Source organism: Adelges cooleyi, unplaced genomic scaffold (genome assembly GCF_023614345.1).
Source record: "Adelges cooleyi isolate 19-005CV unplaced genomic scaffold, UGA_ACOO_1.1 ACOO_flye_CR_arks_rails_tigmint_CR_PRNA_21, whole genome shotgun sequence".
Lineage (NCBI taxonomy): Eukaryota > Metazoa > Arthropoda > Insecta > Hemiptera > Adelgidae > Adelges > Adelges cooleyi.
In genome coordinates this window covers 1,211,190-1,332,719 of record NW_026095871.1, presented here as the reverse complement: position 1 = coordinate 1,332,719, position 121,530 = coordinate 1,211,190, and the positions used below count along the sequence as shown (strand labels likewise).

General features: G+C 35.9%; 3 protein-coding genes and 1 long non-coding RNA gene across 7 annotated transcripts; all 4 read right to left on the bottom strand.

Annotated features, from left to right (window-relative positions):
* Positions 1 to 3,538: 3,538 nt before the first annotated feature.
* LOC126834845 (uncharacterized) lies at positions 3,539 to 4,219 on the bottom strand. The gene is made up of 3 exons (XR_007685111.1): positions 4,151 to 4,219; positions 3,860 to 3,907; positions 3,539 to 3,709 (listed from the first exon to the last, which is right to left on the bottom strand). It is a non-coding gene; the product is annotated as an uncharacterized LOC126834845 (long non-coding RNA).
* Positions 4,220 to 9,632: 5,413 nt separating this feature from the next.
* Positions 9,633 to 20,267, bottom strand: LOC126834160 (fatty acid synthase-like). The gene is made up of 29 exons (XM_050565897.1): positions 20,145 to 20,267; positions 19,844 to 20,055; positions 18,545 to 18,697; positions 18,289 to 18,462; positions 18,000 to 18,200; positions 17,680 to 17,918; positions 17,095 to 17,517; positions 16,876 to 17,001; positions 16,295 to 16,525; positions 16,026 to 16,215; positions 15,716 to 15,945; positions 15,501 to 15,638; positions 14,983 to 15,408; positions 14,769 to 14,877; positions 14,441 to 14,683; positions 14,181 to 14,345; positions 13,946 to 14,100; positions 13,672 to 13,818; positions 13,300 to 13,590; positions 13,024 to 13,214; positions 12,725 to 12,961; positions 12,537 to 12,660; positions 12,289 to 12,465; positions 12,037 to 12,216; positions 11,448 to 11,973; positions 11,102 to 11,349; positions 10,760 to 11,005; positions 10,140 to 10,353; positions 9,633 to 10,053 (listed from the first exon to the last, which is right to left on the bottom strand). The coding sequence occupies exons 2-29, from the start codon at positions 20,019 to 20,021 to the stop codon at positions 9,869 to 9,871; spliced, it is 6,147 nt and encodes a 2,048-aa protein (XP_050421854.1). The 5' UTR covers positions 20,022 to 20,055; positions 20,145 to 20,267; the 3' UTR covers positions 9,633 to 9,868.
* A 4,091-nt stretch (positions 20,268 to 24,358) lies between these two features.
* On the bottom strand, positions 24,359 to 49,533 carry LOC126834929 (fatty acid synthase-like). 3 transcript variants are annotated; one of them, XM_050567158.1, is made up of 30 exons: positions 49,195 to 49,533; positions 34,557 to 34,760; positions 34,335 to 34,487; positions 33,496 to 33,870; positions 32,756 to 33,417; positions 32,571 to 32,693; positions 32,262 to 32,492; positions 31,974 to 32,163; positions 31,670 to 31,899; positions 31,446 to 31,583; positions 31,173 to 31,345; positions 30,955 to 31,099; positions 30,764 to 30,877; positions 30,581 to 30,689; positions 30,234 to 30,485; positions 29,984 to 30,160; positions 29,760 to 29,914; positions 29,501 to 29,674; positions 29,083 to 29,388; positions 28,522 to 28,976; positions 28,321 to 28,444; positions 28,071 to 28,247; positions 27,831 to 28,010; positions 26,972 to 27,751; positions 26,612 to 26,857; positions 26,042 to 26,515; positions 25,731 to 25,949; positions 25,385 to 25,639; positions 25,070 to 25,303; positions 24,359 to 24,971 (listed from the first exon to the last, which is right to left on the bottom strand). In XM_050567158.1, the coding sequence occupies exons 2-30, from the start codon at positions 34,744 to 34,746 to the stop codon at positions 24,861 to 24,863; spliced, it is 7,152 nt and encodes a 2,383-aa protein (XP_050423115.1). In that variant the 5' UTR covers positions 34,747 to 34,760; positions 49,195 to 49,533; the 3' UTR covers positions 24,359 to 24,860. The 3 variants fall into 3 exon arrangements, with proteins under 3 accessions (XP_050423115.1, XP_050423114.1, XP_050423113.1); XM_050567157.1 differs by lacking the exon at positions 49,195 to 49,533 and adding an exon at positions 43,052 to 43,310; XM_050567156.1 differs by lacking the exon at positions 49,195 to 49,533 and adding an exon at positions 38,059 to 38,432.
* An 8,891-nt stretch (positions 49,534 to 58,424) lies between these two features.
* On the bottom strand, positions 58,425 to 114,352 carry LOC126834170 (unconventional myosin-IXAa). 2 transcript variants are annotated; one of them, XM_050565913.1, is made up of 19 exons: positions 114,132 to 114,352; positions 109,380 to 109,659; positions 69,092 to 69,394; positions 66,581 to 66,900; positions 63,621 to 63,792; positions 63,375 to 63,547; positions 63,138 to 63,297; positions 62,946 to 63,062; positions 62,615 to 62,862; positions 62,234 to 62,533; positions 61,895 to 62,068; positions 61,588 to 61,777; positions 61,109 to 61,280; positions 60,057 to 60,268; positions 59,765 to 59,963; positions 59,522 to 59,682; positions 59,226 to 59,443; positions 59,001 to 59,100; positions 58,425 to 58,914 (listed from the first exon to the last, which is right to left on the bottom strand). In XM_050565913.1, the coding sequence occupies exons 2-19, from the start codon at positions 109,657 to 109,659 to the stop codon at positions 58,757 to 58,759; spliced, it is 3,657 nt and encodes a 1,218-aa protein (XP_050421870.1). In that variant the 5' UTR covers positions 114,132 to 114,352; the 3' UTR covers positions 58,425 to 58,756. The 2 variants fall into 2 exon arrangements, with proteins under 2 accessions (XP_050421870.1, XP_050421871.1); XM_050565914.1 differs by lacking the exons at positions 109,380 to 109,659; positions 114,132 to 114,352 and adding an exon at positions 78,664 to 79,028.
* Positions 114,353 to 121,530: the final 7,178 nt, after the last annotated feature.

The following is a 121,530-nucleotide window of genomic DNA, read 5'->3' as shown; positions in this document are numbered from 1 at the left end:
GCTGTAACGAATGATCAGCTACACAAGATGCAAATATTATTTATTAAGTGATATATTTTTTTAAACATTTAACCGATGTTAAATGTTTTTTCATTTTATATTAAATAATACAAAACGACCACTAAATTTTACCGGTTATTTATAAACATCACTTTTTCCATAATGTTATTGATCAAGTTTGGGGGGAAATTGTTATAAGTGTATCGTATTGATTTTCGGTTTTGAAAATAAATCATTTATAATTTATTTAGTTCACAATAATCGTTAAATATTATTGAACCAATTATATTTGATTGCTAATTGATTTCCTGTCGAATTATGATGCCTATGTAGACACATAATAAATCAACTGTTATAGGATATAATACTTATTATCAATGAAGTATTCATAATAGGTATATTATTGTTATGTTGGGTAAGAAATATTCCAAGGTCAGTGTGTTATATTTATCTAAAACATAAGGTTCAATAATTCTATTCAGTATTTTGAATAATTTTGAACTTTCAGCTCATTTAAAACTATTCTGTGTATACATATATATATATATATATGTGTGTGTGTGTGTGTGTGTGTGTGTTTGTTCTATTATTATCTGTTTATCTATATTGTATATGTAAAAAAAGTTAATTAATTTGTATTTTTATGTTTCCGATATTCCGACATTCCGAATTTTAATCACTATCATTTTTTTTTTTAATAGCTCGTTTACAAGATTAAAATTGAAATGTACTAAAACGAAACATTGAAACTAAACTATGAAATTGGTATATAAAGTTACAATAATATTAATTTATTATTTTTAAATAAAATAATAATAATTAGTACAATATTTTTTTAAGGATGAAAATATTTTAATTAAACACACACAATGTTTCCTTCCAGTTGTAGAGAAACCATAAAAAACAACAACGACAAAATGTATAATACAAAACGAGATTCAAATGTTCAAAACTATAAAACCTTATTTGTAAAAAAAAGTTTGATTTTTAGCTTATAGTAAAAAAAGTCAAAGTGTATGTGGTTTAAAAACCCAAATTATAAACGAACGTAAATGAAAATTTTGTTTCTTATGTAAAATAATCTCAGTTTTTTGAAAAAAATTATTGATTTACTTTCTTCGAGTAACACAAAGTTATTGAAATCGAGTTTAAAATAAAAATAGGTGCTTTTTTCGCGTTGCTCAAATGTGTGAGAATTTGTCTAATATGGCTAATGACCTAGCTGTCAAAGTCTTACTTTACTATACATAAAAAAAATGATTTGTCTAATTTTTTTCTCAAAAAGCTGAGATGATTTTACATAAAATATGTAAATTTCAAATTTGGTTCTCCATTAAAACACATTGAAAAATTGAAAAACGACCATAGTAATAAAAAAGAAATAATTATGTGGAAAAAAAAAAACAATTTTCTGTTTATTCGACTTTTCTAAAAAATATTTAAAATTTAGGACGGGAGGAAGGGTGAAAAGTAGAGTTGTATTCTTATCTGCACGCTTTTCTCAACCGCTTCCCGGCCAAAATTTTAAACTTAAATAACAAAAATATATATTTAAAACTGGTTATTGACCAGTCAAAATGTTCAGTACCTACTCGTATATTATTATTAAATTAAAAAGCCAATTTAATAAGTACGTCGCCATTTAAGTTGTATGAGTTGACAGAACTCGAGCCAATACTGAAAAAGATACAAATTTGATTATTGTCTAATGTTGTACTACAACTATGTACTATGTTTTTAAGTACAAGAAAATGTATTCTTAAAAATCCGACGAGAGAAACTAGTTAAAGTTGTCCTCTTTTTAACAGTATCATTTTTTTTTCCTATGACCATTTCGCTTTGACCTACACGCTTTTCCATAAAAACGTCTTAACGATTATTTTCAAAGGGCGTATGACGGCCTCTTAATTTCAAATATTCGTTTAATCCCTTTAATTAATAATTTTAATTTTGCAATAAGGTTAGGTTGGGTTATACCATTAAAAAAAATACTCCTTATTTATTTATAGTTGAATGATTTATTAATTATTTGCATTATTAAATAATGTTTACGGTCTTTTGAACGAGTAAAACCATTTTGTACAAACGATTACTATAATATTTTCATTTATGTAAACAGTGGAAATGGAAACGCGTAGCTATATCGAATCACACAAGCGTTTTTCTCAAGTAAATAAATTGTTTTTTCTACGCCTAGGTAAGAGTTCAATACTAAAAAAAAGTATTTTTTGGAATTTTTGTTTACTTTTACACTAGGTATCGCTTTTGAAACACATGCGCTGATGTGCGAAATAATGCAAAACCCTCACTTTTAACAATTCTCATGGTTTATACGTGTATACATGGTCTTATGATAATAATTTAAACAATTATTATTATTAGAGGAATTTTTAGAGGAGAAGAAGTGGCCGAGTGGTTTAGCGCTCACTGTCGCTGGTTCGACACTCGGATAGCGAATTCGTCAATAAACCATTTAATAATGGCAGCGTTAGGCGTTCATGCCCCGTTAAGCTACATGATAATGAAGTGGAATTATCCAAAACTGGATGTCGACCGGTCATAATGTTCGACAAATTATTCTTTATGAATCGATGGTTGATAAAGCCCTGGAAAACACAAAGAAAGGTAAATATTTAGGAGTTTTATAATTTTGTAAAATAACAAACACAAAAATTGTTTTCAAAAGGAAAAACCTAATTCCTAAGAATGCCTAATTCGCTCTAAATTATTATTAGGTATGCTGTACATGTCGTCCGAGATACAAATCTGAGATCATCTCATGATGTCCAACGTAGACACAATGCCAGAAAACATTAGCCTTCCTTTACTACATTATTCGATTTACATAAAACGGTTCTAAATACCATATATTACCTTAAAATGTCGCTAACGGAAAATTTTAATAATACTAAAACTACAATATAGATTCGATGAGGAATAGACGGTCTTTCTTTCCTAATAGTTCGTCGCTGTTGTTACCAAAAGACAATATTATATTCGTAATAAACAATTATTAAAATATATTTTAGATACCTGTTGCCTGTTTATTTAAACATAACAACCTGAAAATTTAATACTATGTGAGTGTGATTTTTTTCTTTTTTTTGTGGGTTTCCCATAGTAAAAAAAGATTGACTTCAGATTCTAATTTTTTAGATTTGTCTATCTAATTTATGGAAAAAAACAGAAAACCTTAATTTTTAAGTACAAGAAAATGTTTTCTAAAAAACCCGACGAGAAAAACTAGTTAAAGTTGTCCTCTTTTTAACAGTATCATTTTTTTTCTATGACCATTTCGCTTTGACCTACACGCTTTTCCATAAAAACGTCTTTACGGTTATTTTCAAAGGGCGTATGACGGCCTCTTAAGCTCAAATATTCGTTTAATCCTTTTAATTAATAATTTTAATTTTGCAATAAGGTTAGGTTAGGGTATTATGTTATTAAAAAAAACACTCTTGATTTAATTATAGTTGAATGATTTATTAATTATTTGCAGCAAGTTTTTAGTTTTTTTATTATAATAAAAATGTACACATATTGTGATTTTTTTTTTGTACGTGGTGAGAACATTAACAACGTGAAGTGCTATTTTAAAAATAGTTAAGATTATGCTTTATATAATTTTTATTGAATGAATGGATGAACATAGACTAGCCGTTTGGCGATTGAACGGTGTTGCTGGCGCTTATAGGATATGATGACTTTCCTGAAATGTTTAAAAAAAAAAATTATTATTTTATTAAGATTCCTCCTGTTTTACTCACTTATAATTTGTACATAATGTGATAGTGTGCTGTGTACATTTGTAGTAGGTTATTAACCAAATGTAACTCTAAGTTTAATAACATAGTCTAACCTGCCACATGGTTTGGGTGTGGTAGTCCGTATCTTGGGTTCACCGCTGCTGTAATATTTTAAATAAAAAAATATTTATATATTTACGTTCCTTTTATTATACGTACATACATATAGTTTAAACATAATATTATAGTGTACTGTGTACATTTGTAGTATGTTATTAACTCTCGTTTTGTTGGTTATGATAAACTGTATATTTTATATTCAGTAAAAATAACTGAAAGTTAAATAGTGAACCTAATTTAATCAAATATAAAACTTAACTCTAAGTATAATAAAATAGTCTAACCTGCCGCTTATGACGTCTTGGGCGGTGGTGGTAGTGGTAGTTTACTAAATATAGATTTTGGTTTAGGTGCTGTAATATTTAAAATAAATACGTATCAATCTATCTGTATATAAATATATAGGTTCCTTTTATTCGTCTTGAATACATTATTTTATACATAATATTAGAGTGTATTGTGTACATTTGTAGTAAGTTATTAACTCTCGTTTTGTTAAGTAGTAAAGATAATTTAGACAAAAGCTTAATTTAGCTCTAAATTTAATGGAACGCAAAACGATTCAAATGTGTACGTTACCGTCTAAGTTTTAATATTTAACCCCCCCCCCCTTTAATATAACTTTTGGCTAAAAAAAATTATATTAAGTTTTATAAAAAATCAAAACGGCTTTACATAGGCTATTTTTTTTAGTAAGTATTTTAAAAAACCAGGTAGGTCATGAAATTCTGCAGGATGAGGCATATTATAAATGCTATAAACATTTATTTATGTTTAAGAAATGTATGCTTTGAAAAAAATTGTATGCTTTTATTTTTAGTAAAACATTGAAAAAAACTCACTTTGCCCAGCCCAATTGGCCGCTGTAAAAAAATTGGTAGTGGTAAGTATAAAATTATAAATGTTCATATTTCGGTGGTCAATATGTAAGTGGTACAAAACTCTAAAAATGATTTTATTTAAACTCTAATAATTTAATTAGTATCTAATGACTCAAAATTGGTTATTGACCAGTGAAAATTTAACACTAAGTTTAATAACAAAGTCTTACCTGCCACCTGGTACGGGTTTGGCAGATTGTATCTTGGGTTCGACGTTGCTGTAATATTAAAAAAAAAAATATATATATTTATATATATTTACGTTCCTTTTATTATACGTACATGCATATAGTTTAAACATATTATTATAGTGTACTGTGTACATTTGTAGTATGTTATTCACTCTCGTTTTGTTGGTAATGATAAACTGTATATTTTGTATATATTATAATTATATTTAGACTACATATACATATAGCTTATACATAATATGATAGTGTACTGTGTGTAAACTAAATATTTTGTATTCAGTAAAAATAATTGAAAGGCAGTGATGATAATTTCGTCAAAAGTGTAATTTAACACTAAATTTAATATAACACATATACTGAATGATGAGGCATTAATTATGTATATTATAAATGCTATACAAATTTATTTAGTTTTAAAAGATGTGTGACTTGTTGATAGTTCATTTAAAAATAATATTCTTTTGAATTACTCGAGTGTATGCTTTGGAATGATTTGTATGGTTAGATTTTAGTGTTAAACAATGCAAATAACTCACCTAATCTGTCAGCCTCAGCTTTATCTAAAAAACAATAGGATAGTGATAAGTAATAATAAATTGTTATATTTTTGTGGTTAATATTTTTCCAATGGTTATCGTTTGCGAATGAAAGAAACTAAATGGAATACTCCTTAACTTTTTGATAAACTAAGTTGGGAATATGACTCTGACTATTATATATTTGCGTATTAAAAATATTTAAAAACACGATTACATTTCAGTAGGTACCCCTGACATATTCTTTGGACAATTAAAACAAAGTTTTGTTGGTATGAAGCCAATTCTCATCATTTTTAACACCACACAACATATGTTAAATAAAGAAAATGATCATAAAAATTCACCTAAATAAAATCATTATAATAAAAATAACGTTAAAAATAACTCACCATCGTCATCCGGTGAGGGTGCCTCTGAAAAAAAAAATGGTTAGTGGTGAGTAATGAAATTATTAACGTTTTGGTGGTTAATATTTGTACAAAACTTGAAAAATGATTATTATACATAAATACCTGAGTACTTTGTTAACATTGCTAAGAGCAACATTACAACGTATAAAACCCGCATTTTGAATAGTACGAATATATAAACTAGACTGTCGTTTGGGTGTAGAAGAAAGTTGTACACTAGTAGGTATTATTTTTTTCTTCCTGTTTTAACTTGCTTAAATACTAAAAACTACATGTTTTGTTTCCTTAGATCTTATTTGTTTAAAGAAAACGTTTTTTGTTTAACCTACATAGATTTATCGCGGATCGGGTATAGCAAAAACATTGCGGGCAACTTTGTATTGAATTAGGTTAGGTTTGTTTTCCAATGTTTTATTATTTTTCGTTTTATTCATCAACGCAAAACACAAAGCAATATTGTAGCTATCAATGATAAGTATTTGTGTCACAATGTTATTGATGTTTTTGCAATTTTGAACGATTCGCATAATTTTTTGTAAACTTAAGCTCGCAACAAACGAATCCGGCCTTTAGCAGGATAAATATTCGCTATACACTCATAACATGTGACATTTGTGCGCTATGCCGTCGATAAAATATACAGGCATTAGTTTAAATATGTTTTCGTGTTCGATTTTTTGTTTGACTTGATACTGTTTACGATTCATAAAACCATAGCATAGCCTGTAGAATAATATTGAAAATCAACAGCGACCTAAATCCTCATTTTTGTTTAAACATTTATCTTAGAGGCACTACATTTTAGTGGATACGAATACTATAGTTATTTTTGTCAACTAGGTCAGCCTTAGTAAACAAAATTATGGGTGAACTTTTTAATTGTTTTGTCCAGTTAAATATTTTTTAGGTAAAACTTCTTATCAATGGACTTGCTACACGGAGAAATTGGTTTAGCGGCTAAAAAAATATCGTGGGTTTAGAAACCAAAATTTTACCAAAAATACATACTCTCAAACTTTTAGATGAACTAATTTGGAAATATGACTGATTATTACATACATTTTGCGTTTTGAAAATATTTTAAAACACCAATACATTTTCGTTCCCTTGACATAATAATTATCGAACCATTATAGTGTTGATTTATCAATAGATTTTATCCAACAATTAGTGCTGCTATAATATTGTTTTGGCGATAAAAATTACAAAATTCAATTCGGCTTACGACTTAGCAAAATTCATTGTTGTTGACAACTTTTGCTGCTAGCGGCTGAACTTCCTTGTGTGTGTGTACAGCTTGCTTTCTTTTTTCATCAATACTTGCAAATAGGTTACACTGCAAAGCGAAGCTTATCTAGGTCAAAAAAATGAAAATGTTTTCATATTACCGTAAAACGTAAAAAAAAAATTCATTGTTGTTGACAACTTTTTGCTACCGGCTGAATTTCCTTGTATGTGTACAGCTTGCTTTCTTTTTTCGTCAATACCTGCAAATAGGGTACAGTGCAAAGCGAAGCTTATCTAGGTCAAAAAAATGAGAATGTTTTCATATTACCGTATAAGATAAAAAACAAATTCAAAGTATTAGATTTATATTACATTAAATGTAATGACTTTACATATATATTTTTAATTGTTATGCGCTTCGACATTAATCAATATGTTAAACATCCCACTCATAACTGTTATGAGTGGGATGTTTAACTTTCAATCGTATTTTAAGCATCTAACTTATGGTTTTTTCCATTATGTCCACTTACCCCAATTCAATAGGTGTTAATTTTTTTGCTATAGTGGAAAGGGCCCATGAATATTGTATTAAAGTTACGTCAATTATTAGTGCCTGTTATTAGTTGTAACTTTTAAGGTCAAAACAATAAATAAGTCCGGATTGATTATCTTTTTTGCTCTCATATTTTGTCTTTTGTACTTAAACTTTATTTAGTAAAAAAAAAAAAAAAAATAGAGGGTTTCGTGAGCATTATTCAAAAACGGTAGTTTCATAGTACCTACTTACATCCTACACTAACAGTACTGTAAATAGAGATTTATTAACGTTTAATGACTTTTCTGATGATAACCGACAAGTAATTGGTCTAAAACTAAATTCATTGTGTTTAACAACAACATATTGTACGAATATATTCTTGCAAATAAAATATTTTTATCGATTGTACTTATTATTTGGTAGAAAAAATATGAATTCAAAGTACAAAAAAAAAACGTAAAATACTATTTTTCTTGGTTGGAAAAGAAATTTTGTTTGTATCTATTTAGGATTTAGAATATTTTGATTATATAACTTTAACAATAGCTAGTTCTAGTTCTCTACATCTGAAACTGATGTGCTTTTTAAATTTTACTTTAAAATGTATGTGTGTATATAACTCAATGATTATATATACTAAGAAAACGCCATGTTAAATGAATCCAGAATATAGATAGTGTTATACGGTGAATGCACCGTGTACACGTTTTTTTTCGTTATACATTTAACGAGTGCTTGCAATATGTGACAAATTATATCAAAATTATTATTATTTATTTCTAGCTATACATTATACAAACTATTATAAAATGTAAAATTGCAAATGTGCTAATTTTCATCGAATTTAAAAGTCCTGTTCTACGAATGTAAACCTTTAGTAATTAATACATTTTTTATTTAAATTATATTTTAATATAATACATTGTTAATATAATACTATAAAAAAATGTAATAATGAATAATAATATCCGAACTACTGGGATAGCACTTTGTTTCTCCACTGGCGAATGCGCTTGCTCATTATGGAACCAATTAAAACATACTAAACACGTCGATACGGCACTAAATGAAACTTGTAGGTTGATAACTGGATGCCTCGAAGCTATGCCATTAAAATATATCTATTCATTAGCGACGATAGCTCCACCAGCAGTACGGAGATATGTGGCCACGTGCATTGAAAAAACAAAACAAACTATAGACCATTGGCACCCCAAATCCAGGATACCCCTAACCAGCTCCGACTACATAAATGGAGAGAAGAGCTGCAAGCTGAAACACCTGTCAGGCCGAAACCTACCATGGCCCACATGGAAAACGATAAATAGGCTAAAAGCTGCAGTAGCCAAGACAAGAGTTAACACAGTAAAATGGGGATAACAGAAGGACCGGACACAGGTGAATGCGGCGAGTGCCGATCCGATGAACACCTACAGACCTATCATTGCGCTTGACAATGTAACTGCTATAATATCAGCAGCTACCCATTGGCTCGAGCAAAATATTTAAAATTCTTTATTATGTTTTAAACACTGTTTATATTTTACTAATTTTTTTTTAATGTATATTTAATTTATTTTATCTATAATAAATATCAATAAAGTCCAGCACCGGACACGATAAAAGAGAATAATATTATGATGGTTTTGTATGGTTACTTAGACTAAAATTATGTTAATCACGTTAAAATATAAACACTGCGTCATATGAAATCATAGACAATACTTACATCAGTATTAAGTTTGACAAACGTTGTGATCAATATTATAGTAGGTAGTTCAATAGTGTAAAGATAATATTCAGGGCCGGCACGAGGCATAAGCAATATAGGTATATTTTTTTTTTTACAAATTTAACATTTTTATAAATTAATAATTGAAAAGGTGGCTAAATTGAAGTTTTACTAGATTGAAAAATTGCCTAGCGCCGGTCCAGGTAATATTTTATTAGAGACCAAGTAAAAACTTAAATATGATATACATTCTGAACGTGTATACTTTATTTAACAACACTTTACTTCGGAAAATAATCATGACAATTAATTATTTATATACTAAATTTTATTTGCTCCTAACGTCAGAAATATATATAAATATATTATATATATAATACATTTTTAGTTTTAAACAATTTACTTGAATTTCTAAAAACACATGACGGTATTTTATAACATTCGATTAAATAAACTATCGTACTAACACAATATGTATTTTTTAAGCTAGGTAAGCATTAATTTTAGCTCGAAGAACCGGGAATGACAAAAGTCTTAACTCTTCAATGTTGATAAACAAGTTGGTCTGTTGTTGAATTGTTTCTTGAATTCGTGGTCCCAAAAGGGTGTCGAACCCAAGTTGAGCGAGTGTAAATGTTTGCTCTACGTCAGAAACGGCGTTGTATCCTATGAGGAGAAAAAAAATATCACAGGTAATTACTAGTGTTCGGTGTAAAAAAAAATTGAGGACATTTATAGACAAATGAAATTACCGAAAAGCTTAGCGATTGCTAGAAGAACGGGAGATGCGGCGTCTGAAGCTTCGTCGTTTTGGCCGCTGAATTTTGTCGATGACACTACAGAATATTGGCTTTGTCTGGTAACGCTGTCCAGAATGCTGAGCGCTGACGTTACTGGTTGAACGGCGAATGCTGGACTGTTGAAGGATTCGGGGCAGCTATCTACAGCACCGTATTCCACGACAACCTGGCGTTGGATAATAATATAACATGTCATAGGAAATAAAATAGAGATAATAAGAAATGAATACATAGGAGTCTAGGAGCTGCATCAATTGTAGGGAAAATGAGAGAGAACTGGTTGAGACGGTACGGTCATGTTATGACGGGAGATGAGGCAGAGGCAATGAGAGTTGTTATAAAGTTGAATGTAGAGGGAACGAGAGGAAGAGGAAGGCCGAAGAAAAGATGTATAGACGGAGTAGAGAGTCATGTGAGCATAGCTGGGGTGATTAAACGAGATGTAGAAGATTTAGCTCTATGGGGGTGTAGGACTAGAGTGGCTGATCCCATGTAGTTGGGAGCGTAAGGCGAGGGTGAAGAAGAAGAAGAAGATAGGAACTACACGTTTCGAATTATATTATCACACTTACCGCTGGGTATCCGGAAATCTTTCGGATTTCGGCGATTTTGGCGAGGTTCGCATTGGCATAGACGTAATTCGATTTGGAAATAGCTCCTCGAGAAGCAATACTTGGAGCCAAGACGACGAAATACTCCAACTGGGGACATAACTTCCTGCTCAGAGTGTCGAAATTGGCGGTAGCTTCGGTCACGCTGTTGTTGGCCGAAACGAAATCGTTTTCGTTCAGAGATTGTAATAAGCCACTAGTCGGGCCCTGTAATATCAATAATGGTAAAAATAAAAAGCACGGTTAACTTTTGAAAAAAAAAATGTATATTTTAAAATGTTCTACTACTCGGATCACTCTTACATTGCTGATTTGATAAATTCCACCGACCGGCCCTAGTGCTAACGCTTCTCTGAATACATCTTCGGCGCCTTTCACAATCGAAGGGTCTGCTACGGTTGTCGCGACCGTCACGTTCTTGCTCTTCAAACGTCTGAGTACTAAGTTTTTGAAACCGGATGACGATTTGCTTTTGGACACCAAAACGAACTTGCGGGCCCCCCTGGACGCCAAGTATTGAATAAGTTCTAAACTTAGACTGTCGTCGTCGCCTAACACACGTTAAATGTAAATACAGCTAGCATTAGTTTGTTTTCAACATTAAGTATAAAATATGTTTGTTACTATGTGTATTATTTGATCGATTTACCGCTGATAATAAATGATTTTTCTGGCGAAAAGAACGATTTGGGTAACGCCGAGACTAGCTGTTTGGTCGGCACTGTAGTTTTCTTATCTTCTTCGTCCCTGATTTGGACAACGACCCGTCCTAAGTAGCTGCCGCACACAGTGAATTTGAACGCTTCTTCCACGTTGTTCACCGAGAAGACGGTGGTGGACAGAGGCTGTACGTTTTTGTTCTTGATGCCCTGGTCGACCAAACGTTGTATGTACTTGATTTCAGACGGCGAGAAATGGATGGAGCCGAGGGAAATTTTGTTGAACGATATGCTTTTCAAATTGCCGGACACTCCCAGCGAATCGGAAACGGGTACGACCACCTCAAACTCGACTAGCCGGCCGTACTCGGCCAAAGCGTTTACAAACTCTTGACGCTTGTTGATAACCGTGTACGTGTCGAAAATCAGATCCACTCCCCGTCCTTGCGTCTGTTCCAGAAGGTGCTGTTCGAATCCTCCGTTGTCGGCCAAGTTGGCAAAGCTGTCGTCGTTCAACTGCAACGGACACAATTTTTAACGTGTATAAAAATAAAAAGGCAAAAGAGTTTTGATTTTTACTTGGGGGAATCGTGATTTCAGGAATTGTTTCTGTTCCCGGTTAAACACTCCGACGTAAGGGGTGACTCCTAATTCCAGAGCGACGGCTATGGCAGCGGTGCTGATTCCACTGGCTCCTGCGTGCACGTACATTGATTCGCCAGACTGTATATTTCCTCTTACCACTAACGCATAGTAGGCCTGTATCCGACAATAGACATTGCGATAAAAAAAAAACCCGGGAAAACATAAATCAATAACAGCGAAAATTACCAGACTGTAAACTCTCGGCACCGAGGAAGCCTCTTCCAGGGTCCATTCGTCGGGTATTTGCCAAACGAGGTCTTTGTGTACCAACACCGATGTGGCTAAAGCACCACCCGGCACCAAACCAATCACTCTTTTGCCGCTGGCATCGCGTCCAGAAAATTCCATACCGAGATAACTTCCCTAAAATGACATCGGTATAATTGTTAAGAGATTCCATACGGACCATTTTATTACTTATCAAGTCTTGTTACCTGCTGAGCTATATCTCCAGCTAGGCCGTTGTACGGCAAACCTCCGTTGGCGAATTTCACATCCAATCCATTGAGTGGAACATAGTATGGGTAACACAATTTGTAGTCTGGATATTCCTTGGCGCTGTGGAATAAAATTAATTTTCATAAGTTGAATGTACATAACGATGATGGAGAAACTGATGTACTTGAAGTTAGACAGTTTTCCTTCGATATACTGCAAGCTACTGATGTCGCCTACTTTCGACGTATTGATGAATGCATGTTCGACTTGGACTTTGGTTGGTTTAAAGGGAACGAACACTAATGTACCCCACGTTCCGTTTTTGAACACATTAATGGCCAATCCTTTCTTTATTTGTTCTTGATATAATGGAGCCGACAGAGAGAAAGCCGGAGCTTTGTTATCCTTAATCGACACACATCTAACAACAGAAACACCACCGATAGTACCGTTAAACATTTAAGAATAAGCTAACACTCTTACCTGACATATTGACCATTAGGCTCTTGTCTTAAACTCTTTGCCAACTCGATCGCACCAAAGTCCAAATTTTGACTCACTAACAAGACGTCTTTATTGCTGCTGGAGGGGTTTTTCAGATTCAATTTCAAAGATTCTACCCAAGAAAATGAAGATCCAATTGGTAAGACGATCGGGTTTGATGAAGCCGAGTTCTTCATAAAAAAAAAACAAATTAAACATATATTTAAAAATTCTCGAATTCGTTGAATGAGTTATGTTTCAAGAGCTTTTGTTTACCTTTTTCAATAGTACAAACGTGTTGTGACCATCCGAGTATTGGGCCACGACATCTAATCCGATCTGTCTGAATTTTGAATCAAAACCATGTTCGACCGTGAGTAAGAAACCGCCATCCTTAACGCCAGCCAATATGTTGTTAAACGCATTCTGATTGCCAATAGCGCCATAAGCTAGTACAAAGTTTGCAGGCTCATTGACGGCACTGGAAGTGACATCTTTTTCAACGTACGATACTGACTCATTGGGTTTGTAACTGCTGGTGTCCTTGGCGTACACACTGTAGCTGACCTGATATATATATCCATAACACAACATTTAAAAACCCGTTTATTAGAGTAGTAAATGTATAAAAATATAATATAGTCTTACCGGCGCTGAAGATCTAGATCCAATTAAGTTCAAAACTTGCAAGATTAAAAGCTCGTGCTGAACTGTCACTGCTTCGGCGACGGCTAACGGTCCATTGGCATTGTCCAGTACGATTTGTACGATCAAATTAAGTGGTTCACTGATTGCCTAAAGCAAGTAAATAGTGCGACCGTTTAGAATAAGCGCAAATAAGAGGTTTTTATTGTGTAAATACAAGAAAAACATAATATTTTTAAATATACAAATTTAATACCAATACACGCATATAACCTACCTCTTCGGATACAAACGGTACGAATGCATACGATTCTAAATCAAAGTCTTGTTGCAATTCTTTGCGCACTGGCACCAATGTTGATCTGATGTCTCTAATCTCGATTCCTGCAGTTTTTATGATACCGATATTTTGGTAAACGCTGAAAGATGCTCCTGTATAGAAAACCATTGTCAGTTATCACCACATAAAGTGCATATTTTCTCGTATTGGCTGTATTCATAACAATTATTACCTTTAGCCGTTACGGCTTGATATTGTTTTTCCGGGTTGATGGTCAGTTTGTATATGTATTTGATAGCGTAGAAATCTCTCGTGTCGAGATTTAACAGGTGCAACTGGAACAACGATTCTAGGAACGGAGCCCATTTTCCGTCGAAAGCTATACTACCGCTGTTTCCTATAAGAATCATTATACACAGTCGTTAAATTTGTAATGTCCTTTCACAGACAACACAAAAACAACTAAAAATCACAACACAAAATGCTCCATACCGTTGTTGCTAGCTGTGTTTAATCCTTGGAAACTTTTGCCGTACTTGTATCCCTTAAAAGAAAGGTCTTTGTAAATGTCGGCGGACGACAATTGATCTGCATCGTAGGATTTCACTTCGGAGAGTTGAAGCTGTTCGTCGGTCGTCGGTATCTTAACGAAACCGGAAACGACAACTGAATCGGATTGCCGGACTTCGAACTCGCCGGTTCCTTCCAGAATGTTGATTTTGAACGTGAGTTGTCCTGCTCGAAAAATATCAAAATAAGTATACCGATTAGAGGGGTGACTCCGAGGGCTTTTGCAAAATAATAATAAACTCTATCTAACCGTTTGCCGGAATGGGTGTGGCTTTGAAGAATTGAACGTTTTCAAACACCACCGGGAGTTTGTCGATCGAGCTGAGCTGTAACTTGGCTAAAGCGTTCCAAACGAATGTCTGCCGAAAAAAACAAACGGTCATATTGTCGTCGAATTTTAGCTTCGATGCCGAGCAGAGATGCTACTGGTTTTTTTGGTGTGTATTTGTGTTTTTCAAACTCACCAGGTACGATGCGTACGGAAGGACTTGGACGCCATCGATGAACGTTCCTTTCAAGTAACTGTACGAATCTTTTTCCACGTCAATGTCCAGTATGACTTCTCCGGAAGCGGAAGTTTCGGTTTCGATGAAATTGCACACGTGCCAGTCGTTGGAGTGGTCCCATTCGACCAGCGGTTGGAGAGACGGAGTGCCCCTGGACACCGGGTAGTCTATTGCGGGGTAAAGGTTTTCCAATTTCGGTTGTAGTCCGGCGTTGAAGAGTCTGCCTATGCTGGACAACAAGTTCGACACGGACGATTGGTTTCTTCGCACCAAACCCACGTGGGTGCAGTTCGAGCCAACGCTGGGCTTCAAAATAGCCTGGAGAAGTGCGTGCGGTGCGATTTCGATTACAACCGAGTTGTCGGGCACGTGTTTTAACGCGCTCTATAAAAAAACCCCCATCGAATTATAAGAAAAAATCAATACAAAAAAAAAAAAAAAATGCAAATACATTCTGTATTCAGCGCATAACTCACGTTGAACAAAACGGGAGACACCAAGTTGTTGACGTGGTAAGCTACGGATGAAAACTGCGCCAACGGTTCGTTCCACTTGGATTCCGGAATGGACGTACTTATCCATCTGGTAGATCTCGGTTTCGGGTCGGATATGATCTGTAATCGAGATGTTTAAGTTAAAGTTAATTTTTTTTTTGTACAGTTTTCATTTCGATAACAAACGAGACACGTACTCCCGCGACTTTTTCCTTGAACACTGGCCCGGCAGCAGCTATGTACCACGAATGGAAAGCCACCCCGGAGCTGTTCACTTCCCGCGCAAACACTCCTTCGGATTTTAGTTTGGCCACGAATTTAGCTATAGAGTCTGGAGGTCCGGAGATGGTGACACCGTCCTCGCTGTTGTGACAGGCGACTGCGATATCTGCGGGAACCCTGGCGTTCGCTTCTTCCCACGACAAACCTGTGTGTTTCGTTTAACGGGCGGTTTGTGAGTGTTTCGTGTCAGACATTCAAAAATCAACCACCGTCTCGTGTACTTACCGACAGCAGCCATGGCTCCGGGTGGCAAGTTCAAGTCCAGCAAACTGCGTCCTCTCCAGTATGCCACGATTATGGTTTGTTCTGCGGTCAGTGTACCGTCAGCATACGCACAGGCCAATTCACCAACAGAGTGTCCGACGATTCCGTCGGGCGTGATTCCCACTGCACTCAGCACATCCACCAAAGCGATCTACAAGTGATGTGTATTAGCAACGGTAACATAATATATTTTCTTTGGTATAGATTATAATATTGTTTCGCCAACTTACTTGTATGGCGGCGATTCCAACAAACGAGTTCAGTACGTTATCGAAAACGGTTTTGTCGTTTGAGTTGAAAATGGCATACAAATCCAATCCGAGTGATTTCAAGGTGTTTGCGGTATTTTCAATCGACTTTTGGAAAGGAGGTAACGCCAAAAGATCCCGGCCCATACCGGTCCATTGACTTCCCATACCCGAAAATACGTACCATACCTGACGCTTACCCGCTCCGATAACCTGGATACAATTTATATTTTAATTATCAGTAATCTTTGAACCAACACTACGACCCCAAGGATAAGCTTTTTGGCTCAATTTATATTGTACTTGAAATATGTTTTGTAGGCTCTACTACGATTTGTTTTGTTTTATTTAGTTTTTTTGTTTAGTGTAAAAACTGAAACTTCTTTCCCTAAATTTATGACTATTTCTAGATCCATTAAGTGTCTATAATTATAATACATTCAGCCAGTTCTACCTAGTTATTGATACATGTGTTAGGTCCATAGTAATCGGATATTAAATATAATGCTAGATAAAACTGTATGAATGTATGTGTAAAAAAAATAACAAGTCAATTGACTCACGGCGATTTCTCGGTTGTCTTGTTCGCCAAGAATGCTGTATCCTCTGAAATTATGTCCAGGAATATTTTCGCTTTGAACTCCATACAAGAGACCATAGAACTCGGGATCCTTTGGGGCGGATTCAACCTGTAAAATAAAATATAATGCAATGTCTCAATAACGTTTATTTACAACGAGTGCAGTAGGCAAAAACGATATATTATAATCTATTGTACACACTCTGTTCAACATGTAGTTAATCGCACTCTCGGTTCTTGCTGACGCTACTACTACGCGAGGAATAGCATCTTGCGGTAGAGGTTTCTTTTCTTTGCCACTGGATTTTAATAGGGCGTGGGCGTTTACTCCGCCGATTCCCACAGAGTTCACTGCGGCAACACCGCCTTTCCACGGTAGCGATTTGCTGACCACCTGAAGCCTGCCGTCCTTGAGAGCTGGCACTTGGGGATTCGGAGAGCTGTAGTTGAGGGTCGGAGGAATTTCTTGGTACTCCATGGCTAACACGGTTTTCACGACCGAGCAGATTCCGGAAGCCGGTTCGCCATCGCCAATATTGGACTTGACGGAACCGATCAACAGCGGCTTCGAACGGTTCTTACAGTAAACCTCTGTGACTGCGTTGAGTTCCTGAGCGTCGCCAAACTAATGGAATTGAATTTCGATCAATTATTAAATATGTATTTACTCTACTAAACTACTAAGGCTTGTTTCGGGGAGATATGTTTTACTGAACGAGGAATGGCAGTCTGTCAGAATCGAGACATTGACGTCACGGGCTTTTTTTTGATAACTTGAAGCAATTACCTGATCGCCACATGCGCTACTTTCGACGTACACCACGTCGTCTGGGCTGAGTTTGGTGTTGCCCAGCACTTCCTTGAACAATTCGATTTGTTGGACGTTGGATTGGTAGGTAGCACCTTCCAAACGGAAACCCTCCGTGTTGGCGCAGGCATTTAGAGCGGTGGCGTAAACGCGTTTTGCATTTTTCGCTCGTTGCAAGTACACCGTCACAATGGCGTCGGTCCGTGCAAATCCTTGGCCTGAAACATGACAGTGAAAATGTTGTATCCCGTCAGCTGCCAAATGTGTTGGCGTCAACCAATGATTTGGACTGTGCTTACCGCTAGCGTCGAACGGTCTGCTTTTTCCTTCCGGGTCAATGGCGTTGAGCTTTTGCAACATCACCGACAACACGGGGTTCAGCAGCAACGAGCAACCTCCCACCACGACGCCGTCGGCCACGCCGGTCTTGATCATCCTGTAGGCGTGCTCAAAGGCGAGCATGCTGCTGGAAGAGCCGGTGTCGATCGAATAGCTAGGACCTGGGAGAAAATTTGCAGAGAAAAACATTTTAAATCCGACCGACTGCAGTCACGTCCAGCAACATGGGGGCGCTCCTGACACACAAACCTTTCAAGTCGAACGAGTACGAGATCCTGTTGGGAAACATGGTCCTGGTGCAGCCCAAAAATTCGTAACCGTTAACGCGGTCGGGATCGGCGGACCACCAATCGGCCGAATCGTTGTTGGTGGTGGCCACGACCACCGCGGTCTTCGAACCCCTCAGAGACGTGGGGTTCACTCCTGGAACAAACAAATGTCGGGTTGACCAAAAAAAAAAAATCCCTTTTTGTGTGGCGTGCTAAACAAAAAAAAGTATACACACCGGCGTCCACGAAAGCCTCGTAAGTGCTCTCCAACATCACACGGATCTGCGGATCCATTCTGTCGGCCAACTTCGGATGTACACCGAAAAAGGTCGAATCGAATTTCGACAAACCGCTGACGGTTCCGATTTTCGTGACGGCTCCGTGAGTGCCTAAACGGTAAAATGTTGTGATTTAAAAGGAGATAAAAAAAAGTAGGAAAAACTGTACACAAAAAGGTACGAAATGATTGTGTAAAATTAACAAGATCTAGTTAGTATTTTCTTTAAACAAATGTGTTCTGTAAACGTTTGTATACAGACCAAGGACAGTAAATAATACGATTGTGTCCTATTGGTTCTAATAAGACGGCAATCGCAATTCATGGTAAACGGGCAAAACATTTTTAACTTCCCCAAAGAACGCGCAAGTATAAATTAACTGATAAAATAACCATACATTTATTTAGTATCAACACAGCTAGAGCTGTAATTTCTTTTTTGTTTAGGAAAAGGTAAAATTAAAATAATATCACTCGACTTGTAAATGAATGATTAAACCATATCTACTATAACCATAATCAACTAATTAAATCATACACTATTACTTTTGCGAATTATTAATTATTTATTAACCATCAATTAAACGGGTAAAAATACTTGTTTTCTATTTATGTGTACAGTTGCAAATTGCAATTGCATACCAATTATATTACTTCTTTTAAAAAAAAAACATTTTTTACCTCGTGTTCGATTTAAATTATTTTATTAAATTCTATTTTTAACGAATTTCACTAAAAAAATACCCTTAATATAGAAGAATATGTTCAAGAAATATTTATTCGCATGAAATGTAAAATATTTATTAAAAAAAAAAAATTACAAAATAAATGACATTTCAAAGACTAAGAACATTTAATCAATATTCATTATTCGCAGAGTATTAATAATATGATATCAATAAGAATAATGAAGTCTGACCATTGCGTCGAACCAATCGAACAAAATAATAATATACTATTACTAACTATTATAACATTACAGAAGAATGAATAAGTGTATTTTTTTTTTTATTTAGCTTCCAAATGTAGTATATTTTTTTTTTAATACAGCTCGATAATATAAACCCCAAAGTACAGCAATCAGCAAATTGAGCGATTCAAAAATATTTTCAACGAATTTTCACAATGAGCGCAATATTCTTGTCTTCTAGTAATATTGTATCGAGTATAATAAACACCGCTTAGGGTTGATTAATTAATTATTGTGAAAAAACGATTTTGCCCAATAATAGTGCAATAATTAAAACGCGACTGTTACCTTCGGGCCATCGGCTTTGTCCTTCGGCCAGAATGTCGTTGCCGTTGAAAAGTTTCTGTTTGAACTCTTCGAACGTATCACAGTTGGGAAACCGACCGGAAATACCGGAAATGACGACGTCGTCGTCTTCGAAGTACTTCGGTTGACTCCCAACAGTTGGTGCCGCGTTCGGTGCCATTTTTGTTTTGTTTTATAGAGTTTGATAACGAAAACTAAAAAACAACCGGATGCACAAATTTTTTTATTCCGTCGAAAACAAAATGTCTACAACTTTAACAATGTCCAACAACCAGCTACTTACAACAGTAAACTGACTTATAGTAAACAGCTAACTGACCGACACAAATGTGTTAATACTTTACACGCCCAATACGAAATGGCACTACTAAAGTCAACCCGGTAAAGGACAAGCCGTTTAAATACCGTTTCAATCGTGTACCAAATGTCACCACGGTCGTCGGTTATTCAATACAAGCGCACTTTTTTTCTTTTTTTTTCGCTTTGGTTACGTGCGCGTTATTTTTTACCGACCACGCAAAGCGTTACGGGATTCATTTAGATGGTTACATAATTGATATTAGCGAAATTAATTTCACGTCGATAAACTTTCATGACACTCACAGGCACCTCTAACGCGGTGTTAACTGTGTTATCGCACCCGGCAAATGCAGCGACATTGATTTTACTTGTATGATATTTTTTTTTAAATATTTAAAAAAGCCGTACAAAAATTTCGTTTGGAAACAATAATATTTTTATGCACATCAATATTATATAATATATACTCTTTAAATATCTACTAAATATTGTAAATTTAATAATTATATTTTGTTCAAACCATCGAGAGTAAATGTTATACTAATAATTGTAACATTTTCCACCTAAAGCCCAAAAAAAAAAAAACATAATCGAAATCATTAAAAAAACTCTTGTAATAAACGAGACCAACCTAGCCTAACCAGTGCACGTTCCTGAAAAACTGAGTATTTTGTTCCATACATATCATACATATTTCGTTTCAAACTACAATGTGTATTTATGTTTTACACGTTGTTTTTTTTCTACCCGCGATTAGGTTCTTACTGTTTTTTATTATAACTATAAAATAGGTATATCCTAAATGGTTTATACCACTAAAGTATTATCTTCAATAATAAACCTTTAGGTTGTTTTGCCAGAACAACTTGACACACACGTGGAAATAAACAATTGTTTAGAATACACATAATATAAGCACATACGCCAGTCACACGATAATTAAATATTACTTTTGACCATTGTAATAAGTATATAATAAGTTTTGACTAAAAAGAAAGAACGATTAGTTTACACTCGGTTCGTTGTATTGAGTTAAAAAAAAAATTGTTGTTTTTCCTTACGTTTGTTTACATGTCCAATTTTCATCCCTGCCAAACGGGTTTGCGAGGACATTAATGTTTATGCTTTAAATAAACTTCTAAGGGGATTAGTTTTAGATCCGATTTTGCTAATATTATAACTTCTATGGCCGGGGAACGAATAATTATAGTAATATTAGGTTTTCAAAAAATGAAAATGATTTATTTATATGAACCGTTTACAGGTGTGTCAATAATAAGGTGTCTGATCAATTTTGGGATAAACATTTATTCTTAAAGTGGTTAACCTCATAATCTTATATGTTGCCCGTTTCGGTGTCAAATTATTGGACAAGTATTCGCCGTGTTATCATGGTTGCTGCCGTTGGCCGCGTATATGAGTCCGTGGTGGAAGTTGCGAGTCGAGTTGAACTCGTTTTCTAGCCAATAGAGCTTCGTGTAAAGGGCCTTGACGAGCTCTTCGTCGTCTTCGAACCGGCCAACGTAATCGACTTCCCTCGTGGTGTCGGCCACTTGCCGCAAGATGTTGGCGTACCGTCGTTCGACTTCGCGTCGTCTCTCGGCCGGCACTCCGTCCAGGATCAGGCCTTTGATGGCTTTCAGGGTCGCCACACGCATCTTGGACAGCGCCTTTACCGCGTCTTTGCGTCCCTTCGGTATCCAATAATTACTATTATCATTGCCATCGTCGGCCGCCGTCGTGCACGTGCTGCTCTGGTCGTTGCCGACCGACGCCGTTGCCGACCGCCGTTCCCGGTCGCCGCCGTCCACGGACTCCGCAATGTCCACACGACTGCCGGCCACGCCACTTTCCAAGTTTTCACACACTAAATAATCGTCCGACATTGTAGGCTGGGCAAATCGGCACGACCGTTGTACGTTGTTGTTATTATTGTTGTTGTTTAACGAATCTGATAAATAAAAAAACTACACTATGGCGACAAACAATCAATTATTATTTTTTTTATTTTGTTTTTCCATTTTCCAATCGGCCAACTACGACTTAACGGCATTGGTCAAAGTGCTTAAAAATTAATTTGAAAAATACAAACTAAAAAAATGGAAGGTTGGTATCCCCCTCCCAATATGGGCGACTAGGGTTTAAATTCTGGGGGGGGGGGCTACAGCCCTCGCCAAAACTGTCAACTTAAAATAACCCTCGCTCTCCATAGATAAAGGTAATCACAAATTGTTTGACATTAATTACTTACAGGAACTAGAATAATTTTACTATTATTATTTCATTGTCAACATAATATAAAACCAAGTCTAAAGTTCGTGTAATCATCATTTTTTTAATTTTTCCAATGACAGAGTACAATTTAACTGATATTCAAGTCAAAAAGCAATATTTTTTGGGGGGGGGGGGGATTAAATTTTAGTTAATAATAATAATTACACTGAACTCACCATTCTCTATAGTTATTATTTATTATATCGCCATTCAGCCAACAAGGGCGTCCTAAAAAGGGGTAGAAAGCGAAGAGGGAGGGGGGTGCAGTTGCCCCCTTTCCCCCTAAATATTTTACAAATTCTAATTCCGATTCTAAAAGTGAAGGAGCTCGAGTATGCTAAACGTCAATACTCGGTCGGACGATTGTAGAGGTCATTTGCAACGGAAAATGTACTAGTACAGCGTTTTGTCAAATTCAAAAAAATTTCAATTTAACGATATAATTTTTTTTTTTTTTTAAATACCCAACCTTACATTAGATAATAGCTAAACTATTGATAAAATTACAGTTTTCAAAACAAATCATCAATTTTAAAATAAAAAAATGAAGCAACTTTCACTATCAGCTCTAGCTAACGTAGAAACCGTTTGGAATTTTACATTGCGTTTACATTACTACAATCGTTAACCAGTAGACAATGTGGCCAAAATTTCTCGAGAGAACTTTTTACTCTATGTTATTAATAAAAATCACATTTTTTTTTTTTTTTAAATAGGGTGGAATCCCCCTCCCTTCTTTGATGCGAGTCATTGTTGTAAATATGGCATTTCGCTAGGCAAAATTCGCCCCCCCCCCATCGTTTAAGCTTGATCATTTTTTTTTTTTTATTATTTATCACGTATTGTGCGGCAGGTCTAAATTTCTTTAAGTATAACGCGACACTATTGGTTTTGGGTTTAACGTTTAAAAGCCACACTTGTCACAGTGCCTACCAGAAAGCCATTAGTGTTTCGACTACAAAATCGCTATTGTAAAATATGTGTTCTATGGTTTTTTAATTTTTTATTTTTAACCTTGGCTTGTGTTTGTTACATAATATCAGATTACCGATCGGTTCTATAATAATTACCCATAGCTTAACGGGCGATAAGCTTTGTCAATCGCGTTGTAGTATTATGCGTGTTGGCATTACTAACTGATATACATTCGATTTTTTTTTTACACGCTCTCGATGCATTTATTTGGTTTTGTTGCTGATCCGAGAAAGGCATTGGAAACTATGAAAATTGAACTTTTATATTATTTTAGAAACGGTTCGTCTACAGACGTGGACAGTTTTGGTTTTTTACATTTCAGCAGACTGAATGCAATTTGTCCATTGATTCGTCTTCTTAGCCTGTTTCCTTACAAACGGGGCCGGCCGGCTAAATTCGCTGTCGCCATTAATCTTTTATTAGGTACTGTGCTAAGTGTTTGTGTTAAAATAATATATTTAACATTATTGTAGAAGACGTTAATGATTGTGTCCCGGTATTTATTATTGGACAAAATATAATAAGCAACATTCGATAAGGACCTGATAAATGCCAGCGCCTTAGTTGGTGGCAAGTTAGGCAACCAAATCTACATCATATTTTTTCGTTCAACTTTTTGAAAATACTATTTGTTTTATTACGCTATCCATTGACTGTGTTACACAATATCGCCTTAAATATGGTTTAATAATATATATTTTCTAAGTTAAAGAAAATCAATAATTTTCGGATAAAACACTTATTTATGTGCTCGACTACTTTTACGAGTTGAAAACCTATTTTTTGAACAATTTTTGTATTGACCGTAATATTAAATCGTTTTTATAAAAAAAATATTTGTTTAATATTATTATTCGACGTTTTTTGTTTGAAATGTTTTTTTTAATGAGTTTTACTTTAAATAAAAAAATACCCATCACAATAAATCAATAATACAACATCCGAGTATTTCAAACACAATAATAGTTTATTTCACTTATATCATATAATATACGGTTAACTACTTAAGTAATAAACACACTTTTTTGGAATGCGTTGGAACAAATCAACGAAAAAAAAAAATAATAATAATAATATAGTGTCCGAAACGAATATTTTCTTATCGTTAAAATAAGTCCTAAACTCAATGAACAATTTTCACAAGCATAACAAAAGTCGAAAAAACAACAAATTTAAAAAAAAAAAATTTACAACAACATGATATTTATAAATATATATATATATATATGTATATATAATATAATCTACACAGTTTGCTCGACAACGTAACGTAACAAAAAAAAAATAATAATAATAATAATAAATGTTTTGTGCAGTTTAAAAAAAAAAAAAAAAAAACTAATTTCGTTAAACGTACGTATAAAAATAAATTTAAATTACTTCCAAACCAAACATAAGAAATTATTTAACTTAAACACAACGTCTTAAGAGATTTAGTCAGATAACAGAGTTATACAAGAGAGGAAGATATGATCTGGGCAACAGAGTTGGCCGATTCGCCTTTCACTATTTGTCTGTGGTCTCCGGACACGGAATGGATGTTCAGGGCGCCGTTGCAGAGCTGAAAAGATAAAAACGATGGACGTCAATAACCGTGGACTTTGGTCGGGTCGGGTGGGGTGGGGTCGATAAAACAACACCGGCGTAGCGAACACTTACAGATTTCAGACCGTAGTCGGATCCGAGAGATACAAAGTTGTCTTTGGCCGTGACCAACGTGACGTTGCCGCCGAACTTTTCGGGTTTGTAATAGAACGACACGAACAGCTTGCCGTAGAACAGTTTGGCGGCGGCTTTCAGCTGCTGTTTGTCCAACGGCAAGTCCGACAGGATGTTGACCACCTCGTCGAGTTGTTCTTCCTGAGTGGCTTTCGCCGCTATTTGGTCGTACACCTAAACGACAGCAAACAACAAACACAACGACCGTATAGAGATAGACGTTACAGACACGACCACCGCCAAATTCTGACTCACCGTTTGGTATTCCAATTCTTTGAACAGCAAAACAAAGTACGCGTACGCGTCCTTTTCGTCTACTTTGTTGTCGGAGTGTCGATTTTTGAACGCGTTCTGATGGGTCAACACGTAAGCCGGGGAACCGTCCAACAGCACCAGGTTGACTTTGTCGCCGGACGCTTCCAAGTTGACACCGGTTTCGTAGGCGACGGACGCGCCGAACGAGTATCCGACTAGATTGTACGGACCAGACTTTTGCACCTCTTTGATTTTCTAGACGAGATAAAAACAAAAAAAGAGCACTCGTGTTAACACGGTTAGGTCAACGGTGCCGCAGCAAACTACCACCACCACCACCACTTACGGATATGAAGAATTTGGCCAAAGACGTCATCGAGTCCGTGGGAGCGTCTTGGGTGCACTGGAGTCCGTAGACGTTGAACGGCAATTTGGACGCGACGTCTTGTAACGCCGACACGAAGCCTTCGATTGCGCTGAACATGAACAGATTGGGTTTGCCGTTGTCTTCCTTTTTCATGTCGACCACCGTTTCTTGAGGAACTAAATTTTTACTGAATTCCACCTAAAGCAGCGCCGCCAACAACACGTTATACACAATGACCACACACATCGTCCTTACAAAAGAAACGGCAAGTTATTGGTTGTCGTACGAACCTGATCGTTGCCAGCCGTCACTCCGTTGGTGTCGGCCGCCGCAGCCGTCTCTTCAGAGCCGTCGTTCTGTAATTCTTGCAATTTCTTCACCGTCAAAGTCCTGATTTCTCCGACGCTCAACACCAAGTCGTAGTTCCTTTCCAACGTCTGTTTGATTTCGGCGCCCATCAAAGAGTCCATACCCAGATCCGCCAACGTGGCCGACACGTTGATGTTCTTGGTGTCTTTGATTCCCAGTATGTTGGCGACGGCGTCGATCAGGCTCACCTGACTCGAACCGCCAGCTCCGCTCTTCCTCTTCTCGGCCAACACCATCGACGCCAAAACGGGTTGGGGCAGCTGCAAGAACGTGTCGAAAGCGTTCAAACAGGACGCCATACGTTGGGGCAAGGTACCGCCGACCACAGTGTCGTTTCCACCCATTGTCTCCATGATAAGACCCACGTCTCCGATGGCTCCCCACTGGATGGCCAACTGCATACATGCAATGAAAATAAAACCGTTTTTGAGTGACCTGGCATTGAAATTAGACAGCACAGTGGGTTTTTTTTTTTTTTGTCGTCAACTCACCCCAGGAAGTCCAGCTTCTTGTCTAGCCTCGCAAATCCTTTCCATGACGGAATTGGCAAAACCGTAGTTGGTCTGACCGGCATTACCGCGTCCACAAGACACGGACGAGAACACAATGAAATGATCCAAGTCCGGGCAAGATTTCCTCGTGACGGCGTCCAAATTTTTAGTACCGATCACTTTCGGTTTGCTGACAATTTCGAAATCTTCGGGCGTTTGGTTTTCCAAGAAAGCGTCTCTCAAAACCTAAATCGTAAGACACGTGTGAAAAATGCGTAGCCGAGGCTATAGGTGATCCCCAGCGGTAAACAAATCAATGGTAACCCTCCCCCCCCCTATAACCGATAACGAAATACTCACGGCGGCCAAGTTGAAAACGCCTCCGACGGGTCCCAACTTCTTACTCTCGTCGATCAACTGCTGAGCTCCTTTCAGGGTCGAACAATCCGCCTTGGAAATCAACACGTTCACTCCGCCTTCCGTCCAGTTCCTGACGCTCAGGGCTTGGTATCCGGTGGTGATGCCGCTGCGGGCGGTCAACACGAGTTTCTTGGCGCCCCTGACGACCAGCCAGTTGGCCAGTTCCAGACCGAAACCGCCCAGACCGCCGACGAGCACGTACGTTTTGTCCGGGTTCATGTAGGACCTCGGTATGGCCGTCACCGATTTGGCAGGCGGCTTCACCACGGACGCTTGTTCCTCGTCTCTGATCTTCAACACGACCTTTCCGATGTGCTTGCCGGATCCGATGAACCGGAACGCTTGTTCCGCCTGCGACTCGTTGAAAACGGTGGCCGGCAGCGGTTGCACGGCGCCGTTCTGTATGCCCTCGTTGAGCAGTCTGACCACTTCTTTCTTGTCTTGGCTTTCGGACTTCACGTCGAACAGCGAGTCCAAAAGGATTCCGTGGAACGTGGTGTTCTTCAGGAACACCGACATCCCGAGTGGACTGTTGTTGGACAAATCGAGCTTGCCGATTTCGAGGAAACGACCGTCTTTGGCCAAACACCGGACGGAAGCTTGCAGCTTATCGTCGGCCAACGAGTTCAGGACGAGATCCACACCACGTCCTTTGGTTTGTCTGAGCACGTGTTGTTCGAAGCTGGTGTCCCGAGAGTTGGCAATGTTTTTGTCGGTCAGCTGAAAACACGGTTAAACACGTTAATATTATATCATCGCCGACCGAATGAATACGAATTCCGAAAACAAACAACACTACCTTGGGGAAAGTTTTCTTCAAGAATTCGCGTTTTTGTTTACTACCGACGGTGGTGTAAACAGTGACTCCCATGTGAAGTGCAATAGAGATGGCGGCTTGACCGACACCTCCGGTACCGGCGTGCACCAGCAACGAGTCGCCGCGCTTCATGTGTCCTCTGACACAGAGAGCATAGTAAGCCTAAAAATAAGAAAAAATTAGTCATGTTTCACAATCAGTTTGAACAGAATAATAGCTCACGGTTCCATAAACGACAGGTATCGTCGAAGCTTGTTCCAACGACCATTTTTGCGGCACGACCCACAAGAAACCGGGATCGGCAAGAACGGTGGTGGCCAATCCTCTGGCGGCAAGCATACCCATCACTCTCCTGCCTTTGGTGTCGCGACCAGAAAATTCCAATCCGAGTATACAGTCCTGTAGGAGGCAAGTTCGATTTGTGAACAAAATTAATCTATTTACGTTTTCGGCGAAATGTCAAAACACATACTTGTCCCGCCAAGTCTCCCGGCAATGCGTCCGGAGGAAGTTTTCCAGAAGCCAACATAATATCACGGAAGTTCAATGGAGCGTAGTAGACGGTGCACAGCTCTGTGTTCGGGTCAGATTCGGGTCTAAACACAAAAACGGTCGCAATTAGACAAACACGTCAAGAGTGATAAAATGGTTTTTGAAAATTGACAAAACATACTTGTAATAGGTCAGAGGTCCTTCGATCCATTTCAAGCTGCTCAAATCTCCTCTCGTCAACGCGTTAATGTACGCGTGTTCGACTTGCAGCGACGGTTTGTCCTGTTTGCTTTCCAATTTCAAATGTCTCATCGTGCCCCACACTCCGTTCGGCTTCAACACGTTGCTCAACAGGTCTTTCTTGAGTTGTTCGGCGTATTTGGGTTCGGTCAACGAGAACTTGGGAGCCGATGGATCTTGGATGAACACGGACCTCACACTGTTGCCACCGGGTTCTTGTTTAACACAGTTGATCAGGCCCACGATTCCGTTGGTGTCTTCGCCTTGTGCGTAAACTAGATATTTTTTGCTAGCGTCCGCTTCGGCCGATTTCAAAGCGGCTTTTAACGTCTCCACCCAACCATAAGACTGTTCGGTTACCTGGATAACCTCGGTGACCGGCACTACATCATCCACCTGTAATAATCGAATGAGAAAATTAATTTCAAAACTATCGTTATGGATTTTTTTTTTTTTTTGTGTAAATTGAACGGGTAAAAACTCTCGGCCGATTTAACAATACCTTTCTGAGCAAGTAGAAAAATTTGTCTTCGGCCGGCAACTTGCTGATGAGATCGAGACCACTCTGAGCAATACTGCTTTCAGAAACGCTGTTCGATTCGCCGGAGATGACGAAACCGCCCGGTTTCACGGATTCTATCAGGTTGTTTAGTAAAGACGGAGATCCCAAAACGTCAAAAGCAATAGCAACGTGCGCATTAACATCAATCGGACCGTTTTCTAAAGACTTGTTGGCCATTTTAACTTCCATTGGTCCCAAAAATGGAGCCAAAGCTTGAGCCTGGCTCGTGACTAGAGTTGCGTCCAACTAAAACAACACATTTGGCAAATGAAAACAACGATTGGTATTTTCCCAAAAATTATGGGTTTTATAATTCATTCTGTGTTATAATATTTTAGTATATTGTTTAAGTGCTCACCGCAATTAACGGTTCAGATTCCAATACGTTGACAATGTTAGGCATGAATATACCTTCAAAAGGTTTATCAGCCCCGAATTCAACTAATTTTATTTTCATTGCACCGGCACTGTTTTCCAATACGATTTGAAGGAAAATGGCGAAAGTGTTAATGACGTCAATTGGAGGAGTCAGCTAAAATTGAAAATATTAGTTGAACATAAACGCATGAACATTTTTTCAACAAATATATATTTTAAAGTGGTGTGTTTGTATATACTTTTTCAGAAACGTATGGTACGAATGTGTATTTTTCTAATTTAGGAGCGGCTTGCGACTGTTGTCTCCTCGGAGCCAAACTAGCTTTCATGCCACGCAATTCGACACCACCGGACTTAATGACATCAATATCTCTGTACATGTACACGGGAACGGCTGAAAAATTTCAAGTAGATTAATTAAAAAAAATCTTAAAATAACTCAACACCCCCAATTAACACTCACGGGCTTTCTCTTCGAGTCCTTCGATGTAATCCAAATGTTTTCTCGGATCGATAACAACTCTTTGCATTCTAGTTGGCAAGTACAACTCCTTGGTTTTCAGACCCAATATGGAGAACTGAAGCATCGTGTCAATGAAACTGATCCAGTTTCCAATCCATTCCAATTTACCACTGATGCCTGATACAGAAAAGTGTCCAGATTATATATTATATTAATAATAATATTCAAAACTAGCTAAATTACAATATACCTCTGTTGTCAGCCTCTTTGACTCCTCTGAATACTCCTTTGTAGTCGTATCCTCGGAGACCCAAGTCTTTGTAGATATCGTTGGTTTTCAATGACAAGCCGTTTTCCTCGACGTCCGGTTCGGGCAATTCCAGTTGTTCCAATTCAATATCTTCGGGGATATAAATTTTACCAGTCACGGCTACCGAACCTCCTTCGCAAATCTCAAAGTTGCCAGTTCCCTCGAAAATGTTTATGAGGAAGTTGACGTTTCCTGTAGGGGGGTTCACAAAAATATTTACAACAATATTATGCAATTCATTTACAGTAAAAATCATTTAAATATATATTTTTTTAAATAACAATTACCGTCTTTGGGCATGATGGTAGCGCGCAAGAATTGTACATTTTCAATTACGACCGGGAAATCTTCGATGTTCTTGTCTTGAAGTTTGGCGAATGTGTTCCAGACGAGCGTCTGTAAAATATAGACATCACACAACAATGAGATAATTCTCGTTAAATTGACAATTAATTCATTTCAAATTTTACCAAGTAGCCAGTAGCCGGGAACAAAACTCTACCGTCGATAGCGTGTCCAGACAAAAATTGATCTTCTTCGGTACTCAAGTCGACTTTGACGACAGATTCGCCAGATCCAGCGTCCTAAATTTTTTTAATTAATTGACGGTTAAACTACACTACTTGTACACTAAAAAATAATCAAAATAATCTTAAGTTACCTTTTGAGCAAAGTTAGCAACGGCCCATTCGACGGAATGGTCCCATTCGATTAGAGACTGGATCATTGGTGTTCCACGAGCCACGGGGTACGACACAGCTGGGTATAAGTTCTGAATTTTCGGTTGGACTCCAGCGTTGTACAGTCTAAGCGAAACAATAAAACATTTAAAACACAATTCGTAAATTGCCGCTTCTAGGGAGAAGAAAGTACACTCACTTTCCAACTGCAGACAACAAATGCGGTAGGTTTCCTTCAGGGTTAGTAGAGCGCTTGGTAAGACCGATGCAAGAACATTCAGGTCCCAAAGCTCTTTTCAAAATGGCTTGTAACAAGGCGTGAGGAGCGATTTCTACGACAATAGCGTTCTTTGGAACGTGCGAAATTGCTTCCTATATAAATAATTGCAGAGAAATCCATTATACATTTTTAAATATAATAAAAGTGTACTATTTTGTGTAAACTCAACATTTTATTACAAAACACACTTACGTGGAACAAGACTGGAGCCAATAAGTTGTTAACGTGGTAAGCGGTAGAGCTCATTTGAGCTAAAGGTGTGTTCCATTTCTCTTCGGGAATTGAAGAACTGATCCAACGCTTTGTACGTGGTTTTGGGTTAGGTATGATCTGTAGAAAACAAAAAATGAAACGTGTAAAAAATAAAAACGTCTATGTGCCGGAAATAATTATATTTTTGGAAACCAAAAACGTACTCTTTCTAAGTTGCTTCTGAGTTTAGGTGCGGCGTCGGCGATATAACTGGAGTGGAAAGCGAATCCAGAACTTTTAACTTCTTTAGCGAAAATACCTTCGGCTTGTAGAGTCTTGACGAACGCACTGAGACTCTTAGGAGGACCAGACACGGTGACACTGTCTTCGCTGTTGTGACAAGCTGCTATCAAGTCTTCGGGCAATCGCTTTTTCGTCTCTTCCCAAGATAAACCTTAAAAAGCAAAATAAAACACTACAATTGTTGAACTGCAGAGAAGCATAAAATAAAATTACTCAAATACTTACCAACTGCAGCCATGGATCCTTCAGATAATTTGGATTCCAAAATACTACGACCTCTCCAGAATGCAGCCAGAACCGCTTGGTCGGCATTGAAGGTACCATCAGCGTAAGCGCAACCAAGTTCACCGACCGAGTGACCAACCACACCGTCTGGTTCGATACCGATGGATTTCAATAAGTCGACTAAGGCGACCTAGGCAAGTAATTAAAGCAATACACATACAGTGAAGATCTAATTACAACAGGTTTGTCGACAGCTAAAGCAATTATTTGTAGTCATAACGAAATTACCTGCATGGATGTAATTGATACGAACGAGTTAAGGACGTTGTCAAACGTCACTTCGTCTTTAGAGTTGATGACGCTCAACAGATCGAGACCTTCCACTTGGAGGACGGCAGCTGCCCTGTTGATGGCCCTGGCGAACGGCTCCAATTGAAGCAGACCTTCGGCCATACCAGCCCATTGACTTCCCATTCCGGAGAAAACAAACCACACTGGTCTCTTGCCGGCCGGCACTTCCTGTAATTAAATAATTCGTTAACACTTTTTGAACCCGACTGGCGTCGACCGACCGAAAGAAAGAAACAGCAAACTTACGGATACTTCGGTAATAGATTTTCCTAAAACGGAAAATCCTCTGTAACCGTGGTTGTTGATGTTGTTTGTATGGATGTCGTGCAACAGCGCAATGAAGTCGTCGTCCAAAGGAGTGTTGCCGATCTGAAATTAGCAAAAATACGGTAAACTCAAGTCGGTGGTAAGGTACCGCGCAAATAACTCACGTTGGCCAACATGTTGTTCACGGCGTCGTGTGTCCTACCGGAAACGGCTACCAAACGGGGTACGTTGTTTTGTATGGGCGCCGTCTTCGGTTTGGGATTGGATTTCAACAGAACGTGGGCGTTGGCACCGCCAAAACCGAACGAGTTCAACGCGACATAACCGCCGTTGAATTCCCAATTTTTGTGTACCACCTGCAGTCTGCCGTCGAGTAACGCTGGGATGTCGGGGTTGGGATTGGCGAAATGCAAATTCCCAGGGATCTTTCCGGCTTCCATGGCGATCACAATCTTGGCCAGCGAGCACAGGCCGGACGCGGGTTCGGAGTGACCCATGTTCGACTTGACGGACCCGATCAACAACGGAGAATTGCGGCCTTTCGTGAAGAAGTCGGCAATGGAGTTTACTTCTTGCGGATCGCCCACCTTTGTTCCGGTACCGTGAGCTTCCACGTAGGCGATTTCATTGGGATTCACGCCGGACTTTGCATAGACCTCTTGGATTAGTTTGTTTTGCATGGCTCCGCTGGGGAACGTAATTCCTTGATCTTTGAATCCGTCGGTGTTGGTAAGTGCACCGAGAATCGAGGCGTAACTACGTTTGGCCACGCTAGCTTTCTGCAAGAAAACCGTGACGACAGCTTCACTCCTGACGTACCCGTTTCCTGGAGACACAAACAAAATCAGTCAGCGGCTGTCGCGCAGCTAAGCAAACACAGGCAAAACCAGACGACTAGACTCACCGGTAACGTCGAACGCTTTGCACATGCCTTGCGGCGACAACATGCTCAACTTGTGGAACTGCAACGAATTCGTGGGCTTCAAAAGGAGATTGACGCCTCCGACAATGGCGGCTTCGCATTGCCCGCTCTTGATGGCGTGCACGGCTTGTGACAGTGCAAATAAACTGCTAGAGCAAGCCGTGTCAATGGCGTAACTGGGCCCATTAAAATCGAACGTGTACGACACCCTGTTGGGGAACATAGCCCGGCAACATCCGGTCAATCCGTAACCGTTGACGCGGTCTGGGACTCTGCTCAAGTAATCGTCGGTCTCACTGTTGGAAGCGCCGATGAACACGCCGGTTTTCGAGCCACGGATATCGTCGGGGTTCACTCCTAATTCGACCGACGGGCACATGTATTAATATAAATGGAATCATGAAGTGGAGGGCAGCGTCAGGTTGAAATGTAGACGGTAGTCATGTTGGGCAGTAGACAAGAAAACTGAACAGAGGATGAGCGTAGCGGAGATGAGAATGCCAAGATGGACGAGTGGAGTGATAACAAATGGATACATAAGATGAAGGAGTCTAGCAGTTGTATCAATTGTGGGGCATATGAGAGAGAATAGGTTGAGATGGCAGTGAGAGTTGGTTGTTGCGAAGATGAACGTAGAGGGAAAGAGAGGAAGAGAAAGACGCATAGACGGAACAGAGAGTGACATAAGGATAGCTGGGGTGAATGAACGAGATGTAGAAGATTTAGTTCTATGTGGATGTAGGACTAGGGTGGCCGACCCCGTGTAGTTGGAGAAAAATGTAATATACAAGTGGTAACCGCTAATTGACAATTAGTCTTACCGGCGTCTACTATACATTCGTAAGTGCTTTCCAACATCAATCTCAACTGCGGGTCCATGACTTCGGCCTGTTTGGCGTGCACGCCGAAAAAGTTGGCATCGAAGTGTTCCAGTTCCTTTAATTTTCCAGTCCTGGTGGGGAGACCGTATAACCCTGGAAACGTACGACAATGGGGCTATTAATATTTCAACACCACAAATGAAAAATGTCTCTTAGTCTTACCGGCGGGCCAACGTCTTTCGTCGTCGGTCACCAAGTCCAGGCCGGCGAACAGATTTTCTCTGAACTCGGCGATAGAGTTGGATTCCGGAAGACGTCCGGAAATTCCACTGATAACGATTTCATCGTCGTAGTTACCGTTCACCGCCACATTGTTGGCTTGTTGACCGGCCTCTGGGTACCTTGCTGGCATAGTGCCTTCGGCTACTGTAAAACCAAAAGACAATTTCGACATGTTAATAATGGCTATAACGTTTTTCACGCATAAAACTTCATTTTGGGGACTTTTATTAAAAGGCTTCTTTCGAAGGTCTATTCGTGCACAGAGTTTAAAGAACTATACTATACATGTAGGATATTATATTATAAAATTGCCATAAATTAGACTAGCTCGTCGAGTTTCCCCGAGAAAAAACAAATATATACTTTTTTTAATACCTAACGTGAAAAACCAGATAATTTCAATAATAATTGAGTTGTTTTTTATGCGTCCAAAATTACTATGCATTATGGTGTGTGACTTTTCGTCAACAATATTAACCAAAATACGAATAAATAAATATTTAAACGAAACATTTTTTTTTTTTATTATCATCATACGTAATAACCGGTATATTCAACAAAGAGTACTAATTAAACTAATCCTACAGGTAATTTTATGAGCTTTAATTTAAAAAGAAATAAGGTCTTGTAAATGATATAACATGTGAATATGATTAAATGAACTTTGTACTAAAATAACTGTTGTTTGGATCAAGGTTGTTGAGTATTTCATTCCGGTTGTTATTATGTTATATAACATAATTGCTTTTAATGAATACCAGCCGTATCAACTTTAAAAATTCACCGTCTACATAAAAAAACATGTCATAAAAGAACTCATCGATCCGCATTTTTTTCTGTAGACTAACAACAAAAAGACAATAGTAACACAATGCGTAACACATCACATCATTGTACTTGTATTGATTTTTATCCTTTGTGATAAAAAAAATTATAAGTACACACAATATGACTTCTGAGAAAAATGTAAGTTTGCGCGGCTCTTTAAACCTAATTTCAGTTGCCAAGAAAAAATACACTTTAAATTGATTTTGAATTTTAATTAATAAATATTATCTAAATCGTCATTGATCGATAGTTTTTACTAATCCAACTGGCACTAATACAAAAAGCAATTTTAGCCCTATAATAAAACGTCGAGCACAGCTTTTAAATGTGTATACAATAATTGCGTGTATTATATAATATTTAATACCCGACATACTTAAACAATGTACGAAAAAAACCTGTCAAATTAAATATTATTATTTCGTGTGGTTGTCATTAGTAATATTAAACGAAAATTCCATTTGACTTTGGCATTTTTTATTAGACAAGTATGACGTGGTATATTGTGTATTTTATTACACGGTTAAGTTCCGAGTAGTCGACTATTCGACTTTTATCCTTCCTCTCGGCGATAATAATAATTATTACATACCGCCTAATTATCGTGGCCGTGTGTGTGTGTGTAATAAAAACAATAATAAAAAAGTTGTCGAACGCGTTTTTTTTTTTGGGTGGAAACTACTTGTGAAGCCGCGTTTAAGTCGTTTTTTTTTTGTCCATCTGAGCAGGTATAAAGCAGTAAGCACGTTGACTTCGAATCAAGGTCGGCCGGCTTTAATGGCACGAATAAGTTTCTTAGACTCGAACCGCGAAACGCAACGATTGATCCTATGTGGGGGCGGGGAGGGGAGGGGGGTCAAACTTCACATACACCACATGTTGTGTGCAAATAATAATAATATTGCTATCCCCCATTGAGATTGTCGATTACACTGTGACACTACCCCGGCGTGACCTTTACAAGCCCGGCTTGACATTCACGACGAGCACGTGCCAAAATTACAGGTGTTGCTATTTTTAGGGAAACACATATTATCACACCATACTAATAATTACTATCATCGTGTGTGACGCGCACACGGGCAGAACGAGAGCAAATGGAAAAAAAAAATGACCAAACCGGTTTAACACCGCTGGCAAGACATCCTCTCTCTCTCTCTGGAAGTACACACGCACAACAAACGCCGACGAAATCCGGAAAACGACAATTTAATTTAATAGTACCGTTGAATAGTACATTTTTATTTTTTTTTCTAAACGAGATCGATTATATCGATTCTGAACGACCACGCAAACTAGAAACCCCATACACTCGTGTACAACATGCGAGTTGAACACAACTGGTGGAAGGGGTGAACACACTTTTAGGGTTAACTTTTGTTTTGAAAATCTCAATGAGCACATTTAGGTCAGCTTAGGGCTTGGGGACGTTGAAAAATGGCTGAATAAAACTGAAAACAAACATTCACCTATGTCACACTGGTTGTGATTAGATGATTTTGACACTCGTGTCGTTTGACGGAGGAAAAACAATTTAATTGCCGTTCGTATGATATTCAAACGATTTGCACGGTGATGTATGACGATAAAATTAACGGCCTACAATAAAAATAGTTGATTTAATGCAAATCGTTTATGTCAACTCGACAGAGTACACTGATCGTTTAACGACCGTTAATTAAACGCACGCGATTAAAACAGCAACACTATACATACGGCGAAATCAATGTCAGAGAAAGCTGAGGTTATACAAATGAGTTGCAACAAAAACGAGAGCAAAAACAAACAACAACAAAATCACAATAATAATAATTAAAACGATGCGCCGTTTTAAAGAAGCTCAGGCGAAACAAGTTTAGTGTCGTATTATCGTTTAGTAGTTTACAAAATATATATATATATATATGTATTCAAATATTATAACCGTTTTGCCTAAACTCGACAGTACCGTTTGCGGCTTTTTTTATTGAAATTCTCATTAGCGTTACAGCATAATATTATTGTGTAACCGAAATAAAAATCGAAACTATACAACGAGTTTTAGTAAAAACATTGCATGCGGTCTGTTTTCAAGGGGTTTTGTATTTAAGAAAAAAGTTCTTTTAAGAAATTTCGATTTTGGACCAAATTTCGACTACTCAGGACGGTCGAATTTTAATTCTGCAGAGATTCCTCCAGTTGTTTGGCCGCTTTACCATGTTATGTAAATAGAAAAAGCGGGTTTGCATATAGAAATTTAAGTTTCTCGTAATTAAATAAATTAAATTTGCAATTTTCCTCATACTAAAGTCCAATTGATTTTACATAAAAAACGGAAAAAAATCACAAAATTAGTTAACTAAAAGCTACTTAACCTAATAAAGTTGCCCAAGAACTCGGTATAGCTTGAAGTTAGACCATCATGAGTAGTCGAAATTTTGTCTGGTTTTGTAGTGTCAAAACGTCAAAAAAAAAAAACAGACCCCGTGCAAACGTTTAAATATGATTTATATAGTTTTTTATAATTTAATCTCGAACTGTCCACTTGACTGTGACCTTTAGTTTTTTAAGTATACCTATTATTAAAAAAAAAAAAAAAAAAAATGATAATAAAATACATATTATTTAATCTTACCCATGTTTGCATACGGTACGCGTCTAGCGGTTGTCGGCGATAGGATTGATAATAATTATTACGAGTAGTGTTAATTGCGGCTTCGATAACGGCGTATCGCATCCGTATCGAGTGTACAGCGGGCGGCCAACGACAAGCTGCTGCAGTCGTCTCTCGGACAAGCGCCGATACGTGGCGTTTGCGTGCGCGGATTGATTGTAATGATTAGCAAAAACCGTTTCGACGAAACAATAATAAAACACCAAAAAAAAAAAAAAAACCGACGACTCGCGGCAGAATATAATTACCAGAGATTTTGGCAAAAATAAAATTCAAAAATCAAAATCAACAATATTTCAAAAAAAAAAACACTTGTAATAACGACCGTTCGCGTCGGCGGTGTCCGTGTGCGTGGTGCGCGTCCGGCGTCTCGCAAATATATATAATATTGAATACAAACGACAGACGGACGGCAACGTCAACGCATTCGCCGACAACGTGTCTCTCCTCCGGCGGCGGCGGCGGCGGCGGTGGAGATCCCAGAAAAACGGTTACGGACAGAGGAAGGGAGGGAGGGCTAGCCGCGGAGGGGCAGACGGCAGAGCCGCGGAAGTGCGAGGGGAGGAAGTGGCGTGACCTGAGGATACTCGGTGGCGTGATACCGGAACGGGCGATCCGATTGGCGGAGGGACGGCGGCGCGCCGTCGCGTCGTGTGGTGAGTGTGTGTGTGTGTGTATGCGTATGCGTGTGTTATCCTCTGCGGCCGCAACAAGCGCTGCCGCTACAAGGTCAATACCGCGGCGGCGCGCGTCGGCCGCAACCGAGTACCAAAACAACAGTCATTGAACGCACTGGGTCAGGTTTTTTCGCACGCCGACGGTGTGTCCCCTTGCGCCGCCCGGCCGCATTCGGTTGTCGCGAAAAAAAAAAAAAATACTAGCTGCGCAATAATAATAATATTTTCACCAAAGCCGACGGCCGAAAAGCAAAACAAGCGCAAAACTATCTGGTCTTATGGTCCGACCACCATCAGGTGGACGTGCACAAAACCAGTATGGTACACTCTCGACCGTTGAGGTCATCCAAAATCGTAACAATAATATTATAATGTTAATCGTACACGACCATTGTTTGTTTATCCTACTCAATCCGAATTCTTAACGTCACCACGACGGCCTTTACTCGCGGACCTTCTTCTCAGTGCTAGTGTTTTGGGGGGGGGGGGGCTGAGTACCCCAAAACTGAATCGATCATTTACGAAAGTTAAACTTTTGGGAAATTAAAAATAACACCGTTTTTTCACGTACCGTTTTACTTCTTATTTAAATTTGTCAACACTAATTTATCAAATTTAATTTTTAACCAACGATATGAGTTTGAACTGAACGAATTTGACAAACAAATGAGTTCCTAATTAACTCTTTACGGGATTGTGTGCATTAGACGGCCCAAAACCGCTTTACCAATACAAAAATATGTATAATATGTTTATAAAAATATGTAGGTGGTTTTCAACAAAATCTCTGGCTACTGTGTATTGAAGACAATATGAGATCGTTGTCGCCGCTCTAGTTTGCTATTTACACATTTCACCACTTTTATACTGCAAAATTGTATTATGATAATATACACTCGGGCGGGATGGTGTTGTGCAATATACCGGTAATAGACAATTGCAATACTATGATTATTATTGAACGAGGATGATAATATGATCGTTTGGTATTCGTCGCGGTATATTTTTATAACCTCTTCGATTCTAACTTGTATATTTCAAATCTGGTATGGCGTTAACCGGATGCGCTCATTGTTTGTACAACCGCCACGACAATAACAAACAGCTCATCATCCGCACATCAATATTCACAGCACAGGACTTACACGGGCAAACCCAACGCTACGGAAACGATTTGCTTCCTCGATCGGATGATAATTTCGAAAATACGTTGCCGATGAGTTTAAAAAACGATTTTCCAACCGGGCACCGATGCCGTCGCGTCGTCCAGTCTGGCAAAAAAAAAAACGTTGTACCAAGAAGAAATGTACCATATAGCTGTCTGTTTACAGTTATCATTAGGTCGCCGTCGTCTGTGCGGTTCAAACATAACACAACAAGTATAATATTATATTATTATACTTGTGTGTATGTGTAACACCGTTGACACACAGGGAAATTATATGAGTGTCTTCTCACAACAATCGGTCGTCGGATTGATAATAACAATATTAGTACTAATATAATATCGTCACCGCACCACCACACTTGTTACCGCGTGGTCATTTGTTTTTAGTTGTTTGTTGTCGTTTAACCGTCGGCGGTTTTGACTATAGTTTTGGGTTTTTGACTAGTAATTGATGACTAATCAATTTTTTATTCGCAATTTTGCATACACGGTACGACGCCTTTAAAGCGTGCGGAGTCTTGGACCGAGTTTGCACACCAAAGGTCATCTTAGATAGAAATCCTAACGCGTCGATGACTCACTAACTGTCCCAAAGGTCGCCCCATAATCTACTATTGCAAGATAACATAATATCAACATGTGCGCTCGACTTAAAATCCCATTAAAAACTCTATTGTGCGTCTGCGACAGAGTAAAAAAAAATAATAATGTATTTCACAAGGAGAGTTGTTGTTTGTTTCGCAGACTTTGTAAACAAGAAGTGTGCGATGGCAATAATGTCTTGGTGTACAAACAACAATAACTTGTACGCATATTTTGATGGGGATCTAAACGACTATAATATGTGAAGCAGCACTCAAAGCCCAGACAACAAAACTACTGTCGGTTTACACTCGCGTTTAACAATAACAATTATAATGATTGCACTCGGTGATGTAGAATTAGATATGACACAGCCCCAGATCATCTCAGCTGATGTCCTGTCTGTATATTGTATATTATTAGTGCATTCCATAGAGTAAAATAATTTATTCTCTATGACTACTAGTTACTGGGCCATTGTGACGACCTCTGAAAACGGCAACTCTTCTATATGACATTAATTTGATCAGGTTATAATGATGTTGACAAAAGTAATTAGTAATTGACCCGCTGTGCGATGGTATTAATTGCGCTTGAAAAAATCAGATTGTCACGCATCGGGTAAAAGGACTTAAGTAAAAAAATTGCGAAAATGGGGTTGAATATATTATTATAAGGGATCGAATCGATTTGATCCTCCCTTTACAGTGAAAAATTTATATTTTTACGTTAAAAAAATGTCGACGGAATGACAATGCCAATAACCCGTTTTACCACGCAATTTTTATATTTTATAATACAATTTTTTTTCAAGCAATTTTTTTACAGAATCCAGCGACGACGTCACAGACGTTCGAGCAAAGGTGACCTTGAGAATTTAATCCTTTTTACCGCCAAACGTTATATTATATTATTTTAATATTACCAACAAATGGGCGAGTAAATAATAATTATCCCGATTATATATATATATATAATGTTATCAACTACTACAACAATAATTGTGTTAACGTTACACACACACACACACACGCAGAGGGATAAGGAGATAAGTTTATTCTATGTACGACCTAGCCGTGGTTCAATAGTATAATTATTATAAAACCTCTATTATTTCGTACTGATAAAACAAACACACAATGAGCTTGTAATCGGCGACCCCCCTGGGAGGTTAAACTTTCATTGATTATATTTTTCCGCTAACAACCGACGGATTAAATATATAAAATGCGAAATAGTTTTTTTTTTTTTTTTTTTTATCTGTCCTGTATAGTGTTTTCGGTGCGCATTAAGAATAGGTAATGTAATATGTTCGTCCTCTATACACCATACAGCACAGCCGGAGGAGACGGGCCGGTGGTCAACAAGTGGTTTTTCTCAAACGATGCTACTGACCCGGTGGTACGACGGTATAATAATATTTCACTTGCGCTTCCACGACACTGTCGAGAAAGGGTCAGTTCGCCAAGGGCAAAACAAGACAGTTGATTGTGTTATTTGATTTACACACACGGACCGTGTTCGCCACTTTACCAATAGCGATAATAAAACCGAAGAATTTCGGGTCTTCGGCGACGACTTGAGTGTGTAAAGTAAAAAATAAAAATAATGCCACTTTCCCTTTAAGTCTTGTTTTTTTGCAAGTTTGACAGGGCTCGTTCGTTGGGGTCCTAAAGCTAATGGCTTACAAACTTTGCCCTACGTGCGCCCGTTGACACGAGTTTAAGCATTGTCTTAGAGGTGAAAAATAGGAAACATGAACAAAGAAAAAAAAAATTGTACAATTGCTAGAAAACCCAGACAGACTGGATAGTCCCATTGTAATAATAATTCTACAAAACCCACAAAGTTGTATAATATGGAAACCGGTCGAATGAATTGTATAATTTTTTTTTTTGTTTTAATCGTCGTCCGAATGGCGTTTTAAAGGGAAAATTGTTTTTAAAAAAATCACGTCATAACACATTTTTTTTTTTTTTTTTTACTTCACACGGTAGGTATTCTAGCTAAACAATATAATAAGACGTTTCAGGTGGAAACAAAAGAACGCGCTTTCAAAACATGTCGAGGCATAACGATTTTATATTTGATTTTTTTCTCATTCAAATATTACACTACACACTGTAGTAATACGCAGTAAAAATGATTATGCGCTATAGGTACGTTTGCAAGTTTTAACAATTTTACCTACTGGTAAAAATTATGCAGTACGGGTTAGTGCAAAACTAAAAAATTATAAACCACTCTGTGCAGTAGTCATAGTACCTAGTAGTAGAAGAAATAGGTCGAACCGGGGTCTCGGTCGAATAATCAAGTGAAAAATCACTCACCCGACGGTTTCCTTAAAACAGAACGAAAAAAAAAATCTCCTCAATCGACTGCCACGGTAAAAACTGACACACTAACACTGCCGGAGAAATCACAATTGGATTTGAATTATTTAAAAACAAAATCGGTCGACGGAAGTATGATCGCTCACTCGAGAAGTTATATTTAAAAAAAAATTTAATAAAAAAATCAAACTTACTTATTTTGAACGGCCGGTTGCGATTGAACTACAAGCGTTGGTATTGTGTTGTGTATGTATATGTATACCGTTTGATTGTTGTAGGTAATCCTGTGGTGTATTAATGAGATGGTAGGTAAACTGCTTTACCTATATTTTTAAAGAAACAATTTTTTTTTGTAAACGACCTGAGCTAGAGTTAAACAGACACTGTGTTGGTGGCGCGAACGGTCAATGGCGTTTGTGCGCGTTTTCAAAATTCAACTCAGAGACTGAACCCAAGAGTCGAGATGCCGCGGCCAAGGAGCTGCTGTTCCGTTATCAGGGAGAAAAGGCCAAGTACATGATAGTACTATCCCGAAAAAGGAGAGGAAAACCTATTATAATAATGTGCACACCGGTCCAGTAGAGCGCAATCGACATTGCGGTTTGACGTGGAAACAAATGATGGCCAGAGGTGGTGGTTAGGGGTCAAACGCGATAAAAAACGCCAATAGAGCACAACCACAACGGCCAGGTATCAATTCATATATACATATATATATATATATTTACACGATTGATTATCTTTTTTAACGCCGATTTATTATTATTGTTTTCGCCAAGGGCGTATGAATGTTAAAATATAATAAAAGATTTTTTTTTTTTTAATACCAATATAATATTATTAGGTATTATCACAGTACCGAGCTGATTATCCGAGCGAGATGATAATATTACACCAGAAAAGTATACAAGCGTTTGGTCTTCTGGGGCTGCTTCTTAAAGTGTCGAAGCTAAAACAATAATAATACTTAAACACCATAATAATATTACACTAGGCTCTTTCCGCGTGTGCTTTGTAAATTGTTTGATGCCGTTCGTCCCGATACAATGCCCGACTGTTGTGAATGTTTTTACTATTACTACTATTTTTTCAAGATGGTAATTTTTTTCCAAGAGTCAACGACATGGTCGGTGCGTGACCAATGCTACCCCCGCGGCCGCCATCGTGGCGAAACAAAAAAACATAGCAAATCGACAATAATTTCGTTTGAAATACAAAACGCTGTGTGGCAGAGTCGTCTTTCGGTCTAAAATTGTATGTAAGCAAAAATAATATAAAAGAGGTTTATCTAACCTAAGGCGGATACAATGGGGGAGAGGGCTATTGGGGATGAAGCCTCTCCCTCGTGTACTCGATTTGTATCCATTAGAAGTGTATTGTTTCTAGGATAATACAATATATTATTAGAATATTATAGAATTCGTTTACTATGTGAACGTTGACTTAAATTTGATTAAGTTAAGTCCATCCCCTGTTAAATAAAGCCTTGACGGCGGTTCTCTGCTACAAATTCGGTCATGTTAAAATAATATGCTGATGGGGTTGAAGACTTGTGGGAGGATTAACAAGTAAGTTAGGCACTATTTAAACTGGTCGTCTCGTACAAAAGCGGTTAACAATACCACAATAAACGAGGAATTTTTTTATAAAATATACTGCCTCGTTGGACAACATCTAAAATTATTCGACAATTATTAATATTAATTAGACTGAAATTATCATAATAAAATAATTAGACGGTAATGAATTTAAAACTGATATTGTTAAAGTTTATAATTATTGTTGAGCCATAATGATATAATGAAGGTTATATAATAAAAATAAATTAATAATAATTAATAGACAATATAATGTATCATTTTTTTCTGAAAACAGTTATGAATGCGAGTCTGAACAACGCGTTGAGGGTAATTATTTGTATTTTTTTTTTTAATGATTTACCTAAGAACGGAGAACAGATGATCAACTTAAAACAGCTATATAACTATGGAAAATAAATCTGGGTTGCGCCACTTGATTTTTTTTTTTTTTACCAACACTGGACCAATAATAATTTAATTGAATGTAGCTCGCCGACAGGTTTAAGTAAGGTAAAAGGGTTAGGAGTTATAGATTAATACAAGACGACCGCGGTAATAATAATACATCTTACACATAATTATATCTCGTCTTACCGTGCATAATTGTACATCTTACTATGCACAATTGTGTATCAGACGGTTAGAAAAGGGACGCATGCAAGTTTGATTATATTATTAGGTACACACATCATTATATACAATATCTCTAGACGTTTTCTCATATTATTATTACTGTAGACAAGACATGTAGATTTTCTTATGAAAATAATTATCAACAAAATGATGTGCCGACGGCAAAACGAGAGTTTAGAACTGCAGTAATCAATGGTTATAATTAGCTAGGCACTGTGCACAGATAACTTTGGCAAGTAGGTATGCATAATTCGATCGGCATACTTTTGCGTTGCGTTGCATATAATAATAACACACACACAATATTATATTATACAGGTAATTTTCTGTCGAAAACGACGGTAGGTATGTATGCCGTGTAAATAGAAAATGATAGTAAAAACGACGATAGGAGGCCACCGGACAGACTCGGGTTTGGTTTTCACGCCCTTGACTTTAGAAACGGAAACGTTAAAAAACGCGGTACATTGTTTTTTTTATTCAATTTAGATTATGACACATACATTAGCCGTGTATGCTACTAATAATAATGTGCGCTCCTGTTATGCACACTTGACTGTGAGATATTCAACAAGTTCCATTGAAAGTAAAATCATGAATATTATGTAAGGTTAGGTAATGTTTTAGATTAGGAATAGGTATTATTCCGGCGGGGCATCTCCAGACAATCGCATGTTATTATTACTAGTTGCCAGTAAAGCCAGACTAGATAAAAACAAAGTTAATGCCTTTTTTTTTGTATTAACAATGATTATCATTAAGCGTTCGCCCGACGTTTAAGACTTAACAAAAATGACCCTAGGTCTGCTTTGATTGGAGCACTGTGAACATTTCTTTTAAATAAAAACATTAACTTTGTTCATCGAGGCTGTTGCAAAATAACAAAATAAAAAGCAGTCTTCCTAAATAATATAAAAATGCGTATTAAGATAATATTTAGTGTAAAGCATGCACACGACAGATAATAATCGGTATCGCCGACCAAATAAATATAATATAAAATACAATTTAATAAAAAAAAATAGTTGAACGATATTTAAAGAATTATACTCGTGTTAAACTATTTCTACATTGTCCTTATGCGACATACGTGTATTACAACAGATGATGTATTTGATTCAAAAAACAGAAAAACAATTTTTTTCACATAAACGAAAAAATATACTAGTAACGCAAAACGACCGAGGAAGTTAAAAAAAAAAAATAGGTTTAGTGACTGTTCTTTGTCGATTTAAGATAAAAAAAAAACCAGTGTGTCTAAATAATACGGGCACTCTGCCGGCGGAGAGAAGTGGAAAATTTACAAAAACAAAATAACAATAATATATAAAAAAAAAAAAAACCGTACATCGTCAAGTAGTTGACCTCATAACAATATTACATATTATGACGTTTCGAACAGATGCAGTTGGAACGGACACGTCCAAGTCGGTTTAACAGTATAGTGTAAAATAGTAATATCATAATATGTAGTATATGAGTGTTGTACAAGGAAACCAAACCGTCGACTCGAATGGCAATACAACATTTTGGTGGCGATCCGGGTACGATGATAATATTACATTATATTGCATTTCGAGAACAAGGTTGATTTGATCGCGAACCTGACCGAAAATTAACACGCTTAAGCGCGTTTGTAGCCGTTCAATCGAATTTGGTACCTAACTGTTTAAATTAGCCGTTTAACCAAACGACCGAACGTCGGCGGTGTTTTTGAAGACAATTATTATCGAAAACGTAGTGTGCAAAAAAAAAAAAAACGGCTTTTGCATTAGTCGAGTCAATGTCTATCGTTGCCAATGATGTTTTACCGACACAAAGTCGTATGTGTATAATATTAGTGTACACTTAGACCGATAGACACACACACACACACGAACGACATCAGAATAATTATTATTATTATTTACCCGCCGCCGGTCGTTTACCGATGACGCAGGGGGAAAATAAAAATGTATATAAAAAAACATATGTTTCACCCACATGTGGTCGGTTTTGTCTATTGTATATTATTAGTATATTATGTTGGTGACGTATATAAAAATATTGCCAATCTTATCGAAACCGAGGAGAGACATTCTTATTTGAAAAAAAAATATATAATAATATATATTATGATAATTACATATTATTATTATTATTATCTACAATATCGCATCAGCTGACGTCGGTACGGTACTTTTATTGATTTTGCCAAAACCCGGATTTAGGTATTAGTAAAGTTATTTGATAAAACCATTTTCCGCATCGTGAAATCAGGTCGGCTATAATAATAATAATAATATTGTCAGCTTCAATGAAGCTGTACAAAAAAAAAAACCCACAAATAAATACTGTGACGTTCCACCGCCAAAGACCTTGAGTGTAATAATAATTGTTTAGCGACGATGCCGATTTTGATTCGTTTTGGAGTGCACGCGTTAATATGGGAAAACTGTCAATCATCGTCGTCGTACCGATGAACTTAAAATAACACTATTAAGCGACATCAAATTGGGGGGGGGGGGGGGTGAAATATTTGTATTGACTGTTGAAAATTGCAATAAAAATTTAAAAACGTTAAGTTTAATAAATATTTTTTTTTCGTTTCAATACGTTCACCGCGCGTACAAGTTTATTGTAAACTATTGGTAGTTAAATTTTTAACTGTTTTTTGTAATATGTATGATGATTTTTTTTTTTTGAAAATTGACCGCCAAATCGTGTTGGCTGGTATTTTACCAAAAATAGACGTATTTCGACTATTTAAAGTAATACTATTCAGCAACTATTCTAGTAATACGAACCGAAACCCGATAGCAAAGTCCCAATTGAGTATATTTTATATTCGACACGATAAAACAGCTATAAAAACGATACTGTCATATTATCGGATATTAGTCATGGGCAGAAGGCGATGTCGCGCAAAGTATGCTTTTGACCGGCAAAAGCGGCTTAAATAAAAAGAAACACGGAGAAGATAAGGAGTTGTCAATGGGGGGGGGGGGTGGCGTAAAAGGGTTATAAAATATATGTACACTTGGGTTTATCGTTACCATTGCATAACTATTGAGAATTCTAATCGAACTACACGTTTGTCAGATAATTCGGTAGAAACGCAGTTCAGTGTTCTGACAGTTCATGCACACTTTCAGGAGGAGCTATCGCGGGTCCAGACAAAATGGTTTTCAAAACAATACAATCAAAGCTAATTTTTTTTTTCCACCGGAAAGGGTTTGGATCGCACTTAAAGGTGTTGGTACTAAAAAAAAAAAAACCATCCATACGTTTTGCTCTATTACGAAACAGGCGCACAAAGTTATTCGGTTAACGGCTGTTGCTTTTTTTTTTTTTTTTTTATCCACGCCGACCGAAGAGGTTAGGAACATAAGTTATAACATAATATTTGGCAACGCGGTTTTGACACTATCGCGCGGATGACGTTATTGAACCTGACATCATTATCACTACACTACAGCTATTATCTTTTTCGTCGCCGTCTATAATATACATATATATATATATATATATAGACAACAATATTATATCGGTCGACGTTTTAGAACAAGACACCAGAAGAGCTACTCTCACTCAGCTACTATTGCCCAGGCGATAATTATTATCAGAAACCCCTTCGAGGAAGCCGGAGGGGGTTCCTATTTGGCGTTTAGAGGGGTTTTTATTTGTAACGAGCCCATATCAATCGTCCGTGTACGTAAATCGATCGGTTTAGCCAAACGGTGTTAGGTGTGAAAATATATAAAATATGTACAATACAATAAGAGGCTCTACACGCAAAAAATCGATAACAATATACACATTACACATATAACCGGCGGCGGCCGCCATAAGTACACTCACGTGTACGAACGGCTGTGACGATAACGATAATACGGTGTGGCTGGTGAATAAAATTTCGCATCTTTTTTTTTTTTTTTTGCCCGTAAGTAGAGTATTTTCGATTTCGAACGATTAACCAACGACGGCTTACGAAGAGCATATTAGCACCTTACGGCGAGGAGTAAATAAAACATTCTAATACATATTTAATAGTGGAAAACAATATATCATATCATTATCATCATCATGTGTGCAAACGGGTTTACGGTGCAGTTTTTGACTTTTGTTTTTTTTTTATTACTCACGTGTAACAACGATGGCAGGCGCGATGGACCGGGTCTGCAAACGAGTGGAATATATTGTTATTGTTATTATTATTAAAAAATTAATATTATTATATTTTGTCCGGTTTTGGTTTTGTCACACCACCACCGACGCGAAACCCACTGCGTGTGTGTGTGTGTTTCCACTGTGGTTATGATTATAACGTTTTGTTTTGCTCAAGTCCAAACATAAACTGAATAATAAAAAAAATGCTAAATAAATTCGAAAAAAAAAAAAAATGTCTACTCTCGCACGGCTCTCGAGACGGTGACGTTTTTTTCAATGCGTTGTAGATAATAATGCTTGTGCGAAACGTCTGCGTGCCGTCGTGCGATGTGTGTAACTGAACGGTATAGGTTTTTACTTTTTTTTTTTCATATTCACAATAATAATGTATTGTTCAAACAAACGCCTGCCCTGTATTATAATATTACTGTTGCAAGGTTTTTTCGGGATAGCTTACAATATAATATTAATATTACAGCAATCATTATTATTCGTTATTAAAATAGTAATTAACAACAACGGGCAACGTTAATAATATTGCAGTATACTTTATTATCGGTTTTTTTTTTTGGCATAAAATGGACAGCGCATTGAAACCTAATAACGTTAGGTCGAGCGTGCGTTTCGACAATCTTATCGTTTTGCCCAAACCAGCTCATCTATTTCTCTCATCAATCAATTATTTATCTCTCTCTCTCTCTCTCTCTCGCATTATTATATTGTAATGTTTGAGTCATCGTTGTACATTGTCGTCTGTCTGCCTCTTTGCTTCCATTCTAAGAGTGCTGGAGTTCTTAACTCGACGCTATTGTTGTTGTTGTTCATCCCCCATCTTCCCACCCCTCTGGATCTGATGTAAATTTCTGGATTAATAGTCTCCCTCCCCCCTCTAACAAAAAAAGATTTGAAAATTTCTCATTTCTGTTCTGTAAACGTTAACTTTGAAATTTTTGCGAATAATATCATGTTGAATAATAAATAATTCATATAGATTATTATTGTAGCTATTGTTATTTTTATTTTGTTAAAAATGACTAGACATTCGCATGTTATTATGTTACAATTGGTTGGGCCCTTGTGTATAATATGATTTGCGGTTCTACATAAGCTATACAGTGCGATACAACAATACATAATATTATGTACCCACTCTAATGGTAATTCACTCACTCTCACAGCTGGTTTATCGCCTAGACAGAACTCCTCGAAAATAGTCCGTTCGGCAACACCATAAAATAATATTTATTCACTACCACAGGGAAAGGGGGAGGGGGGTTGCTAATTTTTAAACTAATTGCACCAAGTCAGTATGGATTATTAAATATCTACAGTTATCGCCTCTTATGTGAACTTTATAGTTATGGAACTTGTGTACAGTTGGAACGCTATTGAAAATCTACGAATCTTATATTATTTTGTTCGACCGATTTTCTTTGTTGTAGAGTCCTTTTTTAAAAGCAGAAATTGAAACTTAAAGTTTTTTAAGTTCCGGCAAGAATTTAGCTTTAAAAAAAAAACAATTAAATGTTACGATTTGTGATGCGTTTGTGTTTCATAAAACTGATAATTCAATTACACAATAATAATTGTTCTACTAATTTTTTTCCATTATTTGTATATTATAATATTTGTATTGCTATAAAACATGTTCCGGAACAGATTTTTTTTTTTTAATTTGTATTTATAATAAAAAGGGTTCCGGTTTTTTTAGTGGTTTTTTTTTTTACATAACACTCGGGTTCCGGTTTATAGTTCTAGTTCCTAAACGTACATAGAAAATCCGGTTTCGCAGAGACTCTTTTAAATTGTAAATTTCAACCACCGCCTAGTTCTGGTAATGTTTAGAACCGCCTGTATAGTTGAAATTATTAATGTGTGGTTTGTTGTAAAAACATGTTTAAACGTGAAAATCCGTTTTCAGATATTCGTCACTATTAGGTTACTTACAATCGTCGCCACCACGTTGTATGGAAAACGTTTGCACGTCGTTTGTATTTTAATCGTCATTGTTTATATCAACTGTGGTTTATAACAATAATTAAACGATGGCGCCGCCAGATAGTATTATTTAGCTCCGTGTGTTGTAATGGGAAACACCACACACACAGGCACGTTAATGATAATTTTTTTACATTACTCACACACAGCTCAAACAAAACACCCCGGGAAACGAACAGTCAACCGTTTAAACATTGTCGTTTATACTCAACTACTTGGACAAGAAAAGCGAAAAAAAAAAAATAGAAAGTTGTGATTATTTTTATTATCTCATCATCATCGGTCCATGCCATGCTAAGGGTTCGTATGATGATTTAGGCAAAACTCACAACCAGGGGCAATGGTAAACACATTCAGTTTTCCACATCAGGTTTGGTCGGGACACTGTTGTTATATGTATTCATAATGGATGGGCGACAACAGGGAATGAAGGACGTTGCTCGCATGATACTATGACGTCAGAACTAGCAAAGTTGATATGACCAAATTTTAGGAACGCAGGCGGTTGGACAGGATTTTAAAACGACTATTATAAATTGATTAGTAGATAATAATATTGTACAAAAATAATTGGCTCCGTTTCGAGATTCGAGCGAAATTATTATCGTTATCCGACTTGGAATAATAATATACTATAGAAGTTCAATAAAAATATTAGTAACCCACTAAGGTAGGTGTTATATCATTCCTCGGGTTGTCATTGAAATCATTTAAATTAAAACTTCAAGAACATATTTCATTGTTAACCATTATTATTATACATGTAAGTTATGTAAACCGCCCGAGTCTTTCAATTAAACTAGAATAAAATGTTCACATATTATAATAATTTTTGTTATAATAAGGTTTTGTCCGTACATGTCTGGGTAAATTCTAGAATTCGCGAACAAATATATTATAATAATAGTAATTAAAAATTAATAATATGTGCATTGAAGGAAAAAAGTAAGGTTATTTTATTTAATTATATAATGGTGGTTTTCGTATTAAGCTTACATTATAATATAATTGCACTAAAATGTTAAAAAAAAGTTGATACTACAATGTGTATTACAAATATATATACTGATACGCATATAAGACCTGATCCGTCCGAAACGTATGAACATAATATTATGTTAGTTTTATTTAAATTTTATAGTAACAAGTTACATTTTAATGTTGTTCCAATATAACGACGAGATGCTCGACGGGTAAAATTGCCTGTAGGTAGTAAGACATACGTTTCTTTATTTTGAGAAGCTAAAGTTATCTCGGGTAAACCGTGTTTTTTTCTTTTTCTGCATTAACGTTGTGGAAATAGAACAGAGAATGATATTAATATGTGGTTGGAAACAACCATGAGTTATTTTAGCCTCGAACAAATAGTAACACCAGTCTAGATATGTTACAAGATGATATTGTGCCGAGGACGGAGGATAGATTACAAGTATGAACAAAAGTTCAACACAAAACTGGTTGGTTAGGTTAGTCGGTAGTAAATTTTTGTCTTTAATCATACACTATACACCAATTGGATTTGTGCGGTTAGATATTATTAGGTAAGTATCGTCTAAAATCTCAAGTCTTCCTCAAACGAGGACACTTTATAAGCCACTGTAAACATGTAAACTTTTTTACTTCTTTTGTATACAGTTTTATTATATACATATGTAGGTCTATGTTAAAAATACTTGTAAAAAAAATGATATGTTGAAACATTTAAATTACAAATTTAAAAACAAACTATTGTTAAGTGTAGGTATAATTAATTAAAAATAGTTTAGTACATACTCATAGATGTATAATTACATACAATTATTCTAAGGCTAAAAATGATATTTTTTCATTTGAGTAAAAATATCTTTGTTAGTACATAAACAAGATAAGCGCAGTATTTTTGGTTTGTTGCGTTGATTATTTTTCCGTTCGTTAATTAATTTTAATTGGCAAACAAAACAATTATTCTAGAATTTAAATAAGGTTTTTTGGACTAAATGTTAAAAAAACAATGGAGGAATTCATAGTTAATATATTTTATAGTTTACACTTTATACAGTTTGAGCCTTGATTTTACCTTAATTTAATTTACGTGATGCATATATTATATTTTAGAATTAATTGCTAAAATTAAAAATTAAAAATGTCATTGTTTAAGTAAAATATAACGAGCTGCGCGAGTCCTGGCGATAATTATTATTTTAAAATTAGCCTACGCCGTTCACACGATTTTCATATAATAATGATATTATAATCGAATAATAAAAATAATTGTTTATCGAAACGCTGAACGCAATTTTATCATTATTGAATGTTAAAATATAAATAATTGTTCATGTGAGAATAGGTGGGTAATAATAATACATAATATGTATAACACTTTATGCCACGAACCGTTGTGAATCCTTATCATTTTTCTGTAGGTACAAATGCGGTAGTTATCCGACCGGCGACCGACCTCAAGGTGGAAGGAAAGTCTTAAAAATCAACGTAAAACACCAATTCTCAATGTCAATTAGGTCGTTTGTACGTGTATTATAATATTATTATCTAAATAAGCATTTATCATCCGAAGTGTGCATATAGAATACACACTCGGTACATGCAATGTAATATGCGTGTGTACCAAAGTGAATGGAAAAGTAATGGCCAACCGACAACCGTTTATATTGCACAAAACCGAAACATAATATTACAACTACCATCTCTAGTAAAATACATGTTATGTTATATGTTTTGTTAAAATTGTTATGATAATCTTGTTAGTTGTTAATTTGTCGTGTACGGGTTTTCCCAATTGTATCCTTGTTGGGAGAAAGAGAGACTTTCTTAGCTATACTCGTCGGTCTTAATTATCATCGATTAATAATTGTAAATCAGTCTTGTCATTATCGATTTTTCCCCCAATAACCGTTTCGTTGTACTGGAACAGACGGGATTTTCCTGAAAGAAAGAAATGATTTAAAAATGGTTTTCAAAAAAAAATTAGGTTTCAAATCTCTGGCTTGTTGAAATGTAACGTTTTTCAAAATGGTTATCGCTCAATTATTTTCACTCAATCATAATTGTAGGCGTCACGTTCAAACGACTTGTTTACTTTAGTGTTAATTAACTAGGTTTGTCTGCAAACAAAAGCAAAACAGTTTATTATGCGATTTACAAACTATTTATTAAATTGTAAAAATATGTATTGTAAACAGTGGCGGGGAATATAGTTTAAGGGGAGGTGTATGAAAAGTTTGGCCGTTTAGCCAAACGAAGCCTTAACTCGTGCTTGAAACTTGAGTATAATCAATTATGGTAATCACCGTATCGTTGGATGCAATTATAGACAGACAATGCACTTGAATAAATTATGGCCGTTAAGTGTAATCCGTCCAAACGCTGCTTTGTATATTAATTTCAACGCAGTATGAAACCAGATGCATTAACGTTTTTTTGTTTCAATTGTTGGATAGATACCGGCGAGCATTATTTATATATATATATATATGTTTTTAAATCATCCGATTTTTTATTTCGTACATGTTATACAGATGTAACGAAAAATAATTGCATTATTTATAAAAAAAAAAACCAGAAAAACACGCTGCTCAATTTATAATACGCAATAGATGTCGTTAAATTGTAGGTATATGTACCAGAAGTATAATATTATTATAAAGAACATCTATGAACAGACCAACGCGTTGTTGTGCATTTGCTGGCTGCCAAACAAAACGGTTGCTGACATTGAGAATTACCGAAATCGTTTATTTACACTTCTCGTTTGTTTTACTACTTATTTTGTATTGCAATTTACACTAATAATAGTAGGAAATATATATATGAAAGATAGTACTGAAAACATTTAGTAGCTTCGAGGTTGTTTAGAATGTCGAAAGTGGAATAGTAGGTGACTTCTAAAGTTACTGTTAAATGAGATTTGTGTAAACGGATTTAGGAAGACAGTGAGAGAGAGAGAGAGAGAGAGAGAGAGAGAGAGAGAATTGAAGACTTTGGAGCAACAATAAAACATCTCCTTTTTTCTTTTTTTTCCAAAACGTTTAGTTCCAAAAAACGTTTTGAAAAAAAATAATTAAAAAAAAGACATTGTCTTGGTGTTGCTCCAAGGTCTTCAATTATTTCAAATTTAACTGGCCACTGCAATTTGCATTTAGGTTGTACTTTTTTTTAATACAAATGCTAATATAGATTATATAATAATATTCTATTGTTATATCTCATTAGGTAGTTGCTACTTTTAATTTTTAACCAGTTCTTATTTCATTAGTCTTTGTTATATTTACAAAAAAAAACGCCATTTAACCTTATAAAAACTAAGGACATTTTTAATTACCAACCAAATGAATTATTAAATTGATATTTTTTTAAAATTATTTTTGTTTTATTGTTTGTTAATTTAATTGTGTTTTTTTTTTTAATGGCACGGTCGTTTCAATGGTGAGAAAAGCACTTTGAATATATTTTTTTAAATAATTATTGCTTTTTAAAATGTTTCTATGAGGTGGCTGGCGTTGGCTTTTATGTTGGTACCGTAGTGTATATTATAATTTTATGTTCATAACTTCATTGCTGAGCAATTAAAACTGATTATATTTGTATGGGGTTTCAGCTGTTCGGTCCTAACTGATGTGATTTTAAGTTGTATAGCGCATCATTTGTTTTTATTTCGCCGTTAATTATCGCAATTAATAAAATATATATTTTTATATTTTCACGTTGCCGAAGAAGGTAACAAGGGCATGATCTATAGCGGAATCGGATAATAATAATTGACTGCACATGTGCAAGTACTAGAAATATACAATAATTATTATTGTAGCCAGCTGTCCTACATAACGCAGCAACGCGGATCCAATACAAAGAATGCATACAAGAAATGCACAAGAATGTACAAGTAAACTGTACCCGGTGTGATTGCATCGACTCTTTGTGTACTTTAGTTTAAATGCTTTTTTTTAGATGCATCCTTAAAATTAGATGGTATGTGTGTACTTGCACGGCGCCCACATAACATAAACTTGTATTTCGTGTGCCCCCCCCCCTCTGTCTTCCAATAATAATAACTGCCTACTTAGGCCGAGAGGGCGGGTAAATATTGGAAGTAAAAGAAAGAAAAGGGAAACTGTAACGTGCATGCGTTTTGCGTGTGTTTGCTGTTAATGCGGAGATTATATATGTTCAACATGAAATACACATACACATCCAATAAGTAAAAGTAGCAACGATCACGTTTTTGTAATTATTATTAATTTTGATATAAGATTTGCGGACATCAACGCTTATATTATGCGCTCAACTCGAGATAAATAATAGCAACGACCTGTGATTTGAAGGTTATAGGTAACGTTAATGAATCACTATCGTTCGTCCGCAATCGGTTCGTTTAATTAGTGCACTAAAACATAATATTATTATTAAAAAAAAAAAAAATCCATAAGGTCATTAGAAACACATATTTTTGTTTCTGCGTTTCTAAATATAAGCGCAAACCAATTATTACCGTCTCGTCGGTCCAAGACGCGAAGATAACTATGTAAATTGTTTTGGTAAATAAAACTAAACCTACAAACGACCGATTTTTGAAAAAGCATATCATCAGAAACAAACTCTTTTGTGACCAGATTCTGTTGTTATAACCGCATTATCGTGTTGCATGGCCGGTATAATAGTGATTGCGCTACATAAAGCTCATCCATTAGCAACACACGCACGGCATAGTATATACCTAATTAAAATGATATTACTTAATTACTAATTCGCTCAAGTCACCTTAGTCATCATAAGACGTGTAGTTGTAAGTACACTCGCCCTACAAAATTCTAAGGGCCCCTTCTCGGTACATTATTTGAATATCATAACATTGTGATAGTGTATGAACAAAAATAAAATTAATATTTTTATCGTTATTTAATATATTATTGTTATCGTACAATTTTTTACATACATATTTCATTACAAATAAATTTGACTGATTATTATTTTAAAGTGTCGATTACACCACACGCGGGTCTAAACACAATAAAATTAGCGATTGTGATTTTAATATCAGTATACTCAATTCGATTTAATATTAACAATGGTTAACGCTAAAGTTCAACAAGTAAAAAATTCGGGTTCTTTTTAAATTATTAAATGTTTCTTAATATAACTGGTATCCAAGGTAATTTATTTTTCTATATAATTGTTTTAATAATAGTCATTTTGAAGAATAAAACAGGTAATTACTTCTGTTTGGTAGAAACGTAGGTATTAACAACAAAATAAATTGTTTGCACAACCAGACTAGGTTAGTCATTATTTTTTATTTAGTTTTATTTTAATCTAATCACTGTAGACAATTATGCGTTGGATTAATGTTGGATTATTCGTTTTTAATTGTTTTATTTATAGAAATGTTTTTTGTTTTGTATAAAAATGTATGGTCAAATTAGCATTGAGTTAATAATAATCGCATTGTTTCAAAACGTAAAACTAATCAAGACGTCGATAATTGCCTAAGTAAAACTTTAGCTGAAGTAAAAGTATAAATGGAAAACAAGTTTGTTGTGAGTCTTATACTTCATCCATTTGGTACTTATCTACACGGGCTAGTTTGGCAATATATTTTGCCTTGATAGTGCTACTTATTGTCTACTTTTAGTGTCTACGCGAATGAGTATGATAGTTTAATAACTAATATATAATAATTAAAAATTGAACTTAAAAGTGTATTAGAATAAAAGTAAGAACAATCATAGTTATAGTATACTTGGTTTCGACAAAATATACTGATTTAACCCATGTTGTGCATCCGGATCGTGGCCGAACCTCGATTTTTAAAAATATATCAGTAAGCTTTAAGTTGAACAAACGTGGAGCAGAAATTCGCTCAGTCGCAGCAGGTAGGTATTGAAAGCGCCATTGGAATATAATTAATTGTAAGACGTTCAAGATATTTGTGCGGTTCTTAAAAAAAAAAAACTATTGATTAATAAAATATGATAATTATTACCATATCACCATTCACCTCTGAATAATGAATTATGATATAAATCAAATAGTAAATTGGTGTAATGATTTATTACTATACGTCATATTGGCACAGTTATAGAAAAATAATCATTCGGAAAAAAAAAAACACCATCATAATATATTATGATTATTGCAATAACTTAGTTACCTACATCGTTTTTAATGCACACACACACACACACACACGATAGACAATTAAAACTTAAAGAGCTTATAATATTATACATATTTATTTACTATATACCTCTAATAATAACGTACAATATACACATATATATATATATATATATTTATTATGTATCAACAGGAATGAAAGATAACCGATTTGTACTAAAAAGTATGTTACAACACAAATATAATTACAATAATATTATATTGAAATATTACATAACGTTACAAATAAATAATTTTTATCGCGACACGCAGAGATGGGTTTCTCAGTCGGGGAGTCTCGTACATAGAGTTCACGTTGTACACGAAAATTACATACTAAAATTTGATCAAAGGCTTTTTTTTTTTTCGAGCGTCCACGACCGGCTCTACCTATATGGCAACGGGTCTAGGTTTCAGTTCTAAAAACTGGAATGGCACTTCCAGACTTCGGTTGCAATGTTCGACGACCAGGTGACCTCTCCTGTTGGACGCGCCCACCACAACAACCGAATCGCCTTTCATCAGCGTCACGTCGCAGTTACCTTCCTCTGCAAAAGCAAAAGCATTATACAGTGTTAAAACAGTACAAACGCAATAGTTCAATATCATAATCGCCACAACGACGTTCAATTACCCGGAAACGATTTTTTCATTATTCGACTTTGCGGATAGCCGATTTTTGTATTTCCGGATATCGTGTACGAACGGCTAGGAGGTAACGGCGGTGGCCTTTCCTGTAATCACGATAAAATAAACCAAATACGATTAGCGCAATTACCTCTGGACATGTTTCGGCACACAAGTCTAGACCCAGACCCCGAGATTCGGGATTACGAGTTCGGTGTATTTTTTTACTCACCAAATTTAATCCAAAAAGATTACACGTCTGTAATATTTTCTGATCAAATTTCTCGCTCTGATCCGGTGGCGGTGTTCCAGTTATGGGCTGAGGTCTAGGCCTCGTCAGCGTGGCAGTGTTTGTGTTGTTGACAATGCCGCTGGCAGATATTTGCGCCCCGGTGGTGCTATTCATATTGGTTACTTTCCTGCCGTTCATGCCCACTTTGCCGTTTAGACCTGTAAAATGATCATGCGTCCATCATAATTGTTATCGTGTATAATATATTCTATTCTTTGACATTGTCGATTGCTTACATTGTACAGCCGGGTTGGCGGACTGCTGCATCTGTAAAACTCTCTTCGTGCCAGGCCATTTTCTTCTGGTCCTCCAACTTTTCCAGGTACACTGTATGAGAACGGCCGCGTTGTGATGGGTCTGCCACCTTAGCTTCTCCAATAGTTGCCTGACGCCCTCGCTAAAAAAAGTAAACCATACAACACAATGAATACATCACTGCAGGTGCGCAATGGTGTAGTAATAAAACGGTCGTGCAGTACCTCAGGAAAACGTGTCTCTTGCCAAATGCCCAACTCATGCTGACTTCGCTTTGTCTGGAGTCCATTTTCTCTTCGACGCACTGCAATATCAAATGACAGTCTTCGGTGGCTCGATCGTCGGTACGCAACAGCTTGCCGAACGGAGCCAGCATCTTGTATCTCAGATTGAAAGCTTTGTAACGCATCCGATGGGGGAAACCTGGTGACAATTGATGGTTCGCACGGGTTAGGGGCGTTTATTTTTTTTTTTAAATTCCACCAGTCTAGAGCCAACAGTTCTGTGCCAACTTACCTCCCGCCATCAAGTTGACCGTCTCCAGTACTTGCAAGGAACGTATCTGTCGCATGACCACAGCTCTGTCGAACTTATCCGGACATTCCGACGAATTGGCTTTTATGCAACGCACGAAATGAGGTCTGGCGTGCACCAACGATCTCAGCAGGTTGTCGAGGCGAGTGTGAAAATCTTGGGTTAACGTCGACACGGGTTCGTTTCCGTTTAATCTAACAATATTGAATTCGCAATCATCAACTATCGCTTAAGACTAGTGACGGGAATCGGAAAATCCGGATTTTCACAAAAAAAAAACGCTATTTAAGCTACTTAAAAATCATATAAGTGTTAAATAATTTTACAATATAAAGCTCTATATCTAAGTAACATTTTTTTGATAAATATGTGAAAATAAAACAAAACACCAAAGAGATAAACTGCTTTTGAATTTCGGATTTGTTGAGATCCGGAATCCGAAATCCGAAAGCATTTTATAGACAAAGTTAAGAGTTTTTTTTAAAAATTTGTATCAACAAATTTTACTTAGGTACATATCTTTATATTGTAATAGTATTTAACAATTATATGATTTTCAAATGACTTGAAAAGCGTTTTTTTGAAAAATCCGGATTTTCGGATTACCATCACTACTTAAGACAGTAGGCACATCGTCATCGTTATTAATAGGGCCCGTGGAAGTTATTACACAAGTTTGTGGCTTATACAGCTATTGTTCGGACCATTTAATAAAAAAAAACATGCAAACGTATGAACTTTCGGGCCTAATTATTAACTACAACGCATCTGCCGAGTGTCATTATCTTTCAGATTGACTATTTTCAGCGATCGTATCAACAAACAATGATTGTTTAACAATCGTCAACAGTTGTTAGTTGATTTAAGATATTACATTAAACCTTTTGACGCACACACTGTTTGACCAACGCTCATAATTTCAAAGGCCCACACGCTATGTGTAGATAGTTTTTTTTTTTAAAACAACCATGTAATTAATTCCATCACTGCGCCAAAAATAGTTCAACCTTTTTCGCCAAACGCATTCAACTTACAAATCGGAATGCGACGTCGGAGATATTCGGAATTTGATTCCTCTTGGGACGGTTTCAAGACTGTAAAGCGCTTTGAGTTCGCTTCCAAACAGATGTGTGGCGAAACCGAACGAGCACGACTGCTTGTGGAAGACAGACACTAGATCGTCGGGCACCACGTCTTTGTTGGTTTCTGTAGAAAAACACATTTTTTAAATAATTATTATTTAAACAGGCACGACAGCGGAAAATGACCATAGAGACACCGTGCAAAGGCGCTCCAGTGAACAACAACGCTAGTTATTCTTCCTTCTACAAGATAAAGAGTTGAAAAATGTAAAATTTACTTATTTGTAGAATCATTCGTTTTTAGAAGTAATTCCCAAATGTCATCACAAAATATTTTATAATAAGAGAACTTATAGAGTTGTCCACTAGGCCGCGCTGTTTTTCATCGTTTGCACGATATCTGTATAGCAGGGGGCGGTTGTATATTATACCTAGAAAATCTGTGGCGTCGTACACTACACGGCCGGCAAAATGTTGTATGCCGAAGGACCTCTGATCGATCGTTTTTGATTCGACCAATCGAGGGTTGTTTCTGTGCTGTGTTTTCACTTTCCTCAGGTACAGTTCTACCGATCCGTTTATGGAACATTCCACGTCCAGCATGCTCAACAATCCAGTTCTCTGTAAACGAAAACATTGTTAAAAGTTAATTAAATAGATACTTTCACCGCGGTGTTTTTCGTCTTTTTCTTTTCCTAACTTTAAAAAAAAAAAAAAACTACAAACAACGAAACTCACTAATGAAGAAATGAGATCTATGCACGGCACGTTGTCCACGTAATCGACTTCCACGTCGCAGTGTATGCCCTCGTCACGACACGACTCTATGCTGGACTTGAAAATGTGAGTGTTGTAAAAATGCTGCATTGTCTCGGCACAAAGGTTGATGCACAGGTGCTCGAGTTGGCTGGGCTAGAATTGTCAATGGCATGGGTTAGAGAAGGGCGCTTAAGAATACTATTTGCCAGAAACGTGCTTGGGAAACGGCCGTGTCCAAATTCTAAGTCTTTGGACCCAAGTGGGGCGGCCCTAAACACGTTTCTACTTTACTATGCCTCGCTACCGAGATGGTCTTACCTTTGGCTCTTCGAAGCCGAACATGTCTAGAATTCCAATAGACCCGTCCGTGGCGTGTCTAGCTATGTTCACTGCGTTGTTCAGTGCGGCCATTGACTTGCTGGACTTGGAACCGGCCGTGCCTATGGTGGACGCGTGTTGACTGGCCACCTCGGCTTGGTTGTGCACCGAATCGTTGGAATCGCTACTCAACGTGCCCAGTGTCGATCCCAGCCGTTTCAGACTGTTTGCCCGGCGCACTATGGTGGCCACGGTTCGGCAGTAAAGCGCTTTGGCCAGGGAATCTCGAATGGAATTGGCCTGAGGACCGAGAAATTTGTTAATTTACATTGTGTTCAGGTAGGGTTGAAAGAGCACGTCGTGCAGCAGACTGCTACTGACCATATTGGCGTCGCAAGTGGTCTTTATCAGTTGAGTGTTCCCGCGAGTCGTTTCGGAATGCGTTCTCGTGGTGATCCCTCGGAAAAGCGACGGGAAAGTTATGCCCAGAAGTCTGGCTACAGAGGCCAATTCGGTTTCGCCTTTGGCTACCACTTCGCCGGATCCGTTGTCTGCGAAATTCACGTTGCCCAACAGCAACACTGCGGCCAGAACCCTGACCACGTCCATGAAGGGTATACCGAGAAGACCTGTGCGGATAAAACGGTTGGTAATGATGCGTTAACGGCAGCTGGGTCTTCGCGGGGACCACAGTTAAGTTTTGTGCACTCACCCAGACAAGATTTCCACGACTGGAATCTCGCAGCGTCTTCGGCTTCGTCTTGTCTGGTATCGCCGTGCATCAGGTATTGTAGGTTCGAAGGCGAATATCCTTCCAAGTTCAACTTAACTGCAAGCAATTATATTGCAATATAAAAACACCACAGTAGCGACAACACCATAACCCGCCATTGTGACTACTAACCCCTTTCCTCTTGGGTCAGACCGGCGAGCATCTGATAAAAAATGTGATAGTTTTTTTCATTCGGCAACGGTCGCACCACTCTCGTTTGGTCTAAGAAGTAACAGTGTATCTTGGTTCTGTACAACGCGCCGTCCGTCACTTGTACTTCGATGAAATGACCCTACAATGCGACATTTGAATTTTAACACCTTAACCGTCACGCGGATAACGGACGTGTAACAATATCAACACACTTACGATTCGACTAGACTCTGAGTTTGAAGATGTTTTGGCCGAGCCCAAGGACCTCAGCACCGTGAACGCAGCAGCTAAATGTTTGAAAGCATCCGTTTCCGGTCCACCTCCGGCCACGTCGAATAGTTGCCTCAACAGCAACATCGAAGCGTACGTCTTGCCGGAACCACTTACGCCTGAATTCATTGAGGAATTATAAATAACAAACGGTGAACGTTTAAAAAAAACGGCATTGGCAAATAATATTACCGGAAAGTATTATTGCTTGGGGATAACCAGACTCGGTCTGTTGTCTGACAGCGTCCAAAACGACCCTGTGCAATTTTAAGTCTAACGTGGCGCCTCTCATGCTGGTTAACGTCATCGGGTTGCCGACGTCTCTGTACGAGTTCATGCACAGCAAAATCGGTCCAACATTGGTCTAAAACAACAAATGTCAGTAAATTTCATTACATCCCTTTAAATTCAACATCACAATTAAACTTTCATATAACTTTTATATTAATCGATCAACCTAAAAGTCAAAGGCTGTATATTATTGAGCAAGCAAAACCATGTCAATTGAATCACTGGGCCTCTTAAAGGGTTCCTCAATATTGAAATAACATTAGCGACTATAGATGACACCCGGATTGTTATGATCTATGCACATTGATCTAGAAGTTTAAGTCAAAAAGTTACAGCAATGTCGTTGTAAAATTAGTTTTTACCGGAACCGAACTAAACTTATAGTTTTGTCTCGGGGTATCTTTTTTTTTATTTAAACTAAAATCATGTCTATTTCTTTGCTCGTAGTTTGTTCAATATCGACTTTGGTGGTTTTTGACAAAATAAAGATATCTATTCTAAATCAATTATCAACTAACTAGTTTACAACCGATCATTTGTATGGTCCCCAATAAAGTCATCTGGAATAGTTTGAAATCTTCTACACATTATCATGGAAAATATTTTACCAATATTAAATATAAAACAATTATTGATTTATTGCCTATTGATGCAGTTATGATTTATTTAATACATACTATATTCATTCATTGAAATAGTTCAACGGTATTTTTGTTGAAGTTAAAATATGTTTTCATACCTGTTACGTCGTTTATTATGTAAGAACCTCCGTTAAATTATTATTACCACTATTAAATTGTTTATAGATAGTACACACGTTAACCGGGATTTCATACCAAGGTAATACAAATTTGAAAAAAACTTCACGTTTCATTTTAAATTAGACCGCCCTGGTGTACAAATTAGGGGTTTGTTGTCAACCGCCGTCGATATTAAATTCTAAAAGCCTCGACACGCACAACGGTTTGTTCAATATTACCTAACCCCAGGCTATAGTGGGCCTTGTACGCGCATTACAGGTGTATATTATGTTATATATATTTTTTTTATAATATAATTTAACCAGGTTTACGGTTTTTTTTTTAATGATACAGGTCTTCTTGAAACCGGCAAAATATTATGTTCCAATCGGCGTTGCCTTTGGGCACAAGTAAATCAATTTATATATATTTTTTTTTCACTTTTAATTGACGGTTGTAACGTCCCATTGCCATTTTCAACGCTAAGCCCAGCGAGGCCTACTCTTTTGTTTTTTGGTCAAGTCTGGCCGTAGCTTAAGCTCTAATAAACATTATTATCAGTTCGAGTTCGTCGCTCTACTAAAACAATACATTATTTGTTCGGGTGTATGGATTAAGCAATAGGCAACAGGTGTTCGCTGCGAGCTGGACGAGCAGTGCAAATAACCTGCTGGCAATATGTTTTGTCACACTGTGTAAATAACATCTAGATATATATATATTATAATATTTATCTATGGAAAAAAAACCCCCGAATAAGGTGTACGCAATAGGAGTGGTTTCGTTGCACCCGAGCATTGTATAGTAATTAATAATAATTTATTATACTATCGCATGTAGCCCGTAGGTACTTATTAGTTACTTATAATCGCTTTTATTTGCAATTTTTTTTTGTTAAAATCAGTTGTCGACGATAGTATATAATTAATTGACGGTCCATTAATGAGCGAGGGCAAAACAAATGAACAACTCTATAATATTATTGTATTACCGGATTGCTTGGTTTTTTTTTTTTTTGTCAGTCATTAATGTGTATTTTGACTGGATTCTCCGGTTGTGTTGTTGTTTGTTCAACGTGATTAATGCATACCGTTACGGTCCGGTGTTATAATACTTAATGACACACAACGCACGTTGGAGACGGGCGGAAAAAAATTACAAAAATTACTCGTTATTAAAATCTCAAGGGTTTGGCCATAGTAATTATTACAAGTCGGCGCGGTATCGGACCGGCTTAAGTACACGTATTTTGGAGTTCATTGAAAACCAAAACGCATCGCGCATCGGAACACACATAATTCGATACCGGCAATAACTCGATACACAAATATGGTAATTTTAATTTGTAAACCTAAACTATAATATTATGAACTATATCCCGGAGTAATAGAATAGTTTGTCCGTCTAAAATAGTAACATTACACCGTCGGCGGATTAAAGAAAAAAACAAAATACTAGTTTTTTTCCCTTCGTATAACGGCGCATTATAATTACAAAATCCGAAAATTAAACAACACCGCCTCGGTGTATTATACGTTGTCCCAAGTACGTCGTATTATAGTGTGTTTCTAACGGAAAGCGGTCGCTATAATTTATTTGATGTGAAAAATATGTTTACAGTTTATGCGTAATATATTTCATTACTCCACACGAACCCGTCATGGACGCTACGTGGCAAACGTGCTAAAGAATGTACATCAATTTTGTAAACTGTTCAAAAGAGCATCCTTTTAGTAGAGTACTCTTATAGAGGTTCTTCTTATAGAAGTAATAAGAGTGACGTGTATGGTCCCTAGAAAAGTTTGGCCGTTTGGTGTGAAGTTTAAAGAATTGCCAACATCCACTTGTCATCATCTACTTGTCCTTGTTTTTCGCTTTATACCGTACAATATAGGATTGTAGTGTGATATCCCTAGACCTTATTGCCCTTGAATTGGCAGGTCGTGCAACCGCCGCACAGTGGACAGTTCCGGGCACGTCGAGGTCGTTTCGCCTGCGGTGGTATGTATTATAATAATAAAATGGCAGGGCAGCGGGCTCGTAAAAGTGTATTCTACTCGGAGCGAGAGCCGCCGGTGTGGTTTGTTTTATTGCACATGGATGGATTTTATGTATACTTACAAACATTTGTGTCGCGCAAAACCGACTGTGCAGCGCCTTGAGCACGGCGTCTTCGGTCAATGGCCCAGGAAGATGGATCAGGTCGCCGCCGTCTACGGTCAACCCACCGCCTCCGGTAGTAGTATACCCCGTGGCAGCAGCCGTGGCCGGACCGTGAGACCGTCGTTGCCCCTGTTGCTGCTGCTGCTGCTGCTGCTGTTGGTTAGTTTCAGTCTTCTGTAGTTGCTGTTGCTGTTGAGCTGCCGGCGAAGAGGCGTTGACGCACTTGGGCGACTGCCCGTTGTTGTTGGCCAACTCATCTTTGCCCTTGAAGAGTTTATCTGCGGGAAAAAATCATTGAAACGCTTAAGTTTCGACCAAAAAAAAAAAAAAAAATGTTTCGAAAATTGTTCGCCCAAATTGATTTCAGAGTACAATAATTTATACGCTTATTGAGAACAACTGCATCTATGATAATACTATACCGTACTACATAACCATATATTACAGTTATTTTCAAGAGGGTCACTGTTGCTTTTAAGTGAAAACAATAATTCAAATTTATATTTTCGTCACACAATATTGTATCTAATACAGTTTAGCTAAATACTTTACGTGCACTTCTATTTAATTTGGCTTTGTAAGTGAAAATAGCTTTGAAAATTGAGTAGTTTTTATTATTATTCAATTGAACTACGATCTAACCAAATAAAAACGAATCGGCCACTAAACAACACTGTGGAATTTATACAGAACGTTGCTACATGAACTATTACTTGTGTATACTTGTAGATGCTAAGTTATTATCGTGAAGAATAAAGATCCGACGCGAATCATGATTGGATTAAAATATATTGTTCGAGCAAATTTAATAGAATATGTACTCGATATTATAATGTATATTTTTTCCCTCTTTCTTTCCTCTCGGTTAAATTTCGATCGTTAATAATAATTGCATCCAACGTCTTCGGTTGTAAATCAACCGTGGAATTGGCCATCAGAAATTAACAACAACATATGTGCGGCGGAAATACTCGAGATGGTTAAAATATTTCAATAAACTATTGCACGAAGGTCAAGCAAACTGCGGTTAACGCGATATTTTCAAACACAGTACTTAATCGGTTCTTTTTTTAATACCTACTATACGCTTACTATTAATATAAAAATAGACTTAAATAATAACACTATATCTGTTGAAGTGTCAATAGTGAAACGTTGAACTGCGTACGTCGGCAATCGTGTGGGATAAGAAATGGTAAGGTGTAAAAAACCAGCTAGTATTATGTGCTAACTTTTACTGCAAGCAACTCGAAGAAAAATCATTTCTAAAAAATCGCTACTGATGTTGATGATAATTTTAGCGCAAAGTAAAACCCAACTGGAAGTTGGAACTGGCTATATTTTTATTGGCTTTTAATTGTCACGTTATGTAAAAATACTACTTTATAATAACTATTGCAATTTTGATTAAAAAAAAAAAAATCACCCGGTTTTTGCGTTAATAAATATTCATTCGCCACAGTAAAAGTAAAAATCAAGGTTAATTGTTCGGTTTTACATAATTTGTCGACGACATTAGGTTAATGTCGATTGGTTTCGGCGTGAATGGATTATCATAAATTAGTAAAAATTCATAACTATTATAATTTCGTGTAACTATAAAATATGTACCTATTAAGCATTACATATTGTACATAATTTCAAGTGGTCAAGTGGTAAGAGGTCAAGTGCCAATTTTCATACAAATAAGCTATTTGTAACACAACTTGTCCTCATCGAATACAGAAACACTTACAGACATCAATAATATGTCTCGGCATGTTTTTTTTGTTATTTGAAAAACAATTACATAGACGCATTACTAAAACGCATTACTTGTTTCAGATTATCTTAAGTTGTGGCTACTCATCAATTAGTAGGTTAGTGGTAGGTAGTAGTAGGTAAGTTACTTACTAAGTTGTGGCTACTAGATGTTCAAACTTTATTGCTTAATACAAAACAAGTAGGTAGATTAAAAAAAAAATCAAATTGTTTTAACAAACTATTTATCGATACAAAAAAAAAAATCTGAAACTCGAATACTAATAAGTCCGTTTACTATACTAAGATTATCGAATTTAATTAAAACTTGAATGTCAACTGAAAAAAAAAAATAAACTTAGAATTGTTAAGCTAGCGCTGCTCCTTTTGTGTCTCATTTATGACTAAACGTTGATTATTGATTGAACGTTTTATTATTTTTTTTTTTGGATTTTGTTTTTTTTTTACCAACTCAGTGGGGACGATACTCAGGAAACAATACACAGTTGATCCAACTAAATGTATAGTTGCTTTAATTGAAAATTTAGTTGGCCTAGTTACTAGAAATTTGTTGTGTCCTTATATTAACTATAATATTTTAGTTGGACCAACTACATATTATGTATATATTTTTTTCTGTTTATTTTTAACGCTGTCGAATTCTTCGGTTGTTTTTACAGCAAAGACTTAGGTATGAGTCATATTATTTTTCCCCCTTTATTTTATTACCTGCAATGGGTAAGGTGGGTAACGAAGTCCTCGGCAGCACCGGAGGTGGTAACGTGGTGGTTTTGGACGGGCTGGTAGGTGCCGACTTGCCAGTGTTCAGTATAGTGTTGTTGTTATTATTATTGTTATTACTGGTGAAATTCGAACCAGACGATTGTTTGACGGTGGTCGGTTGCGGGCAACCCTGTCCCCCGTGTGCCGCCCCTTGGCCTTGGTTCAGGCTATTCCGGAGGGTCACCAGCTCCGTACTTAGGCTGCGCAATCGCTGTTGCAAGTGCACCGCCTCGTTCGAACAGGACGCATCTGAAATAATACAAAACATAGATTAGCCCAAGAACAAAAAAAAAACAATTCTTGTTAAGTGAAAAATTTGGACAAAATTTCAAATTCCGCGCCCCATGTGATTTGTGTGGATTGCACACATTTGTCTTAGATTAGAAACTGCGGGTTTGGCTAAACGGTTAGTTTTTTTTTTTTTAATCGCTCGGCTATTCATTTATATTATATTATTGTAAAATAAATGATCAATGCGGTACCGGCTTTTGTGTCGGATACTGTGTGTGTGTGCGGTTAGGTTAGGATTGGAGTAAAAAAAAAAAATAAAAAAATACTATACACATATTATGGCCAACCCGTTATTTGTTCTAGAGCATAGTATAATAACTACATGCATATTATTATAAACTACACAATAACAAATGAGTTTGAACCGCGGCTGTCGTGCGTGGCAAAGTACAACAGTTGTGAAACAAACCAAACCGCCGCTGTCTCGACGGTCTGTGTATATAATGGATACAATATCGTTCTCTCCAAGTCACTCTGAGTGTTCAATTAGTCCGATTTCAAATCCGTCTCTGCATGGTATAAAACAAATGCGTTTTATCTCGGTCATACCACGGTTAAGGCGAATCCGTCGTAGAGGGAGATGCGGCAAGGTCTCCCGACTCCTGTAGGATACAAAAGGATCGCGTGTCGTACACGAACAGCTCATCTAATAGCTCGTTTGGCTAAACATAAAACTGTAACGGCATTTTTTTCATAAACAGTGTATCTCTGGTTGCTCTTGCCAGCCATTTGGCTCGACTCCGGGACAATCGCTTTGCCGTAAGCAGCAGGAGCAAAAGCAGTTTACAACAGATAATCCTGCACTAGTCGACCTAATGAAACCTTCCGTTTGTGTCCGAAACACGGTATAATATAATAATAGTATTTTGGTGTTTTTTTTTTCTCTCTCGGAGAGAAACTCTTGTTGTAATATATGTATATACATTAATACAATAACAACGATCTCGTTGCAATATTGTGCACCGACCGGTCGGATTCACCAAGTGCCTGCGCGGTTATATCGGCTGTACGTACACCCATATAATTATATCTTGTCGACTTAAACCCGTCATTAACGGTGGACTTGTCCGTTTCGGGTGCACGTTTATTAACCATAATATGATCGCACTTTATTCGCCTTGAGCACGTGCTAGACCGCTGCAGCTGCGGCCGTGGAAAGTCGAAATCCGACCATTTCATTAAAAAAAGAATAAAAAAATATATATATATATATACACATACGGGGCGATTCGTTTAGGATAAGACACTAGTTTTCTCTTGAAGTATTCTTTTTGGGGGCAAAGTGGCTTATGTTATTTCACAATCAACAACAATATTCAAATTTGTATCTAATTTAGTTTATTTTCCAGAGCTCTATCGACTTTTGAAACTTGAACCGAAACCTATATTTAATTAACTTGAATTAAGAAAAATGTTGACTGACCGACAACCGGTTTTGGATAGCTACTTTTGAAGTTCTTTAAAATCTATTTGCGTTACTCAACCGCACTGCACCTACCGTCCTAAATTTTAAAATTTAATAACATAAGAATCTAATCGTTCAAACTGGTTATCGAGCTGTCAAAATTTCCAGCAAGTTATTGTTGATTTAATATTTATATAATACATGTTACAATTTAAGTTGAAAAAGTCGTCGGTAAAGTTCTAGAAAATACTAAATAAGATACAAATTTCAATGTTGTTGTAATATCTAGCAAGACACATAGTGGACATTGCGGTAGATCGTCCAGGACAAACCTAATCTAACCGTTTGACAACAAGTTGATAAAATGAATACTACAGTTGAACAGTAGATTGAAGACTAACGACAAAATTAAACCAAAGTAACTCCTTTATGGAGTATTTATACGGATTATAACAATAGTAAAATTAAATGTTCTTTGGTGACAAGGCTGCACACGCCGACTTGCACGGCGGATGTTGTGCATCGTCCTTGCATCGTGTGCATACAGAGTATATGCACAATGCACATAATCGCATACATTACATTGGTTTTTATTGTAAAAATAGCATAATATTAAACTATGTACTCCAAGTGAAAAAAAACTTGGAAATTGCAGTTATTTTTAAAAAGAAAACGAACGTCTCGTCCTGTACGAATAACCCCGTACATTTATATTACACTTATTAAAGCCAGTAATATATTTTGAAACTGGTTAACAATATATAATAAACCGACAGCCGATTTTTTGAGTGAACACACACACACACACACACATACTTACATTTTGGTTTTATGTGGTCGGTCGGTTCAAACGTGCTGATTTTTGTATCTCGCACGCGTTATACCCACACGATCCGGATTTCAAAAACAAGTATTTTTTTTTTTAGAAAATTATACATTATGTATATTACATATTATTGTTAACGGCGGTAATACAGAGTGGATCGCAACCGACTGACCGTAGTACACACTTGGTATTCCAAACGCGTACACGCAAATTATAATACACCAAGTATATATATACACATTTTTTAAACATTTTTTTTTTTACCTAAAACCAGTTCAAAACAGCTGTCCGTACCGTTTTGGAAAAATCACGTGAGTGTGTGTGCAATTTCTAATTGGCAAAGTTTGACTGATCACTTGTGTGACTCATTAATGTGCAAAACAAAACGTTGACCCTTCTTTGAGAAACGAGGCCAAGCCATCATCTTGGTAATGTGACCGCCATACGTCTGTAATCGTTCCGGACCCTTACGCGGTATTGGCTATTGTGTGTGTGTGTGTGTGCTGTGATAAATTAACACAGCCACACACAACTGACGTGGGAATATGAAATCATAGGACGTGTGCTACGTGATCGAGGCGCAGAGGTCAAGCTCGGGCGACGGACCGGCGTGGCCCTTGTAAAAAAATAGTAATAAAAAACTAATCAAATTTCCACTTTCATTATTTAAAAACGGTGTCTCCGCGGGCCCTCCGAGCAGAGTTTATTGGCGAGCGAGCCTAACCTAATAGGGAAAACGGTTGTAATTTAACAAAAAAAAAAAACACAAATATTACAAACCGAATAACTATTAACCGAAAAACGAATAGAAAAGAAAGAAGATAATTCAATGTTTTTTTCATCAAAATAAGATGCATTAAAAATTGTTTTTAAGAGAATAGTGTTACAGTGTTAAAGTTGTAGATTTAAATCTGGTCGAGATGGTTCTTCGAGTTCTTGTGTAAATACCCTTTTTTAATATTTTCAAAATGTCGTTGATCTCGAGCAGAGTTGTGCATCATTCGAATGAAAGGTTATCTAAAAATAAACATCTAGATAACACATTATTCAAGTTAAAGTTATTCGAATAGTTTCAAATTAAATTATTCGCATAATTTTTAAAAATATTTTTTTAAATTATTTTTTTAAGTGTTTTTTTCAGGTAATTATATTTGAAAATATATTGTAAATCTAATATATTCTACATTTAGGAAATACATAAAACCAGTAAATAAAGGAAGACAATTTTTCATTCTAATAAGAATTTGCACAACTCTGGTTGAGAGTCAAGACCAGCGTTATTACCGCATTAATATGTACCGGTTATATTATTATGGTTAAATTTAATGTTAAGCCTAATTGACGACGAGAAAGGCCGTCGACAGTCTTAAAGTAAAGTCAGCTAAAGTAGTGTAATAATAATCACAGACAAAATATGACAAAGTAAACGCGCCAGCCAAGTTCACGACCGAGGTTATTGTGTACCTATTTTTTTCAACGTTGATTGGCTACGACCGATTTTTTTGTGGGTATTTTTTTTTTTTTTACTGTAAATTAATTTACACGGCTCTTTGGTAAAACGCGGTTGGCGAAAGACGAGGGGAAAAAAACTAAACTGGTTTTATGTTGTACATTGCCCCGGAGGCAGCGGCGGTGGCGGCAGTGGCCCTGCACCTTAATTTTTCTCTTGACGAACTACTATGAAACCCTAATTTATTTTCAAACGTCGTCTCCGACTTCTTTGTGTAAGACAGCAAACGCATATTATACATGTTCTCCAGAGTGTACACACATACACAATAATATATATCCACATGCTCAAACCTATAAACGTCAGTGGGGGAAAAAAAAACTACAAGCACTAAAATATAATATGTTATTAGAGTGATACAGTTTTTTGCGCTCTAACAATAGCAAACCTATCCTATCCTTTCCGTATGTACAGTAAGGTCAAAGACAATATCGTTATTGTAAACACAAGAAACGGTAATAAAAAAAAATGCGGGCGTTTATAATATTGTATAATATCCAATTAACTTGGACGCGGCGGTTGTATTTTTTTTTTTTTTAGGTCCACATCAATAACAAATACAAATCGAAATAACCAGTTTTATTTTTTCACAATGAGCAACGTTCGTACTGGAATATTATAATAACACATTACGCGACTGGTCAATCACTTTTGACCGTTTCAGCTTTCTGCTTGGCGTTTTGAGCTTGTGTTAAGATGTGTTCGAATTATGTTTAGTCATCATTTATATAGTCAGCCGATAAACAGACATTGACAACCGTATCAGATTCGTGTTTGGACCAAGCAACCCATTCGACTTATTCGTGCCGACTGTTGAAGACTATATTGCTGTTGCTTGTGCATTTATTACACGGTGAACTTATGTATTCGGCCCGGCTAAACCATCCTGTTCGTTGCACACACACACCGTCGACAATCGTGAAAAATCGCCTTAAACCCACAACAAAGTGAATCGATCCAACGACAGTTAATAGAGTACCTGCTTTATTGGACAAATACCATAATTTAACCATTAAAAAAAAAAAAGAAACCTGAACGAAAATCAGCTATAACACTAACGAGTTTCCTAGGTTTTGGTCATCGTGGAAAATATAATAGTTTTTTTAGTAAACCATTAACCTTGACGTGCAACATACAATATTTGTACATACGTGATGACATCCGTCTGGCGACTATTTTTCACCACAAAGAATATTAGCCAACGAAACAGTTTATTTTATCCATTCATTTGTTTTGTATAATATGTTAACAATAATCTTACCAATAAGAGCACAAGGAAAATACAATTTTTTTTTTTGCTCTGCTATAAAATGTTTTAAAAATCATTATTGATTCAGCCCGTTTGAACAAATTATTATAATATCGTGGGTCTCGAATGGCACTCAGAGACCCTTTATACATATATATAATATATATGAATATTATCAGGACAGCTAAACAAGACACATCTTTCAAATTCGCCAATGAAAAATAACTGCCTAGCTGAGCAGTAGGGAAAAATCCGGATTTTCAGAATTCGGTAAAATGCAATTTTTAAGAAGTTTAACAAAGTATATGTTTGGATTTTCAATATCCCTAAACAGGAAAAAATGTAGATTATTGAATTATTAAAATTCAAAAATTTTGCCCGGATCTGTAGCTTTTCTAAAGTATACATTTTGAATTAAAATTCTGACCTAGAATTGATTGGTTGCAAGATACAGGACGAGTGAGTACCATTATATTATCGATTCAAGAGAAAAAAGATAAGAAAATGAGTAAGCAACAAGGAATAATATATTTTTATTTCGACAGACAGTAAAACGAGGCGCAGACGATGGTTTTTTTTTTTTTTTTGATTTCCCAAACGTTAATGAACTCGAAATTTATGCGTTTGGAATATTATACATCGAGTTTTGGTCGCTTCTCGGTTGTCTTTGGGCGCGTATCTTGGTCGGTAATATGTTTTCATTTGGGCTTAACGTTAACGTGTCAATTCCGTTTGGTCGGACCCGCGCGTGAGATCGAAAACCACTTACCTAGCAGCCAGGCCCGACGTCTATCTGCAGTCGAGTGCAAGTATGTATGTATGTATGTATGTATGTATGTAAGTATAATATAATATACGATGTGCTCATGTGTAGTAGGTATATACCGAAAATGACTAATGAGCGACGTGTGTACACTTGACTTGCGGTAAAAAAAAACCTGAAACGGTACACACAACACTCGGATATGGACGGCGGGGGGGGGGGGAGAAGAGAGTAACAAAAAAAAATAGATGTAATAAAAAAACCTTGGGGCGGCCGAGGAGAATGGCCTCTGATTATAATGGTGATGAACCATGAACCTGCCGCTCGTTGAATTTCTTCGTCTGCCGCTGCTGACCTCTACCGTTGAAGAAAAAGCCCGTGTCACTTTTGAAAACACACTTGGAATAATAATTATTATTATCATCGTTGTTGCTATTATTATTACTACACGGCAGCGGCAGCAGCAGCTATCTGTGTGTGTGTGTGTGTGCGCGCCGGTAATCATTGGATAACTACTAATTGGCCGGTGATAATATTTTATACGTATACAAGCACAACCGATTGTATAATACAATATGCCAAAAAAAACCTAGTTATTTTCTCAGCTGCACGACAAAAACATTGAATCGTGTTATCTCTTATCACTACTCATCTGTTATCTCTTGTCGAAATTTCTTGTTTCCAGCCCAATAACATAAAGTCCATGTTAAATCACATTGACGGCTGTGCAAAATCCCCGACCTAAATGCTTTTTAAATGGGATATTCAAAATTCCTTCTGATCCGGATATTGGAAATCGGTTTAACCGTGGATTTGGTTTGCCCGACCCTGGCCAATGATGTTTTAGCCGGGGTAAAGGTCCCACAGATATATATATATATATATTATAATACAATTAAATTACCAAAGCGTGTAACGGACTCTGTGTGTTTGCTGTCAGCTATTTGTATGTTAATATAGACTTCGGGGAGACGCACGTTTCGAGACTAATTGCTGTGGGCTTTTGGTTTGAAAACGAATTAATTGTACCTACATGTAAAATATGAATTATTCATCCAACGAAGATTTATTGTTATGACTCGAAGAAAAACATGCACACATCGAGTAATTAGTGCGGGATAATGTTATTTATATTTTTTTACAAGGAAACCGAAAAGCGAGAACCGAATAATTCCTTGTTGTACGGACAAATCATCACGCAAGCATATTATTCTATCACGAAGAGTCACGCCGACCTGAGATTATCATTAAAGTTTTGTTACATGTTTTGATTTTTTCAGAGTGCCCTATCCGGTTCCATATAATCTGTGATAATACATAACGCGATTGAGTCGACAACCCTTTTTCGGTCGACAAAAGCGAATCGCAGGTTGTTTATTCAAATGTTTACAGTCGTATATATTATATTATTACACCGTTAAGAGAGTGGTTTCCAAACCGCTATTACACGAAGAAAAAGTAAAATCCCTATGTGCACGGTCGTGTATAACGTTATGTATAGTGTGTGTTTGGGCAATAACACGAGGGCGTTAAGAAGAACGTTAAAATATACAAAACCGATTCTTTGGGTCTTTCTGTATATTGTGGCACCGTGTGTGTGTGCCGGCATGAGGGACGACCAGGCTGAGCCGAGAGAGAAGAAGAATAAGGAAAAAAATATATACATTTTATTATTATATTCTGGTCAGCCGTTCGGGGGGATTGGACCTTGAGAACTGTGGACCCAAAAAAAAAAAAAAAAATTCTAATAATCAATCCACACTGTTATACACACACAAGTCAAAGGAGAGCCGACAGCCCGTGTCTGAACCCACTTCAGGCCCTTGTCAAATGATTTATAAGCGGTTCTGCTCGTTCGCTCTTAGGCCAAATACTCTGTGCTGTTGTGTACGCCATATAGCTGTGCTATTCCGTCGTCACCGCGTGCATTCGATATATTATAGGTAATAATAATTTATAATGACCAGCAGCAGCAGCGACAAAATATACAGCTTCTTTGCAAACCGAACCGGCCGAATCAACGACCGCACATCCATACCGCCGGTATAATATATTATTGCTAATATATTCTACTTGTTTATTTAAAAAAAAAAAATATATATATATATATAAGGCGATCGAGACCACTGTCCGAGTATATGTAGTTCTTCTGCCATCGAACCAGACCAGATATCTTAAAGGTCGGACCACTCCGTCCTTGAACACACACATACACACACAAGACCGTCTGTCTGGACCGGACCGTCCGCATGGCATAATATATATTTATATCCCAGTCGACCCTATTGTATATCATTGATCACGCACAGGTCGTTCCACGTTATTAATGAACGCGATATAATATTATTGTATATTATGTTGGTTACTAAAATATTATATATATATATAAATAATAATATCGAAAAGGTTTGTTTTAGAAAACAATAATTAACAAATCTAAAAGGTTTGGCAAGTCCAATAATCACAAATGCAAAACGAGTACCTAATGTTGTAACTTAATCACACAGTACTCATAGGACAATTAACGATTGAATTTTTTAATTAGTAGGGGAGGGAGCCGATATTATGCTCTAGGGAGAATGCATGTGTGTTCGGTTCTACCCCTTCAATGAGAAAAAAATATGTCCGGCTCTGGTTATCACTGGCAAACCGCTAATATTATGTTATTGAAAAAATTACCTCAACTTTTTCGGTACAATTGATTACAGGCGTTTATATATTTTGTTCGTCACTTGTAAAATGATTAGTCGATCAACATATTATTGTATTGAAAAGTGTAACGACTGAAGTTCTGGGTTGAACGCGGTGTACGGTCAGTCAGTATAGGAACACCTGTTGGCGGTGGTCGACAACACGTAGGTAATATTATTATAATAACGGTTTTCGGACATAATATTACTGCCCTTTTTTCCCTTTTCAAACGTTATTGTGCCGGTTAGGTGCATAATGTTATTTCATTTACTACATTTCATGTGCACCTGCTTTGAAGAACTGTGCGATTTTTTCATCGTTTTTGGGTGTGTGCGATTCAACGTTGAAAATTAACTACAGATGATAATAGTAAATCATTTTTTTTTTTTTTACAACCGTACCGCGTTGCCATGCAAGTGTGTCTAATAACAAAGTTATTTCGTTATAAATAATATTTTATAATATAAAATAAACGATAACGTTGAAACATTGGAATTGCATTAGCACTGGAGAAAAATACACAGTTGGCCGAACTAAATGCACAGTTGCTTTATAGTTATCCCAACTAGAAATTTATCGTGTCCCTATGATAACCACGGTTTTAGTTGGACCAACTATGTATATTTTTCTGTGCGCTGGGAAAGGGGAAGAAATCGCTCAGGTGGCACAGGTTCGGCTAGGTGAAAAACGCTCTAGACCGCCGTTAGTTATAACACCGCTGCCTGTCGTGAGAGACTTGAACGGCTACTGCAACGGTCATCGCAACCGCGCATTGGTACGTACCCTGTAACTTGATTTCCGTCTCCCAGAACTTTTGCAGTTCGGTGAAGTATTTATCCAATATGAACACTTTGGAGTGACCCACGCTGGCCATCATACCCGGACTTTTCGACACACTGTACTACTACACCCGGCTGCTGCTGCTGCTGCTGGTGGCGTTTATCCGTCGTACAAAGATTACGGTTGTCTTCATCGCGTGACCGGGCCACACACACATCGCAAACGAATCGCACGGGCAAACACGGGGACTCGTCTTGTGGTGGCGTTATTTCTTATTATTATTATTATTATTATTAATTCACTTTATACACGGACCCGCGGTGCTTCGGACACGGTCAACGGACACGGACTGAGGGAGAACGTGAGCGCTGCCGCCGCCTCGGCAGTGTCAGGAGGAGGACTCTTCGACTATCGCGACCCGGTGGCGGCGGCGGCGCCATACACGCGGTGCACAACCCGGACGGTTCCACGGTTTCCGACCATGGACCGCCGCGTTTATTGTACTGCGCCGCGGGGGGGTTAATGATGATGATAATAATAATAATAATAAAAAAAAAAATGTTTTAAAAAACCCACTCGCGCCCCAAGGTCGGGGACTCGACGGACTTTCACGGTGCCGGAAAATCGGCGGAGACCCGCAAACACCGGTCTGGGCCGGATAAAAGATTGACTACTGGTAAGGAAAAGAAAAACCGACCGACAGGAAAAGTGTGGCCGGATAAGCCGGTAAAGAGAGATTTTCCTCGTGTGCCCCCCCCCCACCCAATAACGATACCACAGGCGCAATATCGATAGAAATACCGAAGGTGCTTAAGCCGCTCTGCATTTTCCAGGTGTTTACATTTTAATCAATGAGGTTAGTCGGTTTTTTTAAATTTGTCAACAATTAAGTTTATTAATATTTTCTTTTAATTCTTACAACAAAAAATAATACAATATTACAATTTACAGGCAGTTTGTACAAGAGTTTTGCGCCTTTATCGTTCTGCGCAATATGTGTCTAGAACTTTGTTTACGTTAAAAAAAAGATTTAAACTTGAGTAGGTTATTGTACTCACACCGTTTGCACAACTTGGAACTTGCAATGTATTCCGAAACGTTGGCAGACAAGTCGAGCTACTAAAGTGGGTGTACCCGCAAGTTGTGTCAATAGTGTTTGGTTTTGTTATATAAATATTTTGTCATGTTATATTTTTCTATGAAATATACAATATCGACAAATCTGTAAAAATGCCATGACCCGTTGAAACCAAGTCTTTATTTTTTTTTTTTAAAGCTGAAAACAAACGTTCACAAGATGCAGAACTAATGGGAAGCGTGAGAGCCACCTGAAACTGATATATGATACTAAGTTTTTGATTTTTTCACATCAAACATTTTTCTAAGCAGGTTTGGGATTCTAAAAACCAACGTTATTATCTTAATATTTATTAGTAGAGCGTCTGTAGAAAAAATAATTTAAAAACAATAAGTATTCATTTGTATGTTTGCTCGATTGTGTTTACATATAGATCGGTATAACGTAATTATGTAATGGGGATTGAAAAGTAACCATCCACGATGGTAATAAATAATAAGAAGAAGAAAACAAGTGAAATTATAATCTACTAGTATACACTGAGCGACAAGATTAATGATGGCACGGAGGTGTGTAGAGTAGGTAGATGAGACGGTGACGGACAAAGAAGAATGAAAGAAGGGGATTAGGGTGGCCGACACCACTTGTGTGGGATAAAGCCAAGAAGAAGAAACAGTGCGGGAAAAAAGTAACGATACTCGATTTATTACACGTGTACTATTTCTCAGCTCATTATACAGTACATATTTTTATGTTGCGCTGTAAAAATCTTACTTGGAAATCAAAACGTAATTAGCATTATTTCGTACTATGAGTAAAAAAATATCACAGATAAATGGTATCAAATTGTACCTTCTGATTTTTTAATCCTTGAAGGTTCTACAGCGTTATTATTATTATGGTCTTTACAAAGGGAAACGAAAACAATTAAATTTCGTGATTTAATATTTATTGTCCAACGGATAATTTGCTTTGTGTGCGGCAAAACAGAGTTGTAAATTAAAAAAAACCTAGTACCTATATATTTTTTTTTTACCTGGCCGAAGACCATTATTTTTTTTTTCGGTTAACACCGAACAGATCCTATCCTCTAACGTGATTCTACGTTTTTATTGAGCTTGTATTATAAAGATATTATGTTTATGGGTAATAAAACCCATAAACATTGTTTTAGTGGTAAAACAATATTACTGCTGTGTGATGTATACAAATATGGCGATGACTCGGAGAGCAATAAAACTCAAAATCTCTGATACAAATACACAAGACATTATATTATATTATCATGTAGCGGTTCGAATACATGTTGTTTTCCACGGTTTATGGTAATACTGCATAAGCAAGCGAGACTTGTATCGTAGCTCTACACCGCCTTATTGGCAAAATAGGCATTTTTTTTAGAGTTTTATGATCATCTTAGGTATATAATTCTACAACCGGGTCACGCGTATCGTATAACACAATAATATATAACTAGACAAATATATTATGGTCACTGGCGGAACACACACACAACCGCTAGATTTGGATGAATGAAATTTTGTGTTTTTCATACCAAACTATCTCGTTAACGACTCATAAAAAACTCGTGGAACGCATCAAGAGAACCGGACGGATAAATTAAAAAAAAAAAACATTTTATAATATATTTTTATTATTCAAACCGTCGTGGGAATTGATGACTGTCGATAAATACGTCACCGCGTAGGCTTCTCTTGTGTGTTAACGGCTTATTGGGATATGCATTTTAAACAGCTCGGTGCGGTGTGTAGTAAAAACCGAGAAAAAAAAAGGTGTTTTCCAATGTCTGGAAGACGGAGAGAGTATCAATTAAGTTGTCGGATTATCTGCGGCTGGCATCTCCGCGGCGTCTATGCGTTAAACAACGGCCTACTATGTGCACGCATGCACTTGGGAAAAATCCATTTTTCAATCATAATAAAAGAGAACCCTCTGTCGGATATCGTATTTCACACCCTTCGGTGCCGAAAATCATTATCACCAATGACGCCTGTCCGGCAACTTGTCAAAGTTGAATAAAGGTCTCCGGACCATATTGGAGAGAGTACTGTTATATTCAAAGGCGTGGTCTGGTTCGATTGATACTCTGAACTCGGTTCACCGTCGCCGGTTTTGATGATGCCACTCCGGCGGTTAGGTCAATGAAAATATTATGTTCTATCAACGAGACCGTGGGGCCCGGAAATCACTGTTTGGCCAAGCCCTCGTCTGGTACGGTTAATTATTGTCATCATGTGGGCGCAAATCCTCGCCGCGGGTCTTTAACAAGACCGTATTGCTTGTTCCACGAATCCGGGATGATCTGGCTTAATGATCGGTAAATCAAAAAAAGGACCTATCGTTAATCCGGAGCAGCCACCCTATACCAAATGTATGTATATATATATATACACCTTTATACTACCCTTTGAAAACATAACATAAGAGGAGAATGGGATTCGGGTGTACACGCCTATTTTATTTTATTTTTTTAAATAATATATTATACAATCGAACAGTAACAATGCTTTGTCGGAGAAACAACATTATAGTAAATTGTTTGAGTCACGGTTTTCAGAAAAAATACTTTTAATGTATACGGATGAGACGGATAGGTTTATAATAAATAATAATAATATGTAATACGATTTCTCGAAGAGGTTCTGTATAATCGTTACGCGCGTTTAATAAGAAATAACGATAATAATAATATGACTTATGCGTATTGTCTAGTAGTACACGCGATGGCTCCTGTAACACTATCGACGACCGAATGTGTGTGAACGTTTATACCGTCTATATTGTATGTTCGACGCTTATGACACGAACCGTTTCTGCTGCTGCTGCTCCTGTTGTGGGTATATTTAATACACCGTATGTACAAATATATGTCATCACCGCCAAAGATCACGTTTTGATCTTTGACACACACACACACACACCGTTTATCCCGGCAATACTCTTTTGTTGGATCAAATCACTATTCCCCAGTTTATCACAACCCAAACCTCCGATTGACATAAAATTAGAGCGCTTTAGATATTATTATTTTCTTTGCCGGTCAAACGGCGGCAACAACGACAGGGTTCCCTGCACGGATGCGATATAACTGCACCAAAAATGCATTATTATCAGTGCAACGTGGAGTCTTGAGCGTTCACTCTGGGAAGTTACATGCATCTCGACAATCTGACCGTTAGCGTTGGTTTACTACAGCTGTAAGCTCCGTTCAGTATAGACAATAGTAGACGTTGCTGCTGTGACTTGCGGCGGCGGGGCCTTTGTGGGCTGCGAATGAATCCGGCTTTGTACAACTCAAGCGTACGACGTAAGTTAACGGTTCAAACGACAATGCGACATGTCCATGTAAATGCCTATTGTTGTATTGTGTACCCGCGACTTTCCTACGCGGTACGCACACGGAGGCGTATTATTTTTATATTCCTTGCAAACAGCTATTATGTACAGCTGTTGTGGTAACCAATTATGATGTATAAGAAATCATTTCTAGGCGCTCTTTAACATAATATGAAACCGTTTTTGAGCGTTATGCTCTGGCGAACGCGTGTACTCGCGTTATTCCGCCAACCGCAATAGACACACACACACGTGTAGTCGACACTTTGTGTGGAAAGCACGAGTGAAGTACATCCAATGCAAACGCTTATTAGTTGTCCAACGGTACTCGGTAAACTCCGCTGACGGCTACAACGCCGAGAGGTTTAAACAGCTAAAAAAACTGTTTTCAGTTCAGTTGTATAAACCTTTGGATTATATTCCACAGAAAATAGAAAGTGTTCTTCTCTTGGATAGAGAATATTGGGGTTTTTTTTTTTTTTGGTCACACCGACCTGAGATTAGCTTTATATTTTAATGTGTGCGGTATTATTGTAACGCGTTTGTTGACACTCATTATTATTATTATTAACGGTAATAATTATTGTTATTTTTGCAGACACTGGACATCATATACAACTTAATATTGTGTGCAACATCAATAAACGACCGAGCACACCCGATGATGATAATATTCGCTAGCGGTGTTGCCAGAGGAATATCGATATTTTTTTGTTTCTTCGCGTTTGCCATTACACCTGTGTCTCGGGCCACACACGCCACGAAGGAGATCACCCAGCGCCAAGTATAGAGCGCAGAGCGCCTAATACCCAATGTGAATCCCGTGGTGGGGAGTCGGCGGACACACACACACACACAGACTCCTTGCCGGGTACAAAAAACAGGTTCTGAACAAACAAGAAATAAAACATGGTAAAAAAAAAAACATATATAATAATAACGAGAAAGAAAACATAATACCTGTGCCCTGGGTATTTCTTCGAACTTCTCTTTCACCTCTACCGCTGCTGCTGCTGCTGCCGATCCCGAATGGAAAGAAAAAAAAGAAGAAACACCTTATCCGTTGCTCCCTTCCTCTCTTCTTTACAAACGCACATGATAATAATAAATATAATAAAATACTATTTTTAGTGCCGAACAGCATCCGTTGAGAGAATATTATCGACGCGCCACTCGGTACGCCCAGCGTGAGAGGACCTAACCTTAACGGTTCGCACCGACTTATTACCAATAGCTATGTGTGTGTGTGTGTGTGTGGAATTGACAATGTGTTGTTTTCCTTCGGTCTAACGTGTGTAGTATTTGTTTATCGGAAGAAAGAAACAAATGTTTTCTGTTTATATCAGCCCCAAACCGAGACGACAATAGTATTATTAGTCCTACTGTTTGCGTCACATCCCAAACTACTATATAGCCACCCCCAGGTTAGGTCCAATGGTTTTTAGGCGAGAATTCCTCCTCCGTGGTCTATCTGTAACTTACTCAGAATAGCGCCCTGCTAATAATGGCCGCCGAATAAGCTTTTGCAATAATCAGATGACCATCGCATGGCAGTCGCATTTCTCAAAGTGTTTGTGCTCCTTCTTTGGACACAACATGATCGACGGACCCGGTCAAGAGTTAAAACCACCGCGTACATGCCGGCTAAGTGTGTACGTAAATTACTTCATTTAGCTCTTCGCGTTGCACTGGCTCTAACCAGAGAGTTCAAGGTGACTGCGCCGGCCCGTGTTCGGCGCCTGTGTAATTTTCGAGTGCCACTGTTTTCCGTCGAGAAAAAAAATAGAAGTCTTCAGACCTATTTGGGAACATTAATTTACCAGAGCCGTGTGAGACGTGTCTGGAATTGGATAATAATTACCGCGTTGTTGCCACAAGAATAATGCGATAATGCATAGAGAGCGAACTGTCGACCGCAGTACGGTGTGCAACGCCATCGCCGTTAATATACAAGAACTCATTTTTACTGACATAAATTTGAGATTAGATATTAACTGTAGAGGAGAATATAATAATAGCCAGTCATTTTACATACAAGACCGGATGACCGCATAGTAGTTCACAATAATCAAATTTATGATTTTTTTATCACTTCGCTTTTTTTTTGTACAGTTTTAGGGATTAAGGTAGATCTAGAGTGGAGCCATAACATTTTTTTTTTTAAAAATCAGTCCTTTTTTATTATGAAAGAAACCCAAAAGAAGAATCAATTGATTTTATATTAATATAAACACCATTATTATATATTATAATGGTACAGTAACACTTTTAAGAACTGGCAACTTGAATAAAACGTTAGCCAGACAAATTTTTTTTTTTGTTGCCTATCAACCTATAGAAAAAAAATTGGAAATACGCTACTTATTTCATATTATAATGTAGACACAAATTTTCACATTAAATGCCAAAGTTAATAAACCAAAGTTGTTGATTTTAAATAAATGTTATCGTGGTGACAGATTGTCATAACCGCGATCATGCGAATCTGCTGTAACACATTAAGTGGATTGAGAAATAAAAATTAAGAGTAGGTTAAGTTAACAATAACTTTTTTTTATATAACTGAGGATGCTTTAAAAAATATTTGTACATTGCATATATTATACTAAATATTGTGTACTTGTGGTACTGTTGGTGTTTATAGAGTAAATGTAAGGCTCGACAACTGGGTTCAATCGCGGGCTTAATATTTTTTAAGACTAAACGCTAAGACTATCTTTGTGAGAATAAGCCGTTTGGTCGCGGTTTAGCCGATGCGATTAAAGTGAATTCTGCGATAAGACTGTTAAGTCAGCGCGAAAACTAACATCTGCACACATCCGGATAATGTTTGTAATGAATAAATTTATAATCCACATAATGTGTTATAGAAAATTCGTATAACCGCAGTTATGTCCCCTCGATAACAATTATTTAAAAGCAACATCATTGGTTTATTATCTTTGGTATTTAATGTGAAAAATGTGTGACTATTACAACAGACTTGGTGTGGTCACACCAAACATCATTATATTAAATATCGAACAAAACAAAACGTAAATGTGTTCATCTAAAATAAATGTTTCACAATATACACGTAAAAAAAGTATAACGCAATTAATTATAAACAAATTTAATGTTATAGACCTATTTACATTGACCCCTAACGAAATGTTTAGCATGCTTTAATGTTGAAGGCGATGATTCTGAACTAGGTATACCAAACATTAAGTTAGTATATAATAATATAATTATATTTTGTTAAAATATAATATAATTAAGTGTATTATATTTTTGTTTGAATTTGCCATTATTTTACTTGATTATTATTGACATTTAAAATGTAATATTTTACACGGTTTGGTGAAAAAACGTTGATAATTACCTTCTATACATGTTAACTTATTGTAATTTGTAAGTAAGCAAATCGATCAAGTTGAGTTGTCTAGTACTTCTATAACCGGTTTTTACTAAAACAGAAATGAATTACTTAAAGATTTCTTTATGATTTTTCTCTCTAGAATCTGACTACCTAAACTTAATAAAATATAATATGAAAAAATGTGTATTGCATATTTCAAATGCATCTTTAAAAAATAAATTTAAACAAGGCCACTTAAAATATTAATAATTTATTTATTTTAGAACAAAACTGTACTGTACAGTGATATTATTATGATGTGATAAGTGCAAAAATGTTGATTAAAAAACTAGGTGCGGTAAATTAGTATAGTTTATATTTTAAAATCAATTTAAGACTGTACATAAACAAACGCTGCTAAGTTTGGACCAGAATTTAAACACTTTTAATATCCAAAAAATCGTCAGAAAAATCATTGAAAGACCGAATTACATAAAAATCCACGTCCGGGTATCTAAATTTAATAAAGACATCTGTCGATAAGGTAGAAAACACAATATTACTAAATGCACTCTCAAACAAACTGCCATACTTCATGGCCGCCGGAATTTTGTAATGAGAAAAAGGATCTTCAATATTATATTTTTCGATTATGTCATTGGAAATCTGCAATCGACCTGCAATGTATTGTGGTGCGGACACGAAACTAGAGGACCTCTCAACCTTGGTAGTACATCCGAACGCTTCAAGTACTTTTGAATATATATCATCTAAATATTTTGATAGCAATTTTTTATTCTTCTCGTTGGCCTGCGCGTTGACAAATGATTCTTCTGACATTTCAACCAGACCTGTGAGGAACGCCAATTTAAAATCTTCTTTTATGTTATAACAAAAAATAATTCTTTGAACAGACTTGGCCATCGCATCGTTTAAAATGCCTATCTGCTGTATAGCCTCAGCGTGATCGGCCCATGTCTGCCATTGTGATTGTTGTCCGTTGTCAATCCGAGGCAAAGACAAATTAATTAACGTTAAGTGTTTCCAACAGTTGAACAGCAGTATAAATTTTAATAAATTCGTAAACAACCTGTGCAATTTCGCCACGTTTTCAATCAGCTCACGAACCGAGTTAAATTGCTTGTTTTTTAATACATTTTGTATTCGAGCGGACGTGTTTTCCCATTGAGTCATCTCGGCGAAGTCGACAAACAAATGCCTCGCCAAGCCTTGTTTATTATCCCAAATAGACGCCAAGCGCAAGTGCTCGTCAGAAAAGTAATACTGACAAGTAAGGTCGATATCTACGATACCATAAAATCTGGTGAACATAACATCCAATAATGTTTTAACGCTTGCTATGAAACCCACTGTCATCTCGGTTGGGTTCAAACGGAGTACTTCCAAATGTCTGAAGTAAACGGACTCATTGTATTGGTCGTTGAACATGTTTTGCGGCTTACATTTTTGCTTGTCGTGCATTTGTGTAAGCCGATCGTGAATTGTCTTGTGGTCGCTTAAAATGTTTTTCCGTCTGGATAATATTTGACTTTTATCGATCGACTCTAAATACTTTACAAACATATAAACGAGCCATAGCGGACCCATAACTTCAGTCTCGCCGAAATTGTACATGACGTTCAACATGTGAACGCAAATATTGCTTAGATACACGACGGTGTGATCGCCGCTTTCGATTAGTGTGGCCAACTCGTTTTCACCGTTTGCCGAAAAAAGCCGCTTCAGTAAGTTCATATAATGAAGCAAATTGAACGTGTAAAAGCATAACAGTTGATTGTATAGTTTGTGGATCGCGTCCCGCAATCGTTGTCGGTTGTCAATCGCTTCCCATATTAACAAATCTGGTTTCATTTTGTCAGAGTATCCCATATCGATTTTCATCAGCTCACTGTAATGCTCGAAAGAATAAGACAATACAAATTTTTGACGGACGCACGCAGACGCGAAGCACACATTTTGACACATAATTACTGCCACGGTCAAAATCAGCCATACTCGAATTTGAAACATGTTTATCACACACGTATACACTTTATAAGTACATCCGAGCTTCAAGACGACGATTGTGAAGAAATAAAACAACAGTAACCGCTCGAGGCAATCATATTTTTGATGCAATGTATTTTGTAGGTTATACTTGGCGTTACGTGGTGTATTACAGTTGGCCTAACCAGTGCTGTTGTTCATTTTTGCAAGCAAAAGAAAAAAAAATGTAAATATTTGTCAAGTGTCACACAGCGTCTCTTAGGAAAGTTGGAAATGTGAAAACTATTGACTTTACAACGACATGGGCTTTTTTATAGTTTCAACTATGTCATGACAAGATTTGCATGGACATCTTTTTAGAGTGATCCTATTAAGTACCAGTTTTAGGTGTTTTAATTTTTCTTGATGTGTACCAGATGTGACGAAAGGCAAAAAATATTATTATTTTCTGTTGGATGCCATCGTCTACCCGAATGCCATGTGAAATATTATTTATCAAAAATTGACTATAAATCAAGCCTTCGAAAACGCTTGCTTTTATTCAGGTTGTATTGCAGAGTAAAATTTGTACGGTTTACAAATTAACATCAAAGCGATTATCTGAAAGCGTTATTATCACTTGTATTTATAATTCCTGTAGACCGTGATTTGTCCGTTCCTCTATGATTTGATCCCATTATGCTTTGACCCCACTGTAATGGCCTATTCGGATAAAATCTTTTTAAAATAAACTTTTTGTTGCTAATATATGTAAACATTGTACCTCACTTTAATACTTTCTTACTGCACATGGTTTGGACTTAACTGGTTTAAATAAATACTAACTACTGGTTCGCCTCGAAGCGTTTATTTGAAACTGATTTTATCACTTTAAGTTGTAATAATTCCTGTAAACCTGTCTCCTTCCCCGGTCACCACTATGCGCCGACCACACTGTACTGGCTTTTTTGATAATGTGTAGCGTTTCATTATCACTTTCAGTTATTATATAGTTGTTGTAAGCCTGTGACCACCCGTCCCCTCTATGCTCCATATATTTAACGTTTACATAATTCAATATTATAGGTTTGTTTGTAGATTTCAATACGTTAGTTTTTAGTAATGTTTTTTTTTTATTAACTAAATAGGAATACAAGTGTTACTAACATATTATAACGTGTGTTACACGCCAAATTGGAAAATAGTTCATTGTATACAGTGTCCAGTTGAAATATGACATATTATTATGTAACTTGTAAATTGGAGAACGATTATATAATATAATGATCAATTTTATCCGATTATTGCAATTAAATACTTAATGTTTATAGCTGTTGGCAGTGTTTTGAAGCGCCCAAATTATTGGCTCGATTTATTAGTTTAATATAAAGCCGGTTTTCTTCTTAACAATACAAAAACATGATTATAATTATTGTTCTTAACTAAATGAAAACATACATTCAAGATGACAGTATTTTTAATGGTATTCGTGATGAACGCACCACGTACACAGACGGGTGTCGCATCGTTAGTTAACAATAATTTTTTTTATATAACTGAGGATGCTTTAAATAATAATTGTACATTGCATGTATCCTAAATATTGTGTACTTGTGGTATTGTTGATGTTTATAGAGTTAATGTAAGGCTCGACGACTGGGTTCCATCGCGGGATAAATAATTTTTAAGACTAAACGCTAAGACTGTCTTTGTGAGAATAAGCCGTTTGGTCGGACTTTAGCCAATGCGATTAAAGTGAATTCTGCGATAAGACTTCAATGTCAGCGCAAAAACTAACATCTGCACACATCCGGATAATGTGTGTAATGAATACATTTATAATTCACATGATTTGTTATGGAGGAACCGTATGGATGCAGTTATGACAATAATAATGATGATGACAATTATTTAAAAGCAACATCATTGGTTTATTTACTTGGGTATTTAATGTGAAAAATGTGTGACTATAACTACAGACTTGGTGTGGTCATACCAAACATCATTATATTAAATACCGAACAAAACAAAACGTATATGTGTTCATACAAAATAAATGTTTCACAATATACACGTAAAAAAATAATAACGCAATTAATTTAAAAAAAATTTAATGTTATAGACCTATTTACATTAATCCCTAACGAAATGTTTAGCATGCTTTAATGTTGAAGGCGATGATTCTGAACTACACCAAACATTCAGTTAGTTTATAATAATATAATTATATTTTGTTAAAATATAATATAATTAAGTGTATTATATTTCTGTTTGAATTTGCTATTATGTTATTTGATTATTTTTGACATATAAAATATAATATTTTACACGGCTTGGTAAAAAAAAACGGTTGATAATTACCTTCTATACATGTTAACTTATTTTAAGTAAGTAAACCAATTAAGTTCAATTATTCAGTCATTTTACAACCGAAATAAATTAGTTAAAGATTTCATTATGATTTTACTCTCTAGAATCACATTACCTAATTTACCTTAATTATAAATATAACATGAAAAAATGCGAAAAAAATGTGTATTGCATATTGCAAATGTATCTTTAAAAGATAATTTAAAGAAGAATACTCTAAGTAATAATACTTTATTAATTTTAGTACAAAGTTACAGTGCACAGTAATATTATTAAGTTAAACCAGATAAGTGCAAAAATTTTAATAAAAAACAATGTGCGGTAAAATGTTATAGTTTTACATTTTTTTTCTGATCAGGTGGCACTGCTGAGAGCCTTCCTATTCCTACATTATTGTCACTGTATCTTTGTCATCAGACTTGCTGATTATACGTATTTTGTATAAATTGTAACTAAAGAAAATATTTTATAAAAAAAAAGTTTTACATTTTAAAATCAATTTAAGACTGTGCATAATCAAACGCTGCTAACATATAAACCGTTATATACACGGAAGTACGTATTAGAATTTAAAAACTAGTATTACCCAAAAATTCGTCAGAAAAGTCAATAAAAGACCGAATTACATCAAAATCCACGTCCGCGTATTTAAATTCCATAAACACGTCTATCGATAAGGTAGAAAACACAATATTACTAAATACACTCTCAAATAGACCGCCATACTTCATGGCCGCCGTAATTTCGTAACGAGAAAAAGGATCTTCAATTTTATACTTTTCGATTATGTCATTCAAAATCAGCAATCGATCTACAATGTATGGTGCGGAGACGAAACCAGAGGACCTCGATACCTTGGCTGTACATCCGAACGCTGCAAGTACTTTTGAATATATTTCATCTAAATATTTTGATAGTAATTTTTTTTTCTCCTCGTTGAACCGCTCGTTGATGAATGATATTTCTGGCATTACAATCAGACGTGTGAGAAACCCTAATTTTTGATCTTCTTTTATGTTATAGTAAAGAATAATTCTTTCGACAGATTTAGCCATCGCCCTGTTTAAAATGCCTATCTGCTGTATGGCCTCAGCTAGATGGGCCCATGTTTGCCATTGTGACTGTTGTTGGTTGTCAAATGGAGGCAAAGACAAATTAATAAACGTTAAGTGTTTCCAACAGTTGAACAGCAGTATAAATTTTAATAAATTCGTAAACAACCTGTGCAATTTCGCCACGTTTTCAATCAGCTCACGAACCGAGTTAAATTGCTTGTTTTTTAATACATTTTGAATTCGAGCGGACGTGTTTTCCCATTGAGTCATCTCGGCGAAGTCGACAAACAAATGCCTCGCCAAGCCTTGTTTATTATCCCAAATAGACGCCAAGCGCAAGTGCTCGTCAGAAAAGTAATACTGACAAGTAAGGTCGATATCTACGATACCATAAAATCTGGTGAACATAACACCCAATGATGTTTTAACGCTTGCTATGAAACCCACTGTCATCTCGGTTGGATTCAAACGGAGTGCTTCCTGATGTTTGAAGTAAACAGACTCACCGTATTGGTCGTTGAACATGTTTTGCGGCTTACATTTTTGTTTGTCGTGCATTTGTGTAAGTCGATCGTGAATTGTCTTGTGGTCGCTTAAAATGTTTTTCCGTCTGGATAATATTTGACTTTTATCGATCGATTCTAAATACTTTACAAACATATAAACGAGCCATAGCGGACCCATAACTTCGGTCTCGCCGAAATTGTACATGACGTTCAACATGTGAACGCAAATATTGCTTAGATAAACGACGGCGTGATCGCCGCTTTCGATTAGTTTGGCCAACTCGTTTCCACCGTTTGCCGAAAAAAGCCGCTTCAGTAAGTTCATATAATGAAGCAAATTGAACGTGTAAAAACACATGAGTTGATCATATAGTTCACCGATCGGGATCAGTAATCGTTCTTGATTGTTAATCGTTTCCAATTTTGACACCTGTGGTTTCATTTCGTCAGAGTACCCCATATCGATTTTCATCAGCTCACTATAATGCTCGTACGAATAAGACAATAAAACGTTTTGACGGATACTTGCAGTCGTAAAGTACACATTTTGACTTATAATTGCTGCGATCGTCAAAACCAGCCATACGCGAATTTGAAACATTTTTACCGTACGCGTATTGACTTTTTAACCGTTGTTAAAAACATAAAACGGCCGAGACAATCATTTTCATGTGATATACTTTATAGTTAATATTTGGCGGTACGTGTTCCCTTACAGTTGGCTAAACCTAAGCTGTCGTTCATTTATTGCACGCAAAAAATAGAATTTAAATATTTGTCAAGTATCACATAGTGTACCTTAGAAAAGTATTATTTCGGACTTTTTGAGTTTTTAATTTCGTGTAGCGTTTCTTTATCACTTTCAGTTATCAGGGTTCTTGTAGATCTGTCCCCTAACCGTCCCCACTATGCTCTGTATAGTTAACATTTAATTAGTCTGTATAGTTAATTTAATTTTACAGGTTTGCCTGTAGAGAGTTTAATACGTTAGTTTTTAGTAATGATTTTATTTTATTAACTAATTACGAATACAAGTGTTACTAACATATTATAATGTATGTTACAGGCAAAATTGCAAAATAATTCATTGTATACAGTGTCCAGTTGAAATATGACATATTATTATGTAACTTGTAAATTGGAGAACGATTATATAATATAATGATCAATTTTAGCCGATTATTGCAATTAAATACTCAATGATTATAGCTGTTGGCAGTGTCTTAAAGTGCCCAAATCTTTGGCTCCATTAATTAGTTTAATCTAGCGCCGGTTTTCTTCTTAACAATACAAAAACATCGATTATAATTGTTCTTAACTAAATGAAAACATACATTAAAGATGACAGTATTTTTAATGGTATTCGTGATGAACGCACCACGTACACAGACGGGTGTCGCATCGTTAGTTAACAATAATTTTTTTTATATAACTGAGGATGCTTTAAATAATAATTGTACATTACATGTATCCTAAATATTGTGTACTTGTGGTATTGTTGGTGTTTATAGAGTAAGGTTGTGTAAATGTAAGGTTCAACGGCTGGGTGTCGATTGTGGGCTGAATATTTTTTAAGACCAAACGCTAAGACTATCTTTGCGAGAATAAGCCGTTTGGTCGCGCTTTAGCCAATGCGATTAAAATGAATTCTACAATAAGACTTCAAAGTCAGCGCGAAAACAAACACCTGCAGACTGCACACATTCGGATAATGTGTGTAATGAATAGATTTATAATCCACATGATTTGTTGTAGAGGAACCGTATGGCCGCAGTTATGACAATAATAATAACGATAACAATTATTTAAAAGCAACATCATTGGTTTATTAACTTGGGTATTTAATGTGAAAAATGTGTGACTGCAACTACAGACTTGGTGTGTTCACGCCAAACATCATTATACGAAATATCGAACAGAACAAAACGTAAATGTGTTCACACAAAATAAAAGAACACTTTAAATAATAATAATAATTTATTCATTTTAGTACAAAATTGCAGTGCACAGTAATATTATTATGTAAAGCTAGATAAGTGAAAAACCTTTTGATAAAAAACAATGTGCGGTAATTTTTAAAATTTTTACATTTTAAAATCAATTTAAGACTGTGCAAATACAAACGCTGATTTTTTTAATTTTTAATATTGTGTAGCCGTTTGTTTATCTTTTAATTATAACTTATAAAAGTTCTTGTAGACCTGCCCTCTCTCCGTCTCTACTATACCCCGGCACTACCGTACTCCTCTTTGTTTTATATTATTTAAATGAATATATTTGTCCATATTTTTTTTTAATATATACTACAAAATATTCGTACTATGTATACCTATTATGTGATAATTTAATTAAACGTTAATTGTAAACAACAGAATTGACAGCGAATAGGAGGTCATCGGTGAGAACATTTGCCTGCCTTTTTTTATAAATGCTTAGAAGTACCCCCTCCCCATCCAATTAAGTGTTGGTTGGGGGAGATGCCTGGATTATACATTAGACGTTACATGATCTATTTAGTGCAGGTACACACCGTAGGGAAAAAATGGAATATGTAATTTTTTTTTTAAAATGACAAGTAAAAAAATAAAAAATAAATAAAACAGGCAGTCATAGAATTAGAACTTTGAAATATTATGTAACTATGGATGTCAAATTTTTAAATGATTATCCTGTAAAATAAATCTTAGTTTTTTACTTACTAGTAGATAATATTTTTTTTTAAGTAAAATATATTTGTCAGTACCATCTACCACGGCGTTTCGATTCATTAGGACGGCGTTCTTTGTACGAAATCAGTGTTTAATGCATTGAAGAATTTCCTTTTTACACAATATGAATGATATATTATTATTGTTGTTATTATTTTATTGTACGCACACAGCGCATGCACATAATATGTAATATTATAATACACGAGCAGGTACAAACCTATTCGGGGGGGCTATTCGGATTATTCATAAATAAACTTCACAGTGAAATGTGAACTATTGACCTCGGCCGGGAGGCGCGCACAACAAAAAAAAAAAACAATATTAATAGGTGAATATTATTATTATTATTCGATTGGGTTATGGCTGGATGTTAACGGCCAGAAAACGTCCGAGCTTAAAGCACACAGGTGGTAATTTTTTTTATTATCATTCTTCCGACATCAATAGCCAACGATAATATTGTTTGAGAAAAATAACGTCTGGGCGGCGATCGTGTGCACACGTTTGTAATGGACGACAATAAATAAAACGACCTCCCGCCGATTGTTATACGCGTTTTTTAACATTACTCATTTTGTTTTTTATACCACCGACGTCACCACCTCCGTCAGAGGATGTACCACCGAGTCATCCCGAGACTTCAGCTATTCTTATCATCGATTTCCAGCTCTGTAATATTCCCGTCGCAGCCTCGCTTGCCCGGGACGCGTGTACAGAATATTGAACGGTATTCGGCGATCTTTGATCTACAGACAAAACGGTGGTATTATTCTTGTCCAACCTCAGTGCTCGATAATAACAGGCTTTCCTCGATCTTCTTCTTCTGCCCAACAATCCACGTAGGACCTTTGCCGCATCGACCACTCATCTCTGCCAATCTCTCTGTCTTGTATTATTTTTGTTCCTCGTGAGATATCAGCAAGATCTGGCTTCACCTTTTCTGTGTGCGCTTCTCCGCGGAATTAAGCCGCAATAATTGCGCGGTGTGTACCTCGAGTGGAAACGGTAAATTTTGTGTTGTAGAAAAACGGTGCTCTCGGTCGTAGATACTTTACTATGGGTACCTCTACTTAGGAGAAGGTACAATTACTGGAACCGACCGTTCGATATCGTGCATATTGCCGGCTCCTGTCACAGGGCGTGGACGTTATCGACGAGTAGCCCTGCGTTATACCTGATGTGTATTACCGCGGTAAGTGGGTTATTGACATTTCCACCGGCAGTGTATAATATTATACTATCTAGGCCTGAGCGCAAGTTATCAGAGGCTCCTGGCCGAGGTACAGCAAACTGGTTCCGGAGTGGCAGCGCCGGCGACACGGTTCGTGCTGTGTTGTTTTCTCGAAAACGGGTTTCGTGCACACTAGGTGTACACACACACTTGGGATATTAGATTGGAAAAACGGACCTGACGCACACGATTACTGTACATACACACACATATATACACCGTAATAATATCGTATATGTACCTACCAAAGGGTTTGTGTCGGCGGTACACGCGTACAGACTAGAAACGTGTTTAACGTGACCGCCAAATCGCAGAATAAAAAAAAAAAAACGGAAGGAAACCGGCAGAGATAGCGACGAGAGAGAGAGAGAGAGAGAGTTTGCTAGAAAAGGTGCAAAATTGATTGTACACACCGCCAGAAGACATAATATATTATAATAATCAAACACACCCGGATGTAAGATGAAAATACAAGTGTCTTTGGCTTGTAAACAGAAAAAAAAAACACCAAGAACTCGGCAACTCAACCGGATTACAATGCTTGAAGGGTTGTCAAACTCGGCCTGGGACCCTTTACTACAGGGATTTTCAAAAAGTCACGACCTTGACCACAGCAGCGCATCCAAAGGTCGTCCGAAACGGAAAAACCCGCACGAGGCTATTAATTTTCAAATGAAAAACTGATAAAACTGAACTACGGATGAGAACCGGCGAATGCCGTGTAGCGAGAGACTATACTACTACATTATTGTACCTCTAATATTATGTAATTCTATAACATAATACATTGTGCCGTATAAAGAACACGGATAGTGTTACCACATAAGAACCGATTTTGGGTGGGTTTCGTGTCGCACTGTATAACAAGAGTACCTACTCACTTTGAACAAAACAGATAATTTAGACGAGTAAAACTATATTATACAATTTATGACGGTAAGACAAGTGTATGTAGCTTGTGAGCTGTGATTTATACTGACAACTACATAGTATGAAAATTGATTTTTATCAAAATTTATTGATACTCATTAGGTTATGATATGATTTTAAATACCTTAGTATATATTATTATCAAGTTAATTTTCAAAAAAAATACCATAGCACGCATAGAATAGTACACATAGTAAGAGGTTTCATTGAAAAATATACAATGACCTCACCATAATAATAATAGCATGTATCTATTTTTTTTATTTTTTTTTTATAACCGATGCATACATTATACACGTGTATTTTTTAACCGACAAATCCGCCTTGTTTTGGAGCACCTATGTATGTATATTTGTTTTTTGAGTCCGTGCCAACTGTAAAACCGAATTTTTAAGCTTCATTGTGCTCATATGATAATCGGTGCTAACGACACGCGACACACACGCTTTGGAATTAATAGTACGTATAATGAGCGTTCGTTGCCTCGACGTTATTATAACTATTTAATTATTATTATTAATGTTGTTAACATCGTCGAGAGAAGGAGTAGGAGGATGATTGTGTGAGACGCGTTTTTTTGTTTACCGTGTGTTAACGAACTCGTCCAATTTCAATAGCCCATTTTACTATGCACGAGCAGCACATGCCGCCGCCGGTGTCGCATCAGCCACAGTGTTGGGTCGTTTGGAAAAAAAATAATCTTCGAAAAACAAAAAAAAAACGTGTACACCGAGCTCGGCCCGTCCGGGGGGGGGGGTTTGGAATTTAGAATTGTTTTTTTGGCTTCGAAGCTGAGAAGGTGTGTTGTTGATATCGGCTCGTGTGTTTGGATGTACCCCCGGTTAGGCCAGCCGCGGCAAGACGTTCAAAGAAAGTGTCCACGTCTTCGAGTTATGAAATATGTATATTGTATAGAATTATTTTGAAAAGCCACTTGCCACCAGCAACGGCTTAGCACAGTACATACACACACACACACATACATTACACATGCTCTCCGGCTCAGCATTCAGCATTCTTGAACCCGGTCTCAACTCTCATTGTACACACACCGCCGCTCTCTCATCCCCGTCCGTCACCACGCCGGTTCGTGCACACAAAAGCACAATATAATAATAATAATAATAATAACGTATTGCAGTGACGGTGTCAAGTCTTGTCGTGTACACACACCTATCCTGTCCGGGGGTTACCAAACTATACAGAACCCTCGATCAGGACCAACATGTCCGCAGAGCTTCAGGGTGCATGAAATTAGAAACCACAAATGCATTGCCAATGTATTATAATTTATACTACCATAGTGATTGTCCTCCCCTCACATCTGACAGGACATCCTTCTCTTTAGCATCCTAGTATCCCACGGTATTTTAGATTTGATCCTATTGCGCCGGTTGCTGTATTTATAGTTATTACTATTTTTCTACATAAACTACTCTACCATAACCTTGAGTTTTGTAATCGCACGTATCTGTTAAGACATGTTTATTTTGTATAACTATTATTCTATTTGTACATTTTGATACAATGTGTACAATTGTTGAGCCATCATAATATATCATATATTAATAAAGGCTCTAAAAAAAAGGATATTTTACACTATACCGTCTACGTATTGGCGTCCAAGCGCTTTTTAAGAGTAATTTTATCATTTTCAGTCATAACAAAATACATCTAAACGTCTATACTTAGAGAGTTGTGCAAAAAACTATTAGACAAAACAAAGTTCAATTTTAACAGCTTTTGTAATGATGATTTTCACGTTGCTATACTACATTGCACACTATAGTGTTGTGTGTACCATATTTAATGTGTATATTAGCTACTCGTACGGTAGCAGCCTTTTAATGTGAATTTTGTTCATTCATTATGGCGTTGGGGAATGTTGTCGGACGGATTGAAAGAATTTTTTCATTATGGACGGACAACAACACAGGCACGATGATACCCATTTTCCGTCAATTACACGCCGTTATAATTACACAAGAATGCGCGTGAGCTCGCATCCGAACACTTGCATACCCTCTGTTATTATCATACCCAATTTACATATTATAATAATATTATACTTGTATCATTATTGTATGCCTTCCAGCCACAGGTTGTTGCAGTGGCTACTTCATCGGTTAATTATTATTTCAACAAAAAGAAAATCGATCGGTTTCGACCTTAGTGCAGGTTTTTTCCTTTAAACGCGTTCCCCGTCCGCAGTGAGTAATTAATTAAACACGGTTTGTTTAATTACGCCCATTAAGCACATAAAGCCATTAAGTGATATATATATATATATATATATGGTGTACAATAGCAGCACCGGTGAGAGCGAAACACGACGGTACTATTCGTATCTTAAAAAAAAAAAAATTAGATAATAATTAATTTAGTAATGGAAAAAAACAGCACAGATCTTATGCTTACAGCCGCACTACCGCACACAAAAAAAAACCTCTGCCAAATCACTTCCTCGAAACCAAAGTGACTATATTTTTTAACTAATCTTTGGCAACTCTATTAACTATTTATTTAGGAAACGGATTTTTGAAAATAGCCAAAGAACTTTAGAGTCTCTTTACACAATTCAAATTGGACCATTCTAAGTAGGCGAAATTTTGTCTGACTGTTTGGTCTAAAATAAGCCAAAATGACTCATAGAAAAAATTATATATAAAAAAAAAAAAAAAATTACCTCGAAGCTTGTACGAATTAACCGAAAATTGATATGTTTGAATTTGATTAAAACCTCTTTTTTTATTAAATATCGCCTATACAAAACTCCTTAAATGAAAAAAAATCAACCAATCTCGATCAAGCTTCCTCTTTTGTTAAAAGACAATAATACCTAAATGTTGTAAAGTTATTTAAATTTATTATTGCAGTATAAAATACAAACTCGACTATTGTCGGTCATACTTGGACATCATATTGATTTAAACTTGACAGCTTCTCGTATTTGATGTTTAGATTAATCTGAAAGTCAAGTCAGTCAAGTAGTCCAGTAAAGTTTTATAATTTATTCCTAATAATAATTAACGTTCCAAAAAAAAAAAAATCGCAACATTATTAAGGCGTTTTTCTCATAATAGTTATTTTGCAAATATTCCATTATTTTGGAAGTACCTCAATTATACATTGTTGGAAAAAAAATCATTATTTATTGTTTCATACAATATTCGGATTCACATTAAATTGTAATTAAGCATTTTAAAAGACTATACATTTATTATAACGCCAATTTTTTTTTTGTTTTCCGGTTTAACCCAATCGACCATATTAGGGAAGTTCTTAATTACAAAAAATCATTCCACCGACAACTACATCAGGTTATTATATCAACGGTTAAAATAGCCGAAATAATATAATAAGTATTAATTTGAACAACGACCTACTGGGTCCTATATTGAATTGTCATTACACAAAATATATCAAGCTACTTTAACTCATTCCATACATTGTAACGTGACGATTTACATATATGGTCATTGGCTGTTTATTACCGATATTGTATTAACAAAATAAACATGTTTACAAAACCAGATATGTAAATTAATAACATGCATATTAAATATTAACGAGTGCAATCATAATGTGCTGTTTTCTACCGACTTATACACACAAATAACACTAATTTAATTTAACCAATCAATATCAAAGGTTTCTTTAGCGGATTTCTAATTTTTTTTTCCACCGCACAAAACAGATAAGCGTCCAAGCGTTTTCAATGCGAATTACATCTGATCACCTACTACGTTTATAATTTATTCTCGATCGTATCAAGACACTGTTGATTTAAAATCACGGTTTAGACACAACGAGTTGGCTGTTATTTATCATATCGAGTTACTTAAATATTATCTTAGAAACAATCTAATGAAATAAAATGCTGAATTTATTATGGGAAAAAAACGCAATTAGCACCATTAAAATACTTAATTAATACCATTCAAATATTACCAATATAAACATATTCATTATTAAAGTCGGCCAAGTTAACTCAAACATTTTAAGTTAAAATTGTATCCAAGTAAAAAACTAGTATTGTCTCAACGGGTCGTTGTTTCAATATTTTCTTATTCAATCCTTTAAGCTTTTTTACTCTCGTTGCCCGTCACCGCTTACAGTTGTTTATTTAATTTAATATATTATTTGTATCAATAACGTTCATCCAATTCATAAAAAAGAATCGAATTGAACGGACCGGAAAAATACCGGTTTTACTACTTGTTTTTTTTTTTTTGTATCAAATAATACAAAAACCAAAATGTCAAGTCTACTACAATCGAGTCGATAACAATTATTATTATTTACAACATAGAAATTCGAAAAAACTACTTATTTTTGTTTTTTTTTTTTTTAACTCAAACTTGTTAACGCGTTAAAATATATGTCCAGCTACAGATGATAGGTCGGACAATGATCTTGACTCCAGGAGGGCACGGCCACCGCTTTCCTAGGATTTTTACCTATCCCGTACTCACGGGTTTGTTGAACGCAAACGGTCAGATCATATAATAAGATTGCGAGCATGCTTGGTACGCTTATATACAATAATAATAATAATATGTAAGTATGTGAGTATTATATATATATATATATATAGTTACCTGCATAGGCAGTTAATTTATTATGCAAATGGCCACCAGGACATACATATACATATATAAAACGTGTCACGGCCTATAAGGACACATTATACCTTATACCTTAGCTCTCCCCACCGGCAGGTCGACCCCGGCAAAGCGCACACAAAGTTTCCATCTCTTGTCACAACAGTCCGAGTCCTTTATATGTACCTACATACACATAATAATATAATACACACAACATACCGCTGTATAGAAAATGGTTGTTTTTGTCCTATATCACATAGATATCCTATATATATATATATTTTTTTTTTTTATTGCTCTCTTGGACTATCTGCAGCAGCCTGCAGCGTTGCCAACAAGTCAGGACCAACACACAAGGGGTTCGTAACTTGTTAGTACACCGGTAGTTGATTATGATGATGATGAAAAAAAAAGATAGGTAACTATATACATTTTTTAACGTCACACACTACCGAAATTAATTTTTCACCGGTAGGCGCTGCGCGCTATATACATAGTGTATTATATTATTACATTATGCATGTCCTACACGGCCGTTAAAAAATACACAGTACGAGGTAAGTATAATTTTTATAGATAGATTTTTTTTTTTATATAGATAGCAGTCGTTTGCGCGCGTTTAACATAACCGGATGTCGTCCGGTGTGCGTGGACCTATAACGGGACTGGGGGGGGGGGGGGTGGTAAAAAGGCGTTCGTCAAATTCTGTAACATAATAATGTATATATATATATATTTTTTGTATGTATGATTATATTATACAGCAGCGAAGCGATTCACAACATGTTCAAGACGGTCAGTGCGCTATTAGGTAACTGTCTTGGAGTTTGGCGGTCGTCCGACCAGAATGATATATGCTAATCCGTGTGTGTAATGGGGCTGCTGCTGCCGGAGGTAACCTTTTTTTTTTTTTTTTTGTATTTTTCGGCTAGGTTATTGACGGTCCGGTTTTTTTCGGAAATGCACCAACACGTTATAACGGCTGCCTGATAATTAATGGACCGACTGCGCACCGTTAGTCCGAACTGCTGCCGTTGGCTTTAGGAGCAAGGTACGACGACGTGTGTGGCGGTAGATTTCTAGAAGAGCGTTAGCAGAAAAATTAACTAACTTGCTTAAGCCGAGTCCATTCGGTTGGGTTAGGCTAGTCAAGTATAGTCAAGATGTACACTACCCGCTGATAGCTGTTGAAATGACAAACGCCATACGCGTATGGCTCGAATACAATTTATACTGCACAAAAATAAACATCAATGACTTGTAATTTACTTAGAACAATAATATGTTGTCCTTAGATACTTTGTATCAAGCTATGAAATGTTCAAAATCATAGTATTGTTTCCAAATCTCACAGAAATTCATGATTTACACTTCTATTATAAACAGCCTTTTTCTTTTAAAATACAGCTTTATCTAGACGTTTAGATGGAAAATAGATTCTTAGCTTTATAGAAATATTCAATTGAACTTTATTTATAAGTTTTAGCAGGAATTAGATAACTCCTACTTAAATTACATACACAGGAAATAAATAGTTTTCTTTGATTTTCCCAAAGTTGGGTGTTGTGGAATATTATCTGCTGTTCAGTTTAAGCCGACAAACAAATGTTTCTTTTTTGTAAAAATAACCTTTTTTTTTAAATTTAGTATTATTAAACAGAGTTAAAAAAAAAATGCTGTTCGAGATCAATTATTAAAAAAATGATTTCGAAAAAAACATTAATCGCGCGACCCTTTGCTTTGTTCTAAACATACAATTATACAAACATCATTATTATTGAATTGATAATAATATTGTACTGAAAAAACAACATATAACGCGCAGCAGACTATTGATGAAATACAATCATTAGACTCGTTTGCTTTAACTGGACATGACTTGTGACGTACATTCCGGCCGTGTTGTTTTTAATTTTTCAAGTAAATTTTTATTTTAAATGATCCGTGTTGATCACTTTTATTTTTTTTTTCATCACGAACTTTGATATGTTTTGAAATAATATTTAATTTATATTAATACACAAACGTTGGCCGGCGGACGTCATAGTTTAATTTAATATGGTCTTTAGGCGCGCAATAACATCAACGTCTAGGGTTTATTTTTGCAATCAATTATACCTGCTCGAACTCCTCACGTGTATTCCTCTTACTGTTTACCGTTGGTCGAAAGGTGAGTTTTACTGAGGTATAATCAAATTCGAACGGGGTTTGGCACCGGGACACTACTTGTCTTAGGACATCTTCTAATAGTGTAAAAATAATAATATGTTAAATGTTATCGTTTGGCATAAAAACGATATGTCAAATTCAATCATGTCAAACGGCTTCAGTGTTAAAATATTATGTTCAATGGCTAAGAAATAGGCACTAGGAAATTCTTTAGAACACTATAATTTATGATTGATTCGACAAAAATAGCTTTTATAATAGCGGCCATAAATTAGTATCATTATGTTTGAAAGTTTCTACAGAGTATAATATTGTTTTATTAGGCTTGTTTGTTTATATTATATTGTACAATATGTACACTGTAAATAATATAACCAGTCAAGACGGCCAGTTAACGATAAATGGCGATGAAAAATGATTATTCTGATGATCATACTAAAGTCATTTAAGGTCATCCTATTATAAGCTCAATGCTAGTGACCTTTATATATATATATATTTTTTTTAACTTTACGATAGCCTGTATTATTTTATACTGCATTAATATTATAACGAATAATCATAATTATTGTTATCGTCGAAATTCTTTTAACAATAAACAATATTAATAGTACACAATTTTGCAAAACTTATAATGGAACTAAATCGAAATGTATACATGTGCGTACGACCGACATTAATCGTTTAGTTAATTTTAATTATGTTTTTTTTTCAAGTACAAAGAAATAAATATATCGTCAAGTCAGTTGCAAATTTAACCGAATGCAAACACAAATAGTTGTTAAAAAAACTGATAAATGTAATATACTCAATCCAAGACCTGCAGAACGTATTGTCGTTTATTTATGTACAACTAAAAAGTATGATGACTAATAATGTTGTCTACTTAAAATATAAAATTTGTTTCTACACATAGATGGGTCAACACATCAGTTTACCCGGGAGTTACTTGGCGCTATCTGTGAACACGTTTCAAAACAAACCTTGATGTCAAATGAATTGTATTCTTTAAAATCTACGGCGCTCTTCTGTATTGCCAGACTTTCAAGAAATATAATATAATATCTGCGGTGTTTGTTTAGAACGGATTTTCGAAAAATTTAGGACAATTTAAATAATAAATTAGGATTTATTCTAACATGAAAAGGATTTTCATCAAAATCCCCCCAAAAAAAATAATAAGTAATTATTTTTCTTAAGAAATCTAAACGAGTCAAGTACAAAATCATAAAAGTACTTGAGACACCATTTGTTTTACTTTAATATTCCAACCAAAGTTAACAATAAGTAAGAAAAAAAAAGGGAGGAGGGTGTTTTGATATTTTCATGGTTTTGCCAAGATACATAACATCTACAGTGAGTTACCTAAAGAATATCCTACATAAGTCTGGAACTAATTTTATTATTTTATAAAAAATTAAGTCAAAGTGAAATAATTATAGGTTGAAAAATATACGAATTTTCAGGGTGTTTTTGTCGACTTTGACGAAAACATTAACGGCTTGTGTTGCTTAATTAATAAATTTAAATAACATGGTAATATGATTCCTACACGTAACAATTTAGATGATATAATTTACAACACTGTGCTATTCGCCACACTTGTGACATTTCAATGATCGATGACGATCATTACTGGTATATTTTATGTGGGAAGAAAACATATGTTTGTAGGTACCTTAACAAATCAACAATAAATGACACAGTCTTTACCGACTGCTACAACTTGGGATAAAATATATATAAATACCGTCAGATTACACATATATAATAAGCGTGTTGGACAGATATAAACTCTAAAAACCGCGTGTAAAGAATATGAAAATATTATATTAAATGCAATACAAACATAGAATATCACTACCGTCCTCTGTCATGCACATTTCATAACATCAAATAACGGCGGACATAATAATATATCGATATTGTTGCTATTGCAACGGTTATTAGGTCAAGATTAGAGCTTTTCTGAAATATATATATATATATGTATAATGTGAATAAATTTACAAAAAAAAACGTTCACACAAAGTCATTGAAAAACGTCCTACGCACAACAGTGCCAATTATGTGTATTGTAATATTATGATCTGATACAATAATGTATACCTAATAAGAATATTAATAAGGTAAAATACAGTTAAATACAGTTATTTGTATCGCAAGGACAATACGAAGAAGCGCCAGCCCGAGTTGCTGTGTTCCAAAAATGTATATTAATAATTCATATTGTTTAAATATGTCAATAATATCATCGGCCAAAAGACGGATCTACCTATATTATCTACAATAATCGATTGAAAATATAGTTTTAGTGAATACTTCATAAGTTATGTTTGGTATACAAATCGTTGTGTCAATATAGAATTATAAATATTAATCGAATTGTTCAAAATTAACCTTACGTAGGTTTATCTGAACAAGTAATATACGATATTAAGTCAATATAATGTTAACAAGTGGTCGGAGATCAAGGCGCATATAACTGATCGCTTTGATTACAACAACTAATAGACAAGAATAATGATGAATTGTACAAAAAAAAAAAAGTGTAAATATAATATAATTAAAAATGTAACGAACGATAATTGATTAAATGACCCAATTGTTATAGGTAAGTGTACAAAGAGATTGACTAAACTGTTGGTGAACTCAACCGGCAATCTGATTACTAATGTAATGTAGAGGTCGTATACCGTACAATGTCTACAACAGCTAGAAACTTAGATAATATAAGGTATCAACAATTCCGAAGAAAAGGTTATTGCCGTGGAATTTTTTTTATGAAATCAACATGTAAAAAGTATTATAACATATTATTTTGTTGATGTTATGATAATATTATTTTACATAATATCAAGTATTGGCAACGAAGTATTATGAAAAGGTTTTTTTTAAACATAAAATAATATACAATTATTGCTGTGTGGATATAAAGCCGACAATTAGAATCGTTGGTGTTTACATTCGAATGTAGTGTGTTTGAAATGTGCTCTTCCACATAACTGTCTATCATAACCATTATCTTGTCACTGCACCGTTTTATGTACCGAAACATTTTATACATAAAACTAATACTAAACAAGCATAAGTTTATCAAATGGCAATGTGACATAAACTCCAAAATAATGGTATTTTGAACACATTGTGTGTCGGATAATATATTATGCAAATTGTCACATTCGGTGAACACCTAGTTGTACTTAACACAATGTTTATTGTACGCGGGCGGTGTACAAGTATGCGAACGTGGGAGTGACAAAAAAAAACAAGGGGGCCCGGCCGCGACCCCCCCGAAAGTGACTGGATGTTATTTTTTAGCTTCAATGTTTTCTTATACTGAACTTGTGACTAATAAGACGATGACGAAAAACCCAACCCGCGCCCAGGCAGTTAGCCAAATAGTAACATAATATCAATTAATTAGTATTAATATATTATTATATTCCGAGTGACTTTGTTACTTAAGAAAATGTATTTAATTAATTTTATCCGACCACGCGAAATTATAAATGGTAAATATTATTATTTATAGAAATTTTAATAATTTTAAGAGACATTTAACGTGATTTAGTGTGTTATTTGAATTTTTTGGGGTTTTTTCGACAAATAAATAAGCATACAAATAATTATATTATTATTAATAATTCATATTACATTTTTTTAAATTATATTATTTGTATAACTATGTATATTATACAACTATTTAAATAACTACTCTATATATATTTTTTAAATATATTTGTTAAAGCCTCACCGACCTTTCAAAGTTAAATGGTAACATACAATAGTACTTTTTAAATAAAAAATTATTTTGACAGGTAGATTTGGAAATATTGTAAAATACATAACAATAATATGTACAGAAAGAATAGCAAAACTAATAAATTGCAATTATTTATCAAAATTAACGAGGCTTAAATTGATCAGCCTGTACATGTGGTAAAGATATAAAATCTACTTGAACCCTAAACCATAAAAATTATAGACTTCTTGCTGTATATGTGACAAAAAAATTACCTATTGTGTCTGTAATCGGGTTTTAAGGTTGTATTTTTTAACTTCATTCCTCAATATAAAAGTTTGACAAGAAATTTTCGCAAAAAAATTGTTTATGGCTAAACCAGATCTATATCTAGTCTAAATTTCAGACTTTGAGTAGAAAAACTTAAAAAATTAAAATGAAAGGAAGGGGGTGAACTTATTCGACTTTCGGGTTTTTTAAATATAAAGTATAACCTTTCAGTTATCACGACAGTGTAACGTTACCCGTGTAAATACTTAACGTGTAAGGAATGATATTATGTGTTGTCATGCCGGGGGCTAAACGAGGGGTAGAAAAAAATGCTATCTCCGGTATTTGGGTTGGGATTTTTTCCTCTTTGGAAAATATCGAAAACATCAAAACGTACACCGACAACGCACGTCGACACATACATACATAAATATTTCATTGGGCTGTCGTTTAAAAATGCTAAAACCAGTTCCGGTGTTTGTCAAACGCGAGACGACAAAAAACCTAACCTTTGCTATTGGGCCGGTCATGCCGTGTTCTAGATTTATATCTCTAATAATAATGTATAATTCTTCTCGTGTCTCTCATCAACAGTGAAGATGGCGAAGTACCACGCAGCAGCACAGTGTAGAAAGATTTTTTCAAAGAATTCGCTGTACACGTGCAAAGGAAAAAAACTTCAGCGCAGGACGTCGCAACAGACTTTACACACTTGACAACAGCCGAGTAAATTTATTGTTTACATTCTTGAAATGACAACAGTTTATATTTTATTATTATTATTATTAACGTTAGATAGTCGCTTGCGCGCGTTCCAACCGAGTGGCTATAACAACGTATTTTGTACCATAGCGGTATTTTGAACGCAGCCTTTTAACTGATCAACATTGGGATGTAAAAGAGTGGATTTTTATGACATTGGTAATTAGATACTGGAACCTAGTAACCTAGTATACCGACGGTGTATCTTAACAAGCCTACACACGTGATTTGGGCGGTGCAACCCAAACGGCTCCCATCCATTGTTTGTTTTTTTCCAAACTGCTCCCGTTGAAAAAGGTTTCACGAGTAGGTAAATTCCCAAACGGCTCCGGTATTCGGTACTATGCGTATATTATCAAGTCTCATTAACTTTTCAAAAAAACTTAAACTTAAATTTAAACCTGTAACCTCCTCCTAGACTGTAGCCTACAAGGATATTTTTAGTTAAAAACGGAACCGTTTGGGAATTTACCTGTTTGTAAAACGGGAGCCGTTCGGGAATTTCGGGAGCCGAATGGGCTACGTCCGATTTGGGCTGGGATCGGGCTAAGCACAAAGCTCAACCCCAGAAGCTTGGACTTATTTTGCCAACGGTTGCTTACCTCGGTTTCGCGTACTTGAACCGGCCTGGAACTTGCAAAAGAAGTCCGGTCGGATGTTGTAGGCGGCCAAGAACTGTTGACACAGCGAGGTGACGTCCCGGCTGATAAGAACCGCAGTGGGTCTAGTGGTGGTGGTGGCGGTGGTGGTCTTGGCCGGTGCTGGCACGGCCGCTGCTGCTGCTGCTGTAGTTGTCGCCGGTGCATTGCGGCGGTCGTCTTCGTACGTTTGGTCGGCTAACAGCGTGGACTCGAACCCTTTGGCGGCGGCACACGGTGACATCTGTGGGAAATTGGCATGCTCAAAGGGATTGCATTTTTTAAGTTTAAGAAAACAAAATTTTACATATATATATATACAATCAATACAACGTCGGACGGACGTCGTTGAAACGCGCTAAACCGACCGCGCGCGGCTGTGCACCGGTTGTGTGGCGTGGGCGAGCACTGTAAAAATACAATAATATCATGACTTAACCGGACAAAAACGTTTGTACGGCTATATGGTGGGTAAGGGCTAATAGGTTACACCCATCCTTATAGTAATAATCAAATGTATACGTACATCATATTGTGCACGCGGACCGACGACGACGGATTGTACGCACTGTCGAGTTCGCGCTATTTTTTATATTTTAACGCGTATACGTTTTTTTTTTAAAAATTAATTTTAATAACAGGCCACGGCGTATACGGATTGGAAAATACAAAAACAAAAAACCGGTACGGCCAGAGTCACGACTACTCGATGGACACACCAGATTTCACCTGGGCCGTGGCTCGTGCTAGACTATGGCCGACCCGATGATGACTTTTGATTCGGTATCGGCCAAAGCGAATTATTATATTATTATGCTCAACGACTCTCGGCCCAAGTGGTGTTTTTTTTAGTGATTCTCACGGGTCGCACCCAAAGTATTTAAGAAAAAAAAACACACACACACACAAATTTGAGTCCAGCTATATAAATTACAACAGCTACACACAAACGCGGTCCGACGCTTTGAAACACACACACACACACGACTCTTGAAATCAGCTTATAATCCCTTGTCGAGTAGCCCAGACCTCTAAGTAGGCGTTTGTGTATATAACAAGTATAATATATCATTATTATTATTATTATCACAGTTGATTTACTGCACGGAAGCCGTGACTCACGCGATAAACGCAGTAACAAGTATCAACGATTCTCGCTGTATAGTTATCGTATAAACTTATTTATTAGTATTATTACCTTATTTATTTATTTATATTTTATTAATACAACACCATCATATTAGTACAACGTTAGTAGACTAGTTTATGGACGACATATTATACTTTTGCCGTGGTAAATATTCATTCAATCGCACTTTGGCACATGCTAAACATATTTTGGTCCAATTACTTTTGCTGTCTATAACGGTTCGTTTTACAACAACAGTTTACCATACCAAAAAAAGAAATGTACACATTTTTGGTTTCAAATCCAAGCAACTATGTAACACGGTTGCAGCAATCGCAAAGCGGTTCTGTATGGTAGCAATTAACAATGTTGGATTTCTTCTCGTTAAGTTTCTCCCAAAGTTCATTAGAGCCGTGTACGCTTTGCATACGCCAATATAGACAGAGAGAGAGAAGAGCGTTTACTATAGAAGTCTCTGGAGTACAATAGTGCTAACATCAAGAATCAAGATAGATTAAAATTATTTAAAAGCAACGGTAATATCTAAAGCCATTAGTATGATTCGTCGCGTCACATTAAAATGGCAAGTCAAGTCGATAAGTTTTCATTTTATTCGAATGCCTCGTTTGTTTGTTTTAATATTCAATTAAATTATCCGGTTTATTATCGGGTTTTAATGCATAATATTCATTGAAAATACATTCTGCGCGGACAATGCGCATTATAAACATTATACTATTTAAGCGCCTTTTCTTTGAACATTCCTCTACGGTTGGGTTTCACGCTGAGACGACATAATGGATAAATACAAAGCTGTACGAATCACAACGTTCAAAGTAAATCGATTTGACATCTCACATTATAGGTGTACGGTCCGTACAGAGAAACAACTGTGCAGCGTTGACGGGTGTGGGCACTTATTATCCAATTCAAGACTGCCATTGTTTGTATATTATGTAAAACTGATAATCACATCCCGGATCTGATGTAGTTTTTTTGAATTTACAACTTTTCATATATTGTATTTTCTTAAAATAATACATTGAAGATCTTTAAGCCCAAGATTTTTCAGCCAGATATTTTGCCTAAGTCAATAATATACTTATAGATTTGTTTAGAGTGCGAGTGAAATGTGTAAATAATTATATTGAAAAACAATTGAATAATTTCCATAGATCAATAATAATGTAGTGGGATTTAAAAATTTGTTCGACTAGAGTTGACTTTTCATAAAATACATGATAAGTGTCCAACGATAAATAGCGGGTGTCAAAAACCAGTCTGGTTGTCTACCCTTCGTACCTACCTACTGTGCATGTAATCCCATCAAAATAACATATTGCTGCTTATAACCGTGCGCGGTCAATTGTAACCCTCTCTGTGCATCCGTCAAAAGAATTACCTAGTTATTATTCGAGTAGAAAAATATAAATACAAAAATATGTAAATTCGTGCGCTAAGAAAATGAAAAAAAAATTATCCATTCCATTATTAATCAAAAAACACGGTTTACTCAATTCAGTCAGGCAACTTAAATAACTGTTTGATTCGATTACTTTGGACTTGTCACTATATGCAAAATATGCACCAATGTATATGACGAGAAGACAGCAGACACTATAGTGAGGTTTAAAATGTATAATATGGTTATCGCGGTCGCTCTCCAAGTCTGACGACCAACGACAGCGACCAATTTACAAGAACAATAGTGCCAGTGTCTCTAATCCTATCGATCGCAGTCATCACACAATGTGTCTTGAAAGAAAGAAAAAAACACAGGGAAAAAAACCAATAATATAATATACACAATCAGATCCATTGTTGTTTGGCCTGCTAATGGTGTCCCCGAGACGACGAGCAGTGGACAAAAGCGATAGCGGTTATTATATTTTCGGTCCAATTAAAATATATACCTACTTTAAAAAAAACATAACTCCTTCCCTTGTGTGTTTGAACATTTTCACTGGCCGATAACCAGTTTTGGATAATTAGTTTCAACGGTATTTAAGTTTAAAATTTTAGCAAGGGCAAGAGAGTAGAGATGTTCGTTTATCCGTATACTCTATACTCAAACGAACCCCTCCTAACTTTTAAACTTTAATACATTTGTAAATTAATTATCCAAATCCGGTTGTCGACCAGTCAAAATGTTCAGCAAATCATTCATAATTTAAAAAGTTAATCAGCTGAACTTCGTCGGGTTCTAACACATAGGGGTTTTATTTTTTAAAAATATATTAATTTAGTCCCAACTACACTAATAAGTAATAACTATAAAAGTATAAAAAAAAAGTCTAACATCTTCTAAGTTATTGACATGTATTTTTACCTCTAAATGTAAATAAAAGCGGTGACATCGAAACGTTTCCATAATCAATCCGAACAAAATAAAAAAAATATTATTAGTCGTTTGTTAACAGTCATTCGGCACGCCGGTCGGTTCTTTATTAGAAAATATACCACTCTAAAAAGAAAAAAATCCTCAGACGCCGCTGTCGACATTATTAATGATGACAATACCAATTATTAGTATTATTATTCATTCAACAACAATAATGATATATCAAAACGACTGGCACAGCAGAGCCGGCTTATAAATTATTATCAAATCGTTCCTTATCAGCATCACACATCTTAAACGATAGGCTATGCCAGTGTTATAAGACGTTCCCGTCGCTTTTTGTTCAAACAAACGATGGGAAAGCGGTTTGGACGCTCGAAAATCTTAAACAACCCAAATGTTTCTTGTTCGGTAAACAAAACACATTGCGTTTAGGGACTTTTTTTAAAATGGCAGGACTTTCCAGGGGGGAGGGGGAATAGAGGAAAGGGGGATAGGGAAACGACACTGTTTGTGAATAATAATTGTAAAACACCTCTCAGAAACGGCCACTCAAACCTGATCACATTGGCATTGTCATAATTATTATACATGTTGGACAGTTGAAGCTTTAAAAGGAATAACGAAAGTGCGTTGTATGTGGACACGCGCATCGACTGGTTAATAGTGGAAAAACTTCTCGTTTTACAGATATATTTTGTTCTTCCCGGTTTAAAGAGAAAGTTTAAAATTGTATAACAGGATGTGTAAATTTAATCGTGTCTACTGTATTAGGTAGTATGTTCATTTGGGCTTGGCATTTTTTTTGTAATTTTCCTAGGAAAATTATTCTCAATTGTGGTTGACAAATCATTGCGGTTAACCCGTGTATCCGTCAATTGTGAATAATAATATATAAATTATAATTCAGTTAATTGCCTAACAAGAGATCGATTAATAATTTCCCGATATAAAAAAAAACCCCAATAAGAAGGGGCTGGGTTCAGATTAGGTTAGGTTACATCCCCTTCACCATCGCCCTTAGCGGTCAAGTTTATACATTTTTGGCTTGGCACATTTTTCAATCCTTGCGTTTTAAAACGTATTTAAAACTAAATGCGGTTTGTAGAGTTGTATTTAAATAAAAAAAAATATTGAAAAGTCATTGATGAGAAAGCCCAATGAATTTGAAACAATTTTTTTGGAATTTTATCTTTTTTTTTCAACATCCTTTTATCCTCTCTAAAAATCTTCCTTTTGAAGTTACCTGTTAATCAAATCGAGTAAGCCGTCGGTCTGCAGTTTGCACGTGGTCTGGCCATGGCGCGGTGGCGGTTAACTTGCTATACAAGCAAACTCCCAAGTCGGACTTGACGGCGGCACAGCTGATCGAGCGCGCACTTCGGCCGGAGCACGTTTTGTAAGTAAACACACTAAACTTACCGCACGCGCACCGGTGCGGTCCAGCGGTGCTTGTAAGCAAACCGGTTTCGAATAAGATGTGCCCATGACGCCATCTGTGCCTTTTCAACGGACAAGATGATAAATAAAAAAATGTATATAATCTCCGTTGTCGTTGTTGTGCGCGCAGTCGGTGTTATATATATATATTATATTGTCATAAACGGCAGAGGACTTGGAGTGTACGGTAAACGCGAACCGGAGATAAAACGACGATACGGATCTCCGCGACCATGGTGGATCCTCGATCAATTGTGTGGGTTCACGAGTGCAGCATATGTCCACAACACCCGTGCGAAACTCAAGCAATAACAAAAAACCGGTACGGCAAGCAATACCACGGTTAATATTATATATATGACTATTAATGGATCTCAGACTCCATGTAGGGCTAAGGATTTTTTTTTTCATACGGGTATATATAATATTTACTATATATTTGTTTTTTTTTTTAAGGTTCTCCGAGACTACCTCAACAGCAAAAAATGTGACCACCGCTATTATTATTAGGCTGTACATATACGGCAGTCTGTTGATTGCATGCGGCCTTTTTTTTTTTGAGTTTTAGATCGAAAAGCCAGACAAAATTTCTACTACCTAAGATGGTCCGATGGTTTCAATTCTGTAAAAATATCGGCTTCCCGCCTAACATAGTTGAGTAGCCAAAGAACTCGAATCTCTTAACATAATTGAAATTGGACCATCCTACGTAGTCGTCATTTTGTCTGGATTTTTGGTCTAAAAAAAACCTAACTAATATTTTTTATATCAACTTTTTAAACTTAACCGTGTTGATACGACTCGATAAAATAATTGTATATACTATATTTGTATTGTCATTGAAAAAAGGCTTTGAAAGAATCACCTACACACGATCAAATATTATAAAAATGAATTATCGTTTTCGATAACATCGTCTGCGGTGAAGTCTCTGTTGGGTTGGCAAAAACCGGATAGAATATACACAGAACTCATCACCAATGTTAAGGGGCTACTACACCTGCGTTGTTTTGGTCGAAAACAGCTCATTTTACTTTAAACGTGCCGTCCCTAAGAATATTCGGATTTAAGTTTTGAAAATAAAATTTGAATTCTTCATGACATTTGCAAGGCATCGACCGTGCGGCATTATCTTAGAATTATTTTTTTTAAATTAATTATTTCGGTTTAAAAAAGTTTAAAATGTCAGTTTTTTACATTGAAATAATTAATTAACTGAAAATAATATTAAAATTATGCCACGACCGATGCTTTGAAAATTTCACGAAGAATTCAATTGTTTTTTCAAAACTTAAATCTGAGTATGTTTAAGTAAGTTCTGTTCCTAGTTGAAACATATTATGTTTTTGTACAAAAATAGACACTGTATGCGTTCTAAAAGCGGAAATAAAAAATATCAAATATCAAAATAGATCCCACTTTCCTTTGCTAATATAATATATGTTTGCACATTTTAGTTTAATGTCAAGTTTTAGTGAAAAATTGCCTATACAATGCGCCTGTGATTACAGTTTACAACGTTATGCCACAAAGAAATAATTGTGAAAACAATTTACCAAGTGACCTTGGATCATTTCTGTGACTTTCATTATTCATATATCACAAGAACCGTAATGATTAGAAATTGCACTATTGCCATATTGTCAAGTGTTAGTTACCAACAAGTGTTAATAATGTGAAACGCGATTTTGGACCAAAAACCAAAACAAATCTAATTAAAAAAAATTGTACTTAATCCTAACGGATTTAAATACTATTATATAGGTGTATCATGTAGTTTGTACTAGATTGATTACATTATACAGCAGAATGTCGTTTTTTCGTTATTATCTTATATTACCTTTATATCTTCAAGTTTTTGTTGCACACACAGAACAGACACAGATACATTATCATTAGTATGGCATAATAAAAAATAAACCAACAATGCAATTAGCTAGAAATTGTACGAATGTTTTATAAAATCAAGAAAATAACAGGTAAATTTCAATTAAAAAATAAATACACCTTTTCGGGTTGACGTCGAATCTTAAATAATGATAAATAAATGCGTCTTACTATTTTTGTATAATATATATAATATATATTTTATACGTACAAGAATGATGTATAATTAATTAATACTTTTGAAAATAGTAGTTTATGTAGAAGAGTATGTTTTCACTGGTATCAACTGGCATCAATGCCTATTGTACAAATTATTATACATTATATATTATTATTATACTATATTACCGTTACAAACGATATCGGAACAGCCTTAGATGCAATTTTAAGATTGTAATTAAGATTTTCCGACAAGATACATAGCGCATAATTACAAACCTATGGTCTGTGATTTTGGGTGTTGGTTTTGATTTGTAACACACCGCTTAGTTTCGGAACGCCCAATATTTTTTATTTGGTTTTAATTACATTGTACGGCAATTTCCGTTGTTTATTTTATACTTCCTCTGATTCTGAGCTACGGTTGTGTTCAGACCCCATACAACATCTTGATAGGGTTTGACTGATGATTAATCGCTTTGGAATATTCACAGAACAATATTCAACGTACAACCTGAGCAACTCAAGTATTTCAATACAACAATTTGGCGTGCGCCGTACTCGGTGTGTGTATGCAATACATCATACATCATTTAAAAAATATTCCCATGCATAGATACGGCACGGGGATTATTGATAAAAAATAACATTTAGAAGTAAAAAAGTTAAATGCAAAATCAGACTTTATGAGATGTGAATATAAAGCAGCATTTGTGAATTTACTTTTTTTTTTTTTAATGGAAATAAAAAACAATAAATGTGTTTTATTTTTAATGTGTTATACATTGAAATTTTTTTTATAGTATTCAATTGAATTAAAACCAAATAACCTCCTTGCTTAAATTGTCAAAAACACGTTGATAGTTAAAAAACATGATACTGTAAAATATAGACAAAAATCTTCATACAAAACTTGGTACCTTCTTTTGAACTGGGTCACTTACTATATCATACAGCACAACAATCTACAGGGTGATCCATCTGGCGTAAGACATTCATTCTCTAAGAAAATATGGTTATTTTGAAAATGATTTTTTCCCCAAAATTGTAGCTACATATTCGACTATATTTATCAATATGTTGAATAATTTTACCTTTATCCCTTACACGTAAAACAAGTATAAATCTAGTTTTTTTTTTAATGGCAACATATGTTTTATTTCCATTAATACGTGGACACACATTTTTAAACTAATGTTAGTGTTTGAATTATTAATTTTCATCAATCTGTTCGTTTGCTATGACTTTGCAAATATCTTACAATTCACATTATAATTTATTATCGTATGTCTTTTCCAAATTCCAGTAGCCCACAAAATTCATATTTATATTTGCATTGTCCAATAGGCCAGAACATCAATAACCAAAGTCTAAACACAATAAAATATTTTAATATAATGACAGACAAGCGGACCTTATCATAAATATTATTATTTATTGGGAAACTGTTGTGCTGATTGATCTTAAATGCAGATCTTCACATTATCATATCAAACAAAGAGATTGATAGCAATTAAAAATTCAAACCCTAACAATTATTAAAACTTTTTGTCTACGTATTTATGAAGTTAAAAACATAATATGTTCCCGTTTGAAAAAACCAAGTCCAAACTATTATTTTAATTATAAAGTGTTGAAGGTGAACATTTTCCAAGTATAGTAAAATCTATAGGTAAATCTATAAGTATAGGAAAAATATAATTTTCAAAATATTCATATTTTCCGAACATATTGGTGTCTTACGTCAGATGGATCACTCTGTATTTCTATTTCTAAAATATCGATTACCCGCTTAACTGGATGGGATAATAAGATATTAAAACATAAAAACATAGATATAGTACCATTGAATGTATATATTTTCAGTAAAATCGCTTTAACTTTAATTAACGATCAAATCCTATATCAGCAGATACTTTTTTGTTATAGTTGTGTGGCAAATGAAAGAAAATATTATAACGAGTAAATTATTAGTAGATATGCTTACGACAGCCCTGCAGCGTAACCGTGTTCAAGATGGTAAAACATATCCAATGATAAATGAAACACTGTTGTGATAGAAAAAATTATAGAGGTCGATAAATGATGCAATTTTTTTTTGAACTACGAGTGATGTACATTCAAATTAATCGTTTTTTTTTTTTTTAAGAAATCAACAACGTTTGTACCTAATTCATCTAACATAGTAATAAATATAATCGGTGTCGTCCACCGGCGGTAGCCCGTGGCTGTATGAATGTAATTGATGTTGAAATAATTACATTTCTTATGGTTTTTTTTTCTTCATTAAAGTGTAATAATATAATGCCGACCGTCGTTGAAATGCGAATCCTGTAAAATTCTGCGAATTACCTAGTTTGGCCACGTTTAAGCGCGAAACGGTATGTCGTCAATATCGTTTCTTTCATTTCATATTGTGTAAACGGGTGAAACTCTGCAATGTCTTATAAGAAGTCATATTGATAACCGTCGACGCATATTGATTTGTGTTTCGAAAACGCGCGCTCGTGTAGTATTTTGAAAATTTGAAAAAAAATAAAACTAGAAATTGAGAAGTATAATATTGTAAGACGACATGTTGAAGTGTAGCTTGTGCCATCTTCGCGCAGAGACCTAGATGATGATGTCCGCAGTACTTGGAAAACCAGTAACACGTTTTCTTTACATATCTTACTAAACACCGTACCTACCTAGTCGATGTCAAATTACAGTTAAGCATTACAAATCGTGTACTAAATATTATAATATATTCCACATAACGATGCATAGAAGAGCGGGTAGGTAATAATAAAAAAAAAAAACAGTTATAACAAACCGTCCCGCATACATAACATGTTTAAAAAAAATTCTCCGGCGCTTAAATAATTTACATTTATGAAAAAATTTGGAAAAAAATACATTTATATAATTATATTTTTATTTTAAACTGGCTATTAAATATTGTCCGCTATTAGCAAAGCGTACACGTTTTCGGCTGGCTTGGCACATCTTTGTATTAGTTTTAATTACCATAATATCTAGTACCCAATACCAGAGTGCTATCTCACCTATGAGGAGATTATAAAATGTAATCCGTATGTCATTAATTAACACTTATACTATACTAGGTACTATTATTAAATTATTATTCGGTCTCTAACAGCTATTAACTTGCTCGTTTTTATTTATTTCAACGGCAATTTATGTGGTTTTTAGTTTATACAAATTTAACCTGTATAATATATTGTTAGGTCAGGTTGGAAATGTTATAACTACTGTAAGTATGAAGTTTTATCAAAATTCTAATATATTTAAGCTATTACTATAAAAAAACATTGTAAAATCTGTTTCAATATCATGTCAAAAAGATTAGTTAATATTTACCAAACAAAATAATATACTTATATTAATTGTAAACGTTTAAATAAACAAATTGTGTTTAAATCATGTTTCGGCAGGAGATAAAATGTAAAAAAAAAAAACAATATCAAGCCAAATATAATAAATGGTTAAGAAGCCTTTCCTGGGGGGGGGGGGAGCTAGCGTAAGGTCTTAATGATCACTAAAGCGTTGAGCACGTTTTTTTGAAACGTTTAATCTCGTGCCTAAACTTGACTTGAAAAATATTAACAACTTTTTTGGCAACATTCTGTAAACGATTATAATATGAGTTGAGTGACTCGAATTTTGCAATTAATGCAATTCACCTCATTCTATTTTCATAATAACCTTGATGACCGTACAACGTAATGTGATCGGTAAAAACTTTTTATTTTTCACATGCCAATTTGTATGAATAACTTTTACGACCTGCTATTAATTAGATAAAACTAACATGAGCCAATACATATATATATATATCTGTATATGTACAGATACCAGATGGCTTGATCTTTAAGATGAGATGAGATTTTTTTTTTTTTTATGACCTTGCCGATGAAACATATTAATTTTATACTACACTGTAATTTGTAATATTATCTGAAACGTTTTACTCTCATTTTTCTCAACTACTAATCCTCCTCTCCAATCGGTCATCGCGCTAAAGCAGTGACATTTTGAAAAGCTCTATCGCATTCGTCACGGGCACAGCTGCCTAAGTACATATTATTTCAACAAAGGTGTGCCGAGTGATGTATGCGTTTCCTTCACGTGTACTATCCATTTAATATGGTGGCACAATTCCGTCATAGGCTCAATAAGCTGTCAAGTGAACAGCTGTTATAACCCCTAAACGATTCTGAGAGTAACACCTCCACTAGATTAATCTGTTTGGCGACGAGACAATCTTAGAGTGTAGGTATTTATTTATTAAATGGGCAAAAAACCTCAATAAAATATATTATACATTAAACTACACGCTATAATTGTACGCATAATAACAATACAATATTTATTAAGTGTTTGTGTTCCAAAAGTAATGTAAGAAATTCACGTTTATATACTAGTAGGTAGCTAGGTTCTACCGCGTTTGAAGACCAAATTCGTAAAAAAAATTACTATGCATTTCCAATAGATCGTGTTAATCCGCCATTAAAGTTATTTTGTCTTAAGGTCACACGAATTAGGCATTCTTCACCCACTAAGACGGTGCCACCTACACTGCCCACGTGTAAAGTTATTGTGGATGAATTATTATGTCATACCAAAAAATTTACTCACTTTACATGGAAGTCGAAGAGTATAAAAATTCATATAATGTCTTAAATAATTGTACTTTATATTATGTGCTGTACGAGACTATTAAACCATATTATTATTATACTTACTTTTATTATTCTACATAATTAATACTTTTGTACATATGATCAATGAAAAATATAAAAACAACTTATACCAGTCAACGATTTGCGTTGTTAACAAATAAAAAATAATAAACCTCAACTATTAGCAATTTGTCGATGGTGAATTGTGTTCATTTTTTTTTTTTATATTTTCATTGACATTGAATGAAATCTCAAAAATATAGTCTAATAGTCTCGCACAGCACATAATATAAAGTACAATTATTTAGGACATTATGTTCAAAATATCGGTTATCTATCGGAAAATACAATTATAAATTAAAGGTGTTTTGTCTAGATTTGACTATATTAACATGAGTATATAAGACTTAATTATTAATGTGTAATTAATTGTATACCACTAGTCGATGAATTGTTTAGTTTAAGGCGCAGTTT

Bases quoted from the DNA above. Each gene is read 5' to 3' on its own strand.
- LOC126834160 (XM_050565897.1), bottom strand. From the start codon at position 20,021: ATGGCACCGAACGCGGCACCAACTGTTGGGAGTCAACCGAAGTACTTC. The intron at 18,463-18,544 runs GTGTGTATACTT...TGTTTGTTCCAG, and splicing joins CGAGGCTTTCGTGGACGCCG to GAGTGAACCCCACGTCTCTG. The intron at 12,466-12,536 runs GTAACAAGACTT...ATGTCATTTTAG, and splicing joins CTGGAGATATAGCTCAGCAG to GGAAGTTATCTCGGTATGGA.
- LOC126834929 (XM_050567156.1), bottom strand. The intron at 29,915-29,983 runs GTGAGTGTTAAT...GAAATTTTTCAG, and splicing joins AGGACTCGAAGAGAAAGCCC to CCGTTCCCGTGTACATGTAC. The intron at 28,977-29,082 runs GTATTGTTAAAT...CGATTATTACAG, and splicing joins TTTTCTACTTGCTCAGAAAG to GTGGATGATGTAGTGCCGGT.
- LOC126834170 (XM_050565913.1), bottom strand. From the start codon at position 109,659: ATGTCACCGTGTGCCGCCGCCAAAGGGTTCGAGTCCACGCTGTTAGCC. The intron at 62,069-62,233 runs GTAAGACCATCT...TGACAATTCTAG, and splicing joins TCGGCTTCGAAGAGCCAAAG to CCCAGCCAACTCGAGCACCT. The intron at 59,964-60,056 runs GTAAGTTGGCAC...AATTGTCACCAG, and splicing joins GGTCAACTTGATGGCGGGAG to GTTTCCCCCATCGGATGCGT.